Source organism: Apteryx mantelli, chromosome 18 (assembly GCF_036417845.1).
Source record: "Apteryx mantelli isolate bAptMan1 chromosome 18, bAptMan1.hap1, whole genome shotgun sequence".
NCBI lineage: Eukaryota > Metazoa > Chordata > Aves > Apterygiformes > Apterygidae > Apteryx > Apteryx mantelli.
The window spans coordinates 15579060-15696832 of NC_089995.1; the positions used below are offsets into that span (position 1 = coordinate 15579060).

Genomic DNA, 117773 nt, shown 5'->3' on the forward strand with positions numbered 1-117773 from the left:
CCTTCCCGCCACGGCTCGCTCCGGCCGTTGGAGGACTTCTCCAGCGCTTTGCTTTTTTTCCTCACCTTCTCATGCCTTTCCCACTTCCAGATCCACGCCTGAAATGCTCTGCTACACAAATGCTCGCTAGATATAGGGAAAAAACGAAAAAGGAGCTTTTCAGGAAGGGGCTGGCCCCCTGGGTGCTGGGGAGCGAGCAGCCCACGGCCGGAGCGAGCAGCCCCGAAGCTGTTTATCCATTTGCACGGCTCCGGCTTCTCCATCGCTTTCAAACCCACGCGGCCGAGCAGGGAGCGGTGGGCGCCAGCCCCGGGGTGAAGGCGGCTCCGGGCTCGCTGGGCCCCCTGCGCCCTCTCGGAGCTGGGATTCGACCCTGCTTGCGGTGCTGCAAGCGGGAGAGGGGAAGGTCCCAGGGCCCTGCTCCTGCCCCGCCATCGGCTCCTGCTCCCGTGGGCGTTTTGCAGTCAGGCACATCAGGGAAACAGTGATTTATTTTTATTTACTTATTTCTGAGTTTCGCAGGGTTAATTGGGAGGCACAGCTGACCCTGCCCTGGGGCCTCGGGCCGAGCCGGGCCGGGAAGGGAAGGGAAGGGAGCTCACCGCAGCCGGCGTTTTCAGCATGCTGCACAGCCAGTTTGGGCTGTGCTTTAGACAGGACCACTGAAGCATTTGCCTTAAAAATAAGCATACACATGCAAAATATACACCCAGCATTCAGGAAGAAAAAGAGTAAGGATAAAAACTAGTGTAAGAAAAAGGAAAAAAGAAGAAAAAAGGCACACAACCTCAAATCACACACCCAGACGTACCACTGCTGTGCATCACCACGCAAAGGGAGAAAGAATCTTTTTTTTTTTTTTTAATTTATTTTTTAAAGGCACTTAATAGCTGTATAATTTCTCAGGCATGACTGACCAGTCCCATGAGAACGCCGTCCTGCCGAAGGGCCGAGGGCGTTACGCACCTTTTGTCCAGATTTGACTTTTGCTCCTCTCAGAGGGGAGTAAAGAGCCTGGGTGCTACACGGTGACGTGCTAGAAACACCGCTACGGTTTTCATTTTCTCTTAAAGAGGCTGTACCCAAACACCATGGCGCCGGGCTCCTGGGAAATTAGACGTGCTGCTCTTCACAGCCCCATCGGCAATAATTGGGCAGCGCTCCAAGGTGCTCGCTCGAAACGAGAGCGCCAAATGCATCACAGTAAACTAGAAAGCGCCCAGCTTCTCCTGGCAACTCAATTCTCTTGCTGGGTTGAAGAGTGCGTAAGTGCTCGAGTAAAACCATATAGTACTTTTAACAGGGCACAGACACGCTGACAGCAAGATTTGTTATGCATTTATTCAGTCCTTTTGCGAACCGCGGTACGTATCACAGCCCAAGCGCTGCTCGCGCTGTTCGTACAAGCGGTGCACTGACTTCGGAACAGGGGAGCTCCCAGGAGGGAGCCGGGGGGGGGAACCCAAGCGCTGAACGGAAAACAGCAGCAAATTCGCCGTGCAGGAGAACCAAGGGGAAACACGGGGTTTCACGAGGAAAAGCCACCTCCGAGGTTGCAGAACAAGAGCGAAACCAGGTGGCAGCTACGAAGCACGAGCCGTACTACGCACACGGAGCCCTCCGCGCTCCCACGCTAGCAAGGAGCGAGCAGCTCCCAGGAAACACACGGACTGCCGCCCAATTCCTAAAAGCAAGTTTTAAAGAACTGGCTCCCTTTGGCGAAGCTTGTCCCAGCTAGGAGGACTCGGCCACTCGCCTACGGAGGCGGCACTTGCCGGGCAAAGCAAAGTCAGGCAAGCAAGGCCGAGCAGGCGTTAACGTGCCACCCTCCCTCACCCATAAAATCCCCCAAATTTCTCACCCTGGCAACTTGCATGAAAACCCGAAGGGTTGCTTGCTAAGTAAGACCTCTGCAAATACCGGGAGGTCAGTCTTACGGAGGGTGCTGCTGGCATGAGATTTTCAAAAGCGAAACCTAAAGATTAGGATCAACCTGTAGCATCTAAACATTTTTCTCCCTGCACGTTTTACTGTGTTTTAAAACATTAGGTTGACCCGCATTTGCCAGAAGCCCTGATGTGTGGAAATCCTTGCACAAATACTGGAAATCTTTAAAGAGGGGATCCCTCCCAGCCTGCACACGCAGGCCTGAGGGCTTGCACTCCTGCATGGATACAGGGGACTACACACGCACTGCCAGGAAAAACTGCTGCCGAAATTGTACCAACCGCTGCGTAACCAACCAAATTTTGTCCATCCTACCTCACTTACCCCAAAGCGTTAAGACTCTTCTCTGCAGATCAGCAAATAACTGTAAGCATAAGAAAAGAGTTATGATGATCATTGCGCTACTTTATACTTCTCGTAGCTATATAGTATTATTTGTAATTTAAATGATCTCAGAAATGAGGGGAAAACTTACTTTTTGGATCAAATTAAAATCTCCAATAAATTCTTAATTATTGTGAATTTAATGGCATTTATCAGAATATTCTTGCATGCATCTCATTATATATTTCAATAGGTGCCCTGAGAACAAATCTGCTTAATTATACAGCCATAAAATATGAAAAACAGATTGAATTCAGAGTGCCTTATTATATCCTAATTGTTCTGCTTAATTTTTGTGCTAGAAAAAGAATGGTACCATAGTTCAGCACCATTACGGCGATGCACCAGCTAATCAAGCGTGTTAAAAGGGAGAGATACCAAGGCTATAATCTGCTGCTATAAAATGGGGTGCTGAAGGCACATGCACAGGTGAACTTCAGGCAAGGGAGAAGCAACACATTCCCGATGCAATGGGGAGAAAGAGTGACGAAAAGAAACGGGCAGCATAAGGCTTTGTAGACTCGCATAGAGAGAGACCCCCAAACGCAGCGGGCTCCAGGCACTCGCCTCCAGCTTTCGAGGTGCTAGAAAGAAGCTGCAGCACTAAGCTGGGGCAGCTGCTGAGAGGGCAAAGGTAAAGGACAGCAAATTCAAGCGTGGTTGCAAAGTAACTCTCCCTCTGGTGAATTTTCCTGCATCTCGCACCAGGTTTGGCTCATTTCTATTTGAGCTGTGCAAGGCCAGGGATCACAGGTCATGAATGCTTGAAAGAGGTGCTGTTCTGCAGACCTGGCCCTGTAAATGCCTCTGCTTTGCTTTGGAACGTCAAGCTTCTGAGCATCGAAAACAGCTACCCTTTTATCACCAGGGAAAAAGAAAAAATTTCACAAAATCAGCAACTGCTTTGCCACAAGATCTCCTCAGAAGCATGCCGACAGCCACATGAGGTGGCATTCAATCCACCACCAGCAATAAAGTTAAGGGTCAATACCTCAGTCAAAAATTATATGAACTTGCACTTCTGGAAGGAGACGAGGGGCAACCAGCTTTTCAGACTGAAACAGCAGGGACTGTTAAGAGCTGGGAAAGATTATGTAGAGCAAAGGGCTGACTGTGCACATAAATAGATGTTATTTAGAAGAAAAACAACAGTTATGGTCTTGCAGAAGATCTCTCCCTTCCATTGGCCTCTCCTGCCTGTTTCTAAGCTACTACTACTACTGTAAAGGGAAGCACACAGTATAGCATATTATGTGATAACTTTAATTTCTCAGACACGTCTTACCCCCACTTGTTATTTGAAGCAACACCTGAAGGTCAGTTTCTTCTCGACTTACCTGCTGCAGCTTCTGCAGGTACCGTGCTTGCTCGCCGAATGGTCAGCGGTGATTAACATTTACAACAGACACTTTTTACAATTAAAGGAAGGCTATGACAATGCTTTGGCCAAAAGTCAAAGTTGTTTCTTTCCACTTAATAACATTGCATAATGTCTGTAACAGTTTAGAGTTTACAAACAATTAAAATATTCGAATAAGTGTAGCAGATGATGCCAGGTGAGTACACCACTCTAGGAGCTAATCCATTTTTTCAGCGAGACTGGTGTCCTCACGGGGGCTAAGTCATTGCAGGGCTGAGTGCCGGTTCAACAGCGGCGTGCTTGGTGCAGTGGCCTGTAGGCAGAGCGGTCTGTATGCAAGAAATAATGTTCAAATTCTTGGGATTTTTCTAATAGCAGGATCAGGACCTCACAATTGTAACTTTTTTTTTTCCATGCAGAAAAAATTTGAAAGCTAAATAATCAATACAAAGTGTGAGAAATGCACCTTTTCTGATTTTCATGTTCATAGTCAAAAACGTGTTCCTGGTTGTATTTTTAAAATGGAGCTCCCAATTCTGTGGTTTATGGCATACCTTCTACTGAAACCCGTCGCTCTGAACTGTGTTTGAGGGAGTAGCCTTGCCCTCAGTGAGGGTATTTCATTAAACCTTTACTAGACCAAAACAAAATGCTTTTAATATCTCTTACAAGAAGTTTCCCTGTTTAAAAACAAACAAAACAAACCCCACTATTCCATCATCTTTGTCCAAGATCCCTAAGACAATAACAAAGTTTCAAGATTCATAAAGTTGCACACCTCCAAAACACTGACAAAACAAAACAATATAAAAGAAACAAAGTGCATCTTTAAGAAACAGCATCCCCTCAGGTAGACTAATCGTTTACTGTACCAAGAAAAATAAATCCAAGAGGAGAAAAGATTTAGAGAGAAAAATACATTAGCAAATACAGATAAATTTGTTTTTAATAAAGGAGTTAATTTTCTTTCAATCCTATATAAAACAATAGCAATTAAAAACTTCATTTTTGAAAGTAAAATATTTACATATGAACAAGTAACTGTGCAAAATTTACATGAAAAAAAATGGAAAGACAGGATTTCCTAAAAGACAAAATAAAAGGGGTGTAACAGTTGTCAGGTGTTGATAAAAATACTGATCAGCATTCAGTTTACACGCAAGAGAGTTAAATTCTACCATGAGAGTTCACACAAAGAAAGCCAAAGTATTTACAGTCATAAAAGTACTATCAATAGACAATTTAATACAATAACCTCTGAAAATATAAAGAACCAATTAGTATATTTGTAATAAAAAAATAGGTACAAAGAAGGGACTTTGCTCTGGACATCTTTAAAGTAGGCCCACAGCTTGCATACAGTCTTTTAGCAAAATAATTATAGTTTACATAGCCATTTTTATGTTATGTGCCAAAAATTATGTACAATTACTGACAAAATACACCAACCATTTTTCAACACTTGATTCACACTGAGAAACAGTCTTTTGATGATTCCTCTCAACTTTGATTTTATTTAATCTAAGCTTTCACTTTAGCTAAAAAACACAGTGCAAGTAAAATATATTTATGCTGAAAAGGTTTCTCTTTTTTTCCTTTTTTTCCTTTTTTAACTTTACAGCTTTACAAACTATAGCAAATAAAATGCATTTTTACAGATGCTGCTAAAACATTCAGAAGTAACCCTCCTTTATGGGATTTCAGGGCCTCTAATAAGCAATAATGTGATTAAAATTGAGGTTATGTTTAAAATTAACTGTATATCCCTCTAGATTTTGAACATTTGGGGGAAAGATAAATATTCTTAAAAATCAGTTTGCTTTGCTAACTGACTGTTCAAAAAAAAAAAAAGCTAAATGAAATGAGGTCATCTGCTGTAGACATATGCCTATATAATTGATTTAGTTGAATAAAACTGAACTAAAATGCACAATTAATGTCGAAACTGCTACAGGGCTGACAAAGGGTAGCTAGTTATTTGCTAAACGATTCCATCAGTCTTTATATATGGCTTGTTTGGCAAGAAGGCCACTCAATCAAGAGATGAGTTAAAATTTAATTGTCCTTTTATAGTATCCACAGGCCTTGTAAGTATCCTCACTGTTACAGAAATGTATTTCTCTTATACTGAAGAGTTTATTTATAAACAGGAATATAAAACTGTTCCATGTAAAGAGGTGGTTGTTTTTTAAACAATATCCCATTTGCTTGTTACAAAAAGGCGTAATTTGCAAATATAAAAAAAATGTCCTCAGGCGGCTCTCCGTCAAAAATACCTTGATCTTTTCCATTTTACTTAAGGAATGCTTTATATAGCAATAGTGAATGGCTTGTCTCTCGCTCATTTTCTAAACAAAATATGAGGTCCCTGAGGTTCACCCGCGTTATCCTTTGTCGCGTAAACTGTCTGGTTGTTCCAATTCCAGAGCTGCCTGGGACTGCTGCACTTGAACCAGATCCCTGGAAAGGAGAAGAGCAGATAAATCAGAACATGGCAATGCCCACAAGTAATCTAAAGTTTCTGAGAGAAAACATGTAAGGTAAAAAGTAAGTGACTACGGACGTGAAGCTACTAAACAGTCAAACAGTGCTACAAAATCAGAGAGATTTTTAATTATTATTTATAAATAATAGCTGAATACTCAAAAGTTTGTGACATTTAATATAGATATATTATTTAAAAAAAAAAAAAAGGCACTGATCTTATCTTTAGGAAGGCACTACTGACAGGTAATCCCACAAATCAAACCAAAAAAGCCAGACAGTATTCTCGGTATTCTTCACGAGGTTGGCATACAGATCCCCAGGGTGGCCTCCGGAGTTCTGCATGAGCTGGGGAGCAGTCCTCTCCACCTGACTGAGGTCTTAAATAGTGTCTTAGCTCCCCCACGACCTTCATGGCAGGGTGCCACGAGCTCTGCCTTTTGGTGGCAACAGCTGCAGCCATGCTCAGGATTATATTAGGAAGCAGCTGCTCTGGACACTCTCAGACATTCGCTAATGATCTCTGAATTCCTCTATCATTCGGCAACACTTTTCCCTCTGGTAGTTTGCCACACAGACTTGCAAGAGAAGCGAGTAGCATACTGTTTGTCACTTTGAGGAACAGAAGGAAAGGCCATTAGGTTTCTTTGGAGATGCCCACATCCTTTCTGCAACTGTATCCGGGATGATAACTGAGTTTGCCGAGCAGCTCCCCTGGGTTCAACTCCAATGCATTTTCATTTGCAGAAAACACAGTTCTGATGGGATACATATTAAAATAACTCTTATAGGGCTGTTAGGTTCTTTTACACAAGCAAGGAAATCTTGGAGTGCTTTGAAGTCACCAGCCACCCGCAACGGCAGGAATATCGTCCAGTAACACGGTGCCTCTTTCAGTAAAGACCAGGCTTTAACCACCTCCCGTGTTCTCTGGGACATGCACTAGAAACAATTTTTGGCAGTAACAGGCTTGATGCTGGCAGAAGGACACGGTCCACCAAGGTCAGCTGAAGACAAGCACACGTCAGAACAGCAATGACCCAAAAAAGTTCTGAAGCGGCTTCCTGCTCTTCCTTACCGGCAGGGTGGCGGTGGGAGTAGTACGGCACGGTCACCAGTAGATGGCAGGCACAGACCGAAAAGTTAACTTCCATCTCAATTTTAAAGTCCGGAATATTTTTGGCAGTCGCCTGTTGCCAATACCCTCCTCTACGTGTGTTTATATAGATAATAAAGGTGTTCTGAGTGGTCGGAAACTGAGTATTTCAGAGACTTGTTTATGGATTGTTTTTCCTCCACATATTTAATTTACTAGAATTCTCTACTTTCTTTTAATGAGACTTCCATATCAAGTGACACCAGAAAGTCCAAAAACACTCCACCAGTGAATACAGATTTATCTGCCTAAAAGCTCAGAGTACTTAAAAGGAGTGCGCTAAATAAGAACACAGCAGACTTGAGAAAAGCCAAAAATATTTATAGGGTAAGAGCCATGTGAAACAGCTGCTGAGAACCCCACTCAAAATCCTCCACATGTCAAAGTAATATATTTATGATCAGTGTACAATACTGATTAAGAAAGCAATCAAACTTGCGTTGGAAATGACCATCTCCCAGCTAGTGTTACACTATATTCAGTGCAGCTTTTCCTGCTTCAACACAACACTAATAATAAAAGTCTGACTTTTGTTTCTCAAGCAAGTTATCCATTGAACCAGAAAACATCAAATCATTAAAGTCTTGTAGTTAGGAGACCTGTTTACAGGCTGGATTTTCAAAGGGGTATTTTAAAACACTTGTAAAAATTAGGTGCCTAATTCCCATCAATTTCAATAGACACTAGAGGATGCAGGATCACACACAATGCTAACTAAATTTTGTCAAATACATACAAATTAATACTAATGAGTCTATAGAAAGAATGCATTTTTTATATGCAGAAAAAGTAGTATTAGTAGAGTTTCTTAGCAGAAACTCAAGCCTGATTTTATTTTATAGACTGTAATATTTTAAATGCAAAGATAAAAGTTGCAAGTGCCTTTTTAAAGAGACAGAACTGTGTCACTCCTGTGACATAGAAGGAGTTCAGATACTTTTCGGTAGCTTCCAATTAACCCATTCAGACATAAAATTCTAAAACAGATAGCAACCTGTTCTGTTGAATTTTGAAACAGTGCAATTACTAGTTAGAGGTGATTTTACATGTAATTAAGATTCAGTATTCCTAGCCATCAAAAGCTTACATTTACAAATCTGTGTCTAAGTAGTGACAAACCTTATTTTCCACACTCCTTGTAATATGCCTTAACTACAAACTGCATACAAATGGTGACAAGTGGAGCTCAATTTAAAAATGTCAAGTGACACAGTAGCAAAAGCACAGCTGTGAGTCTATCAGATCAAAAGCAGCTGGTTCTTAATTAAACAGACAAAAAGATTAGATTTCCAGGGAACCTGTATTTAATTGGTTAACCAGTAAGTGATTCATCTAGGATAACTGTATTTCATCTAAATCTGACTAATTTAAACAAGTGTTCACAGTAGATGTAAAATGCATTCTGTAACCTAAGTGACATTAACAGACTATTAAGGTGGCACGGTTGAGCATGCATAAGTAGTCAATGCCACTGCATGAGATACTTTAACATAGTCCTCAGAGATCATATCATTTATATAAATATCTATCTTTTAAAAAGTATAGCATTCTGCAGGTTTTATAATTTTAAACTACATTTATAAATAAGCCTTTAATACAATAACTTGTTAACTTGCAAAAATATAAAAGATTTACTCTTCCCAATATAAACATTTTGATGACCTTCAAAACTCAAAACTACTTAAAGGTGCCCAGGAGGCTTGAGCTTCTTTCTTATAAATAAAAATAACATTTACCACTATTGAGATTATTCTGTAACATTTCTTATCAAGCATAGGGAAATTATTGCTCCCAGCAACTCAGTATAAAAAAAAGATGAATTCTTCTGAAACAAGAGGCTTTTCTAGACTACAAATTGATTTAGTAGTAAAATTCAGGATGCTCAGCAAGTAATAAACAAAGTTATAAAACTATTGCTATCAGATACAAAACTTTGCAGGGAAAAATCCTCAAATTATGGAAAGAGTTTTTAAACCCTGTTAATGACAATTTTCAAGAAGATTTTGCTCTTTTTAAGTGTTAGAAAAACCTACACTTTCAACATCTTCTGCATGGAAAACAATTTTGTATTATCTGATATTTATTAAATGGTTTACAAATACAGCAGATAGTCCACCAGTCAACCTGAATTTAAATGAATATTAAACTAATCAAAAAAAACTGAGCATACTGATAACTTAGCCAGCAGAGACATTTTTAATTTTTAAAAGGCTGGCTTGACTGATAGGAAGAACAAAGGATATACAAGAACATCAAAATTAAATTGAATTGGTCAAACTGATCTGCTGTAGATGTCTCTTCCAAAACTATGGAGGTTCGAAAAAAGCACAGACTTGAGAGACCAGCGATAGCTTTCTAACATGCCTCAAGTTCCATGAATCGGAGAATATGGCAACTGAAATGTATTATCCCTATGTCATGAAATTAGTGCTAAAAACTGACTCCGGTTTTGGAGCAAACAAATAACACACTTTGAAATATGCTTCTGCTGCTCAGAAAACTTCCACAAACAAGGGAAGAAACCTCCGAACACAAAGATTGTTAGAGAGGCTGATGGAGCAAAACCACAGGGTATAAGGATTATACTGTACCTCTGTCCCTGATCCAGAGCCCGGTGAATCCACTTTCCTTTTCTTTCTGGGACCGATTGCAGCTAACGCAGTCAAGTTGGCATCCCTCTGTCTCATCTGTGCTAGCTCCTGTTGCTGCATCTGCATTTGCAAGAACAAGAACAGTTAATGATTTTTCTTTAAACTTTCAAAAGAAAAGTTTACGTTAAGGAGAAAACTCACCTCCTTGGCCTTCTGTTTCAACCTAAGCTGCTCTGGATCTTCTTGTCTAGATCGAGACTATGTTGATAAAGGATGCAGGGAAGGGTCAGTGAAGAAGAAAGAAAAAAAATAACTCAGTTACAAAAGCAGGTACAGATGATACATTTTACATAGCTTTTGAAAGCAAACTCTATTGCCTAACAGTACTAACACACATTTACCAATTAAAATGTTTTCCTACAATAAATCAATTCTCTTAGTTTCTTGTCTGAGTTGACCAACAAACAGAGAAAAACAGGAAGAACTTCAAGACAGTCTTTCATCCATACTCTTACATAAGGCAAGATTAATTATAATCAAAAAATTTTGACTGTTGTTTTTCTCATCTATTCTTTAGACCTGCAAAATAAATGATTCCATCTAATTCAGTGCTCAAGTACCCTTAAAAAGTTAAGTTTTTTCCAGTGATTAACCTATGTCTTCCCTGTTGCACTTCAGGTGCAGCAGAGAATTATATGAATATGTGAAATACAGTTTCACAGAGTAAGGTAATGAAGACTTAGGTCTTCGCTTCAGTCTTCTCTCCTCTGAAATAAATGGATTTACCCTCTAATCTTACTTCACAGGTCACATTTTCCAGACCTCCATATTGCTTTACTTCTGAAGTCTTTGCTGCAAATCTTTCTTGATAAGCAGGACCCAAAACTGAATAGAGTATTCCAGCTCAGATCTAACAGGAACTGAGCAGAATGAAGGTGTTAATTCACCTGTCTTAAGTGAGAACATTTCAGTATAAATCAGATTTTGACTTTATAAACTCATACTGGATCCTAAATCCAATAAAAATCCAGGTTTGTTTTGTGGATTGTCTCATCCAGAGCTCCTGCCTAGTCAGTCATATTCATCCTATATTTGGAGCACTGAGTACAACCACTAAGTCTAGTGCTTACGCATGTACTTACATCAACTGCTTTCTATTTATTGTATTTCTCCAACTTGTCAAAACTGTTCTGAATTCTATTCCTATTCTCCAAAATACTAGTAAACTTTCTATTCCATCTAGGAGTATCAGCAAGCTATAATACATAGATTCATCTTTTTCACTATGAAAAGTGCAAAGATTAATTTTTAAGACCCACCTAAGTTTTGGAGAATGCAACGAGAATAGCAAAGAAGCTATCTCACTTGGTTTACCATGGAAAGCAAAACAGAGCTGTAGCTAAAAACCCCATTCATCAAGCTCTATCTTTGAAGATTAGAGTCTTCCCCTTCATTGCACATCCTTTAGAATGAAAAGGAACTCTGTACTTTCGATGTCAAAAATGACACTTTGCAAATTTAAGTGTGAAATCCAAGCACTTGCCTTTGCTGCACGCATTAAAATTTCCCTTTCTTGTTCATCTTTACGCTGCTTTTCTATTTGATCAAGTTGTTCAAAGAACTTGAGCTGTGCTCGAACGTCACTTGCTTGTTCATATCTTTCATCATCCTGAAAACACAGCAAATATGTTTCTCATTACATATCTTAAAAACAAAGATGTTAGCTTGTACCGTACTGTAGAAGAACATATACATTTAAAGCTCAAATGTTCACTTTGTCCTTTTCAAACAAACAAGTGTATACTTAAACCAGTCAAACCAGCTAGAACTCTTAAAAGCATTTTGTTCTATTCCATGAATTCATCAGATTTTGACTTTTAAACTAATATCATCGTAGCTTTAACCTCACAAATATACTTTAGAGGTTTTTTGGCCTTTTTGTTTTTTTTAAATACACTGTTTAGGCATTTGCATCTATTAAGAACATGTCTGTCAGGCAGCAATCTCTTGAGAATTAAAAGCAGAGCTCCCTAGTCCCATATCCATCTCAGCAGCATTAACAGGTGCAGATAGCTCATCCTAATAGGACATGGCCAGTTGCATAAGGAATGGGTGATCACAGTAGCTCATTTAACATTCAGCTACTTCTTCCCAAAGTGCCTTCATTAACATGGTTTACCATCAAAACGGAGCAGAAAATATTATTCTTCTCCTGTGTGCTGACACTGGGGGAGCAGGGACACCGAGTGGTACAAGCCTCAGTGCTAAATGCTACTGCATCCTCTCCTTGCTAAGGTAGTTATATAATTGGGCTTCCATAATTCAGAGTATACCTTTTTTAGAAGGTCAGTATAGCCAAAGAATATTTCCTTTCTAAGAAATATTAACTGTGTGTCCAGTGATTCACCTTTCTCCCCTGAGTCTCATTCCAGGACCTGGTGGGCCTACTGGATTGCAGAAATAAGGAACACACAGACACTAGAACACCACCGCACACACCAGCGTGGGCAAAAAACCCAACCAACCAATGCTTCTGAAGATAAGTTTCTATGTGTAGTTTAGCAGCGGATCAAAAAGCTGGTTGGTAAAGATGCTGTACACTATACTGTACACTTGAAGAAAGGAAATTAAGAATAGCATATGCATCCATCGTATCTTCAGCTTTACAATGGGCAACGTGATGCTGAACCTAACGATGCAGAGTATAATGGTCAGGTGTGGTGAACCAGACTAAGGACCATCTTTTTTCTGCCTATCTGACTGTGCAATCACTGAACAGACTCTAAACATTTGACATAATAAACAAAGGTGTGGGGGGGAATAGAGGTCCTCTGCATTTGTTTTTAAAACATTTTGTATACACGAGCTGAAGCTTTCTAGTCATCCACTTGTATTAATATCTTAATTTAAGATGAATCAGTCGAGGAGAATAAATGAATAAATGAGGAGAATAAATGAACTTCGTAGAATGAAGAACATCAGAACACATGCATTAAGGCCAATACGATCGCTTGCTGAATGATATTTGTACAATTAAAGTTACCTTGTAAGAAATGTTCTTTTGTTGAGCGGTCTCCGATAATTTTTCCACGAGGTTTTGTAGTCTCTGCTGCGTAGCATGTGATACATAGCTAACTACATCAGGATGGATTTCTGTTATTCCATGTTTTTTACCTACGATCAGAATAAAAGTCAGTTGTAAAAGATGACTTTACAATACAGCTAAACATCTGGCTGATCTAAACCATGGAAATTTAAATGCTGTTTGCAAAATAAGGCTTTCATGTATTTCTCAGACAAGCATTTAACAGGAAATGGTATAAATGTAAAAGTTTATATTAGCTTAACAAAATTCACAACATATTACTAAAGGCTGTATGCTGCAATATAATAAATAAATGAAGAATGGTTTCTGATACAGCAGCAATTGTAATATGGTAAGTAAATATGATACAATGGTTTCTACTTTCATAAGCTGAATGATTGCCCAGAAGCACCAGAATATACAAAAGATAAGTACTCTAGCAAGTTTTAAAATATCCAAATCAATTTCTATGGGAAAAGGCCTTCTATTATACCCAAGATTAGTGAAATTTTCATTTACTAAAGCTCAAAAAGCATCAACATACCTATTTCTAATATCCTTCTTTGTAAAGGTGCTGAGAAGAGGAAGGTTTCATCTTTACAGGACCTTGTTAACGTGCCCACTAGCTCAGAGTTTGTTGCCAATATCCGAGCACTTTCCTCTGATAGGTTGACTCCGGCCATTGATGCAACATCATTGATGTCATCGTCATCCCTTAGGAAAGGAAAACTCATTACAGTCATAACATTTAGGGCTTATATCTACACATGCTGCTACAATGCAACAACTGTATATAATAAGAAGTTCCACAACGAATTGCTTAGATCAAAAAGGAAATTTTTAAAATGCATTTTTGTACTACAGAAAACACAATAAACCTGGATATTTTATTTCATTTCTGCATTTTATTTTGTAATAAAAGCAAACTAACAACATTTGATTCCAAAGAACAGCACTAGAAGAACTTCTGCAATTCTGCACTTCCTGAATGTTTCTCTCAAGATCCTTTCTTCTGTAAGATTTTAACATATTGAAAACCAAGAGACCAGACACATCATTACCACAAAGCAATAATGAGCTGCACTCATCACTGTAAGACATGCTACACATCAGAGCAACCTGAGCAGAGTTGGGAGGAGCAGAGGAATAAATCTGATTTGCTTGTCCAGACAAGAATTGTTTGTAAGGTTTGATATCTACCCCCAGTGCCAGCTGAATGCTAAACCAGTCTGGCATAAGTATGTCCACAGATGTTTGTAAAAGTCTAAGAAAGTAGCACACCTGGTCACAGAAAATTCATCCCTACTTCTTGCAAGTTTGTCTAGCCTGATTCAGCGCCACTGGAATAAATGGAAAGGCTCCCATTGAATTCAGCAGGCTGTTCAGGCCATATGAGCATGCATAAGTATTTGGTTCCTTACCTAAAAGAACCTCCCCCAGGCTCTTTCAGTTTATTTTTCTGAGCAGCAGCTACTTGTGTTGAAACAGTGGCAATAGCTTTGTTTCCAGGTAATACTGTTGGTTTTACCACAGGTACTGCAAGAAGAAAGAAGAAATTTGTATGCCATACATCAGGTTTGTGTCAGAGCTCAGATTTACCAGCTAGTCATGGGCAGCAGTGGTAACAAGTCTGGCACAAAGATTTTCCCTCAGTGTCTGTTAGCATTTCACCCATCTGAAACAGGACCCTCCCACACACTTCCAGTACCTAAACATTTTCTGTGGCTGTAAATGCTACCCTGACTAATTTGTACCCCAGCCACTACGGCACCATGCACTGAAGGGTTTAGCAGTACAGTACAATAGCCATCAGATAGCTACAGAGCACTTAAGAACCGACATTCACAAAACAAACTTTATGTTATTAATACAGCATATACCAAATATCCTCACTTCTTACCTGTCTGAAGTTGATTCAATTGAATTTGTTGAGGAGTAGTAAGCATAATACGACTATGTGGTTGCCGCAGTGCTACCATTGGTGTCTGTGTCAATGTCACCTGTGGAGGCCTTATCAATGCCCCTGTTTTTTGAGACTGTTGGATAACCTGCAAACAGGTGGAAAGGAAAGAAATGTAAACTGAGAAACAACTACAAAGAGGAGGCTAAGAATCAGGTGGGAAGAACAAAACCTTCCAATCAACTTTTAGATTGTTGTTGTCTAAACACATCTGTCCATCAGTCTAGGATTAGCGTATTTTGAGGCATTTTTAAAGAAAAATTAGATACATTATACCTCACAGAAAAATTAATATTCCAGTTGCTACGTAAAAATAATCAGCAATCCATTTCTATTAAAAATTCACATGCAATTACAAAAGGTCCAGCTCAACTTTTCACAGATGGTTTCTACATACAGACCCAACAAACTACACCTGCCTGAACCAACTGCAGAACTAGAAATAATGGAGACACGGCACAGATAGTCCGGCTGGTTCTAGATGTTTTGTCTTCATCCAGAAACAGCACAAGCCACACCTGCACAGCATTGCACCTGGGGTTTGTTAGCTTGGACTCGGTCTCATACAACTACAGCTGTACTGCTTGTGAAGCTGAACTCAAAGGTAGGGCTGCATCGCACCACGTGGAAATTAACAGTTCAAGTCAGCAAGCAGAGCAGGTACCTCCGGACCACGCTCTGCTCTACAGCATAGAAAGGCCTGAACTTTCATGTAGGTATTCAGAGACTGACTTGAAATAACTGGAAAAATACGAGCACATTTTAAAATCCCCTTATTAACTATTTTCCAATTTGTTTGTCAAGCTGACATGCACACACCCCTATATATATATATACACATATACACACACACAAGTGGTGAATTACTAAACTCAAAACATGGTTGTAAAGCAAACAAAAAGGAAACTCTTCTTTTTAGCACGATTGCCAACTGCGCTCAGCATAACTTGCTAACTTGAAATTCAATGCTACAACCAGAGCCATTTATGTAAATGAGTCTTCTGGCCTTAACTAGTTTTCGGAAATTCTTTTTTTTTTGCAGTAGTTTGGAGTAATCTACAAACTCGCCTTATTTCACAAATTCAATTTCCCTGATTCTGCAACTCAGTTTATTTTTGCTACCATTACATATTTTTGTGCTTTTTTTAGTCAAAGGCCAAACATGCAAGCTGTTTGTCTGTAAACCCAGCACTATGAGTTAGTGCATGTTCAGTTCTTAATCCTTCCCTAGGTTCCTAACTCCTTTGTAGATAATACCTCGGTTATAGAGTTAGTAAGACCAATATAATCATTGATTTTTCTTTCAAGGTAAGCACCAAAATACTTTTTTAAATCCTGGATTGATAAAAGTGATTGCTCCTATTCATTTTATATTAAAACTTCCGAATAGAGAAAGCCAGACAGTAAAGTGGCAAATGTTCTATAGGGAACATTCAAGTATTAAGCAGCAAAAAAAAAAAAAAAAAAAAAAAACCACACAACCTATCAAGTTAACCATGTATATTAATTAATATATATTCAACAAAAAGCTTAAACTTAGATAGCGCTCTGCTATCAGAAGAAGAGAAAAAGTGATGCTGGACAACATACTATTTTTATTTGGTTTTCAATAGTTTATCTGCTGTCCTGTAAAAGACATCTTTTCTCCTGTTTTGGGTTAATTTGTTGTTAGACTTATGAAATGGGACACAGCAGATCCTTCAGGACCCTGCTTTCTCATGGATATGCAGCGACTGAGAGAATCTACCAATATTTTGTACTAAAATAGAACATAACGTAACACTTCAATCAAGAACAGATTTTTTAATCATACTTTTTTTTTTTCTTACTAGCTACTTTCTCTAAATGGTTCATAAAGATCTCCAACTGAGCTAAACCACTAATTTAAGACAAGAAGTCACTGTACACCGAAAAAACAACTGTGCAGTAACAGAAGATGCACTTCAGCTCACATACCAGTGGTGTAGACTGCCCTTGTTTGCTAACGCCAACTTGCGTAGGCTGAGTTAGGCTGATTACAGGTTGTTGGAGAGTACTCGTTACAGTTGCCGTGGCCTTCCCTGCTGTGCGCTGAACTGAGGGGCTTAGCATCACCGCCGTAAGTGCAGTTGTTGCTTGCGTTGTGGGCTGTTGCTGTTGACTTTGCTGAATGAAAGCTGCAGAGTCTGGTGTTAACTGTCTCAAGGCAGGTAAACTCCTCTGAAAAGAAAGAGGGAAAGAATCTGCTTAAGTATTTTGATCCCAGATCCCAGATGAAAACATAAATTAAATGCATTGCTTTTTATAATTACTGTCAATTGCATCAGTCTGGACGCACCTCTGCTTTAGAACAGAACATGCGGTAGCAGCGCACACAGAAATACCCTGCTACTTCACGTTTAAAGCTAGACTGAACGACAGTACTCGTAGCTGTAGGAACTTGGGTAACATGGGCATCTAGGTTATATAAACCCACCTGGAACCCTTAGTGTGTATTTAACAGTCAAAGCCCATGCTGCCTTCCTTGATTGTGTTCTTATCTACATACCAAGCAAAAACATTTGATAACTTAAAAGACATACTGGAACGCTGCTTGAAGATTTCAGAATATCAGAGATCACAGTAATTTATTGGATTCTTACGTTAGTTATTTTCTCATGGTAAGAATTCCTAATGAACAGTTCAAGATTGAACAAGCATTTAAGAACCCAGAAAGGTCAGCATGAAGATTGCACACACAACTATCACTACATCCCTTGACCGTACATTAGTCAAGCAGAGTTACGCTATTATGATATAGTGCTATTGTACTTTCTCTGATTTTCAGAGATGTTTCAGAATAAACATTATTTTAAGAGGTGTCCAATCACTATAAAATTTATGCCACATGGTATTCATTATTGAGAGCTGACAAGTTTCTTATTTATCCACACAAACAGGTTACAGCAGAGGCATCGAAGTATGAGTTTGTTCAGAAGATAGTTTTCTGTATCATTCAATCCCTAGTTTTCTTTCCAAGACTAAAAAGAGATAATAAATCAATTCATGGCTTTGGTGCCAGAAAAAAGCTGCTTATAAGCAACAGAAAAAAAAATCCTCACTTTCAGATTTCTCAAAAAAGCTACGACACTACAGTGGAAATTATATTATTGACTGTGCTAATCCATCATACTGAAAAAGTCTTGGAACCAAGAGGCAGAAATATTTTTAATGAAGCAAAAGTCTAACTAGGCACCATTTAAAACATCCACTTACACCATTGTAGAATTCCATCCGTACTGTTAAAAGATGAGCTTCTGTTTATTGCTGCAGATACATAAGCACAGAAAAATATATAGACTAAGTAACAAAAATTACCTTCAGAAAAGGCACAAGGTAAGGTTGAGGTGAAGAATTAAGCTCTCTGTACAGTCTACTGGTAAAGTCTTCTGCTTCAATTTTTCCGTCCTTCAAAATAGAAAATCCAAATGAATTAACTTATAGACATTAACTTTTTATTATCTGTAGTTTTATAGTAGTATCAGTTCTTTGAATGCAGTTGTAAAGTGTAACTTATGCCAGCTGCAGGGAACCAAAAGCTCAGCCAACCAAAGATCACATTTCACAGAGTAAAACTAAACTACGCAATTGATGTTAATACAAATTACAACTAGCAAGTCCTACATCCCCTGTCTTTTTTTTTCTTCTTGTCTAGCAAGTCCTACATCCCCCATCTTTTTTTTTTTTTTCTTCTTGTCTTTCAGTTTGTGTTTCAAGAAACATATTCAAGGATTTTCACTGTCACAGAAAAGAACAAGAATGTACTATCTGTACGTCAAGGGCTAGATGGAACCTACAGGAATATTTCACCTGACCTTCAAGCAACCAACTATTCAATTGCTTGGAATAACCTGGCAGCCCAGTCCCTAGCGCTTTCTTTCCCAAAGGTACTATGGTCCATCCATTTCAAATAGCTGAAACTGTGCCCATCACATGCTCAAAAAGCAGGTGTCTCTCATAGACCTAGATATACATTCCTCAAGGAAAGAGGCGCATCCAACTTTGGTCTTGTGACAATCTCTGTTTATCATGTGACAACATCGGAGGTACACAGCCAGTAAGCAGCTCCACCAGAAATTACGTGACCTACCCTAACTTAAAGATTGCTAACACCTCAGCTAAGCAACATTACTACTCACTCTATAAATATTAAGTATCTTGAGCTTTAACATTAGCTTCAGAAAATATTATTTACTATTTATAAAAACCTGTGAATTCTTGCACTCAACTGTAGTAGTAACAGTAGCAGCTGTAGTCCTCCCTCAGGTAAACAGTTCATCTTTCTATTCATTAGGTTTTATCAATAAGAATTGTAAAATTGAGAAGAGTCAATTACATTACCTGCATTTTAATTTAATTCACATAAGTCCATGACAGTAAGTTAATGAATGTCATGGATTAATTCTCTTGCATTAATATGAAACAGAAATGTCCAGCTTACAAGCTTTAAAGGAAAATTTAAGCATATACTTTAATTCAGAAGTAGCAAAGTTTCAATCTGATTATCTTACATTTCATAATCTCTCCTCTCCATTAAAAAAAAAAAAAAAAAGCCTGTTTTGAGTCTAAATTTGCTCAGATACTGTTTCTTACCACTTTCAATGAACTTTTCTTACCAGCAGGTTCTGTACCAATTCTTTCACGTTAGCCGCAGTTTCTGAGGACTGTTTTCCAGATGATGCCAGTTTTATTAATGTAGACAGAAAGTTTTTGCATTTCTTCACATTTTCCATAGTTTCCTGTTGGGGAGTGGGGAGAGGGAAAACGGTCAGAGAAAGGAAGAAAACTGCTTTCTAATACATGATCTGATCATAAGCTCTGAGAAGTAAAGTTCTTCTCCAGTTCACCACTGCAGAATATTACCTATAGATTCAGGTCCCTCACAGCTTACTCAGAGACATAATCAGACCAAAATTATTATTTTGCTTCATATGTACACGTGTATTTTACATTTTTGTTATCAAAATATAATACATTATGACTCCTAATGAAGTTAGGGAACACAAAATATTTCAGGAATGGCATATTAAATATAAGAAATATGCATTATAACAGGACAGCAAATAACAAAGCTGCTCCTTCCCAGTGCACAGCATAGTGCACTCTGATTCTCTTTGGTGCAGTCTTAGAAACACGCATCTTGAGCAAGTCAGTGCCAATTTCTAATCCCATTTAATACTGATTCTATTTTGCTGCACTGACCAATTCACTTTTCTACAAAGATATACCTAATATGTTAAAAGAAAAAAACCTGCCATACAAACTGTTACACAAACCGAAATGATTATTTCTGCAGCTGTCAAAATTCAAATGATGCATTTACAGGCTGTGTAAATGATATGGTTCCTGCTGAAAGTTCACTTTTTTCAAAACCAATAGTACACAGAACTCCTGCATCTTTACTCCTCCCCATTCTGATCTGTATGAGTGCAGGTGGACGTACCAAAACACATCCTAAATGCACCCAATATCTTAAGCTGTAGCTATTATCTTACTGTGGCAGCAGTGGAGGTTGCCGTTGTTCCTTGCACGGTTCTCTGCGGAGTTCCAGTTTGTACAGCCGTTGCTGTCCCCAACGCAGTCGTCTGTGCAGTACCACCCAGAACAATCTGAGGCTGCAGAAAATGCACACGTGAGATTACTGTACTTGGAACGCACCAAAACCTGCTTTCCTGAACCATCAAACAGAAACCAAACCACAGGACAGTAGAACATCTTTCACAGCTGTTATAAAAAGTTGCTAAACTATCAGCTGTCTGTTGCAGTGGAAAGAAAGAGCCACCAGATGGCACAAAACACTACACAGTCAAAACTGAAATCCTGAAAGTTGATTAAGAACCGCATGATTTTTGGTTACTGAATAAAACTGTAAAATACAAGCACAAACATTCCCTCACACACTGTGGTTTCAAAACACTTAAAACAAGTACTACATTTCTATCAGTGCAATTTTCTTTTTACCTGTTCTCTTAAATGCCATTTTCAAAAGGGAGGAGTTTTTTAAAAGGCACAACTAACACAAAAGCCCAGGTCTTATCTTGGTCTATTTGATGAATAACTGGAGAGAACGCTTTTCTACTTTAACAGACAAGCTGGGAGTCCAAAGCAGAAATACCACCTTTAAAGAATCAACACTGTAAACAAGAACTTTTGATGTACACAGTTCATTCACTGACTTCCAACACACTGTAATTACTAATGACAATCCAATCAGAGAGACAGTAATTGCTATCACACTAAAATTAGCTCTCGGAGTTTTAACAGATCATTTGTAAACTTGCTCTTTATCCAAAGAACCACAAGAAAGAAGGCTCAGTGTTGTCAAAGCTGACTTTCATTGGTATTTCGGGAGACAGAAAAGGAGATAAGGATTTAATTTGCTTTGGTTTTTGAAAGCAGGATAAATGAAGACCATGGCACATTCATTGCAGAAAAAATATGCAGATGGAATGACTTTTTTCACTCAGTATAACAGCAGTGTAAATGAGGGAGACTCAGTTAGGTAAATTAACTCTTAGATCTGGAAAGATCATGGCATAAGCAAAGGCTCTCTGAGGGGGAAAAAGGTTAAATGAATGCATAACAAAACCTGCATGTTTTAAATGAGAACGCTCTAATCCTGTCTACTTGAAGGATGAAGAAAGCATAATGAAACAGATTAGGTGACAGCAATCATACTGTGTCAGTGTTACCTTGAAGTCAAGTTGAGAATTTTATACTTTCGTGATGATTTTAAACTCAAAAAAAAAAAAAAAATATATATATATATATATATATATATATCTCCTTGTGGATATATATCCACCCACAAGGAAGCCTATCATTAATACAGACCAGGATATTAGAAGAGACTCCTCTGTCCTAAGACAATGATTTATCCTTGGGGCATCAGAACCCCTGTAAGCGTATAAACCAAAGCAGAGACTTCCAAGAGGGAGAAATTTTGTAGCGGAGAAGTCTATCAGCACCGCCTTTTTGTAACTGTAAATTTTGCTGCAGATAACAGAGGGCTATAGACCCATCACAGAACTAACATCACAGCTCTAAATCCAAAGGGAAGTGGTGTCACTTTCTTGAGGGAAAAAGCATAAAGCTATTTTATTTAAGCTAGTTCTGTGATTATACAAACTAAAAATCTAAACTAGATTAAGATCTGCACATGTTTTAGGAAGGATAATTCGGAAGGTATTTCTTTCATGCACTGAATTGGAGGTATTTCCTGTAGTTCTGACAGTTTCGAGCACGGCTTTCAGCTCATCTTAACAATTGATATAATTTGGATGTATACTACATTTCTAAAACTCACTTGCACAACAGGAGGACGCTGTAGCGTTGTGGTGGGTTGCACTGTCGTTTGAGCCTGAGACACTTGCTTGATAATAGTAGTTGGTGTCACCTGTCGCGCAATAATAGGCGTTCCTGGAGCCTTAGGAAAACAAAAACAATGTTAGCTCCTATATTTAATTTGCCTTCCCTAGTATTTTGTCTCTGGATAGTGACTGTTCTTGCAGATACAAGAGAACTAACTTGGACCATTATAAAACAACTTGAGAGGAGAATTTTTTGTCTTAACTGTGATGGTCTCAGTATACCCATAGATGCATTCTTTATTTTAGTCTTACAAAGAAAAATGACACTTTGGAGAAAATAGTCCTATATGTTAACCATATAGAGTCTCAAATGGTTGCCTTTAAATCAAGCAGTTCTAAACTCAAAGCCATTCAAGTAGGTAGAAACAACATCATTTTTGATGAAGAACAGCTAAATTCTAACAGATTAGGAACAAAATGCAATGCCTATGCCATATGGAAAAGCCTGTGCAGCACCAGTTTAATCAACCACTTCTTCAAATTACTAATATTATACCTTACTTTCTGGAGTATTCTTCACAGCAAGAGATTTACAGATTTTTTTAATGCTACAGATTAGTGAGCTAACCTGCACTGTTGATATCTGTACTGGAGGTGCACTGGTAGGTGTAGCAGGACGAGGAGTCATAGTATTTTGAGGCTGAGACTGGGCATGTGCCTGCGCTTGCATCTGCGCCAAGGCTTGCTGAGGGATCATCAGCAACTGTCCATTCTCGCTACGCACAAGGACCATGCCTGTAAAAAATAAATAAATAAATAAAAATAAATAAATAAATAGGTCAAGAAACATATTGCCGCTTTCAAATATGAAAGGAAATATTTTTTCAGTTTCTTATCCAAGTTTGACACATATGGAATTAACGTGCTGTTGAAGCACCATGGCTAGCAGAGGTGGTTTAGAATAAAAGCAAAATACCCAGATGCATTATCAATATTTTGAGCAAAGAGCTCAAATTACAGAAATACTTCTTAGTTATTGAAATGCTCAATACGGTGTGCATAAGAACACACAATAAAATGAGTTGAAGGTATTTCCCCTCCCCGCAAAAAAAATCCCATGTGACTAGAGGCTAAAATTAGCAATCATGTAAAAATCCTATTTGTTCGTTCTAAGAAATTTGTTTTATGAAACACACAAACTAAAAGAAAGTTTTGCCATTTAGCAAGATTCCTGTTAGTTTTTCTTTAAGAAAAAATTAAACATAGGCTTCATCAGCAACAGGAACACAATTGTCTAAGTTCTAAATTAATTTCCCATAACAAATTTAGTAATGAAAGTGGTTATAAAATCATAATCTTTCTCAAGTGCATCTGCAACAGACAGCACTGTGCCATGTTACACGCCAAAAGAAAAATAAAATAGAGGGAAACAAGGCAGTCACTCCCTGCTCAGTCACTCAGATCAATACACTTAACCCCACTGGAGAGCTACAGGGAACCAGCTTTTCACAGGCAGATTTTCACATGCTAGCCTCTTTTTCCTGAAGGCGCAATCACGATCTGAACCACATGAACTGGTTTTCAAGGGCTCATTCATTCTGCACGCCTCAGTCAGCCCGTGAAAGCCTCGGGAGCTTATCAGCTCTGAAAAAGCCACCAAAGGAAACAACCTGGGCACCCCAAACTAGTTAGAGCGTCTGAGCGACAAACTGCAGGAGGAAACGTCAACACGAAAAGCAAGAGGCACTACTGAAATCAGAAAGTTTTTCTTAAGCATTGCTCAGTGAGCAAAAAGCCTACGCATGCTCACCAAAAAATTTAGGGAGCTGTTCTAAGTAATCTTAAGACTATGACTACTTTGAAACAATCACAGTCTAATTTGCTTTTCTATTTAGATGAAGTGCTGAAACGTTTACAGCTGACACCTTCCAAAACTTTCTTTGGCTGGTTTCAAAGTTAGCGTTCAACTGCACAAATTCACATATTTATAAAAATTACTTCAAATGAAAACCAATTTTACTAATCGATTTTCTCTTAATGTTTCCTTAAATCCTCTGCATTAACTCTCTTCAAATGAAGCAAATAGTCACAAAGAGACGTTAAACTAGTTTACATCAAAAAGGGGAACTTCAACTGTGATTTGTTTAGAAGTGTTAAGTCAGGACCACTGTGTGAGATGGACAAGAGTTAAATCTAGAAACAAATATTTGCAAACTGGCTTTCTGAAGGAAGGGGAGAAAAAAAGGCTATTTATCATCTTGCAAACTGTGGAACTAAATACACTTTGTTCAGCTATCAGGTCCGAGCCAACTATTTTTCAAGCTACCCCCAAAAGTAAGGTGTCTTTTCTTTCTATAACTTACATAGGGAGAAGCATTTTAATTAAAACAGTAAAACTACACACGTCACCACCACAGCTTACAAGAAATTTAAAAACCATGAAAGCAAATACAGAATTTGATCCTGTCCACTGCTCATTAGAACCACGCTACTCTCATCAGCAGCCTCATACCACTGGGAGGGAAGTTGCTGAAAACAAATATGGAGAATTTCAGTATTTTAAAGCCTGGAAAGTGGCCTGCTAGTCCAGCAAGCTCATTCCCGCACAAACAGAACTTGCCCTTCTCTTCCAGCGCGCAAACATAAAATACTGGGAAATGAACTCATGTTGCCCGTTTTTGTCATGGCTCACAATAATCAGCTCAAGAAGTTAAACACCGAACCAGTGTAAATCTTCAATGTTATTAGAACTGAAAACATCAGTACGTGCAAGCCTGATTAGAAGAGCTAGTTTTGAAGCCAAAGTCAAATTTTAAGGATTGTTGATTACTGTTTACTTTCTAGTAACTGAAAAGGCCAAACACAGTTAGATATCTGTCTGCTTACAGAAGCCCTTAAGTGCACACAAGTATACTGACATACCATAAGAAACTTATTTCTTAAAACTCACAGTTTGGGGATTCCCTGGGGCTAACGTGCCATCCTTGTCCTTTACAGAGTTATATATTTTTTTCCTTCCAGAAACATCACAAAATATACTAATTCTAGTTTGTTTTTTTTACTTCTCTCTTAGTGCAAAAGTGTCTGGAGTTATTCAGAGGAGGCAACCCCAAGCAGCTCACTTCTATATGAGAATCTCTATAGAATCAGACCCCCCCAGACAGCTTTACGCTACCTGCTCCAGTCTGCAGCTCAGTAGACACATGAGGCTCGAGAACGGTACTGCACTAGTGTCCCGTCCTGGCACAGCCTCCCCTTGCAGGCCAACACTGTCAACTCAGGGTAACTCTTTGTTTTGCTCCCCATAACATGACATGAGAAAAGATAAGGAAGAAAAAAAGAAAAAAAAAAAGAGAGAGAAAGGCAAAGAAGGAGAAAAAATCAAAGTGACGGTTGACTACCCCTGAAGAGCAAGCCCAAAGTCAGAGCAATGAAATACGCTGCCTGAGCTACCTGCCAAATTAGAACATGCCTACACATTAACACAGCACAACTGCTGGAACAGACAGTTGAAAAGCATATTAATACGAGCTTTAGAAAACATATCAAGAAAGTTCAATTTTTAGCAACACATAGACAGAACAATAACTTGCAATTCAAACCTTTCATCTGAACATGACTTTCTCCTGTTCCATCTTAGCAATGGAAGTCCAAACCTTTGCTAAGCTACTGAAGTCAGGATAAAAAGGTAAATCATGCAAAACTACATTCAAATTTGTCCCTATTTAAAAAGTCCTATTACACTGCACTTACTTGATACACGGTTATTTTAGATTTATATAGAAGGTTCCTGACATATCTCTTAGGGCCTACAACGGATAGATAAATTGTGGCGTGCGCTTACTGGGCTATACACACATAAACACAATTACAAAAATCACACTAGTTTTGCATAAACTTTAGGCATGGTGTTCACCATGGTATTATATCACAGCACATTCAGAAAAGGTTAAAAAAATTCAGATGAGGAAGGAACTTTGTTATTAAAACCTCCCTGCAGAAATTCACCACTGCGGGTGCCCAACTGATCGGCACAACTGATTTTTGACTGAACATGTCACATCTCTCCAGCCTTGCTGGGTTTTGCTAGGAGATGAAGAATTCTCTGCTCCACCAACCCCACCTAAGGGCTCTTTTCCAACCAAATTAGCTAAAAAAAAGAAAAAAATAATAAAAAAGGTAGGACTATACCTACAGTGGCATTAAGTAGATTTTCAGTGAAGTTGAGAAAGCTCATTAGGACTAACTTGATTAAAAATTAAAATGAAAAAATCTCATTTATTTCCTTACTCTAAACAAAGTCACTGTAGGACTACAACAGACCCCTCTGCCACAAACACATGCACACACACACTAACCATCTCCAAGTTGATTTAGTCATTGCAACTGAAAAAAGGAAGGGCCAACAGCCACATGTGTAGAAACAAAGGTACGTTTTTCCTTTTCTATTCCAAAACTTGCATTTTGATAGCGTTAAATACAGAGAAGTATCATGGTCTCAAACTCCAATGCATATAAGGGTACAAATGCTTAATGAAACAGGCTAGCAATGACTAGCAGCTGCTAGGAGACGGCTAGAATTGTACCGAGTTACCTCACTTTACATACGACACTAAATTTAATAGAAATCTAAGGATGAAAAAATCTTTGTTTCAAGTATACCACCCATTTTTTTGTTGCATAAGTGAATGAGTTGCTATTTGAAACCAAATGGCCAATAAAGATTGTTGTTACCTTTTTCTAATGAAACATTTACAATACAACTGATAAAAAAATTCAGCCATATTTAATATCTCTGCCTTCCTTTTCCTAGAAAGTCTGGTCACATGTACTACAAAAACACATTCACTGTATTAAACAATGCAAATATCAGAGCATTCTTTCCAAGTCCCTCATTAAAAAACTAATTAAAATTACAATTAATTAACATTTTGCTAGAAGTTAGAGGCTTAAGAGAATCCTGAAAGAGCTTCATATTTTAGTTTGAATTAAACAATTCATCACAGTTCCAAAGGAAGGATTAACAAAACTGAGTTAGATTGGTCCTTATGCAAAAAAGACTTCTGCTCCTGACTAATGCAATGGTCATCTCATGTCATCTTCTTGTGGAGACCTTACTCTCTTGAAAACAGGAGGTATCCCGTATTTGGATGAGAAAGTTCATTATGATATAATGCAGCTGCTTGATTCTAGATTGCGTTGTATTTACCTCTTGCTATTTCTATTTGCTAATGGCAATTCCATTTACAAAGTGTTTTTTTTCGTTTTTGTTTTTTTAAGTAATTTGTAAAACTCGTTAAGTCATGCACTGGAATAAAGAGTGAAGAGCTCTGCACATTCGACATGTCAGAAAAACAAACAGATTTTTTTCCCCTGCCTTCGCCTTCCTCCTTTCTTTGAAAAATGGCATAGCATAGCAAAGACTAAAGAAAAAAAAATCTGTATCAAAATAATAAAGGAAGAAGATTGAAAACTCATTTTGCAGGCTTTGCAGACTACCCTGATTATTTGCACAACTCCTGAGGCATGCAAGTTTCTTGCTAGAGAACCTGTACGCTCAAAAACGCACAAGTAGTTCTCTGGTAAGCCCTGATTACAATACTTACAGGAGCCAGAGTTCATAATGACAGAGTTAAAGCTTCCTGCAGATACAGCAGGCATCTTCAGGTTACTAATCTGAGGAAACAGTCCAGCAAGTGTGGCAAATTATCATCTCTGACAACCGTATCCAGCAGGTGGCCACTCAAACAGCAGTATATCTAGAAGTCATCCTGTCTCAGCGTAAGTGGTCCATTTCTCAGGGACTTGACTCAGAGTAGATGACATATGGAAAGTCTTCACCAACTACAATTCGCAGGCACACCTAACACGCAGCCCATGGAAAGGTATGCCCATGCTGGTCACTAGGGATACCAGCATGCATGAAATTCTCCCACATCTGTGAAATATAAATCCTAGGAAGTATCCTATCAGAGCAGACGTGACAGCACTGCTCCGAGGCAGACACTGAACAGAAGTTAAGAACAGATAGGTTCAAACTTCCAGATTTTGCTTACTACCCACAGAATAGCTTACGGACTAATCCAGATTGATTCAGAACGATTACTAAGGAACCTAGACTTTTAATAAGGATTTTTTTCTGCTACCTGACAGAAGAGTTAATGGCTGGTCTGGACACTGCATGGAGAATACTCTTTTCCAGGCTTCTGAGGAAATTCACTTGTCAAAACAAAAAAGTAACTGAACTTTATTTCCAGAAAAAAACCACAGTTGGGGCCACATAGAACTGTCAGGCAGCAAAGAATCACCTTCAAACCACATGCTGATGTTCAGAAAGAATGTCCAGGCCTGAAAGAATAACTAGAGGATTGACGCTTTCAGTGTAAGAGATCAAAGTTCTTTCAAACATCTCTAGAAAAGAGGGTTATTGATCATAAAGTCCACCAATATCTGACAAATCTTCAATCCTATCTAGATTTGCCAGGAAAGTTCACCTGAGAGGTTATCTGAACATCAGTGCAGTTTGTACCTCAAGCCTATTCATTTGTGATAAGATGTTACAAGCATTTGACCTGGGGAAGAAAAAAAAAATCTGACAGTAATCATAAGCAGGCTGTGCCATATTAATAGAAGAAAGCTTTTCAGTAATATCCTTTCAGCATTGTTGGATGAGATTCTGTTGCAACAAAAAGGAGAGCAGTGTCTAAGGCTATGCAAGTTAGTATCATGCACACCGCAAAACCCATGTAAAAGCAAAGGGGATGAGTCAATGCTCTTTACATGATTGGATCAAGGTACATGGAGACCCTTGAATGACAAAACCGTTATAAAAGGACAACATTTCTGAAGATTTCGCCAATACAAAAAGACTAGAAGAACACTGGACAGATAGCTGGAGCAAAGAATAGCTGCCTATACAAGCTAGAGAAGAACATTCAGTAGAAGAGATGCATTTGCTAGTATTTTTTCTTGCAGAAAAGGAAATAAGCTGGCACTGACATCAACGCTGTCCAACAGTCCACCATTCCTCGTCTTACTGACCAGCCTGTAACAGTTACCATTCCACAGGAATGAAAAGCACAGGAAAAGGGGGAGGAGCCTATCAAAGTCTGCTAGTTCACTGCAGCTCCGTAAGAATTTAGGTAATTAAAGGAATATTCCCCAAACCCAGGACAAGTTTTAGCAGACCTAGAACTACTTATGTACGCCAAAAAAGAGCTTCTGTAATATATAAGCAGAGGTGTAGCAGGTCATGAAGGGCACAAGCTATGCACCAACTCATGACGTAATAAAAATACTGAAATACTGATTACAAATCAAGATGAATAGCATAGCACTTTAAATGGCAAAACAATACGGGATTAGATGCTGCTGAAGATGCATTATTTTGTACCTGTTGAGAGATATGCACCAACACATTAGACATACTGCCAGTTTTGGCAGCCTTCAGGGGTTGGTGATGGGACCTGTAACACTGTTCAAGATCTCCATCAGTGACTTGGATGGTGGGACGGAACAGTCCTCTAGTTTGCAGATGACAACAAATGAGAGGAGCTCTTGATACACTGGAAGGGAGTACTGTTATTGAGAGAGGCTTTAAAAAGCTGAAAGAATGAGCCAATGGGAATTTCATTAAGTTCAAAAAAGACAAATGGAAAGTCCTGAAGCTGGGACGAAATAACCCCCTGCAATACCACAGGCTGAGGACTGAAGTAGCAGCTCTGCAGAAGAGAGCATAGGTGGCCTGGTGGACACAAGCTGAACATGAGTCAGCATCACGTCCCTGCAGCAATGAAGATTAACCACATAGTGGACTGCATTAGCATAAGTGTAGCCAGCTTGTTCAGGGAAGCAATCACATCCCACCACTTGAGGCTGCATCTGGAATACCATGTCTAGTTTTGGGCTCTCCAATACAAGAGAAATGCTGACACACTGGAGTGAGCGCAGCACAGGGCCACTAAAATGGTTAAGATGCTCGAATGGGCCCAAGCAACCTGACTTAACTTTATACTTCACCCTGCTTTGAGCAGAGTTGGACAAAGTGACCTTCAAAGATCCCTTCCAACCTGAATTATTCTACAGTTCCGAAAAAGAGTGCCAATTACTAGCCACACATTCAAGGGGAAACAGAAAATCACCTGGATTTAACATGACACATAGCTGGGTGTGTAAAATTGGGTCAGGACTTCAACTGAGCTTCCATTAATCTCATTAATAAATTTACATCAGTTCTGTCAAATATGGTCTTAGTAGTGAATCAAAATGTGACCATGCTAGGAATAAGGGGGAAAGTCCAGACATAATAGTTAAGTAATTTCTCAGCCATGGCCAGGGACATTCCTGCTAAGACCTTTCCTCCTCTGGTGAATTTCCTTGCACATTGTAGATAAGGGGAAAAATAATAATAGTTAAAAAACAAACAAACAAATGAAAACCTTAGTCTAGGTTCTTAGAACCTCAGGTGACCTGTGCTGCAGAATGAATCCAGAAAAAACTATATTTGACCTTCTTTGCCATCAACAAAGTCTTTGACACGGTCAGTGATTCAGGCTCTAAAGTTTCATGAACAAACTTGGTTGGTTTTTTTGACTTCTACAAAGGTGTCTTAGCTCCAAAAGGGTAACCATAACACTTAGAAAAAAGACTACTTGGTGCAGGTACCTGCTCCAGCAAAACAGCTAGCTGAAAACGAACCCACCACTATTTGTGAATTCACCTGTTCCAGAAGTGCTCACACTGCACTTGCATGGATGAGGTCAACATGTACGAACATGCATTAGCAGTAGATTTGTTCCCCGGTAAGCTAGAGATCTACAGACCATAAAACTTCCAGGGGGTGCTAGGGCTGTCCAGCACACTGAAGCAACCTGAGATACCATACCAGATTCCCCCATATCTTGGTTCAGAGTAATGGGCATCCTAAAGCAATGAATGCTGAGGTTTTGCACTAAACCGTACTGAGTGCTCAGCTACACTGTGCTGCACATGTCTTCGAGGTGTCTGCTAAATGTTCAGCACCTGCTGTGCGCATGGTGAGCTAGAACTTGTCACAAAAAACACACAAAACAACTCCGAGTTTCTCCTGACAAGCACTATACATTACACCACAGTGAAGACCAGCACAGCACCGAATTTTGAACAAGAACTGGCCACAGAGCTACAAAAGCACACCACTCCTTTAGCTTGCAATAGCAGCAGACTACATTACACCGGAGATGGCCTGCGGAAGAGGAGTCTTGTCGCACACAAGCCTTCTCGGACACATACACACCCATGACAGAGCTGTACTCCTGCTACTGTGCACAACTGTTCTTGCATATGAGCAATGCACCACAAGGACGATGGGTGGGTAAGTCATGAAGCATTACAAAGACTGCGAACATACCGTTGTCAGACTCCTCGTGTCACCCCAGAACAGCAAAGCCAAATTTTACCTAGATACAACGCGCTACATTTTGATACAACATTAGTTTACCAAGGCACCTCCGTTCCACTTGCATATCATCGCTTTCCCCTCACGCCCAATCCACACACACACAGTGCAGACCTTAGCTGAAATGCTAATTTTGGAAGAGCTGACTTAGGATTCTTGCCAACATAGATGAAAGATGCATCCTCAAAAATAATCACTGAAGCCTGACTACAGTACACAGAAAATGCATTTTGTACAGACCAAGTACACCCAAGTTCACACTACGAAAAACTGATTTTGTTTTTTCTTACTAAGGAGTCAGAAGACAAAAAGATTCAATTTTGTAATAAAAGCTTTTTTTTTTCTTTTAGACTAGTGTTATGCAAGAATTCAGTTTCACACCATAGAACTTCACTATATTGTTTAAAAAGTGAAAAAGTGAATTTTTAAAGTACAGATTTCAAAGCATTTTAAGACTATAGCTGAAGAAATAATATCATACTAGAGTGCCAAAAAAGCAACCACACTTAGCAGTGGTTCCACATGGAAAAAAAAATCCTGCCTTCTCAGTTGAAAAGGTGCATAAGAAGTGTTCTGGTAAACTCATCCATTTATATGCCAACATTTAACAAAAGTTTTAATGACAATGTGATTTTAAACTATTTTGACTTTTTTTAGAAAGCTATATTCCATGAAAGAGCGTTAACATGCCTTTCTAGTCAAGCATATAAAGCCAAAACACCAGAGAGCTCTATCAAACTGCAACCCAATCAACCTACAAATTTCGTTTTAGTCTGATGCAGAAAGAACTAAGAAAGAAAAACACTATCAAGAGTAAACCAGTTACTTTAATTATTGATCTCAAAGTGATTCAGATTTAGCTCTGCCATTAATTTCAATATACTTACATCAAACATCAATGCAGTTATACCAAAGTCTGATTTGTCTTTGAGAGAGGAAGACATAAAATAAGGGGTCACCAATTTTTTTGATATGTTCTTCTAAACGGGAAATTTTAAAACTCAGATGCTTGAACTGCTCTAATGTTGGTATGCCTTGATATAGACAAACTGTTTGCTGGAAATGAAGAGTATCTGCTGAAATGGAAATGGGCAAACTACTTTACATTTACCACAGTTTGCACACAAATACTTTTTGAGGAATAACACAGCAAATCCATATTATTTTACTTCAAAAACCAATACCCTAAAGCTACCAAGTACATGAAAAGCCATTAAAAAAAAAAAAAAAAAAAAGCATTTCGTTAATTAGTCTCCATTGTGAATACTATAGGTATCCCCGTTGCCATTCTTGCAGGGAAAAATCCTCTGCTGATGCTACCTTTTCACCTGTAGCTGTGGAGAGCCTAACTTAGACAAAACTCGAGACTCTGACAAATAACCAGGGCAGCATTGGTGCAAACGCTCCCTTTAGTTCTCTGCAGAAGCAAACTGCAATTTTATGGCACTTAGTGTAGATACAGAAGTTGTTCTACTTTGAGAACATGCCAAATACTATGCCTGTGAGTTCAAATACAAACTATCAACATGGACATGACATGACATGTCATTTGGCTGATAGCAACATTTATTAAATAGTACTGCTTTTTCATTTAGAGTCTGAACACAGAAATAAAAGTATTTTCACACCTGTAAGCTTGAACTAAGAAAGCTCTTAAACAAAATGAAGTCTAATTTTGATTTTTACTAACCATCAAATGCACAGTCCTGAGTAATGACTAAGCTTAATGACTGGGTATGACTAACACTTACAAATAATTAGTGCCTTCTCTCCCCCTCCAGAGGAGAGAGAAAAGGAAAGAAAACCAAATGATACACTGTAAAAAAGAAGAATGAAATGAAATAAGAGCCTGAAGTTCATGGCATGAACACTTGCTTCTTTTTCCAATCCACCCTTAATACTACTGCAAACATGGACACGTATCTTTATTAAAAAGTAACGGCTCACTCCTCATCCTTTTCTACTAACTTCTGCACAGTTTAGCCACCTTCCTGCTCCTGATCTCTTCTTCCTACTTCCTCAACTGATTCTTAAAAACACCACCGCACTCGGTCTCTTCCTCTGGCTCTCCTGCCACATGTGCTGCAATTCCTCAGCGCTGCTCTTTGGCCTTGGTACCTCTGACTCATGTGAGCAGGACTGCTCCCGCTGGCCCCACCGTCACTTATGTTACATACACCTGATGCTATAACTTGAGATGCACTAAATTTAATCCTCCCTTACAGAAATATACATTTGATTAATAAATTGAAGGAAGGTGTGAAGACAGCTTACTATAGCCTTGCTGCCCCTCAAACCACTGAAGACATACTAGAATGTAGCACTGCATCTCATTGCTTAGTTTTTGTTTATACTGATATCTAAAATGAACATGTTTTGCAACTGAATCTATATATTACTTGTCTGCACTGCATCTACCATATGCTTTATTCTGCGTAAAAGTATTCTGATGGCCTTTAACGTTTGACTACTCTCAGAAGCATACATTAATTGACTTATAAGTTAGACTTTACTTGAGGGTCTTATTTGATTCAATACACTATCTTAAAACAGTCATGCTTGCTATTTAAAATAATATTACATACTGATGTAAAGAACTTTTACATTATCAGTTGTCTAGGTATTGGTTACAATGCATTACCGAAAAAATATTTTAGTAATGCATTCTAAGGGAAAAAGGAAAGTTAGAGACATGTGATGTTCATAATTTACATTTCTAATTTACAAGTAGAGAGCTCTAAAGAGACAAGAAGTTATCCAGTTTTTATCAATATACTTTTCCCAATACCACAAAAGGAGCTTGGCATCTGAGTCAAACCTTGCACTAAATCCTGTACAAATATGGAGTAAAAAGGTCTGTCCCTGGGTAAAAGGATTTATATCCTATTTATCCACTTTGCTGAAAGTCAGCCTTTTATATTTAAAGTCTCAGTAATTTCCTCATCATTGGTAATATGAGTACAGAAATTCATCTTTTAAAAATATTATTTCTAATCTGAAAACATTATACAGTCAAAAACTGTTTATATTTGCACAGTGCCTTAAAATCAGCTCTGCACAGATCTCAGGGCAGAAACCATACTCAGCTGTATCAATTCCTTATAATTATCACTTCTTTCTTGAATACATATTGATACACCTATACCATCACATAATGATGATAATCAAGGATTTGTTCTCACTGAAAAAATTCTATTACTAAAAAACAAACAAAAACTTATTTAAAGACCTAAATAAGGACTTGGGGACTGTCAGTTTACCTTAAATATTAGGCTAAAGATGCATGAAGTCAATTACTCCAAGACAGAAGGCTTTGCAGTAAGAACTTGGCACTCTGTTCCTTAAGACCCCTGTACTTCCAAAAAAGACCAGCATTACCAGAAAGAAATTACCACGAAACAGAGCTGGGATAAAAATTTCTAGATTAAACTGAGGTAAAACTGTCCTAAAAGAAAGAAAAAAAAAAAAAAAGCTCCTGAGCTAGCAGGGTTTTTCTAGGATAACCTACTCATGTGTCTGGGGCCTCAGTAAAAACAAACCTCATCTAATTTGAAATATGAATGTTCACATTAAAATAAATAAATATATAAAATAATATATATATATTATTTATTTATTTTTACACCTGCTAAATTACTGCCTGGTTTGCTTACAGTTTTTGTCCTTCACTCAGCATTTCAGTTAGAGATGAGATCTTTTTGCTGTAATAATTTAGCAGTACAATCTCCAGTGTGGACACAACTTATCAGTATAAAAGATGCCTACCGTATAAACGATTTTCTTTCCCTTGTGGGGTAGAAGCAAAAGATGGTTGATAGAGCAAACCTGTATCCAGACAGGAAAGGTCATACAACTTTAAAGAAACTTCTATCAGTATAAATAAACCAATAAACTACAGCTTCTTGCATTTAGGCAAGACCTTCACTAGTTTAAAGGCAAACTCAAAGCATAACAACTTTTTTCAGAGATAAAGCCTGAAAAGCCCTACAGTCACATTCTCCGTAAAAAAATTCTCTGGAACGTGTCAGAAGGAAAGCCACATACTTAGGTTTCAGTAGCCGAAGCACACCAGGAAAGCTTCACCGATGCTCACAGATCCCACAACTGTTTGCACACAAGAACATCCCTGTGGCCATGGACAGGGCCCTTTGCAACCAGTGAGCTCCACGTAATCTCTTGTCTGTGTCTTCCTTCACACACAGCTGATCATACGGCTAAAATAGCTGCCTACTAAGTACCTTTAAAAATTGCTTTCTGTCATCATCTTCAGTTGTGGGAAATACAATTTTCAAAATGATTTTTTTCAAGCAGCTATTTCACCGAGTCTTTTCTCACAAGGGATAACATACCTAACATACAAATTTTTTGACTTGATAACACTACTCTCTTCCAACTGGCAAAAACATTCTCTTGAACATTAAGCAATGACATCAAACACAAGGAGCAGATTCAGACAGATAAATGGAGTTACAAACAAAGTTTCAACACACAAAACAATCCTCACAACAGTAGTTATTTTCAAATAAAAATGATTATTTCAAATATTTCCAATAAAAATGCATATAGTAACACAAACAAACAGAACATGTTGAATGTTTTAAAGTGATTTCTATACCTACTTCATACCAAGATTCTTAGTATTTGATCACAGTTTTTTTGCGAGAACGGATTGCAGGCTTTCTACAAGCCAAATTTACCTGTTTGTTAAAAACCCACTTAGGGTAATATCAGTATTTTCAATTGCTTTCCTGAACTACTTAATACATTTTTTAGGATTCTATTTACATATCATTTCCCAAAACAGAGAAGACAAACAATAGTAGGAATTTTCACACACCAAAATCTTTCGTCTGAAGAACAGTCTGTGACACCTACTAATTTGTCTTATCACGTCAGTGCCCAAAGCCGTTGCATTTGCATCTTCCACTTCTAACTTCACTGCAGTATCCTGTGTTAGCAAATGATTCAAGTCCTGGGCAGCATCCAAATTTGTGGTCCTCAAACCAAGATGCTGCACTTTAGAAGTAACCCACATCGATTGCCAGAGATGGAAAACCCATTTAGCTCACTGAACACACAAACAACATGTAAGTCGTTTCCTAGAGCAGCAGTGGACAAAAATCTCTCAAAAGAAGCGATTCACTCATTTTTGGTCATTGACCAACATCCTTGATCATAAACCTAGTGACACCCAGAAAGACCACAGTTCGAAGCGTACGTAGGCATATAACACAAATCCATACCTACTCTTCTGATGCAATAGTATTTTCCATAACAGAACCGAACAATAAGTAGTCAAAGATAATGGAATGCTTTCATAGCTTAGCTTAATGGAATCACAATTGCATTCCATATTAACGCTTGTCACTTAGAGACACCTTTATCAGCTGTGTAAAACAAGGCATCGGTTTGCCTCATGACAGTCATTTTAACAAAAACCAGAAAACCCTACCATGCAACTCTTTCAGTCCTAAGTTCCTCAGGGTACAAAGCTAAGCATGTAGGATCCTTCAATTATAAAAGGTGCAATAAGAAAGAACAAACACAACTTTCAGTCTAGCAACATATGGCAGATCTGATGTAACAGATTTCAAACACAGTAGAATGTTCCTTTTGCTGATGCATGATTTGAACATAAAATCCACCCCTCACCCAGAAGAGTTCTGCAGAAGAGATCCACAGTTATCTCTTTGAAAGAGCGATATCCCTTCATGAGCCAAGTACAGGACTCCCAAGTTCTAATCTTGGCTCAATATCGATTCCCTCATGGCCTTGGGCAAGTCAGAACTTCTCTAACTTGCTCTTTCTCCCAGCTTTAAAGCAGAGTTCCTACTACTTTATTTACCAACCACGCAGGCATGCTGCAAGCATTAACTTTTGTAAAATGCTTTAAAAGTAAAACATACTATAAGAAGCTGCTATTATCATTACGCATTAGAGACATTATTTTTAACAAAATACAGCTATGCCAACATAGTTAATAGGTCTAGTATTTGCAGCACGTGCGTAATACAGGGAAGCTATAATCAGGATACGTTCGAACTCGCTTGCAAGTCAGTGAGAATTAGAAAGAACTACATTCCACTACTTCATATTGTTCCTTCTGTTCCTTTCCATACTTTTTACATTGGGGAAGTCTGCAGATTTCCTCAAGTATTCATATTCCTTGTTACTTTAGGCACTTCCAGGGTACATGTTTCAAGTCAAAAAAAACACAAAGAACATGACAATCAGTAAGGAAAAGTAATACAAATTGTTTTACAATGTGAAAGATCATCTTATTCTTTTTAGTCTGTCACCTTGCCTCATCTTCTATCCACTCTCTTTTGCTTGACAGCCTAGCACCCCAACTCCTTACTGAAGGAAATCAAGCTACCCATGTAAATATTTTCAGTGACTCTAGCTCCAAAAAGTATCACTGCTCAAGTCAAAAGGACCTGAACAAATGCATTAAATAAAGCATGTGCTCAGGTATTTTTCCCAACTCAAGGCCAGTATAATCAAGGTTTGAGAAGCAGGGAATAGGAAGCTAGAATCTTCCTCGGATAGTTAACACAAGCTAAAACAAACAAACAACCCCCCCACACACCCCTTTTCTACAAAAGTTAAGCTTCTATTTAAAACCCAGCCAAGTTTAAGAAAACCTTCAAGGTGTAAACTGATGTAGCCAGTCCTCCTCAGTCTGCTGATGTATAGCTCCAATGGTCCTACAGATGCCTTTTGCTCCTAGAAAGCATCACCAGTTAGTTAAAACCAACTGCATAGCTCATTTGCATCAGTACTGTTCAGAACTCTGGAACGTTCAATATTTAAAAGAGCCCCATCCGTTTCATGGTCCTGTCGGCTGGGAAACGACCCAGTCTGTAGTTATAACAGCAATGGCACAGGAGACACCCAAAAAGAGTGACAAAGAGGTCTAGTGTCATCCCCTGTTATCAGCTACTGGCAGAGGCACCTGAGGTTTGAATAATAATAAAGAAATTCTATCATCAGATACAAAACAACACAAATCTGCGATAGCAGTGCGCCATTGCAGCTGCACAACTGCATTACTGCTAATGAGGACATTGGTCACAACCTCAGAAGTCAAAAAATTAAGTAAACCATAAAAACAATATATCCTAGCCTATCTTTAAACAGGATTATGACTGTCACAAAATTTTATTTATACACAAAAGAATTTTAGTCTTTAGAAATATCAAGCTAGCGAATTCTCATAAGTACTAAAATTCACTGAAAAGGGGGGGAGGGGGGAAGAAGGGGACAGAGGGAAGCAAAGGTTTCTAGATTTCAGTTTCACCTAAGCTAGTAGAGAAAACTGTCCAGACCTACCAGCTGCATATTGTTCTTACTGTATACCCACAGCACTCTCTCCAATCCGCTCCTTTAAGAAGGTAACTTAGAGATTATAATGCGATGCCTGCACATAAAAATATAGCAGAAGCTATACTTTATATATATAAGTATACTTCTATATATATATATAAGTATACTTCTATATATATATATATAAGTATACTTCTATATATATATATAAACACACATACACATAGCAGAAATATATACATACACACAGATTATGTAATACATATATATGCTGTTGAGCAACAACATAAAATACCTGCAAGAAGAGAAACCAAATCTTTGAACTCCGCAGTTGACAACACTGCTAAAGTAAGCATAAGCTCATAGACTTTGGTTTTGAAATTGTATTACAGCACTGCAATAGAAGATAGTATTTTGAAAAAGGATTTTAAAGCATACAAGTCAGTCACTTTATAAGATGATTCTACCACGTCAGGGATGACCTCTAGACACTTTATGCCCTAAGATTAATCTCTTACAACATAAGAGTTCATAATCTCAGTTACAATTTTCCACAGACTTTTCTGAGCATCTGTAACAGCAAACACTGACTCAATGTTTTAATAAACTCACAAGTTTTTCTACCTCTTATCAGATCACTGAATGCACCATATTTCAGATTATTGCTTGAAGTACTTTGAAATAAAGAACTTGATGTATTTATTTTCAGTCACAGCTTCATAAGATGCTGCATCTATATTTAAAGTGGCACATATAAGAGATTCATACTTGCTTCCTTCCCAGGTCTTTTCTAGGAAACTATATATAAGGTCATTTTCAGACCTTCATTACCCTGATCTGTCCAAATGGACCGTGAACTTCCAAACACAGGCCCCTGAAGGAAAGACTAAGTCCTCCTCTTCAAAGATATGAATAATGGGAAACCATTATCAACGCACAGATATCCTGAATAGTCCAGTTTGTTTAAGAAAAGATATACCAGAATCCAGTAAGGTCACAAGAACCATGGCCCACTAGCTCCCTAAACATCTCTAATTTGGTCAGTCCATGTTCGATGCACAATCAGCTTGACGCAATACAAGCATTACTATAAAAGCAATATTTTAGATGAGTGTCGATCAAATTTATTTTTCATGTGCTCTTTTTAAGAGCACATTAGAAACTTTTTGTCAAGTCTTAGGTTAATAAAACTTACTGATGTTTTATAGCCTCCTTTTCATCTATGTGAAATGGTAACTGGACTTTGGAGAGCTAGAAACAGTAAGTCAGGGTTTGAAAACAACTACAATGCACATGCTGCATAATGGTCAAACCTTTCATAAGAATTTTCTAAGTTGCAAACATTTGTGTGAAAAGCAGCATGTTCAGTGTTTGATCTCAAGCTATTTCATGAACTAAATCTTAGAAACTGCTATAAACACACTGCTTTAACTTTTAAGCATGAACTTGTGCATGCAAATTTGATGCATACAGTAGGTGCGCAGTATACAAGCACTGCAGCTGCAGCTTCAAACTATCAAAATGCCTTTAAAAATTTGGTCTATCACACTGTAATTGGAAATATAATTTCAAAAGCATAATCATCTATTCTCCTTTTACTATGAATGTATATGAACTCTACTAAAGATGAAAGCAGCTGCATATGGCTAGACTTTCAAAAGTTCTTAGCCCTCACATCTGTGAGATGTTCATAAGAGCACAGCAGCCATCAGTTCTTCATGTTCTGTAAGAAATGCTTCATGCAAAACATTTTTGAAAGTTGGCTACTTTAGCAAGGTATAAAAATGTAAACAAAATAAATTAAAAAAATATGTTCCACTAAAAAAAAAATCCTTTCCAATATTAAGTCTGTCTTATCATGTAAGAACCCAATTTCCAGTTTTTATGTATGCAGTCATGTATACATGCTTATTTTAAAAGTCATGCTATTCTTTTGAACTTTTAGATTTTTTTTTAAGCGTACAACAGACAAGAAAAGTGCTTAATTAAAAAAAAAAGCAAGTGTTTAGAATCTACATAGCTTTACTTTGATCTGTCAAGACCTCCAAAGGAGCAATTTATGGGCCAATTACGCTTAAAGACTGGCAACACTGCTTGTAAGTGCACCACACTTCAGCACGTTACAGAGGTTTGGAAACATCACTTACTTGGAAAAACAGTCCAACTGGACATGACAGGAGCATTTTTGCCCTAATCAAGTTTATAATGCAGTATTAGTGAAAATGTAGGTATAGTGATATGGTAATAGACTTTGAATCTGAAAAACCTTTTGATACACTGTGGCGATAAATAAGTAAAGCTTTTTCAGTCTATCAACTTACAAGCTTCAAATTAAGCACTGAGATTTCAAGGTCTGAGTTTTACTGATTTTTTTTTTTTTTAATTAGCAACATGTCCCTTTCAAATTATTCATACAGGGAATAATTTCTATACAATAAATAAGCAGAAAAATTTATGCCAGTTAGAACTTAAGATATACAGAGCAGTTGACAGAATTCATGAAACTACACGGCATCACACAGTGCAAATAGTATATTACACAAAAAGGTAGTGTGTAGTAACGCAATATGGTTTCTGGTCTACCTTATGTGGCAAGTGCATTGCTTTAAGGTTGGTGAGGAGTATATATATATATATATTTTAGATACATATTTATATATAAATATATATATATATTTTTTTTTACTAAGACCCATTGAAATAGATGACATACACCACTGATTTCATTAGGTACTACTAGTAAAATTTAATTACTTGTTCTTTGTATACTGCACTCAAAGTAATGAATCTTAAGAACACAGCTGCTACTACATATTATGAAAAAGATAGGAAGCTATGGGTAGGTTCACACAAGTATTTGCAGTAAAAAAATAAAACTAGAAACAAGCCAGGTTCAAAGTAATAGTAAGTATATAACCCTAAGCCTCCAAATGTAGAATATTTAAGGAGGGACAGAACAGTTCTCAGAACAGAAAGGTTTCTTATCCTGCCTTTAACTCACCCGTTGAGTTCAGGACTAGACTCCTTGCCCAAAGATATTCAACACTAAGCATGATACTAGCTACTACAAAAGCTGCAACCCTAGACACATCAGGGTGAGGTAAGGACATAGGAAGACTGCCTTTGTATTGAAACTCCAATGACAAAAAAGATCATCAAAAACTTTAAATTTCTGAGTTTTTAAGTCAGACTTTGAATGTATTAAAGAATGTAGTTTTCTTGTGTTGTATCTGCTGCTTCTCTATTCATCAGTGCTCCTCGTACGGTACTGGGGGCACACAGGGACAGAGAGAACAGCATACTCAGGTTATATCAACTACTGAAAAAACTACCTTAAAAGTCAAAATGCATTATGTGAAAATGAAATAGTAACGTATCATTTGATAAATGTTTCATTATCACACTGTGGCAGTTTGCAGCTTCACCTACGTTAACATTGTAACGAAGATACCAGATAGAATTGTTTTCAAATTATTACTGTTAAAAAAAGACATTTTGGTCACCTGAAGTCATACATTTAGTAGTGGAACACTACTATACTACTATTCAAAATCAGACAATTCTCATTGTTAGATGTAATGCCTTTTCCACGATTCACAATTAAATAGCAAGAGATCTTATTTGGACACTTTTCTCCCTGCAAGAAACATAGTCCCAAAATAAAATCCTCGAGCCTTTACTTACCTGGTGGTAACTGAAAATTCTGAATATTAGTTGGATTCTGAGGTGGCTGAGGCAAACGAGGTGCTAAAACTGTAGGAGTCAAAGTTGCTCTGATTCCACTCGTAGTTGCTGTTGGAGTCCTTGGCAGACTTTGTGCCACTGTATTGGCAGTGCCTTTAGCCATTCCTGTGGGGGTGCCAGGAGCTGCAGGAGATATCCCACCAGGATTGGGAGCAACATTGGAGAGGCCAGCTTGCATAGTTTGCCCAATAATCATGTTACCCCCTGTAGTACTGGGCTGGCCACCAGTAGCCAGCGTCTGCTGTTGGGATACTGCCTGGACTATAGTTTTAGGAGACTCAGATTTGATGACCTGTGTGGCGGGAGCTGCTGGCACACTGGAACCAGACTGGCTGTTCACAAGTGATGTCTGGAGGGAAACTCCAGATCCCACAGTGGCTGTAGCAACAGCAGGAAAACTCCCCACACTGATGGTTGAATTGATCACAGTATTGCTCCCATTTTGAGTGGCTGCACCAGCTGCAGCTACTGTGGGTCCTGCAGGGTGAATTGGTGGCCTCACAAGTGTTACCGTAGGCCCCCCACTTCCAATGCTCGGTGGTGGCTGCGAGGAAATAACTGTGGGTGAGGAAGAAGATGCAGACGACACAGCAGTATTAAGGAAAGAAGTCTGGATGACAGTGTTGGAAGCTGACGGCAAAACAGCATTAACAGTATTTCCTTTTCCGACAGATCCAGGTCCATTGTTAACTAGAGGGGCAACAGCAGGTGCAGAAGCCGGGTTAGCAGTCACGGGAGTCCCGGAGAAAGCAGCACTTCCTGTGTGGTGAGAGTTCATCACCACATTACTCCCATTCAAAGTTTGCACTGTTGTGGTCCCAATCTTGCCATTCCTGGTGGACAAGGCAGTTGCCATCGTGCTGATAACCACCGATTTGCCCTGACTGAGGGTCCCTGGAGCAGCAGTAACTTCAGATCCTCCTGCTGCTGCAGTGGTGGTGCTGGTGCTCGTTGTGGTGGCTCCATCCAGAGTTGAACTCTGGGACCTGGTGTTATGATTAATAACGCCTCCTTGCACTCCTCCTGCTCCTGCAACAAAAACAACAAGGTTAAAAAGAATGAGAAGGAAAAGTCCAATGAAGACAGAATGCTCTCCCTCACCACCAAGTCTTCTCCGTTTCCCAAACTGCCTGCCAGGAGCCAAGAAAATGGAACAGAGTATAAACTGAAGAAGGATTTAAAGACATTATCGTGAAGCCTCCAATTTCCCACTGGAGATTGGTAGATTCAATATTAATTGTAACACCCCCACTTTCATCACCACAGTAAGAGAAAACAGGGAAAACAGATTTGATATGAAGGGAGGGAAGGAAGGAGGAAGAAGATCTTCTCCTTAGACATCTTCCCCATTCTAGAGCCTGACATTACGTTTAGCAACATGTCTGCAACTACAAGGGGGGAAAAAATGGCATTAGAAGACACTTTAATAAGGCATATTCCTTATGCTCAGCACATGTTACCCCCTAATCCTCTCATCTCCTACAATGTAAGTCAGTTAGAGCAGAAGGCTCAACAACAGCAAGATGCAAAAAAAGTGAAGGGACAGAAAAACACCAGCCTGCCAAGATAAGGAGTAGTATAAGGCCTGGAGCAGGTTATGAGAAGACCCCTCCACTTTATTTCAGGATTTCTTCTTCTAGGTCTGAAGTTCCCACAGCCAGAGACAGTTAAAAATAAATAAATAAAAAGCAAGGCTGATTTTGAGAAAGGATAAGGTGATGTAGCTTCTTGTCCTGAATAATCCTCATGCCCCTTGATGAGGCCTGGTGTTATCACTAGTACAATCATAGACAGTCTGGGTCCTGGCCCTAAGGAGACAGAAAGGGGAAAAGAACAGTGACAGACAGATACTGAGATGCATGTTATAAGGGTTAAGGAGATCCTCCTAGAAGAGCTTCATTAATCATGACAGAAGGTCTGTAATATCTTCTTACACTTCAGCATCAAGAAAGAAGGCCAAAAAAAAAAATTGGGGGAGGGGAGGAATTGCAGAGAGATTCTGGGGAGACATTTTTTTTAATTCCCCTGAAAAACAGCTTCCCTCCATTCTCATGGAGGGAACCCTTAATGCTGTGGTTAACCCTGTCCCCCTACAGTCTTCACAACATGAAGAGAGGAATCACTTACAGGTAGATGGGGAGGGGGGAAGGAGAAGACATCGCACAAGGTGGGGTGTTATGGCCTGAATTCCCCCCCTTCCTGGGACCTGATGTTGTGACAACACCCCCTTGAGGGCAGAGGAGGAATGAGAGGTGTTGAATGCCCCCTCCAAGCCCCTGGAACAAGGGAGGGGGTGGGGGAGCCTATACCCAGGCAGACAGATATGGGGGGGGAGCATTTTGAGGGACTTCCTCCCCTTGAAATCCCCCCTCGCTTCCTCCTATACAGGAAATAGGTGTCATGATTAATAACACCCCCTTGCACTTCAGCAACAGCGAAGGGGGAGGGGAAGGAGCATTTACACAGACAGCTAAGCAGGCATTATTAAGAGGGAATCCCCCCCCATAACCTCCACCCCTGGAAAAGGAAAGGGATCAGTCGCAGACGGCATGTGAGGGACAGCCATCCCCGAGGGGGTGGGCTCTGCCTCCCTCGACCCCAAGATTAATAGAGCCTTTTACACTCCAGCAACAAGGGCAGAAAAAGAAGAAGGGACCGACAGAGTCACAGACAGGCACTGACGGGTTATTATGTAGGGATACTGCCCCCACACATGATAAAACATCCTCTAGTAAGCAGGAGCGAGGAGGGAAAATAAAGGGGAGGGAGCACAGGCACGGATACACACCGAGGGGGCATGATGAGGGGAGGCTCTCCCCCGTATGATCGATACCACCCTTTGCACTCCGGCTCCTGCCACAACAAGACGGAGGAGAGAGGGAAAAGGGGGGAAAGCAGTGAGGGAAGGAGGCAGCCCGAGCTGGGGAGTGGGGGGAGGGGAGGCCCCCTCTCCCTCCGAGCCCCCCACCCCTGCCCATGTTACCTGCTTTTGTGATCTCTGGGGCACTGAGTCCCATCTTGCTGCTGCTGCTGCTCTCTGTTTGGACATTAGCATTGCCTCCTACTACTACTCCTCCAGGGCTAGGGCTAGGGCTGCTGCTGCTACTGCTGCTGCTCACAACATGGTTCCCCAGCAGCCCCCCAGCGGCCCTCAGGGGCTCCTGCGCCTTGTGGTGCTGGTGGTGGTGGCCGGAGGCCGCCAGCTGGGACTCCAGGGAGCCCACCAGGTCGCTCACCACCTTCTCATCCACCTCCGTGTTCAGGAAAACCTCATCCAGCAGATCCGAGCCCGCCGCCATCTTTTTTTTGGAGGGTTCCTGTGAGCTGCTCCCTCCTCCCCCCCCTCCCCTTTCACTCCTCCCTCCCTCCCCCCACCCCCCCCACACACACTCGGCCCCCCTTACTGCGCAGGCGCAGCCGCCCCGCCTCACATCACCGGCCGGAGAGGGATTCCGCCCGCCGCTGATTGGCCGCCGGCCGGGTACAAAAGGCAGGGCAAATGGCTGCGAGCGCTTAGTTGGGAGTCGGGCGGCGGCGGCCCGGCAGCGACGCGGCGGCGGGGCGCGGGGCCGGCGGCGGCGGGCGGCGGCGGCGCGGCCGGCCGGGCCGAGCGGAACCGAGCCGCACCGCACCGCACCGCGGGGGGACGCGGCGGGCGGGCGGCGGCGGGGGCGGCCGCGCCTCTTTGTCCGCCCCAGCCCAAAATGGCTGCATGTCTTGCTGCTGCTGCCCGCGGCCGGGTCTGCCTCGCCGGCGCGAGTCTGAAGGGCGCCGCACACCTGTGCCAGCTGCGTGTAACTGATCCACCGGCCGCGCGGGGGGGCCGAGGGCGCCGGGGGGCCCGGCCCCGGGCGGGGCGGGGGCGGCGGGCCGGCCTCCCTGCCTGCCTGCCTCCGCCGCCGGCAGAGCCGGGCTGCCTCAGCCCGCGCGCGGCGGCCCGAGCGCTGCCGGCCGGGCCGGGCCGGTCCCCCCGCGCCGTCGCTGGGCCCGGGGCGGCGGGGAGCTGCCCCGCTGGGGCGGCAGCCGCGGCTCGGAGCCGGCGCGCGCTCCGCGGCCTGAGCGGCCTGACTCAGCACGCCGGCGCCGCCGCGGAGGGGCTGGAGGCGAGCCCCGAGGGAGCCCGGCGCGGCCCGGCGGGGGGGCTTGGATTTCAAAAGATAAAAGAATAAAAGGGGGCGATCGCTATTTTAAACAGTCCCCTCCCCGCCCGGAGCTCGGCGGCGCGCGGCGGGGGACTGCTGCGCTGGGCGATCCCGGCGCGTCCGCCCGCGTTAACGCCCCCGCTTCCACTTAACCCTTCGGGGAAGGCTGAGGCTTTAAAGCTACGAATTAGCGGTTTGAGGGGAAAGGGGCTCTAAGGCGGGCTGCCCGCCGCCGGAGGCTGCCCCAGGCGGCCGCGGGGCGCGCTCGGCCGCCGCTCGGGCTCGGGCTCGGGCTCGGCTCGGCGCGTGTGCGCGGCGGCGCCGGCGCCAGGTACGCGGGACTCGATGAGCGCCGGTCTTACAGTAGGAAACTGCACTTTGACCTTATTGTGCAACCGTCGTAAAGGAAGTAAATACAGCTGAAGTGAAAACGCAACCTGCCTTTTAATAAATATGTTCTTTCTCAAAACTACAGAACTATTGGAACAATACTAACAGACAAATCGCGGCATGTAGTTTTTAAAGAGGAATCAAGTTTAACATAATAACACTTCTTATTTCAGTACTATAAATTAAGCTTTGCTCTTACATAGTGGGAATGATGGAATTAAAGGCTGGAGCTGTGTTGCAGTGGGATTAGACTTGGCACCTGCTAATGCATTGCTTAATAATGTCCAGAAGTTACTGTCCTGAGAGCTGACTTAAGACTGCAAAGAGGGAGACTTATAAGAATAAGAGCTGCAAGTTATCTACAAGACTGGATTGCTTTAAATAGGTCGGAGACAAAGTATTCTTTACTTAGGATTGCCCAAACATGGATGTCAGTGCTTCCTGCATTATATATTTGTGGTGATCACTTGTACTACTGTAACATGAAGTAAATCTCTCCGTTCACAGCTGTCCCAATAAATGATGGGGAAAAATACTGAAATGCCATCCCATATCTTACCCTGCCCCCAAATCTGTGAACGTTCCTACATAAGAGAAACTCTCTGCCAAAAGCTTAAAGAAAAAGCATAAAATCAGATAGGTATTTGTTCCTAATGTATGGGCCTCAAATAATACTCTGAGTAATATCTTGAAATTAAAAGTCTTAAAAAAACACTACTTACACTAAGGGATATTATTGTTCTAGTTGCTTGTGTCCTCTTCTCAGCTGCAGTAGGCTTCTGCTGTGTGAGTTACAATTATAACAGCCAGCCTTTCCTAAGGCTCTAATCGCTTCGAAAGGAGGCATCACTAGAAGGACTGCCTAGCTCCTCTGAGAAGTTTTAAAATTAATCTTTTATTCTTGTTCTCAAACCTTCTATACTCTTCAAAGCTTTTCTCAGTCATCACTCAAAATTCAGGGGAAATAAGCAAAGAAAATGCCCTTTTCCTCTCTGACTTTTAACTTTCACTTCATCCATTTGGGCCAAATTACAATGCTGCAAAGTAGCTGTGATTTCACCAATATCATTGCAGCTCATGTGGCCCATTTCTTACAGTGCAAGAATGCTTTGTCAAGCAGGGTCGTGCCTATGAGTTTGCCGCTGCTACAGTCAACACATTGCTAGTTTGGCTATAATGAAATTCTATAAGCTACATACCAAAGAGCTATCTAGAATAGAAGTCTGTTCACATTCCCACTAGAACAGAAGTCTATTCAGATTCCCAAAACAGTGAAAGAGTTAATCTACATCAGCTGCTCAAATCAGTTATTGAGGTAAACAGCTAGATTTAAGCTGAAACAGCCCAAGGGTGACAGAGTGGCTGCAAGTCTTTTTTTCCACAGCATCTAAACAGGAGTATAGCCCAAAGTTGGGCCGCAGTGCCAGTAAGAGTGATGGAAAAAGAGAGATGGTGACATCAGAGATGGATTAAATTATCAAAGGGCAGTAGTAGTTAACATAAAGGGTCAGAGCAGCCTATATTCTTCTCCTGCTAGTATTCTAGGACAGCTGGAACGTAGTTTACAGTTGCATACCAAAGTAGAAAAAAAAGCCTAGAAATCGTCGTGTCCTTGTTCTGACACTCTCTTTGGTATACCATATGGCAATATCTACCACATTAGGTAAGCAACCTTACAAAATTACAAGAACAACTGAGATGCATTACCACTTGCGCATTGTAAGTGTGTAGGATTCATTACTGAATAATTTATCTTTTCATACTTTCTGCTTCTTGTTTACTTCCTCGGAGTTGGGATTCCTTCTCTGTATTCTACTGCACACCTGCTTCTGTTTTAAAAGCTATAAAAGAGCAACATAAGAATCCTAGTAATGGACTACTGGTAATTATTGGTGTTGATGTAGTGAAAGGCAGACTCAGCCTATAGTAAATGCTATATATTTTACCCATCAACAATTACATCCAAAGATCTTAAACATTACAGCCAAATATGGATACTATCTAGTGTCAAGGCGTAGGGGCAGGTAGGAGCTATACAGAAAAATGGAAGACTCTCAGTTCCCTTAACCTGTTCATTTTGGTATTTTAGTATTTAAATACTTAACTGATTTTTTTTACCCTTTATAGGTAGACTATATAGATTATGGCATAGAGACGGTGTCTCAAGACATGAGTATTAATGCAATTCTTTTTCTGTTTTTCTAAAAACTGTAGTTAGCCTAGAACTCATTACAAGAACATCACCCAGAGGAGACAGCAGTATGGATTCTGATGATAAGGGACATATCAGAGAAACCTACAGCTTGTAAATGGTTCGGAAGGAGAAGGTAGTCATTTCTGGTTGTCTGTACACGCAACTTTTGTGAGACTTAACTGACTAGTCATAATACTAAAGTCCCATCAATAAATGAATGAAAAGACTGGTAGTGATAGTTTTGGTTGGAGATTTTTTTGCTGTCCTTCCCTGCCCCCTTTTCTGCTCCCTACTCAGCCATTGATAATTTAAAATGATGAAAGTTGGGTTTTAACCAGCAATAGCTTGATTCCACAAGTTCTACAAAAGTCTTAGAGAATATTTCCCAGAGATTAGTTTAGTTCTCCTGTCCCAGGTAGAGGCTTTATATTCAATCTATTCTAAACCAGTAAACATTCCTCAAATTTAGTTATTATAACTACTTAAAACTTATATCAGGACATTTCAGGAACTAGTTGGTGCCAGTGGAGAATAATTTGCTGGTCACAGATAGTACTGAAGTAAACTAAATCTTCAACCTCTGACATTTTCATAGACTTGTCATGGGATTATGATCTGTTTTGAAAATAAATGTTTATATATTTTGTTTTATGAAAGCCTCTGCATTTTACCTAGCAACAAGGGACCATGACTCTATGAGAATATGTCCCATTGATGTCCATGTCCCAGTTTCATGGTGCTGCTCATTTGTTGTAGAATTTAGGTTCTCCTTCTGCAGAAACACTTTCTTTCCATGCTTCCACATGTGCGTATGTGTGGGATTTTTAACTCATTTCCAAAATGTTTCAAGGAGCATAGGTGATCTATGAACAATTTCAGAAGTACACAGTATCAGGAGAAAGAGACAAAAGAATGGAGCCCTGGTTGAAGGTGATGCAGTGCTATGCAGAAAGGCCCAGAGTTTGTCAACCTGAAAGTCTGAATGCTGATTTTTCTGCAAATGGCAGAAAGTTTCACTCTGGAGCAGCAAGACTTTATATGCATCCGGAATACAAAAGTTTGACAATAATTTGCAGGAAAAATATTCCTGTGTAAGCATTTTACTTTGAATTTAGGGATAAATACAGTCTTACTGTAGACATGTACATGAAGATAAATGAAACAACTTTAGATTCCTCTTTTTAAAAGTCTCTAAATTTTATTGTCTTCTCCTTGGAAACTCATGATATTGTTGAAGTCTTGGTCTTAAAATCATCCTATGTTTTTCACCTGTCCTTTAAGTGTATCATTGAATAAGTCTAATGCTCCTAATAGTCATGGATTAATTCTCATAATTAAGTATGGTATGCTCCAGGCAAATACCTTAATCTTTCCATTGTAAAGGAACAAGAGATGAACAGTAGATTTCTAAAGCAACTGTACAATCCCTTTTTGTTTTATTGTAATCATACCCACTTACATTCCTATTTCCGCTTAAGGACAGTGTCTATCTTGATATGTACTGGACCATTTTTGCTAGCTACAGATGTGCCAACCCTTTGACTGCAATTCAGTGTTCCAGGTAGAACATCTAGTGCAATGCTGCTGCGGAGAAGGCATGCCAAAACCACCCATTCATTTCTTAAGTGCTTATATCTGCATAAGAACAGTTATTGGAACTCCAGAAATAGGGCAGAAAAACAAACTTAATTCTTTTATCATTAAAGCTATTTAGTTACAATGTGATATGACTGAATAAATATATTATTTTTTGAGACAGCTTAAGGGATTTCCTCTTTCTGAATACAAGTTCTTTAACAAAACCTAGTTATTCATTGGGAAATAACATATAGAAATGGTCTGTTAGAGAAAGACTGCTTATGAGATAGATTTTCAAAAAGAAAAGTTAGCTGAGCATACAACTGCCTTGGGAATCTTGTCTGCATGGGACAGTTTGAAGAATGTGCCACTAATACATGCTATAGGCAATTCACATAGTAAGTATGGTCATACCGAGGCACACTAGAAGTCCCTGTAGCTCAACATCCAGGGCCCAAAAGAGGGTGCCCAGAGAATATACTGTGTGATAAAGGATTTTTGTCTGAAGGCCTTCAAGGCTTTACAGTATAAAAGAGATGTGGAATAGGGTTTTTCCTGCCCAACTTCTCTTAATCTAACTTGTCATGCTTGTTACTGCCTGCCAAGATAGGAAGTATCAACATCCAGACTCATCTGCAAGGGAAGAATTAGGGAACATACTACAAAGAAGAGCACTTGTATAAGAAGACCGAAGTTTCCAACTACACACCTCAGCAGCTAGCAGATTTTTTAAGCAAATCTTCTGAAGGGAGGTTACTAGAAAAATGTCCAGAATAATGGTTGTGGAAGAGACAAGAAGCAGCCATGTCAATAAGGATTTGTGGTTTATCTATTATGAAGAATTCTTGTAAAAGTCTACATGAACTGTGGAAGAGCAATTAAAATATTATTCAAAGATTTGTGACCCTTTTGGTCACTATAACTGGCTTCAGTAATTTAAACTATTTTCAATATAACAAACAATTAGCACAGATTAGATAAGCAAAATGAAAATGCTGTCTTCTCTAAGCAAGTTAAAGTAATTTTTGTAAACTTTAATCACTATTTCCAAGTGATAATCTGACAGAGTATGTCAAGAAAATTTGCTTGCTGATGGGTCTCATTACGGGAATCATCCAATTTGCACATTTTACAGTCGGGATCTGTTAGAATATGTTAGAAATATTCCTTTTCAGTGAGAAGGTAACCTTGGTAGTTTCTGCTTCAGTTACCCCTCTAGGTTTCCTCATGAGGAAAGGGATGCTGGGGATGTCTTATCAACAGTATGTATTTAGCCCTTAGAGGTCATAAACATAGTATATTAATACAACAGATGTCCCAGTTCTAGACTCTTTTGAGCCCTCTTAACCCAAAGCTGTTCTAGCTCTTCCCCAAGCATCCCAGCATAATTCAGTATCTAACCATTCTCTTCACCAGTCCTCACTGTTTACTTTTGACCTGTGCTGATCACCACTGGCCCTTTTCCTCCTTTACTGCTCTTCTAGTTTTCAATTTTCGACCTACCAGCATAGAAAAAAAACCAGTAAGCCAATCCGTCTGTTGCCCCCAGACACTAGTTTTGTAGTCTGGTAAGGTCAGAAGGCAGCTCCTGTCCTGCTTACAGCCCTGTCCAGCAAACTCCCATTGGTTGTTCCCTGAGGTCTTTTTGTCTACTAACAGGCCTCATGTGCCACCCCACTTCTTACTAAAGCTCATCTGGAAAGCATTGATCTATCACGGGCTCTATGGGTTAAGGGTAGTAGTTAAACAGCATAGTTCCCATGCTTGAAATCATCCTCCATCACAAAATAATTGAAAGAGCAAAGAACCAAATTTCTGGAAAGTATACAACTTCTTTTGACTTACATAACTTTGACAACCAAACTATTCCAAGAAAAAAAGATGAATTCAACAGGCTCTCAAAGGCTCTTTAAAAGGGATATGTAGAGATATAACTTCTTCCTTACCTCCCCAGCCTCCACTGTGCTAGCAACTGGACAAATCAGCTTACATTTCCAAAGAGGAGTATAAGCACGGCTTCACCTTTCTATGGATCATCACCAGAGCCTTGCAGGAAAAAAGTTAAATACCTGTCTTCTGTGCAGATTTTCTTTATTCCCTGGTCTCCATGAAATCTCTTGGGACCTGTGATATTTCTGTCAGTTTGATACATGACATACAGTAATGGACTCTATGAAATTTCCTTGGTTTCATGCTGTTTTCAGCATAGTGGATAATATGCTTCCGAGTCCTCCTACAAGTTCAAACTTCCTACATGATGCCACTATCATCTAAAACTATTACAAATATATTTCTTTAGCAAAAAAAAACAGTAATTCCTCTCTATTCCCTGAAAAAGCATATTTGGGGAAATATGGGTGCTGCTGATCAACAATAGTGTGTATAACACCTTGGAAAGAAAGAACAAATTGTTTGCTAAAATGACCAGTTTGAAGTGAACTGTGAGCTTGTACTGACATGGTTATAAATTCCTATAAATGGCTATTGACCTGGCTATAAATTTCCTAGATGTCAGACAGTTACTCCAAGAGATACAGTTAGGCGGACTTAAATTAAGATTGCAAGGACTCAGAAAAGTTCCTTGCCTATGTCAGTATCACTTGAACTTTTTCCAGTCAATACAGTGATACAGTTTTCTTAGGTCATTGCCTTTTTGCCCCCTCAAAAAGAGTTTTTACTGGATATTTGTTTAACAAATGACCAATTATGGCAACCCTAGATCAGTGTTATCCTCCTTCTGCATATGCTCCCTTCCACTCACTCACCTTTAAAAATGCATAAATAAAAATAAATGCAAGAACTGAAGATACAGCTTCATCTTGCTTGTTCTTAGTCAGTGCCAAGAACAGGTAGAATTAATGCTATCTCCAACATGAAAGAGCAGTTGCTGTAGATGAAAACATTTGCCCTATGGAATTTGATTGGCATTTGTTTTATCACAATGCCTAGAGACGTAAGTTACAGGAACAGAGCTGGACACATTCTTTGTCCCTAAGCCTTTATCTAAATCATTCAATAGTCCATGGTACTCCTCTTTTTAAATAGAGGAGTTATTCAAAAAGAGGACTGTGTGTGCCTGAATATATACATTGTAGCTTAACAATAAGAAATGTCAAATGGAACTAACAGGCAGGCCAAGGAGTTGGTAAAACTTTTAGCACATATATAGTACTAAGGTCAAAATCCAGATTCTTGTAGATTTTGAACTCGAAGAATAATCACATGTGCAAACAGTTCTGAAACAGTCTTTTTCAGATGACCAAAATGGCTAAATCATTTTCCTTACTTCATCCCCGGTCCATAGTCTGCCAAAGGCTCTTACCAAGCCTTATAGAATGATAGGATTCCTCACAGCAACCTGACTAATCTTAGTGACATTATAAAGACAAACAGGCACAAGGATAGTGAACCGGAAAGCCAGTGTAGATAGAAGAGGTATGGAAACATCATAAAAAAGCAAGTAGAAGATAGAAAAATAGTAAAGGAGGTTTGTTTTGGTTACAAAGAAGTGAGATTGTATCTAAACATTCTGTGGATTTGGAGTGCAAAAAGAATGTAGGAAAGATTTCGCCAAGTTTTTTTTTCATGAATTCTCTGTAATAACTGATTAAAATAAATCACGCTGTAGTTCCTTTATTGAGCTGCCTCAGACTTAATGAAAACACAGCACGAAAGGCTATTATACAAGGGGTTTTCTTGAACTCTCCAACAGTCTAAAATAGTTAAGGATATTATTCCAGACAGTATTGGTTATTTTCTTACACTACCCAACATATATCCTCACCATCAGTGATGGAGTTCAAGGACTTGCCCCTATTCCTTTAATGAGATTTTTGCTCATTTTTGAAACTCCAGACAAATGCAATGACTTAATTAAATACGGGATGAGCTCCCACAGTTGACAGAAGAAACTAGTACAAGTTTTGAAGCGAGTCAGACAAATATTTTATCTCTCAAAATACAAGATGGGGAAAACTGCCAACTCAAAGGAAATGACACACCCAGATGGATGGCTAAGTTTTTTATATTAAGTTGTTCCTTAATGTCAATCTTGTCTGCACGGAATTACTTGCAATACTCTTTTGTTACTGCACAGTTACATTATTGCAGTCACTGTTACTTAATTTTCTAGCTAGGACAGTAAACCTACCCATCTGTGTAAACTAACCACTTATTAACAATCAGACAAAATAGCAGGCAAGAAATACAACAATCTGTTTTGAGAAGATGATTAGTTGGGGAAGCAATAGACAATTTGTATGTTCTTCTGTAAGAAAGTGAAATTGTTTTTATGAAACTATAAAACTTGTTTCTCTTAATTACTTTCAGCAGAGCAAAAGAGGCAGCTAGTTTTGCTGCTCTGTACAGTTTAGTGGGCTAATAAGTTTACTCATTCACTATTATTCCTTGACATGAAGCAATCTAAGTAGAATTGTACTACTTGGCAGCCTGAAGCCATCCCTGCTACATCCTCATCCCCAGCAAGAGCCCACCAAACCTGTCATCCTTGCAACTTTGAAAGCTATGTCAAGTTGCATACTGGTATGCGTACTGTCACGATCATTCAACATGCTAGTTCTTATCTCAGTATTTATACCAGCAGTTCCACGGATTCAAAACAGAAGAAAAGACTCTGCATGGCATATTTGCCCCCTTCCTAAAGTTCTTCTGTCATAAAGAGATTCACAAAAAATAGAGCCCTTAAACCTTCTCCTATGGTTTAATTGCTCTTTGGTGTTCTAAATTCTGAACTTTTCAATTCACAAGGATCACCTTTCCTACAGGAGCCACGCCATCCCCTTTTAATATCTGGGTGGAGTAGTGAAACACCAGCATCACGAAGGGAGTGAATCACTACATCACTAACTCTTGTCCTGCAAAGATCAGAGACCATTATTATCCTACTACAGCACAGATAGTCAGTTGAAAAGTTAGTCAGTACTATGTGACTGTGGGGTTCCAATTCATTCTCTTGCTGATGTAAATATCAGATTTTTTTCAGTTTACAAGAAAATAAAGGGTTTTTTTCTAATTCACAACCTCATCTTCAGCTCCATATTGAATTCTTTCTAGTTCATCAACAACAATTAAGATTCTTCAGACCAATTTATGAGTTATACCTGCACAAACTTCTTGCCTTCATGAGGTCTTAATAATAACTGTATGCTGCAGATAGCCTTCAGAAGTTTGTCATGGGTGGTGTCATGGGCACTGTAAATACTGAGGATGCTGCTGAGCAAAATGTGTAGTCCAACATGAAGCTGTGATGCTCCCTGGTAAAAAATTAAGCATGTTTATATGAAATAACTGAGAAAATTCAAATGCCAAATCTCAAATGTTATTGTTAGGGTCACTTTACAGAACAGGAATGTGTTTTAAAAGTATACTAACTAGTAAAACCCTTGCCATACATTAAATAATAGAAAAATGAGATATGAAATACAAATAATGCAAAGGCTTTGAAACAGTACATGTCAGAATTTTCAGGTGCATGCAGAAAGTGTGTATATAAATACTACAATGGAAAGGAGAAGCACCAGTTAGAGAGACACTGCCATCTTAAGCAGGGATTGATTTATAGTTTAGCTTCTAAAAGGTGAAGGAGATTAAATGTCAGTTTATTGTCATACAAAAGTAAATTACTCTCTGAAACTGCACTAAAATCCTATTGCTATGAATTAGCCTTATCATTCTTGGTATCTTTAACATAAAAATGAATTAAAACCTACAAACTTTTAACTCCAAAGCCTGTTTAGGTCTTATTTTAAGAAGTAAAATAACAGAAGCAGAAAGGAAGAACATCCTAGCAGATAAAACAATGAATAATTATTCACATCCTCAAAGATATTTCTAAAACATGCCTTTTAAAACAAGTCTAAGAACAATTTAAGCCATGAAAACTGCAGCAGATGTTATGCAGGGAGAGAACAGCATACTGCCTCGTCTAGGTAAAATGATACGTTACTTAGCTGAACAGAAAGAAGCAGAATCTGTTAGTAGTTCGTAAAGCAGGTAAGGAGAGAGATTAATGTCTTTGGCTCAAGAAGAGAGTCCACTACAGAGAATTAATGCAAGTGAGGTCTCTGAACTAAAATATCTAATGAAGGAACTCTTCCCTCTATGTTCTCTCCCCACTCGCATACGGTGTCCTATGATTTGCTTTGCGCTATCAAGAAGAATGAGCAGCAGGCTCTTTGTTCAACCCCATTCCGTCTCAATGCCAGTGAAGTTGTGCTCAATACTGATAGTCTGTTCAATAATTTGTAGAGAGATAAAGTAGAGAGAGAAGGAAGGACTCTTAAGGAAATATTGCTATGGAGCCTCCTGAAATTTAAGCCAAAGCAATTAATAAAGATAGTATTTTGTATAGGTAGTAGTGAAATTTGCTAGTCTGGAAAGTTCAGAGGTCTGAATATGCAATGAATACAACTTGTACTCTCCAAAGCATCTGATTTTGTTCTGAAAAGACTGCCTACAGAGTGAGGTATCAGGCTGTACTCCCATCTGCTCCTTAGTCTCTCCGAGACTACTGACAAGTGTACCAAGTAGGTCAGTTGTGATAGTGTGTTTTTAACTTGGACACTTTTCAACCTGGAAGTCGATTTAGGTCACAGGTTATCATTGCAGCTCTTGAGCTTCTCGGAGAACTGGTCATGAAGCTAAATATACAGATTCTTAATATCTCAGTTAATGCAGCAATCCCAGACACTAGAAGAATCTTTATTTGCAGAATAATCCTCTGCAGCACTACATCTGTCACAGACAATTTTTTGCCTTGTTTATAGTTTCCTGTTCTCCTTTCAGCACGCTCTTTACTCCACCTTCTTGCTCACTTCATGCCTGAGAAAACTTTATGAAATCTGTTTCATCCCATCCCCTCTCATGTCAGGCATCTGTGAGAAGGATACACAGAGGCTTACAATTCACTTTAGCACAAAACTACCCAAGAAAAAACAGCCTAAACAGCAAAACAAACAAGAGTCAGATTTTTCCTTTGTATTTTCGGCTGTGTTCAGCGCTCCCCACTGTCCTAGATAGACAGCTATCTCTCTTTATGCCCTAATTATTTCTAAACTTACGTCTGAATCCTCTTACTCATTTCAATGGGAGGTAGATGCCTAAACACCTTTTCTAGAATCTGGGTTCCTTCAGTTTATGTGACCAACCAGCAAACTTCAGCTTAGTCAACTTTTTTGTATCACATGTATTATCCACTTACCCACCTTCATGCAAGGATATCTTAAAATTACCTCCAGCCTTCAAATGATGAAAATCATCATCTAGCTATCCAGAATAACTCCATCCTGCCCTTTGTGATTCAGAAAGCCTCAGTATAAAAGGTGTTTGCATGTCTCTAACTGCTGCACTTCTCCATGCTTCAATGACAAAATGAATAACAACAGAGAACAGGATTTTGGGTTGTTTTCTTGGTCTTGTCAGGGACTTGATGTCTAGCAGTGAGCGTGTCATTTTTTGTCTCATTTTCACAGTTTGTAAAATATACACTGTACTGTAGTAACGTGAGCATGAATGAAGTTTGGAATAGCAGTTTGAGTTCATTCTGATACCAGATGTTATGTACGTCCAAGATATTTCAGTTTTATTAAAACAAGTAAATATATCTTCCATCCTTCTGCTGCTGCATCAAAAGTGGCACAATGACTTCTAATCTCTATAGCTTCAGGTAATAAAACAAAACTTCTACAGCTAGGCCCTACACATGTATGAGCTGCAAACAGTGAAGCCTGGGTAGGTTAGAAATGCACTGCTTACTTATCCCATAAATGCAAGCGAATATATCGATCCCATCTTAAAGGATTGAAGAATCTGGAGGCCAGACTGGTAATTTGGACCCCCATTCAGAGGCACTGGACAAAAACACAAATTCTCCAGAAATTTTCTGTAATTTTACTATTGCGTTTTATAATTATATTTAAAAAAAATACAAAAAGAAATTAGTGCCTTGCTGTTTAACAAAGAACTCTCCTTTCCTGTAGAAAATGATTGACTTGCCAAGGGAAAGAGTAAAATGACCACAGGATGAAAAGTACCATACATACATGAAACAAGAATGCATACATGAAAACAAGAAAATAAAGACATACTGTTTTAATGTAAGTTCATTTATAATAAAGCTGGTTAAAAAAAAAAAGAGAGAAAGAGAGAGAGCATGCGCGCAGTAACTGTGTCCTAAAGCTCCCTGACTATGTTTTCATCATTTCTCTCTTTGACTACACACATTATCCCATAGATCCTAGTTAAAGATAATTAGATGGCAGTAAAAATCAAAGAAGATTCTTCTACCTACCTATCTGTCTGTGGAGAATACAGATTAAAAGCATGTTAAATCTAGTATGTAATTCTAAATGCTGTAAGTAAAATTTGATCTCAGATACTGAAAACATATCCTACAGAGACAGTGCATCTGTACAAAATAATTAGTTTGTTACCAGCTTCACTCACGCAAACATTTTCACCCCTTACATTTATATTTCTTACAGATAGAGCATTGAAATAACTTGGAATGCCCAAATTGTGGTCTTGCTTTGACACTCACAAAGTTTGTGGGTTTAGTAAAAAGTTTAAGCTCTCTTTATAGCTTTCTTATTGGTAAAATATATTTTGTCTTGACTGTGCAACACATTTGGACTGCTGAGAAATGCAGTGGAATAATGCAGAATTATGCCAATTCCACTACGTACACAGTTGAGGTACCAGTCAGGAGCGCCAATCCCACACAAGCCTAAAACTATGACACTGTATAAAATACTTCATTTAAATCCAGGAGTTAACTGACTTTAAATTTGATGTACGGGGGTGGAATGTAAGATGTCAAAATTGAAATGTCTGAGGCACTGACTCAAAACTAAGAAAGAGAAAAAGAAAAAGGGAGAGAGAAGATGAAACAGTGTTATATATATATTGCAATCTCTGTGTTTATTTCTGGAATAAAAAAGAAAACAACATCTATTGTTATGAAATGAATTTTTCAGAAGAAATACCCTCTCCTGAGATATAAGACAAACTAACGTAGTGAAGCACTATTCCATACATACATACATCATTGTATCTCTTTTTATTTGACTGTGGGACACTGAGAAATTAATGCTATAAAGCACATATATTATCTAAATAAAAGTTACTAAGTTTTCCTTGTTTTTTTCCATTTCTTTATTCATGTTTCTATTTTTTTTTCATTTCCTTCTTTCATTCTCTTTCCCTCTCTCTTTCCTTTATTCTCATTTCCTTCAGTTGGCTTTGCATGTTTTTGTTTTCTTTTTTTATTTGGAATAAAAATATTTACATACATGGATCATTTCTTTCTTCTCATCCTTCCTGCATCTTTTTAGTTCCATCTTTTTCTAGTCCCTCCTTTGCTCCCGAGCTTTTTTCTACTACCCATTCCCCACATCTCTATAGAAGTATGTTCTGGACTTTGTGATCTTACCCTCCTGCCCTGCAGCTACCATATTTTCTTTCAAACTCCTACTGGATTTCTAACTTTTCTTCTTTTAGGGCTCATGTGCTTCTTTACTCTGTTACATTTGGTCCTTCTGACTGTTGTCAAACAAAAGGTGCTAAGGAAATTCATTATAACAGGTATATCTTCCAGAGACAGGTCAATTTATGGCCATGATGATCATAACCAAAATTGTGCAAGTTTACATTTCTCTCCTTACCAGTATATAGATTATGCCACCTTGATGTGTTCTTTATCCACACTGCTTTGTTCTCCCTTCAGGATTCACCTTGTTGTACTGGTAAGTGATGGCCCCTTCCTCTTTTTTGCTATTAAAAAAAAAGTGAAAGCATAAAGCAATCATGATACCTTTTGTTGGATACAGAATAGAATATTTGAACTAGAGGTAGTCATGAATCAGTGACAGGAGTTTTCTGGTGTGCACAAGAAAATAAAAGGAGTTGAACTGAAAAACCTGGAAGCCCATATACCATTTCTAAAAAAATATTTTAAGAATGAAACTAAGGATTATTAAGTCAAACATATTGTGAAGTTTGAGAATATAAACCAAAAGAGGGAATATGGCTTCTCCACCTCTGGTGACATCATTTAGAATTTTCCCAGTCAAAACACTTATTTGTGACTGTGCCTGAACAGAGCATTTTATTATTATTTCTTGTATTTTTCAGTTTGAACTTTTCCATATTCTTAAACTAGACACTCCTCATACAGGGGAACTAGATGATTTTTTTCATCAGGGAAGTTTAACTAGTAATCTGCCCACTAAAGGGCATCCTTTACTGCACTAAAAATTAATCTTTTCCTGCTCTGTATAGCTTGTACTTAATGCTGAAATATCTAAAAAGACAGGTAGACTGACTTTCTTATTAGAAAGTGCTGCCTGTCCAATTCATACATATATAATCATTTTTATTTTTTATATATTAGCAACTGCCTCTGCACTAAAGCAATGAAAATTTAACAAGAAAAAGACTTGAGTGTGTGTGTCCACAAGGGGAAGTGAGAAGGCAGGCATCTTTGCTATTCAGACAAGCAGATCAGCTCTCCAGGCTGTATAAAGAGCATAAAGAGTGGCAATATAAAATACATAGGGTCACAGAGTGGACAGCTTGCAGTATTTGGTGAACAGCTCTCTGAGCCATGGTGCACAAGGAAACAGGTCGTTGTGGCACGAGGATGAACCTGTGGACTGCGTAGTACAGGGTGCCTCTCTGCTGTAACGCTGATGGAAGACGTGGAGCCGAGGGACGGGCGTATGCAGCTCCAGCAGACCTCCTCACACTCAGACAATGGCTCCCATCACAGTGTCTCCCGCTGCTGGTTTTGAACCGCATTCATTTGCATCATAAAAATTAGCGAGATTTCTGCGCTCTGACCTGGCGCCCCAAACATGACCGCCCTGCCTGATCCCGATCCCCCCTCCTGCTGGCTAGCGGCTTCGCCTCCTGCGCCTGTGTCTGCCAGATGCTACCAGCCGTCTCTCGCTGACCCGCAGATGGCCGGGGAAGCTGGAAACCCCCCGAGACACCGCAGTAAAGGGCTCGTTGCCCAGCTGCGGCCTAGCCTCGCGCTCCCTGCCCCGCGACGCGGCTCGCCTCCCTCAGCTCACCGAGGGCGCCCTGCCTCTCGCGCGGAACAAAGGCAGGGCGCCCACCGCACCGCACCGCACGGCCCGGGCAGGCCCTGGGGGGCGCCAGGCCCCCGGGGGTGCCGCGGCAGCGGCGGGAGGCGCTGGAGGGGGCGACACGCAGCTGGTTCCCTTCAGCGACGGCGGCGGGCGCAGCTCGCTCGCCCCCCCTCCCCCGCCCTCTCTGCGACCGTTACGCGCCGCCGGGCGGGGCTCGCGCCGCGGTTCCCCTCACAGCGGCGCCGCGCGCGGGAAGGGCGCGAGCCCCGCCCAGCCCCGCCCGCCCGCCCGCCCGCGGCGCACGTGGCACCCGCGCCTGGGCCGCTCACGTGACGCGACGCCGGGCTTCCCCCCCCTCCCCCTCCCCGCACACCCCTCCCCTTCCCTGCGCGTCTGACCCCGTCTCCCGTCTGGTCAAGAGCGGGCGGCGGCGCATGCGCGGCGCGGCCGCAGCACGCCCCCGCCCTGCCCCCCCCACCGCGTCTCCCTCCGCCCTATATAAGGCGCGCGCGGCGGGGCTCGCGGCTCCGCAGTGTGCGTGGGCGGCGCGGCGGCCTCCGCGCCCGCGCTGCAGCCACCCGCGCAGCCCCCGCCCCGCTCCCCTCCGCCTCCCGCCGCGGCCTGGCCCCGGCCCGGCCCCGGCGGAGCCATGAGCTCGGGCACCCCCTACATCGGCAGCAAGATCAGCCTCATCTCCAAGGCGCAGATCCGCTATGAGGGCATCCTCTACACCATCGACACCGAGAACTCCACCGTGGCGCTGGCCAAGGGTGAGGCGGCGGCGGCCGCGGGGCGTCGGGCCTGGGCTCCTGGGCCGCGGGGCGCCGCCGCCGCCGCCGCGCCGTGAGTCAGCATCCGGGGCGCCGCTTCCCCGGCGGCCGGAGGGGCCCTGGCGGCCCGGCGGCGCCCCCCCCCCTCCCCGGTTACCCGCCCCCTGAGGCGAGGCGCGGGAGCTGTCCGCCTTTCTGGCCCCTTTGGCGGAGCCCCGAGGCGGGTTCTGCCCGTGGCCGCTCGCGCTGTGGCGCCTCTCCGCCGCCTGTCAGCGCCCGGCTCGAGCAGGGCCGCGGATCGGCGCCGGGGGAAGCAACGTCGCTGCTGATGTGTCTTTGTTCCTTCGGTGATCGATAACGGGGCTCTGCCGGGGGGGGGGGGGGTCTGCGCCCGCCCCCGGCTCTGCCTGCCTCGCTCCGGCAAGGCTCCGCGGCGTGTCCCCCGCGCGGGCGGGCATCTTTGTCTCCGAGGTCCTCGCTGCCGTTTGGATGCAGCTGTTACCTGTGCTGGGAATTCCCGTGTTTGCTCTCGGGAAAACCTGTCCCGTCTTGCTTAGTCTCTCGAGCAGGATTTCATTTCTGAATGCTTTTAGTGTCCAGCTTGGTTGCTCCAGCTAATCTGCATGTGTTTTTCCCTGAGTTTTGTCCTTTTCCTTGTTCTGGAAAGTTCAGTTTGTTCATTGCCTTCAACAGCCCATCGTTCACCCTTCAGGGGTGGTTCGGAAACCAACATCTTTTGTCTCAAAATGCTGTGTGCTAGAACTTGAGACACTATGGTTTGCCTGATGGTTATCTGTCATAAGGCAGCCTATGCTATAGCCCTTATCTGGTATGCTGATGCTTATGTGAAGCTGGGCACAAATATTCAAAATGCCTTAGTGTTTGTTTTTAAGTGAAAAAATGTGAGTTTTCACAAATTCACTTTCTTACTACAGAAGTAGCTGTTTGTCTAACCATAGAAATGGAGCTATTTATGTCAGTGTTTCAATCAAAGTAATAGACTGAGAGACCACAGGAAAAGTGGAATTCATTTACCATATGTACAAGATGGTCTTCACCTTTGCTCAACAGAAAGAGATGGTTTCTTACATAGTTCTGGCTTCCACATAGCACTTGGTACTAAAGAGCTTAAGTGGTATGTTTCAAAGGCCTGTGTGATTAAAATACTTCATGGTTGAGAAAATGCATGCTTTGTATAAGATATCTGGCTAGGTCTTGTATGTGCTGGTCTCTGTGTTCAGTTTTGATGAACTGGAATTCCTAAAAAGTTGTTGTTACAATAGACTGGAAAAAAAAAAAACGCTCCCTCCCCCCCCACACCCTTAGTGCTGTTTTATAAACTTAACAGTACAAGCCTAGCCTTTCATTTTAGCTCAGTGTCTCCTAGGGTTTTTTTATTTTTATTTTTTATTAGGGGACTTTATACCAAAATTGTTGCTGCTCTGGCACAAATGTTGAAGTCGCAGCAATATAGGGATAGAAGCACCATGAACTACTGATTTGCAGTTCACGTTGTATAGATGGCTACTAAGCTACTGTTTAAGGCTCAGACAACTTTGATGAATACTCTGTATCCTATTCCCTTGATTTCTATCATCCATGTAGTACCAAGAATAACTTCAGTTGAAAGGGACCTCAGGAAGTAATCTAGTTCAGCCTCATACTCAAGGCAGGGCTAATATCAATTGATTCATATTCTGTTCTTGTTAAATCTAGATACATATACAATAACTTAAATGCTGGATAAGAAGATTCCATGTGCTCAGTTAAGCACTGCAAGAAAGTTGTCTATCTTGTTAGATGTTAAATTACAAATGTGAGAGATTAATACTGGTGAACTTATCCCCCCTACTGTAGAAGTCTGAAGAGACTAGAGTTTGGGGGCAAGAAATAACTATGCAGGCTCAGCTTTCCAGATGCCTAGTCATTCTGGTTACTCCTCTTGACTCTTCTGTGGTCTAGCTCTTCAGAGTCCTGCATATGAACACAAACTATGTTATAAGATACTAGCTGCAGTACAATGTTTTGACTTTTTTCTGTTCATCTGTAAACAATAGTCACTAACTTTGTGGTAGACAGCCCTTTGGACCTCTTCAGAAACTTAAAACTGTACTTTGTGATGTGCCTGAAGTTATTAAACACTTCATATGTAGGGGCAGGCATGTTCAAATCCTGTTTTGCCTATAATAAGGACATAGTTTTCCACACTTCTAGTTAGAAACCCAGGATATTTTGGGACCAGCCAACTGAGACTGCCTGGAAAGCTTCAGACTTTGCAGATCATGTATTTTTCTATGTGAAACCTGGCAGACTGATCCCAGAACACAGAATCCAGTGCTCAGAGTTGTTGTGTGCTGTGAAGCTAGCTGTTTTGTTCTCCAGCAGTCCCTGGGTAACTTTAGTATACATCACTATGAACTGTATGCTGTAATAATCTAATCTTGCACAGCGATATTGCCTTGGTTCATGTCTAAAAGGCCATAAGCATTGCTTTCAGTTTATTATCTGCTTCTAGTTGACTAGGTTACAGTTGTAATATGATCAAACAACAGCTGGAGATCTAAAATAACTCAGAGGTTGCAAACCCTAGTAACTAACGAAGGACAGTCAGTCAAAGGAAGTGACTGATGGTTTGTCCTTGCACCAGTTATGATTCTCTTCCAGTTAGGTATAAGCCAAGGTGCTAAACAGCATCAGTGAGATGGGGAGAGAGTTTGGCAATGATCTGCTGTACCCCAAGCTTATTCCCCCTTGTGAGCTCACTTCACTTTCAACAGGAGGTGAAACTGGAATACACCTTGCAGCACTAAACTCTTCTGGGGGGAGAAAAGGAATGCCTGGATGCAGCTTCCCATCTCTAAGAACAGGACTTCTGATGAGTAGGCCTGTCTACAACCACCATCGCTTGTAATAAGTTAGCGTCATTGTGGTATACCAGGGATGCTCAACACTGGTTTTGAGTTGATCCACTGTTTGCTACCCTTTCTTTTTCTGGGGGTGCTATAGTGCCTCCATGTTCTGTATAATCTGTGTGACAGAGCTGTCTGCAGTTATATCTCTCCAGCTGTGTAATGGGAGTAGCAGCTGGCTGGCATGTGAACATAGACTGACATAGCATGTCCTTGTGCAGGGGTTTTTGGGGTGTTTAGGATGTAACTGGTAAAGGTACTTCAGGCCTCTTGGCATGTCTGGATTGAAAGGTTAAGTATTTCTGTGATAACCTGTCAGAAGCAATTGCTGCAACTCCAGTATGGAATTCTTCCATTACCAGAAAGCATAGTTTAATCTGTGCTGATACTTATCCAAATTTGCAAAACTTCAAGAAAACAGAAAACTAGACATGTAGCTGATGAACTTCTGTAGCTTGTGACTGAAAGTCTCTGTACATGTACATCATGCTTATTCTCTAGTCCATTTCAAGCTCTTACACCTGAGTCTCCAAATGTGACTTTGCTGCCTTTATTCCTTCCTGCATTAACACTCCAGTAAGTCTGACTCTGACCTCCTTTACTTCCTGTTCAGTGGCTCAAATTTATGCTCCTCCCTGGTAGCTGCACAGTCAATTACAGCCTTCTTTCACTCTATTGTGTAAGGTTGTTCTGGTTAGTATCTGCACAAGTATTCTGATATCTGGGACTGTAAAGCCTCAGTAGTGACAAAACTAAAACCTCAGTACCTAAAGATTGCTTTGTAGTCAGTGGATATTGATCATAAAACCAGTGGCATGGAGCTTTGGGAGTGGAGATAGAAATAGAATTTCAATAGGGAGCTTTTGTCATTAACAAAAGCTTATTGTTGTCTGTATAATAAACATCTGAAACCGCAGGTGAAGATTTGAGCTATAAAGCTTTGTAAGAATTGTTCCCTGCTGCTTCAGGGGCATCTTCTGCCCTCTGCTGCAGTGGCAGTTGTCTTGAGCTGAATGCCTATATGGGACAGGGGCTGGGAAGAGAAGGGGAAATGCGACAGTATAGTGCTATGGGGGAAGTCCTTAGTTTTGGAGAAGGCTTCCTCACTCCACGTGGTCTGTAGTCTGCACCTTCATGGCTTGATGTAAACAAATCTGTTTATACAGGCTGCTGGAAAAAGTCAGCATTTGAGGGAACAGATGTGCAGGATAAGGGGAATCAGGGTTCTGGAAGTGATCTACTTTTTTATTACTTTTGGCAAGTATTGTAGGAATACTTCTTAATTGCCTAAATCTTAACTTATGAATACAGTGCTGCAAAGATAATATAGACTAATACTAATCTTTCTAATGCTGAAGTGCGATCCTTTGGTACTGAAGACCGGCCCACAGACAGACCTGCTCCTCCAAGAGAAGAAATCTATGAATACATCATTTTCCGGGGAAGTGACATCAAAGACATCACTGTATGTGAACCTCCAAAAGCTCAACATACTCTGCCACAAGACCCTGCCATTGTTCAAGTAAGTTAGCCTGAAGCATTGATAGAAAGCTCTGATAAAACACTGACAAACTTACAAAAACGAAGGCCAGTTATTTGTGTCCAGGAATTTTCAGATGACATGTTTGATGCATACCAATTTAATTTTAATATTTAAAATATCTGCAGCATTAGACTTCAGTCACTGTCTAGTTTACCTAGCTAAAATTGCAGGAAAATCGTAAAGAGGTAAACTAACACTTCTCAGTGTTAAAGCTTCAGTAATGCTGTACTTGAAGTAGAGAATCACTGCCAAAGCAAGTTGACTTCTGGGCACTGTAAATGTACTTTGTCTTGTTGCAGTCTTCGCTGGGCTCTGCCTCTACATCATCCTTTCAGCCACATGTGCCTTACAGCCCATTTAGAGGTATGCCACCTTACAGCCAGCTTGCTGCCAGCTCTTTGCTTAGCCAGCAATATGCAGCTTCATTAGGTTTAGGTAAGTAAAAACTTACTAAAGTTTTACTTTAAAGGTATGGTCCTTGTATGCAGCTGCTGTGAAATCAAGTTACAGCAACTCTTAGAGAATTGCTTGCCAAGTGTCAGGCTGTAACAAACAGCAAATAAGTAGTTAAGATGATCTGACTGCAGGGAGACCCATCTTACTTACACACACACACACACCCTTAAATAGCTAAAGGATCTTTCTGAAAGTAATGTAAACACTTAAATTGAGGACAGTTTGCTTCTAGTTTAACAAACCTTACATATACTGTATGTGTGTAAAGAGAACCTATACTCCCAGAGGACTGTAAATAAGCTGCTCTAATGCTGTTCTAGAGGTTCTTGTATCTCTTTCCAAGTCCTTCAGATGTTTCGCTACCTTGTATCTTATCCGTATATCTTTTTTGCTTTCTCTTCTTCCCTCTATCTCTTTAGAGAAATTGGTAAGCCCTCCAGCATCAGCAGCTGCTTCCAGCCCTAGTTCTTCTCCGTCTCCACAACCTGTTTCAGAGCCTGACATGTCTTCAGAGCCCCATCAGCTCTCTTCCAAGGGTAACAGCAGTTTGAGGACTCCAAATATTTGGAAGAACTGCATGGCACTTGCACACATTCTGTTTTTGTTAACCCCTCCTAGAATGATAGTACTTACATGGGTAATGCTGGTAGAACTAGTGTGTTCTTGGCTATTGCTGCTTTTCATTATGTGAAATATTACTTCCTCCTGCTCTAGAAGTATTGATTAGAGAGGCAGGAGAAAGAACAAGTACAGGTCAGTTGATCCTCTGCTGTAAGTATCAGGAGAGTGCTGAGGTCTAGGGATGCTGGCGTGCTGCATCTTATCAAGAAATACTTGCTGGCTTAGGACTGAGCAGTCTTTCCTAGAAAGACAAGCATACTGTTTAAATAGTGGGCAGCCTCGTTGTTAAAGGCATAGGTCAGTAGAAAAATCGGGAGTATTGCTGTAATTGAGGAAACTTTAGGGTGCATGATGGGGCTGTGTACCTTGTTGAGACTCTCAATTAGTAAAACATGACTAACAACTCAGTAAGCAATTCCAGAGTGTGGAGCTGTGGTGAACTAGGGTAACATAGTTCTGGATGTTTGCTTCTATGCTTAAAGAAAAACAAAACCAAAACACTTTTAAAGGAGGTTGAGTAGAGGTACTAGACTGACCATCTTCAGGGCAGAGAGGCCAGGTGCAGCTTGCATTTAAACATGATAATTAGTTCCACCTGTTTTTAACTTAAGCATGTATGCTTGTGTTGGCATGCAGTTATTCTACTTTCTTGTTTTGGCCATCAGCCTATACTCTTTCAATGTTCTGGCTAAGCTTTGAAACTCTTGTGTTAAACTTTCACAGCAGCTTTGTCCTACTGAATAATCCTTAGGCTGTGTCTGTTGTCTTTGCAAGTTTTCCAGGTATATGTAACTGGGAACCTGCATGATGTTACCTGGGTATATCTAGTGTGGACTTAAGTCATCCAAAGTGTCAGTGGCTTGGTTTATGTGTACTCTAAAGCTTTTCACTTTTCTTGCTCTTAAACTGTATTCGGTTAGTTTGCTTCCAAGCATTTTTTATGCATAACTACATGTCTGTAGTAATCCAAAGCTTCTAATTAAATGCAGAATGCAGTATTTCTTCTGAGTACTGAAGACTGTCACTTTATAATGTAATTGGTGTAAGGTATACCAAACCATGAAAAGTATTTACGTGTTTTGTAGTGTGAATAAATAAGCCTGGATGGAAGAGCTACAGAAGTCTTGGGTAACACTTTGGCCTTGACCAAGAAGGAATTTAAAAGGGTAACTTTGAGATCCTGGTCTGGTTTCAGGTTTTATTTGTTTGAAAGCTAGCAATAAGCAATGACAGTACTTCAAATAGTTGAAGAGCTTCTGAAGATGGCTTACAAAATGAGATATAGTTGAGGTTATTAAGCCTCTGCAGTGTTTTTTTTTCTGACAAAGCGGGTGAGCTTTCTTTGAGCAATTTCAAAGTGGTAACTTTTTCCTTTGAATTTAAGGTATCATGTAAAGTAAAATCCTGCATAACCAAGGATACACAAAGAAATTGGATTCCAGTATAAACTTTCTATTAAGAGACTGCCTTGGCTTGCATATCTAATGTGTGTCTAACTTGGTTTAAGAAATAAATGGGTAGACTTGCTGATTTAAGGCACTGGATTTGAGAGCCAAGACGACTTGTATGGCAGTAGTGCTTTACCCTAGTGCATATGCCACTTAGAAATAGTGTATAATGACACACACTGAAATTTTTGAGTAATTCCTTAAAAAAAAAAACCTTTCTCCATAGAAGTGGATAGGGTGTGAGTAGTGTTGGCACACTTTCTGAAATGCACTTTGTTATTGAAATTTTTGCAGGTGCTGGCTTTCCTTCTGTTCACCCAGTCCGCAAAAGCCCCATGGTAGAGCAGGCTGTTCAGACTGGCCCAGTTGACAACATGAATTCACAAAAGCTGCCCCCTGTGAAAGTAGCTCCAGGGGTTCAGCGCAATGGACGGCAGGTTCCACAGAGCAACAGTAAGACAAATGGTATGTATGTGCCACTTAACCTTGAAAGTGCCATTTTGAGTTGTTCTTCCACATTGCATACTAAGGAAAGTGCCATTTAGCAGCATCCTTCCAAGTTGCATAGTAAGGAAAGACTAAAGTATTCCAGTTTTGTTCTTGTGCTCCTTTATTAAGTCTCTTTTTCTTATTTAAGTTCCTGTAGATACAGTTCAGGCAACACCTGTGCAAACCCAAGGACAGGTGAATGATGAAAATAGAAGACCTCAAAGGAGAAGATCAGGTAGGTTCACCTGACACTAAGCATTGCTTTAGCTTATAAAAGCAAATATGTTAACTCCAGTGAAGGGTATTGGACAGAAGATTATGGGAGCAGAACAAGGCTTGATAAGGCTTTGGGCATTCAAAAGTGCTTCCCTGACAAAATAAGTTCTGGAGCCTCAGAAGTTTAGAACCTTCCAGAGACAGAGTTCTGGTGTTGGTGTGTCCATTCCCCCCTGCCCCTGGAAACTTGAAGGTATATTATAAAAACTGATGCTATGAGTTGGCAGCAACAACTAGATTTCTGTGAAACCTGAAGTATTTTTACTGGGAAGGGCAGCCTATTTAAGAATTTCCAGAGCTGTGGCTAACATAGCTCACAAATGAGAGGAACTATGGAGCCCTTGGTTCCGTAGAACAGTTTTTATGTGATTGAGACTGCCTGCTGGTAAGCAAAAGAAAGTGAAATGAACTTCAGATCTAAAGACATATTCCTGCCCAAGCAAAATGAGAAGGCAGGAAGCAAAACTTGAGACTCAAGTTTTCAAATCAATTTGCCTGAAGGCAACACTGTACAAGGGGGTGATAGCTTTTCCAAGAAAAGCTATCCAATAGTTTCTCAATTGGAAACGAGAAATGCTGTGAAAACTATACAAAGTACAAGCCTCTTCATGGCTGTATAAGTCTTGGGTGATTTTTTTTTTTTTTTTTTTTTTTTTTTTTTTTTTCCCCTCCCCTGAAACCAGTGGTCTGGTTTCTCCCTGCTGTCACGGCAGGTTTGCAGAGTAAGTACAGTAAGATGCTTGCAAATGAATAGCAAACAGAATTGATAGTTCTCCCCTTCCCCTGGTTTTACTTTATATAGTACTTGTTTTGATTTCCTCTCCTCACACTGAAAGGAAAGTTGGGAATAGTCTGTCTTAATAGTAGGACTAACATCCTGGAATGCTTTTCAGAAAGTTAAAGTATTGCTGTAATGTGTTTTCTACAGCCAAGTTCAGAAGTTACTTTCAAAGAGGTGTGGCCTAACCACAGGACTGGAAGCCAGAAACTCCTGAGTTCTAATCCTGGTTTCCTCTGGTCTTGAGCAAGTCATTTAACCTCCCTGCGCGTTACCAAGTGTTTAAACTCTCCTGCTTTCAGGAAACAGGAGAACCAGAAATCGTTCTAGAGGACAAAACAGACCAACTACTGTGAAGGAAAATACAATAAAATTTGAAGGTGACTTTGACTTTGAAAGTGCAAATGCACAATTCAACAGAGAGGAACTTGATAAAGAATTCAAGAAGAAACTGAACTTTAAAGGTTTGTGGCTTCATTAAATATGAATTGCTGAGCTAGTAGTAAACACTGCATAGAGAAACTCATTCTGAGAAATTGCATGGTTACATGTGGCAGCAACTCAAATGTTGTCTGAGGGAGCAAGAAAACAGATGGCTCTTCAGTATGCATCAAGGAAGTATAATACATTTTATTATCTTCAGATGACAAAGCAGAGACAGGGGAAGAAAAAGGGGACCCTGGAGTGGCAACTCAAAACAATGATGGTAATGCAGAGGAGGACCTTCTGGGACCCAACTGCTATTATGATAAATCTAAGTCTTTCTTTGACAACATCTCTTCAGAACTGAAATCTAGGTAAATATTTTTGAAAAGCTTGCTTTTTTGCCTCTTCGTCTCATCAAAATAGTTTGGACTGTGCAATTTTAGGCCTAGAATTCCAGGCATAATCCATGGAATGTGGTTTAATTCTTTAAAACTCTTAGTGCAAGACGACTGGCAAAACAGTCTTTAAAAGGGAGGACTGCCATGCATCTGATGGCTCACTAGTCATATTACTAAGCTTCATGCAGTGAGATGAACAAAAAGCAAAGATTTCAGCTGTCTCTGTTCCACCTTGCTGGAACTATGATACAAGAATTTCCAACTGTCTCTTCTAGTACTGACTTTGCACCCATCTGACTTAGAAAAACATCTTATCTGATTCGTGGGAGGAGGCAAACAGGGTCATGCTGTGCTGAAGATGGTGCAGCTATGCAGCTTGTAGACTGGAGCAAGCTAAGCCTGGAGTCTGGGCAGGGAGGAGCTCAAGTCTGTCTGTAGAAATGCATTAAATATGGGGAACATTGATCTTGCTTTTTTTTTTAATAATCTGCTGCTGCTGACACTGGTGTTATCAACCACATAGTGAAGTTAGGCTTCCCTTTAGTGTCAGTATGTAAAATTCCCTCGGTAATGTTTCTGCTTCCCTTTAACAAAGTTTTCTTCCAAGTGCTTGCTGTAAGGCATCCAGGGTTATGCAGGAAGAAGCAAACTGGTGCTGTGGAGCTCCTTCAGTAGGTGTCTGCTGAACCTCAGCTGTGACAAGACTTCCTGGGAAGTCTTCTGGAAAGGCTTCACTAGAATTGGGAATTTATTATTTTTTCCAAAAAAAAACCACTGGGGTTTGAATTGCTAGTGAAGCCCTGTTTGACCCTTTTCAAGGCCCATTCTAGGCCCATCTTTAGTTTTCTGGACTGAAAAAGTAGCTTGTGAAAGTCCACAGCTGTCACTTTGAAACCCATGCTTACCACAGGGATTGAGTTAGTGATTGTGCCTACGCTGCAGCTTGTTCTTGATGCAGTCCTTTAAAAAAAGGAGCGTTTTAGTTCAACAAAATAGGGTGTTTGAAGCTTCCTGGTGAATGAGTTAGAGGCTATTTAATGTTTGTTTAATCTGAATGTAGTATTGTTCAGTTCTAGGCGCACGACGTGGGCTGAAGAAAGGAAGCTCAATACAGAGACATTTGGAGTGTCTGGACGGTTCCTTCGTGGCCGCAGCTTTCGCGGGGGATTTCGAGGTGGAAGGGGTAGTGGAGCAGCAAGGAGAAACCAAACCACTCACAGAGCTGGTACTGGCAGAGTGTAACTTCAGAGGCAAGTTTTTAGCAAATATTGTCTCAGAACTCTGAACTAGGTCTGTCTCTTGTTGCCTGAACTGTCTGCAACCCATTTTGCTTTCTAATCTCATGGATACATCAAAATTATTCCTTATTGTATCTGGTATATCTTTCCAAGTGATAAAAGGAAATATGAGGAGTTTAAAACGTTTTTGTCTTTGTTCTGTTGATTTCTGGAGCTAGCCTTCTGTCAACTTCAGAAAGCAAGAGCTGCTTATTTCAGCTGCAGTAATGTAATGTTGAGGCTTTCTAGCTAAGCATTTCAGAGTTGATATAAGGGTAAAAAAATTCATTGCTTCCTTCTTGTTGGGGAAGGATCTCCTGGTATCAAATCTAAATCTGCCTTTTTTCCTGAATAGGTTTTAACATTTCTCCTGAGAAGATGAAACTGTACATAGAAAGAAAGCGACCAACTGCTGCACTAATGTGGGAAAATGGTTCATATTGTTTACTGTCTCAGCTCAAATGACAGAACTTCATGTACTACTGCTTCTATTCTGGACTTATTTTGGACCAGCAACTAACAGCTGGAATATTCTTTGGAAGAGGGAATGTGTTCAGGGGTACCTTCTTCAGGGTGGCTTTAATTTTTGTTTTGAGTTTTTTGTTTTTTTAAGTGCAGACTAACTTACAACATGGTTCTTCTTTCCGGGTCTCTCAAAGGCTGCTATAGTCTAAGCTTAGTCAGACTCCTTTTCTGTACCCTGAAGAAGATAATCATGCTATTTTAACATGGAACCAAAGCTCACTTGAAATAAACCAGCTAACTTGTTTGTTCTGAGTAACCAAATGGATTCTTTGGTGCTGCTGGTCTTATTGGTCTAGGCAGCATGAGAAGTAGCACTTGGTATCTGGAAGAACGGATTCCTGGTGCTGAGGAGTTATGTATATTGTCACTTGGGAATACTGGATTGTTGATCATGTAGTAGTGTAAATGACTGGACAACTGTTTGTCAGCTGGTACGAACGTGGAGGTACGGCAGGCTTGCACGCAACTGTGACTCTCCCTCAGATTGGCGAAGGGTGCTGGGCACTCAAAGCCTTAGAATAGAGGTTAGGGCAGCGTGGGAGGAGCAGGGTGCTGTGGTGTCGGCAGGACAGGAGCAGCGAGTGTCTCTGCCTCTGCTCAAATAGTCTTCTGCAGTAGGTAGCTGTCTAGGAAGGAGCTCAGAAGCTCTGATTTGCCTCTGTTTCTACCTCGTTCGTAGACAGTACTAACAGCAAACAGTTCTCTGTACACTAGTAGACTGTGGTGGAACACTATGGAATGTTTTCATTAAACTAGGAATGGGGAGTCCATATAATGAAGCTTAACAGATGGGCATGTTTAATTTGTTTCCTCTAAACCCCTCCATACTGTAAATAGTTTAGTTGTTCTTTTGTTTTTAAAATCTGTATGTGGGGAAAGGGGCTGGGAGGGAGGGGGTTAAATTTGTTTGCATGAATAAGTGGGTTAAATTGCTATAGGCATGTGTCCCTTTTTTGTTTGGTAGGGAATTTTGTTGAAAAAGCACCTTGATGACTGAACCCCTTACATAGCTAGAATTTTTTTAGTTATGCATTGACTTAGGTTACTGTAAAAGCTTGGATTTATTTTTGTAGGACTTTATTGCTAAGAATTAGAACATAGCAGTGGGGCTGCTCTTTGGAGTAATGTAAATTGTAATTATAATAAACATGTAAATGTTTAATGTTTTCCTCCTAGTGTGTTCTGTACATAACTCAGCAACACCAGCCCATACAACTTGTCCAATACCTGTCCTAATAGGGTTCAAATTTAAGTCAAAGGAAATTGTATTGCAGAGTTCTAGCCAGCCTGAAAAGTATTACATGGTATTTGTAAACGGTGCTTAAAAACCCTGTTACAGCCTTTGAGCCCTTTCTTACAGTTATCCTGCATTCTTATGTTCGGTCACTCTGGGGAGATTTGAGGATTGAGAAAACTACCTAATGAATGGAATAGTTGCCCAAACTGCAATGTGTGTTCCTCATTCTTTGTGCATCTGATGGAACCTGAAGTCTGTGTATTGGTAACTTAACTATTACTTTGTTCTGGGTGGCAATGCTTCTGGCTTCAGTAGCCACAAATGCTGTTAGTATCTGGGCTCATACCAGCAAAAAAGGGTGTGTGCTAAAATAATGTGGAAGCTGCTACAAGCCTCTAATTTCTCTGCTGGCAAAACAGTCAGTGTGACATTATGTTTTAAGATGGACTCACACTGCCAAAATCAACTAAGCAGTGAGTACTTCATAGCTTGTCCTATGTGACTGCAGTGAAATGAGAAATCGGAATTAACTTCTGTACAACAATTCCTTTTGGTTTTTTAAGGCAATAGTTCCCTTTGTTACACATTAAGCCTCAGCTCTAACAGCTTCAAGACATGATTGCTCTGTTGCTGACAATACTGAGGTTGTTTTACTATGAACATATTGCAGCATTTCCACAGGTAGAGTCCTGTATCTGCATCATCTTTGTGTACTGTAGTAGCGTAAGGAGCCTAATGGCTTAACACTCCTGGGCTAATCGGTTGCTAGCCCTTGTCTACCACAAACACTCATTCTAGTTCAGTCTGTGGCAGACAACTGGACGTAGCTCTTTCATGTGAAAGATCCCTAAGACTAGGGAAAGACAGTGACTCCTGCAAGAAACCAAACAGCCTAGCAATTCAAAACTCCTGTTTAAGGCCTCAGGGTAGCACTTCATCCCATAAGGCATGTCAGACTTAATGCTGTATTCCAGCAAGACAGTTTCTCTAGCTTATGTGGTCTAATACTTCCCTGAGCAGGAGAGGGGAAAAAAAAAAAATCACTGCAGCTTTCCTGTCCTTGATTCCTGATACTCTGCCCACACTTTCCTTTGAAGCATTTAGCTGTAAACAGCTGCTCAGTTGTGGTGCAACAGGCCAGGAAAAACATGTGAGCTACTGCAGGCTGCTTTATCTGCTGACTGGGGCTATGGCATCTCCCACTCCAGTCTAAAGGGCCTTCCTAGAACCCCTCAGGGGGTTGGTTAATCTCCCTTTGTGGGGGCAAGGTGCCTGTCACAAAGGTACTGTGGAAAGTAAAGGTTCTTTTTCACTCTCTCCCTGTTCTTCCCCACCTGCCTACTTGTGGAAGCTCTTGCTTTACACCTATAAAACCATTTGTTCTTTGAATGTCAAAACCAGATTGAAGAACCGCTTGCAAAGGCTGTCTTATTTCCTGTTCAATCTACTTGGTGGTGATGTATATAGGAAAAGTTATATATTAAAAAAGTGGCACCTAGCATTGCCACTTTGAGATTAAAACAGCTCTAAGGAAAAGCAACCTCTGCGGGCAGGTAGCAAGCCTTATAGATAAAAGCCCTTGAGGGTGAGAGGTGTCTTTGAAATTGAAAAGGCAACATAAGCAGCAAAGCACAAGTCACAAGATGACCCAACTTCCCCCTTCCTTGGAAGCTTTACCTCAGCACTGGGAGCAAACTGCTTTCCTTAGGAGTATGGGTTTTACTCTGTAAACATGACTCTAAGGAAAGGTAAACAAGATCACAGTGTGCAAAAAAAAAAAAAAAAAAGGCAGGAGGAAAAAAACCCAGCTAGAATCAGTTATGTTAATGCCTATGGAGCATAAAAGCTTGCAGGCCCACTATCATCCAGGCAAGCCTTCTATTTTAGATCAGCCTCTATCCCAAATACAAGTAACATGGCCATAGCCAAACCAGCAGGGCTGTTTTCCCTGGTGCCTGCAGGGACAAGCCCTACCTCTGCTAACAGCAAGACTTCCAGGTGCCACCCATTCCTCTTTTTGCCCTCTGTGTTGGAAAGGGGTTAAAAATAGTGCAGTGGAGTAGGGGCTGTTAGCAACAGAGCTAAGTTTGAGAATTGTCTTTATCAAGTTTATTATTGAGCAAAGCTGTTGAAAGCAGATGAATCAACTGGAAACAGCTTTTCACCTAGCTCTCACTAGCTTAACAAACCTATTCTTAAATAGGTAGTGTTGGAAGACTGCCAAAACTGAGGATATCAACAAATGTACCACCATGCAAATACTTATCTGGAACAGAGTATCAAATTGGGATAGTCACAGTCAGTCTCTTTTGTGCTTTTTTTAAAGCATAGATGAATAATCAGTTATCACCTGCCATTTCCAAATGTGTCTATTTTGAAGTTTATTATATTACAAGTTAATGAGTGCATATCTGATCTGATTAATAACTGCATGTTTCCAAAGACCAGAGGATGATTCTATAACATGATATGACTTTTGGTACAAAACAGTAGTACAGAGGTAGGCTTTTACATTATTTATAGAATGTAAGGGATCTACCCTACAGAAGGGAAGAGGGAACTAGCTGTGGGAATATGCTGAATGTGAACAGTAAGCAGAGGTTTGACCAGGAACTGAACACCACTCCTGCTGGTGAGACATATGGAAGAACTAGCATGAAATTAAGTACAAAAGGAGAAACTGGACTAGAGCTTTATGGTTTAACTCTTGTGGTATGTAACATTCTTTGCAGTTACTTTTAGCATTAGGAAGTTGTTGGTCTACAAATCCCCTAGTGGGCAATCACAATAGCAACATTTTATTCTGACCCGGATGAATCATGCAAAATCTAGGTAAGTAGCAAGTCACACACCTCTTCTGTTATGACATGCCTCCAAAACAATCAATCCTCTTGCTGGCTTCCCAAAGCATTACACCCCAAATTCTCTATACTCTTCTTTAGAGGAAAACCCAGTACAGTTTGTGACAGAGGGTGGTTAAGACTTATGTCCAGACCCTAGCCCTTTAAATTCAGAAGTACAATTTAGGAAAAAAGACCCTCACATCTCCATATTAGTTACATTCTGTTGAGGCCATGTGACAACATTGTTATGAGAGCCAGCTAAGAAGAGTGAAAGAGAATCATTAAACAAAGTGAAATGTCAGAGAAAAAAAATGTAAATAGATCTTTGTTCTTTAATGGGTCTTTCTTGCTGTTTTGTAGCCAACCAAGTAGTCCTAGGTAATTAAAATCCAAGGAACAAATAGATTTCTTTAAAATAAGAGTTAAAAAAAAAAAACAGTAGGTTTATTGTATGTCTCAAGAGGGGCACAGTATGAATAAATGGAATGCCTACATGTTGTCTATACAGAATAACCCATCACTTGAATTAAAAAGCAGCTAAGCAGTTGAATTTCAGTCATCATGATGTTTTCTTCTGTTTTTTCTTTTCATTTTCTTCCTTTTCTTTTTCAATTTCAGCAACATACTTCTCAATTTCTTCAGGGCTTAAAATCTTAAAAGAGAAACACAAGTGACCCTCAAGATGCTAATACAACTTAAGAGGCTTTTATTTAAGTGATAGTTAACTCTGACATGGAAAGAAAGTTACAATATCATTTATATAGACACAGCTACATTGCGCAGACACAGCAACATTAAGCATTCCTTGGTCACTAATATCAAATAGAAGTATTTGCCAAAGCAGAACGGGTGATTAAGGGCTGGAAGTTATTGTAAACCTACAGCAACAGTATCAGAGAAACAGGCTTCAAAAAGGAGAAAAACAAAACAACCGCCTTACCTTCAGTGGCTGATCTCGTCTCATAACTGCCAGCTCAATGTTTTTCCCACCAGACTGTACAACCTTAATAAAAGTTAGATGTAGATATTAGCAGTCTATCCATTAGTCAGTTCTAGCAAACTCTCAAATCCTCATGGCCAAGGGAGATGGCTGGGAAGTATTTCCCTTGTTAGCTCCATCTCTCCTCCCCATTAGTAGTACAACCCTTAAAGCAAAAAAAAGCAAGGGTCTTTCTTCTGGTGTCAGTGCTCTCAGTTATTGCTGAAGAACACCACATTTCTACAGTCTGACTTTAGATCTAAACTTTCCATATCTTAAATTTCAATACAGAAGCAAAACGTAGTGCACATGGTTTAGTGCATCTTTGATACAATTTTGTTTTAATTGCCAGAACTGAAGTCTGTTTTCCTTCCCAAAGAACTGCTAGTAAATTCTTCCATGTGAATTACATAAAGCTTGAATTACAGAAACTTGAATTTAATCCCATATTCAAATACACAGTGCCCTCAGCCTACAACACATATAGTTTTAGTAGATTATTTTATAGTACTTCCCTGTGGCATATATACTTGTATGTACTCGTATTTAAGATGTTAATCCAGACATATGGTGAAAAGTCATGCAAGGCTTTTGAAGCAGACTCACCTCAAGAAGAGCCTTGATGACAAGTTTAATAGTTAGGTCGTCTGTCTCAATGGCTTCATCGGTATAGTTTTTCTCCAGGAATTCACGCACGGATTTGGCTCCTCTGCCAATGGCATTAGCCTGGAAACATTGAAGAAAAGGTTAAGCATGGAAGTTTAAAAAAAGATGTCATTTACATAAGTTGTACACTTATACAATCTTAAGCCATTTTATGATCACCATGTATTGTTCAGTAGACTGAACATGTTACTTCCCATGTCACATGGGAAAAAGAGGGTAGAGGAGTCAGGCATATGTGTTTTTTGGAAGACAGGGTAAGATTTCCTAACTAAAGCTAAATTGCAGACTGCTATTCCAAGTAAATTTTATCATCAAGGATTCTTGCAGTTGTGAGGTAGCACCATCTGCCCAGTTAGATCTCCCTTCTACAGTCTCTAACAGAGACATTAACTCTTGAATATTTCATTAAGTATCAGACAGAGACAGAACCAACTCACCTTCCAAGCATGGTATGTACCAGATGGATCAGTCTGATACAGCCGGGGGGTTCCATCAAAGTCAAATCCCACAATAAGAGCAGAGATACCAAAAGGTCTGCGGCCATTGCTTTGAGTATATCTCTGATGAGAAAGAGGACACATTTATTTCAGAAGCAGTTCTAAAAGCTTTTCTAGAGTAGAAAGCAGAATCTGTGGAAGTTACAACCAGAAAAGGGATTAGAAGTGTTTTTAATTGTCTTATCAACCTATTGAAGTTAGAATTCCTTGCCTTACAAAAGACCACAAGTAATCAAGTAAGATGCAGTTATTTTTCAACTCCTTTTCTTAACATCCATTGAAGTTTTCTGCATGATTACAGTTATCAGAAAAGAATCTTTCTTGTCTGCAGGCTACCGCCAAGAAGCAGACAGACTAAAGACTAAAAGCCCAGCTATAACACTGTGTTCTGACAAGCACGCTTAAGAAGCTAAAAAAGAGGATGATGACATTTGAACAGTTTTCAACAGTAGTTTGCAACTTTCCTATTAGAAAGCATAGCATCATCTGCAGTGACAAATAGGTTGCAGGAAAAACAAGATTATAGTCCTTCTCCTGACATCAGTTTAGCTAAATAGTTGCCACATTGCACACAAGAAGTGGTCATGAGGCAAGGAGTCCTGATACCAGCAGCACTATTTCAGTAGGAATACAGTAAGACAGTAAAACTGTTACAGTTTGTAACAGTTGTAGAGAATTTGTGAATGGGCCAGAATGAAAGACTACCTAAACGTGAGATTACTGTAAGGAAATAAAGTGAAGCTTTGGAAAGCAGTATTCTGCTCTGGTAGACCAATGATTATTACAAGAATTACGCTATTATCATCATTGCTATACTAACACGTCTGTGGATAAGTAAAATAAGACTTCTGCTAATCCCCACTAGTTACTGAAAATTAGAGTTTAGTGCATTGGCAAATGAATCATTTTACCACAGAATGCAGTTGGGCATATTTTGACATTGTAGTTCATTTTAAATTCATGAATATCAAATGTGAAATATATTAAGTACAGCACTGATTTTCTCCCCTCTTGCCCCTCCCTGCAATGTCTTAGTAGAAGGAAACTGTAATAGGAGCCATGAAGACGTTTTGACAATAACACAGCACTATCATTGTGCACGTGAATTAAAGCTGTAGATTAGCTTTAGCACAACACTTTGCTGAGTGTTCCTCATAATATACACAAGTGTAGTTAATGCAGTCTTTACAAAGTATTAATTTGTTCATCTTTAGGAAAAAACTTGCAATCAGCTCTCCTTCCTCTCTATTACTACAGCTCTATTTCCAACAAATAACTGTAGTCTGTTTTGTTACCCTGATTTTTACTAGCCAAGCAGAATGTGGCCACAAGAAAAGGTTTTATCTGCTTGGTCTGAAGTGCTGCTCACTGAACATATTTTAAACATCTCTGTACAGTTCAACATACCTGTTTCAGACTAGCGATGTAACGTGTGATGTATTCCACAGTGACAGGATCCTCCACTGTAAGTCTATGGCTTTGACACTCTACGCGAGCTCTATTTATAACTATTCTGGCATCAGCTGTAAGCCCTGAAATGACAGTGTATTCGCTGTATGTTCAGAGTCATACTTCATACTGTATGCACAAATAAGACATCTAGTCTGCCCCAAAAGGCTCACAAGGTCAGTGTCGACAAAAAACCCATAGCAAATGAGAATGCACTTTCTCAAGTTTGCTGAGCAAGAATAGCACTTTTAAAGCAATAATAAGGAGTTTGTGTATCAAAATTAAGTAGAAAGTTTTAGCTTACAACTTTCATGTCTGTGAGTCAGATTACTTAGTCCAAAGTTGCATAGTGTTATCAGAACACTACCAACAGACTGAAAGCATTCCATCAAACAGCAGTTTAGCAAAGCAATTTCAGTTCTCAAACATTTCAATTATAATTTTTTATACAATCCTCCTAATTATGAGCCTGCTTATCTTCCCAGTAAATCTTGTCTACTTGATGGGGATATAGCAGCATGATGCTAATTGCCATAAGTGAGTATGAAGGATTGAAATTTGATTTAAGGAAAAGGCTCATTAAAAAAACGAAACAACTAGTTTCCCATTTTATTTTTTGGCTAATGACTCCACTTTCAGCCAATAGCCTTGTTTCCTCAAGAGGACTTTTCCTCAAGCCTGTGAGCCCACCTGCAAGTACCACAATCCTTAGCTAAGGAAGCAAGGCAACCAAAGTTAGTTGAGCTCATCATTCTGGCGTACTAACTCTAAAGAACAGTATCATTGCCTGTTAAATTAGATCTCTCCTTAAAACATTACTGACACGAAGATTCTAAATTACTTCAAGAGAGGAGAATTTTTCTGAAATCCATTTTCTCTCCTTTTAACTTCCATGCCCCTTGTGTAAGTTTTGAACAACGGAAATTAGTTAAGGCATTTGGAACAAGAAGAACGTGAAAGTAAAATGTTTACGCTTCAAACCACTGGAGACAGGACTGTTCATTCAGAGCGAGTCTTCTGAATTAGAATGTAAGGGATTTTTCTTTGTTTATGCAAGACTGTTTGCAAAACAGCTTTTTTGGCTTGATGCATGCAGGAAAAGGTACCTGTAACTGACTCATGCCTCTTATCACTCTTGTGAAATGTATTAATATGCCTCTCCGCTCCTCTGAGCCAAAAATCTGCATCTGTGCCAACGACACATCAGTTCTTAGTTTTCATCCTCATGTTTAACCCAGAGGACCCCGTTAGCTCCAACAAATATTTCCTTTCATTAGATCACCATCTCTCTATATATATTTATACATATACTGAGCTGCTCTTATTCAAAAAGAACAAGCAATTGTACATACTCTTTCCCCACAGTCCTCAGCCAGTTACACAAAGCATTTTTGTTTTCAGAACTCATAAACCTACCCAAAGATGCTCCAATAACTGCTATACCTAATTCAAAACCCTGTAGAGATCATATACCTGCAAAAGCCATGCAGACATTGTCATCAAGAGCACAGATCTTTCGTACAGTTCTTTCATCCTGAAGTTTTGCCACAGACTTCTTTTCCACACCAAGAACAACAATATCCTTCCCTCTTACTCCAACCTTCAATGCATGAGAGAGAGAGAGAGAGAGAGAGAGAGAGAGAAGAAACAGTTAAGACTGGCCTCCAAAACCCAGTAGTTACAGACTTTACTGAAATGAGTAGAAGAAAAAAAAAATTATTTCAACCTGAAGCTGGTATTTTGTTTCCTACTGCATCAACCTGGAAAAAGGACTAATGTAAGAAGAGAAATTGCATTAGATTGCAGAGTGTGGTTTCATAATCAGCTTACACCCATTTAAATCTATGCTGCTCCTAAAAGGTATATTCCCACTCCTCCCAACTGTGTTTTCCCCAACTCTCCCCAATACCAGAATTAGAATTTCTGCAGCTACACAGAAAAGTGGATAAGGTAGGTGACCCAGCTGAAAATTAACCCCTAAAAAGGTAACCAGGCCAAGTGGCTGGAACTATCCATTTTAGTAGCAGCAAGACCCTAAATCAGCTTAAATTGATTATGAAGCCATTGCCTTAGGTCCAGAAGCCGGATCAAGATAAGACTGCCACGGTGACTGGTTCACTGGTGTTGTTCAAGTCAGAACCCCAGATACTTCAGATGAGACCAAGTAAAATCTGCAAGCAGCAGCCTGTCAATGGCTTGCTTCCTTGTACTAATTCATACTCTTGAATATACCTCTGCCAACACTTGGGAAAAAGAAAATGGGCCTTTCATACTTTTAATTCTGCTCCTTTTCATAGAGGGACATGCATAATTTGTTCTTATACAGTGGCCCAGCTCTTAATATGTTACAGGTCTTTCTAAAAACATTAAACTCAATCAACTACTCAACAAGAGATAAAGTACAGATAAGGTTATATTAAATGTTAGCTCCGCTTTTACAGTGCTTCCAATTTGGGGGTGGGGGGGCACATCTATTTGGGACTAAGTCTTGTTATAGTTGTTCTTATCCCAAACACAGTAAGTTCTTCCAGCTATTTTGTTATTAGGGAATTAGCATAGTTTCCCACCTCCCAATGGTAAGAGTTTTCACTGGGCATAAGTCTGGACAACTGGAAGACCAAAGCCTACATACCTTTGCTGACATGTTTCCCAATCCACTGGGAATCTGTATTTTGCCCTAGTATGAAGTATTACCATTTTAACGATAGGTAGGGTAATGAATTAGAGGATCATTATTTTTCAGTAGGTCAAGCAACAGTTTTGTTCCCTCATGACAGAGAGGGAGCTGCTCCGCTCACTCAACCTTCCCCAGTTCGCATGCGGCCAAGCAGTCAATGCAGTAGCTGCCAGGACTCCCCCTTACACTCCCCCCCCCCCCAACCTGTAACTGCCACCAGCGCCGGGCCTCAGATTCAATGGCTCAATAAATAAAGAACTGTAATACATCCAACAGCCCCTGCCCCCCTCCAAAAAACCCCCAAAACCCACCATAATAATCACTTGAAATAGAACACAGGTTTTACACACAACACCGTATCCCTTCTAAAGGAAAAGTAATTTTTAAGGTAGCTTCAAAACCATTATTTAGCTTTGAAATCGGTGTTACGGCTTCAGACCCCAAGCAGAGTTTGAGTAATACGCTCCGAGAAAACAAATCGAGTTTTCGGCAGGCAATAAAGGCCAACCTTCCCCCACAAGCCCGGTCTCGCCGGCGTCTCCAGGCCGCCAGAACCCCGCTGACAGCGGCACGTTTCAGCGGCGACGAAAGCCGCGCCGGGGAGCCCCCGCCGCCGCGAAACGCGCGCTCGCCGAGCGGGCGCCCCCACCTCACCGGGCAGAAGATGGAGGCGCGGCGCCCCGCGGCGGGGCGAGGCCAGGCGGCGCGGAAGCGGCAGCGGGCCGAGCGCCGGCGGGGGCAGGCCGGCCCCGAGGCGCCGCTCTCCTCCCGCTCGAGACGGGGCCGAGCGCCCTCGGCCGGCGCCAGGCGCCGCGCAGGGGCCCGCGCCTCAGCGAGCCAGGCCGCGCGCGACGCCCCCAACGGCCGCTCGCGCCGCCCCCCCCCCCCCGCAACGGCCGCTCCCCCCCCCGCCGCCACGGCCGCTCGCGCCCCCCCCCCCCCCCAACGACCGCCGGCGCGGCGCGGCGCAGCGCTCACTCACCGCGGTGGAGCCCTTCTTCACCGCCTCCTGGGCGTACTCCACCTGGAAGAGGTGCCCGTCCGGCGAGAAGACCGTGATGGCCCGGTCGTAGCTCATGCCTGCCGCCCGCTGCCCTGCGCGTGTGCGCGGGGTGAGATGCCGCCGTCCTCCCGCGTGTCCCCCCCCCTCCGCGCCGCGCAGCTCCCCCGGGGCCTCCGCGCCGCGGCCGGAACCAGCAGCCTCCCTCAAAACAGCACACTCATCCCCCCGCCCCTCGGCGCGCGCCGCTTCCGGAGCCGCGCGCCCGCCGCCCGCCGCGCCGCGCCGCGCCGCGCCGACGGCGCCCCTTGCGCCAAGTCCGTACGCTGCACCCCACAGCCCGGCGCAGGCAACCGCCGCCGCCGCTCCGCGTTACGCACCCGACGTAGGCGGCGGGCTCCGCAAGGTGCCTAAACCGCCCCCCCACTCCCCCCAAACCCACATCCCCGCGCTCACGCACTTGGCGTAGGTGGCCGCCTGCCTACGCACTTGGCGCACCTGGCGAGGAGATGCTGCGGGCCTGCGACAGGAAACCCGGCAGCAGGGACGCACCATGTGCGGCGGGGGGGGGGGGGGGGAAGCGGCGGCGGCGGGGCCGCGCGGCCCCTCCCCTCCCCTCCCCTCTCCTCCCCGCCCCGCGCCGCCGTCAGCGGGCGCGGGCGCGGGGCGGCGCGGGCCGGCGCGGCGCCCATGGCTGGCGGCGGGGCGCAGAGCGTACCATCTGCGCGGGCTCCCCTCCCCGCGCACTGCGGAGCCGCCTCGCGCGGCGGCAGCGGCCAGATAATAACAATATTATGAGAGCCTGGAGCCGGTATAGGATAGCCACGTAAAAAAAAATAATAATAAGGCAAAAAAAAAAAAGCCCCACCATGTCGGTTGCCTTTGCTTCTGCTCGCCCAAGAGGCAAAGGGGAGGTCACCCAGCAAACTATCCAGAAGGTAAAAAAGCATGCTTTTCTACAGCCAATTTTAGACATTTGTTCCGTCCATGCTCCTGTAGCTGAGGAAGGAGGCTTATTTCTAAGGCGATCATGAAAACTCGAGAATTTGCAAGGGCTGCAAAGATGGACAGCTGGAGAGAGAGGTGGGGGAAGGAGGAGGAGGAGGAGGAGGTGGAACAAAGCAAAGGTGTGCAGATCACTGCAAAGAGAGAGCAAGAGAAGGACTTGCGGAATAAAATTGGGATGGCACAATATCTGCTGCTTGCAAAGGAAAAAAAATCGCCAGTAATGCATTGAAAAATTGCAATGAAATTTGCAAAGCTATTTTTAATTTCTGACGGCATATCAGCTCCTGGCCAGAAAAATAAATACACTAAAATGAATTAAAATAAAATATTGGATTTGTAAGGGTTTTCTTTTGTATTTGGATGCAGAATTGTAATCTTTTAGAAGATAGAGGGAGCACCGATTACTGCTATTTTTCATATGCTATAATTATTATTATTATATGTAATGCATTTCTTGATGTTTAATGACAAAAAAAAAAAGGTTTTGAAAGATTTCCTTTGCACACTAGGTCTCCACCTGGGTTTCATATGGAGGCCGAAGGAAAGGGTGCCTAGTTTGGAAGTTATTGTTATCCTATTTCATAGGATTGACAGCAGGGAATGTATACACATGCCCGGCATCCCCCATCCCTTCTGCAGACTGTAACTGTAAATAATGAAAGAGGTTGGAAATGTCAATAAAGAACATGCATGGTTTACTGTGACCACTATGTCATTTGTGCTTATACTCTATTTTGTGTGTTCTCCACCATATAAATATTTTGCTTATGCAGCTTGTATAATGTGAAGTAATGTATATATGTATTATTATGGTCCATTGGTAAATTATGACCAGTGAAGGAGTGTCATTGCTAATCCAGCAGTTAACTAACCAGTCATGGGTACGTTTTGCTGTCAAACCGTTATCTGCTGCCAATTTATGACTTCTAGGGAAAAAAACCCTAAATGGAAGGCTGTTACAGAACAGAGATTAAGGCAGAACAAACTGCCACAAGAGAGATTTAAGAGTATGACTTAAATCTCAGGAGACTATTTGGAAACTAATCTCATTTTGTATAGACCTTGCAGCACGTGTAATATTCTGACCCAATTAATTTTAAATGCTAAAATATTTCAGAATTAGTGGCTCAGTTTTTCTTAGCCACTTTGGCCAGAGTTGTTGGGAGTTAGGACAGAATTTCATAATTCAGATAGCTAGTACTAAAAAACATGAATGTATCCATAAACAAAGGGCAGCCAAAGTATCTTCATTTCAATTTTCATGCACTTTCCTTTTTTCATATTGATAAACTTTGTGGAAACTTGGAAGTGTTGCTTATTTTTTTTACAAATAACATGTAAAACCATTTCCTGTCTCAACCCATATGCTGGCATGTTACTTTAGGACTGTTCATCAATACTGGGCTGTTGGCAGTGATTTTCTTTTTGAAAAGCACTGGTGCTGGGGAAAAAGACTTAGAGACACAACAAGTAAATGGTTTTTATAGTCAAATATAAGACATGGGGCAATGTGAGAGAAGCAACAAATGCTGGGATAGGAACTCACTACAAAAATTCATATTAAAGCCAGCTTTTTAGAACACATACCAGTTTTATTGAAAAGGATTTTTTTTATTTGTATTCATAATACACTTTTATTTATTAACCCAATTTTAATAGTCTTTCAAAGCTTTTATTATTCCAGTGCCAACTATCTTCCTTAAACAAAATTTCACAGGAAGGAAGATAGAGATTTTGACATTGCAGAAGTGATGGTGATGCTTTAAAACAGTTCATCAAATAGCATTTGCAGGACAGTTAACTTTTCAGTTTCTCCTATGTGATGGAGATTAGCACCCAGTTCTTTTTTTGTAGTAAGTGTCAGGACATCAGAGCTATTCCTTATTCCTTTTTCAGTTAGCAAAACCGTTCTTCAGGTAATTGTAGAAGCATAGGCCTTTTCTCATCAAGATATCTGTAATATTGCTTGGGCTCTTGGTATTGAATACTTATCTTAATTGAATGTGAAAATGCTGTTGTCGGTGATATTTAATATGATAACTGAAAAGGACTGTTTTACATGTTTTGCTAATTCTGCCTGCAGAATTTCATTGACACTGATGAAAATTCTGTGCAACAGTGAGTACAGAGTGCGAAACAAAGAGCTGCACGGTGAATCAGGCGGGAGTATTTTCTCTTAAAACTGTATGCTGCGCCCGGGTTGCCATGTGAGCAGAGGCACGCGTGCAGGAGGGATACGGATTCTGGTCGGAGTGAATTCCGACGTTCCCTGTCAGCCTGCAGGAGACTCGCCTGCTCCCTTGCCTTGACAGGCCACGGCAAAACGGCCGTTCCTCAGACCCTCCGTGACACCCCGGCAGGGGATTACTACGAGTCCGAGCAGTCGCAGCCGGTGATGGACAAGGGCGTCCATTAGCTCAGGAAAGTTCTGCCCCAACTTGCAAATCACCAGCCAGAAGCAAGACAAGCTGAGTTCTCTGAGGGAACGACCAGCTAGATTGCAAGTGCATAAAAATGACTCTTCTGCTCATTTCTCCCATAATCTAGCCCTTTCTCTGCATTTAAGTGAGTCAATTTTTTTTGAACGGAAGACATGCCTACATGGAATAATTCATATTTAGCTCATATGAAAAAAACCATTATTGTCTCCTGCTGATAGAGTCCATCTATCCTGATGACAGATTGACTCAAAGTCCCAGTCTTCGGAGCACTTAATATCAGGAGTAATACCTACAAACTATATTGTGTAGTATGTTTTTGCCAGAGACAGGCTTAAATTTGTAAATACTGCTTTTATTTTTCCACTTATTCCCCTGCAAAAAGCTTGCCACATTCCCAAGGAAGTTAGGGGAAAGAGACAAACTATTTTCTTTGAAGTTTTAAAACAAGCCAAAGGATTTTTTAACCAATTTGTTGTATAATAAATTCATTAAATAAATGTTAGTTTGCATTTTGTCCAGCAACCCTGAATTTCTTGAAACAAATCAATCCCTAGATTTTACTGAATGAAGCTAAGCTAGCAGCCACTGAGCTACTGATACACGCAAGTTAGCTGGTATATAATTACTGTGCCTTTTTGTTTTTTGACTTCTCTGCTTAGAACTGAACTACCACAAAGGACATATTGGGGATATAATTCTCCTGCATGTGATTTCAATGTATCTAGCAATACAAATTACACACTTCTGCCAAGTTCAGTAGTCTGCTCATGCTAGTTCTGTGCAGGAAAAAGAGGTGAGGTTTAAACTGTTTGAAAGTAGCTTATTATTTGAAAATAAGTATATTGGTAAATCTGAAGTTTTTGAAAGAGATGGGTGATAATTTAGAAAGAGAGGTATTTCATACAGAAAGTATCCTTCTTCAGCACAAAAATATCTTCTAGCATTTAAGGAACAAAAAATATATCCTTTATTTCTTTGTTGGATATTTCATCTAACTCCTTTAAAGATAACTGCTTATAAATGGATAATTTGAAAAGCACGATCTAGTGGCTCAGTGAATTCATGTGGATATGCTCTGGCCAAATAGCAGTAAAATTCACATTTTTTATTCAAATGCCTTTATCTGATGGCTTGCTGCCCACGTCACAGCCATCGATGGGTACTCCATTGCTTTATTTAACCAGGAGAGTTCTTTTTTTAAACAGCCCCAGAAGAAAGGTATTCTAAAGATAATGTCACCCCTCAGTTAATTTAGAAGTTTGATATTAAAGAGACAAGTCATGTGGTTAAAATTAAAACTGTGACTAAAATGTTTATTAGCCCAGTCTAAGTTCTGATTTTGGGACTTCCATACTCTTACTTCCAGCAAATCGAAAGGAAACATCTGAGCATAGACACCCCGAATGGGCTGCATGTAGCAGAAGGGAATTGCAGTCACTCTTTCAGTTGTTTTTTTACTGCAGATCAAATTAGAAATCATCTGGTGAAATGTGTTTTTGAAAGAGAAATACTGGAGAAAAAAACTTATTCAGCTCAGGCATAAATCTCTGTAGGCCATGTATACGTATTAACAGACCTGTGGCACACAGCAGAGAACTCAAATGACATTTCTGCTCTAAAGTAAAGTGAGGTTTCAAGGCTGATCATTAGTACTATAGCCTCTTTAACAAGCTGCGTTTGAAACACTTCCAGCGTTGTAGCGGGCTACTTAGCCCAGTAGTGGCTACTTTACACATTGCATACCTGCACGAAAAGAAGAAAAAAACACTCGAGAGGTAGAGGCAGAGGGAAGTTTGAGGTAGTCAGCCCCTGCCAAATGAAGTCCTATCTGCCTTAGGAATTACCCATCTTGTCTTTTTTGAGTCTAGCAGTCACAAATCTCTGCACCTAAGTACTGCTCTTCTGTGGCTACTTTGGAGACTGTTCTGATGTTAACCTGTTTGAACAAGTATGCATATATGTGTGTGCAAATGCACAGAGTGGGAGATCTGAGGTCCAGGGTTCTGGCATGTGCAGATACAACGTATATCTACTCTCTGAGATAGGAGTCTCTTACAGTAAATGTTTCAGGCTGCCAAATCTGAAAATGAGGGAGATTTAAGTTCAGGGAAGTCGGAGTGTCCAGACTCGGTTCATTTTAAATGTGTCCCATCACCACAATTACACCTAAGCTGAGACTTTTGAAAATAATTAGTTTAGGTCAAATAACGTATCAGGTTGTTTTCTGGAATTAGAAGACAGCCTGACAGTCAACACCCATGCAGCAGGTTTATGAGATATTGTTATGAAATGTTGGCTTTACAACTGTCACAGTTGTTTCTTGTCTTTCAGGACAACAAATAGAAGAAAGTAAGGAAAACTTGCCAATTCCAGGAAAAAGTTAACATTTAAACACAGCTGTCTGTTTAGGGTTATAGCATTGTGTTCTGGATCTCATGATTAGTGCAGACTAAGCCATGTGTACGTCTTCCCCCTAACTGTTGGGCCCACATTCATCTCCTGTTATTCACCTGTATGATTTTCTGTCCAGTATGTAGGAATTAGAGAATTTCCAAAACTGTTCCAGCTCAAAAGCTTTTCTAGCAAACTGTAGCAATGTGATTGATGACAAATAGCATTATATAAGTTTATATTCTGGTCACCTTTAGGACACAATGGAAATGCATTTAAAAGGTGCAGCCCCGGGCTCCAAAAGTACATAGAAGATAAATGACAAATTTAGTTGTGATCAAATATACATTAATCAGAAAAAAAAAAAAAAAATCCAACTCTTCAACTGGTAAACCCTAAGCATCATTTACCTTATGCATATATAGAGGAAGTCCAGAACCATGAAAACATAACTTAATGGAATCTTCTCTGTGTTACCACCTACCTACAATGGTGAAACAAATAGTACTTGCGTCTGTTTTTTTATTGCCAAGGTCTTGAGCCTACAGTTCTTTTGGGTTGTGATTTTATGGAACAGTTTTCAGTAGTATTAGGGGCATCTTCTCTTTCACCACTATTAGAAATCCCGCATTGCTCATCTCCCTTTCAATTTAAAATGTGCTGAAGTTGTGAATTGTTATGGGTTGCCTCTAATGAGTCCTACATAGAATCAGTAGTCTGAAGTCAGAGAACTACATATTGAGAATTATCTTAAGAAATATTTTTTTGCATAATTGTTATGATTTATTATTCCTGCCAAAACATAATAATTAATGAGTTTAGAGCAAACTGGAGCCATACCTAGCCCTTTTTCTACATTGGCTGTTTCTGTTGCAATATTTAGTTCCAGTAAACACATTTCATTTTTGTAAGCCGTTCAGACTTTTGATTTCCTATTACTATTCCAGTGTAGGTACTTTATAATATCCGAAGGCAACAAAAGTGCACAAAACACCATCCAGGGCTAAAAAGGGTGAATGTGAAGAATCACAAAAACAACAAACTTTAATTTGCTTCTCATACTAACACATATTGTGATCACATTTCTTTTATGCAGATGCTAGATGAAAATCACCACCTAATACAATGTATTATGGATTATCAGAGCAAGGGGAAAACTGCAGAATGTACTCAGTGAGTATTATGAGTTTTGGGATATGGTAGAGATTTTTTGTGTGCTTTTTATCAAGAACAGTACTGTGAACAGTTCTGTTCATTGGTCATTGAAGAAATACTTGGACTGTTCTTTTTTAGATTCACTTGAATTAAGTGAAGTATTACAGGAAGTATATATTGTTCTTGGGAACCAAGAGGGTTTTTTTCTGTTATGTTTTTCTTTATTACCTTTGGCTATTTTGAGTAGTGTCTTATTTCTTAAAATTAAAAACATAGCTGAAAATATCAGCAGTTTTACATAAATGAAAATTAAAAGCTGACCATAGTTTGTCCCTACAGTATCCCTCACTAGATGAGCACTTCTGGAATGTAAGAGGCTATTATTGATAAAAAACAAAACTGAAACACAGCACAATTTGAACTTTAATTCCATTTCATTCTGACTGGTTCTGTAGCAAGAACTCTCACTGATATTAACTGTAGGTAAATTGCAGGGTTAGGCACATGGACTAGCCTGAAAGTAGGAAAGGTGATTTGAGAGAAATACAAAATTCTGACAGAATATTTTCTTTCACGTCATTTTAAGGACTCAATTCTGCCTAAACACTTTGGATTCAACCACCTTCATTATGTGTTTTATAAACCATGTGTAAATAGAAACACAGAATACTTTAGGTTAGATGAAACTTTTTGAGATCATCTGGTCAGAGCAGGACCAGCTTTGAAGAGAGAGATCCAACTTCAAAGTTAGATCAGATTTGTTAATGTCATATTCAGTTGCGTTTCATAGCACATGAGAGGTGTCTTCCTCATATACAAATGAGAGCTATGTTCTGATTTGCTGTTAAGGGTATTCTTAAGACATGTGTGCAGGAAATTATCATGTTTTGCATTAGGAGAAAAGACTATAGTCCCAGTGTGATGATGCATGCTTTGGAGTTCAAAGTGTTTAGAATATTTTTAACAGATCATTGATGAAAATAATTATAGAGAAGTATGAATTTGGGGTTATTGGACTACTTGTTCTGTGCAGACTCATTACATATGAGTAGAATCAGGTACAAAGTTAATAACATAGTTTTATCAGAAAGGAATTAAATATTAAGGATCAGCAATGTTGTTATTAATGGCTAAAATAATATGCATGTAGACTTAACCAGTTTATTTCACAGCTTACTATTTCTAATCTTGAAAGCAAAATGCTTTTACAAACATCATGGATTAAATCTCAGTCAGGAAGAATGGCCAGTCTGTCCCATAAGAGGTCAAGTTATGGGGCCAAAGCTAGAAAGTTGTACTTTCGAAAGAAGTATCTAAAAAAAAGGAGACATTTGCCAAAGAAGTTTATGAGTCAGCTCTACATGAGTTCAACATACAAGAGTTGAATTATTTTTAGTAATGTATGCACTGCCTGTTTTGAAATTTATCCATTGAAGATTTTGAGCAATAAAGGTCATTGAATGCTTCTGCAAATAAGGTACTACTACAGGAGGTGCGTGCACTTGTGAGAGAACTTCCAAATTCCATGCTTCCCTCTGACTCGTGTCACCATTCTGGCTTCATTTTGGCCACTTTTCCCCCTTCCCACCCACTTTTTTCTTTATCAGAAGGAAAATCACACTAAAAAAGCATTTCCTAATGCCTTCTTGGAACCCTCCCTGCTTCCAAAAGTTGACTCTTCACTTTGCTCAATGGCACAACTGTTGGATTGTTTTTGGGTGCCCTCCGGTTCTTCATTATAGGCTTTTCCGGTTCATTGAGAACTGTGAAGAAGCATAAATGGTTCTTGTGGTGCTTACTTGAGTAAACACTCCAGTTAAAGCACTCTTGAAAAAATCTTGTTCTTCTGAGCTTGTTGGCAGGGGAAACAGGTTTTGGTTTTTGGACTTTTGGAACTTAATTACTGCCAGGACCCCGGTTAAACAGAGGAAGAAAGTGTGGCTAATTTAGAGCAGCTGACTGGGTGTGGGTCCTCGAAGACTGAGATCTCAACTTCACAGTTCATTCAAAGTGCTTCCAAAGAAGTATGTATTTTACCTCCCCCTTCCCCCATGAGTTTACCCATTTGTAAAACAGGTGTTGAACACACTGATCCTCCATGAAAACCAGGACAGCACGGAAATAGGTCATTATTATTACTATTTATTATGATAGATGCAGAGTGGGCTAATGTAATCTGACTAGTCATTGGTAGGTAACAAAAAAAGAAAAGTTTGGAATTTTCCATATTGTTTACTCTTTCCAAATAAGCTTTACTCCTTATTCTGTAGATACCAACAAATCTTGCACAGAAACCTGGTTTACTTGGCAACAATAGCAGATTCTAACCAGAATATGCAGTCCTTGCTTCCTGCTGTAAGTACCAGTGCTACTGTCAGATACATTTACTGTGTCAAAGGGAAATGTTCTTTGATACTGTTACTGATCACTGTCAGTAAACCATTTTTTAGTATTTTTCCAACTAAAAGTTGTCAAGAGTTCAGTAGATCACTAAACAAATGCTACTTTTGCTGTGTTTAAAACATATATGTTGGGACATTTGTCTTAATCTCTCTCCTCTGTAGATCAAGTTCTATATACTGTAAATGATACCATGGTCTGAACAGGACCCATTTGTTCCAGATTCATTATTCTTTACTTATTCTTACTGTATTCTTTACTCAGGAAAAAAATGCCACTATTTTACACCAAAAATTTAATTCAGCATTGGGGCATTAGTTTGTCTTTAAACATTGTTGTTCTTGCTAAATGGACTGATTTTGTAATTATCGCATGTAACAGAAAATGCACAGTAGCCTTACACTTGACAAAGGTCAAGTTGTGAATACCCTCCTGTATAGCCTTTGCTAATGCATACCCCCTCAGCAGCTACACTCAGACTAGCATAAAATGAAATTCATGTAAGTATAGAAGAATGAGCACAGAGGCCGGACTATTATAAGCACAATTTAGAGATCTTCACTGTGCTGCCTGCTGGCTTCCCTGTGTCACGCTGAATGTCATTCACACATAGTACTCAAATGAAGAGAGGTTTACATAAGCAAGCCCAAAAAGTGAAGGAAGCACATATTTAGTTCAGGCAGTTTTTATTCATAGTCAGGCTAATTTCGGGGTTATTATTTTTCTAATTAAAACCTAACCAAAAATTTGCTTCTCCTCCTTGTTATTTGCAGCCACCAACGCAAAACATAAACTTGGGCCCAGGAGGAATGACTCAGAGTGCATCCAACCAATCTCTCCATTCACAGAGCAATCTCAGTGATGCAATTGGGACGGGCCTTCCTCCTTCCTCCCTCATGCAGAGTCAGATTAGCAATGGTGAGCTTCAGTCCCCTTTGTGCTGCTTTGCTGTTGCTTGGCAACAGAATCATTAATGCCGAATATACTTACAGAGCTGTAAAAGACCTCTTCTAACTCACCTTTCAGGCATATGGGGATTTCAGGCACATGCTGAAATCATCACAAAATGGCTACAGTCAATAATGATGAGGGGTTCTGCAGTGACTCCAATCTGCTTAATACATTTCTATATGGGAAATAAAAAACATTTTTAAAAATTTGGAATGAAAATCACCAATTTAAGATGCCTCCAAGGTTTTAGTAAGAAAAATCATACACTGCACTAATTTTCTCTTGAAGGTGGTTGGGCTGGCCAGGGTGAAGCAGAATTGTCTGCACAAATAACTGCAGAACCAAGCCTATAGATTGCAAAGACCTTCCAGGATAAATGCCTTTTTAAAAAGAAAATGGTGTTAAATCAGTCTTTGTCCTTGCAAAGATTGCAGCAACTGTCCTTTGGCTTGCAGAGATTGTGCTGTATAGCCAAAGAGTTTGCACAGACATTTTATATGTATATGATAAAAATACAACTTGGTCATTTTGTTTCCTTTGTTCTTGCAACTAAAAAGAAACTAACTGAAAGAGAAAAGAAGGATTTTATTTTTTTTTTACTTTCTGTATTTTACAGTATGATTCATCTGTTTATTTAGTTTGTACTTCATAGTTATTTAGTCAGTTTTTGTTTCTGTGGGTCTTTTCCAAAGTGACAGAGGGAGAAAAACAGTTTCTATAAATAGAAGTATCTGACTATAAAATCACAAACCTTGGCAGGGGGACTCAAGAGCAGACACAAGCCATGAAATTACTTCTGACTTTTTAAAAATCTACTTGTGGTCAAGCTGATAGTGCCTTTAAAACTCATGGATGAGATAGCTACTTTAAACAGTTACAGCTTGTAAAGTGAATTTATTCATTTTATCTGGGCCTTCTGGAAGATTTTTATTGCCTAATATAAGTATTATAAGAAATCCATCAAAAACATGTTTTGTGTTACGAAGAATCTCCATTTTCACTGTTATTGCAGCTGTTTTTTCTTATTCTCTGCCCACCCCCAATTCTTTATATTAATTCAGTGCTGATGAAAAGAGCCAGACTGGCAGCTGGGGAGACGAAAGTCTTCCACAGAACAGAAACAGCCAGGCCAGTGACAGTGCAAGTTTATGTCAAGTTGCCCCAAGCTCGTACTGCAACCCAGCCTGAGACGTGGGGGTCTGAGGGCAGTTTATGCTACGCACAGTCACTCCTACTGAGAGCCTGTCACCTGGGTAGTGCCAGATACTTTGTCATGAGAATATCAGTCCACTGGAAAATAGACTGAAGATGCAGCTACACTTCAAAAGGAAGGTGTGATTGCAGAGTGCACTAGCTTGCCGCTTCTGGCATGATGTAAGTAGCCTAGGTAACAGCAGCAGTGACGGTATGTGCACTGCTGCTGGTGCCTGTTCTGAGAAGAGAAACCTGCCACCCTTGGGCTTGGGGACACTCACCTGGGTTGCCAGTTTCTACTGCTACTGTCTCTGTGCCAGCTACAGTTAATTTAGCACAATTATGCTATGTGACACCCCTTTTTTGATGTGTAGGTATACTTTGAGACTGAGAAATTATTTCACATAGATCAAGAATTATTGGACAGTACTATTTGCTGCAAATTAGGAATAAATGCACACAAGCAATTCTGATAATATGGGCTCCAGTACTTGTGGAAAGTGTTCATCTAATGGCAATGGAGATGAAAGTCTGTAATGAACAGGTACCGCATTGTAAAAGAGGGAAGGGTGAGGAAGAACTCATTAAAGCTGTTACACACTATTGTCCTCAGCCAGGACTTTACAGGAATCACCTCTAGAGGACAGTAACCAGCTAACTCCATCCATGCATGATGATTATCAGTAGCTAGGTTAGCTACTGTAATGATAATTCTGTTGATGGAGACAATTAAAAAAAGAAAAAAAAAGTTTTCAAGTAATCCACCAGCCACAAGTCTGTGATTCTTCATGCCTTAGCTATGCAGGCAAAACCATTAGATTCAAACAACCAGCAAACTCAGTTGGGTTCAAACAGAATTGAGTCCAACTGAGAATCTTGACTGTTCAGAAATTATGACTGAAGCCTTTCAAAAAAAGCCATGACTTAGATTCATGAAAGTAGGAAAAAAGTTCAGTGCTTTGTATTAAGCTTTTTGTTTTAGTGCTTTTATTTAAATACTTCTGGTCATGCTTTCATATTTTTTCTTTAAAACAAAAAAAAGATTTGTTTAATTTGTGGTTGCAAAGAAAGCTGAGATTCTTGTTTCCCCATGCAAATAGTGCAAATTTTACCAACACCAGCTTAACTGTAAGCTCCATCTCTCTCACTCAGAATAATTACAGACTCCATTCAAACACCATGTTGTCTTGTGTTGCACTGAAAAAGTACAAAATTGTAGCACAACATGGGGCTTGATCTCTGTAGCAGTATATTGACCTGGTTCCACTAATTTCAGTAGAGTTAGCTCTGTTACCTGTTATTGAAAATGCTGCCTGTTTTTCTCCTTCAGAGGAAAATATAATAATCTACAGCAAATTTTCTCATTTTGATGTTTATAAATACCATTAAGAGTAATTAATGGCATTTTTATTAAGAAAACTAGACATATTTTTCAGAGGCTGTAGATACCCTCAATAACTGTGAATTAAAATATCATTATCTAAACACTGCAACATAATTCTTTCTCCTTTAGGGATTCTGCATAACTCCCATTCCAAATTAACTTAAAACAAACCATGAAACGATGCATAGTAAAAACAAACAACTTGTCAAGACTCATTCATAAAAGCATTTACAGCAACAAGCAGCAAAAAAATAAGGACCAGATTGTCCCCAATTTTAGTTATTCAACAGCAACAGAATTTAAAAAATTAAGCATACCACCAGGTAAACAGGATGATACTAACAATCCTGGAATGCAGTTGGAGCAGCTTGATAGTTATATGTAGTGAGGTCAGAAAAGGAGTACCATAACAACAGGGATTATTATGGTGACTTGGAAAATTTATCTTTAGAAAGTCTGAGATACTTTCAGTCAAACTTCAGGAAAGGGAGAGACCGGCTTGTCCTCTGAGGAGAGTGTCCCTTGGTGCTTCCTAAGCCCCAGCTGAGAGGAAGGTTTGTTGGTTATAAAAGAGCTGAACGTGCAGCAATGTGCAAAGTGTTTTTCAGCCACGATTGTGCCTTCCCATTGTCACTATTTGAGTGAAGGGGCAAGAGGAGTCAATAATCTGCTGCACAAGAGGAAGGAAAGGACAAATTTCAAAGGGCTAGGATGCTTCCAGAGTCCATGTATTTTTTAAGTATCTGAAACTACTGGCATTTGTTAATTCTGCTGCTTGCAAGAACTGTGGCAGCCTGTGAAGAACTAGTTGCATGCCATTGCTGCTGATTTTTTTCTTCCTGTCTGCAATTATATGTAATCTGGGTTTGGCAGCCAGGAAGAGGAGGATCACTCTAACTTTGCAGGAGGCAGGTTTGATTTGTCTGTAGATAGCAGGAAATTTTAATAACGAGGATTTTTTTTTGTTTTGCCTTATCATAAGACATTTTAAAAAGGCTATGAGGGCTTTAATGCTCACTGTACATTGCCAATAATAGCACAGATTTTCTTGTTGCTCTCTTTAATTTTTCTAGGTCCTAATCACGTGTCTATGCAGCAGTCAGGCCAGAACACTATGCCCACAACCTCTCTGAGTATGACTGTCAGCAGTCATGGAACTGGGCCTGGTTATAGCCATACAGTGCCTGCATCTCAGAATGTGCCAATGCAAGGCCAGGGGTCAATAGGCAATTATGTCTCTCGAACAAACATCAACATGCAGTCTAATCCAGGTAAATTCCCTCTTCCTCCTTCTGGGCCAACATGCCTTTTCAGTGACCTCAGAGGTGTACCACACATGAATGGGTTCTGCAAATATTTTCTGTAGACAGGGACAAACACACAAGAGGAAAAGATAGCTTTAAGACATCTTTGCATTTCAAGGTGTCAGGCACCAGTGTAAGTCAGAACAGTTTCAGACTTGCTTTAACTTACATCAGCTTGGTATGGTTAGCAATGAGTTGTGGAAAAGAGGTTTAGCTACAAGTGCAACAGCACTATCTTATAGCCCCTGACAGCAAATCCCACAGCTGTGGGAGGGATTGGCAAAGCACCCTTATTCTAGCTGAAAGAGCCTGCCAGACAAAGAATATTGCACATTTATTGTTTGTACATTACTTCCCTATTCTTATTATATTACTGATATAATATAACACTGCTTGAAGGGCATAGAGAGACTAGCAGACAACTCAGAATTAATCTCTGACTTGTAAAAATGATTGTTACTGAGCATTGAATGGGATATCCAAAGCTTAAGAATTCTTTCAGACAATGTGAAATTCAGGGAGCAAATACATCCTAAAATGTCAGTTTATTTTTAACTCTCAGCAGGTAAAGATGGAAGAAGAAGAAAGAGTTGATTAGTGAAGAAAAGCAGCAATAAATGAGGCAGGAGGTAGAGAGGAACAAATATCAGTTCTTATTTCTTTCTTTAATCCTACTATAATAATGATTACATTCTTTTAAATAATCTAATAATAATCAAGGTTAGATGTATTTTTTAAATGTCTGACTGAAACAAATGGCAAGAACTGACCATGTAATAACATCCTTTCTGGATTACAGTGCAGAAGAGTTAAATATAAGTAGTAGGAAAACATCTCCCCCTGTGGAAAATTCACAGAATGATCAGGATGCAAGTTTGTTGAAGGTTTTAACTTGCTTCCAAAGAGACTAGGGAGAGAACTGTCACATCGTTTTAGAAAACAGTATTTTCCATGTACATTATAGTCTCCATGATGCACCAGCAAGCAGCGACGTCACATTACAACTCAGCGCAAGGAGGGAGCCAGCATTACCAGGGGCAGTCCTCCATTGCCATGATGAGTCAGAGCAACCAAGGCAACAGCATGATGGGTCAGCGACCAATGGGCCCTTACAGAGCTTCACAGCAAGGTAAAATCTGTTATTAGACTGATCATATTCAGTCATTCCTGTGGGGTAGATAAGCCAACAAGATTTCTAAGTCACATTTATGAATAGGGAATCCCAGCTGGGAAGGGAGGAAATCTCGAATGGTGAGAGTACAAAGACAATCAGAAGAATTTTACTCTGTTTTCAAGATTTGTTTATTTATTTATTTATTTCAGCTGTTCAGAAGTAATTCTGCCTAACAGGGATCATATACCACTAAAGAAAAAGATGAACAATTTGATACACAGCTCACTGAAGCCACTGGGAATATTTTCATTTCCTTCAAATGGCAGTGGATCAGCCATAACATGGCACAGTTAACAAGGAAGGCATTTCTGCAAACAAGATATCAGTTTGCCAGCAATTAATATAAAAAATTCATCCAAGGCAAGGAAAACACTGAAGAATACCTACCATGCTCTAATACCTCTCTGGAAAAAGTTCTATGAAGCAATAAAACTGCTAGACTGATTGTAATATAAACTGAATTTTGCTAGGAAACAAATTAATAAATATATTAATAAATATATTAATAAAAATATATTTAATTCTAACTACATTATTAAGCATGGAATACATTCCTGTGCTTTTTAGTAACTCAGATTAGTAAATGAAATGTAGCCAATGCTTTTGATATTGCCACATAACTGAGTGGTTTTAGGACATGCTACTGACAATGGCATAATTTCAATTTCAGCCAGCTTCTTTCTGAGAATATGAACTTATTTCCTTTTTCTAGTGAGCAAAACATCTTTGAAACAGTTCTCAGCATACATAATTTTTTTACTTAGCCAGATGTAAGTTTTCTCCAAAAATATTTAGATAACAAAAACATCCCTTAAGAGTTCATAGACTCAGTATGCTCTCACTTGTCTTTGCCTTGCAGGTTCCTCGCAACAGTACATGGGTCAGGAAGAGTATTACAGTGAACAGTACAGCCATGGACAAGGCTCATCAGAACCTATGAATCAGCAATATTATCCAGATGGTAATTCCTCTGAGCTGTAATCACTGTAATACTGATAAAATGTAGAATAGCATGACTGTCACATGGAAGGATGTGGCAAATCCGTAAGAATTGTCTCCAATTTAAGTGCTAGAAAATTCTAATCCCAGTACATGAGAGTCTGTGTATACGTTCACATCATATTCAACTTCCTGTCAGAGGGGGGTCTCTATTTCCTCTTAGCCTCATCTTCATGCATAAGCAGCTTCTTCAATATTTGTATTCAACAATATATATAGTTATATTAACAATGTATCAGGTAAGTCTTTGCAATTCATCTTTTTCTTGCAGGACATGGTGATTATGCCTATCAGCAGTCATCCTATACTGAGCAGAGCTATGACAGGTCATTTGATGACTCTACACAGCACTATTATGAAGGAGGTAGGAAAACATATTGGCAATCTTTGTAAACCAAAGCTCTAATCCCCTAAAATACTAAGGATACAGCGCATTTATGAAATACGACTTATAATTTCTGCATCATTAAACTGCTACTTAGCTATTACTTAAGGAATGTCCAGGAAATGGAATTTAGCTATGTATACTGTTTTTTAAACCAAAAGTGTATCAGGCTCTATACAGAATACCATGTCAGTAATTGGACAGTAAGGCAGTCATGCTGTGCAGCCTTGTGGGATCAATGATAGCTTGTACATAGCCTGATGTTCCTTAGAAAAATGATCCTTGGATGTAGCTGAGCCAGGTGGAACTATAGCTGTGGATATTAAACCTGTTATGTTGTGGGAGAAAAGAATTCCAGGATATCAGTATCCTCCAATCTTACAAAAACTGTATAATGAACATTTTATATAATGCAAATAAAGATAACTATATTAAAATAGAAGGTTATGATGACAAAGGTAAGCAAATGTGCTGCAGTTAGAAATGGGGTTCAGAGCTGGAAGTGAGAAAGCCTAGTGGTAGTTCCAGGACCAAGTTTTTTTAGTCTTGCTTAATTCACCTTACAAATTGTGAAAAACAATAGGTTCAATGAGACTGATCTTTGAAAATCGCCAATACTATGAGCTTGCGATTCTACCACTAAAAAAATATGAACAACAGTATATCAACATATTCAGTGATACTACAGGATATCTAAACTCTAATTGACTGCAGAAATATTAACGTAATTACGATACAGCTAGATGGCATTTAGGAAAAGCAAATTCCTATTATATAATCTCCATTCATTCTGTTTTTTCAGGATACTGCAAATGGAATTTCCTTCTTAGATGTTTTAAAAAATATCAGTAGCAACTAAATGTTTGGTCTTTCTGGAGTATACAAATAAACATTATTATTATCTTGAAGAAAATACTGTGGGAGGGCTTCCTAAGAAACCAGCTATTGCACCCTGTTGCTCTTATCTTTGTGCTCTTTTCTTCTGGAACACTTTTTGAGTAAAAAAAATCCTTTTGGGAACAGGTTGTTTGTTTGCTTGTTTAGTGATGTGTACACATAAACAAACAACTCTCTCCCTTTCAAAAGAACTAAAATTCACAAGAGGAATAAACTCATCATGACTGGCCAAATGCAAGCATCTGTTTCTGAAAAGAGTACTCTTCTATGAGTTCCATGTCAAGACTCCTGACTTCCTTATTTTCCTTATGATTAGCATGTACAGTGAGACACCTGGTTCATTTATAACCAAACTAGTTCAATTTTTTTCTTTAGGTAATTCTCAGTATAGCCAGCAGCAGGCAGGATACCAACAGGGAGCTGCACAACAGCAAACATATTCCCAGCAGCAATACCCAAATCAGCAAAGTTACCCAGGACAACAGCAAGGATATGGTAAGAAAACTGTCATTTACACCGACATGGCAAGTACTTGCAGTCCTGCATCCTGACGTCTCCATTCCTAACCTAAAATATGCTGTAAACTATCTTCCTGAGTAACCTTGACACCCGCTTACCAAAACTAGCCAAACAGCATTGCATAAAAAGGGATTCTGTACAGTAACATACATTAATATAGCACTGCATGCCATACTGCTCTGTTATCATACTGAATCCTGTTCTCTTTTGAGGAGTTGAAAATGTTATGTAGAAAATACACTTATGCCTCATATTGACTTTCTTGTAAGTGTAGATAAGAGGTCACTACATTAATTCTCAGGCTTCCTACACATCTATTACCTATGCAACTGACATGAAAAAATAACATCTTAAAATTAGAAAGAATCACTACTCCCTCATTTACATTTCTTGCAACACCGTATGTGCTTTATTATCACTTGGTGAGGAATTGACGCTAAAAGAAAAAAGTGAAAGTGCTTTGAACATGCAGCTAACACTACCAGAGGGATTTGGAATGATTCAGGTCACCAGTGGCAGTGCTCTCCACTGCCATCAAAAGCATCCATGCTTGAATTCTCTTAGTGATTGGAGGCACCTTCGATGCATTCTCAGTCTTTGGGGAAAGACATCATTTCAGATTATGCAGCACAAAAATAGGGCCTTGAGAGACTGTGGATAATCAAATTACTAGCTTCAAGGAAAGGGATTTCTAGTGCACCTCCTAAATGTGATACTTGATCCTGGATGGGCAATGTTAACAAAAATTGATAAATTGAGGTTGATATGGACAGCAAGTCTGTTTTAAAAATGTAAGATCTCCTGAAATTGAACATACACACTTAAAAAGTTAATTAAATTATTATCATGTGGCTGCAGTATTAGTCGGTGTTTTGGATTACTCAAACCAGACATATTCTGAGAAATTAAATCCAAAATTCAGTTTCTAATGTTCAGATCTGGCCTCCTCATTCTAAAGGTTCCTCTGCATAAAAATCCACCAATGCTAAAGAATAAATGCCACATAACAGTCTGTACACAGAACCTGCAGTCCCCCACAAAAGAAATAAACATCCACATGCAGTTGCATGTCTGATTTACATGTGTTGCTAAATTCTCTTTACGGGCAAGAGATTTCTTAGGTGTCTAACTGATCAGCAGTGCTTATGGTGGCATAACCAGGTTAAACAGGAAGTTAATCATGCTATTTTTACTAAAATTAAAGGCCAGGTAGCTTGCGTATTGGTAATAACTGAGCTGTGCCAATGCAGACTTCAGAAAGGCTAATCACTTAAGAGTGTATCAAGCTTTCTGAGTAGAATTTAAAACATGAACAGAATTATACACTGCTGCAACTAGATCATTATTGGTACTCACATTTCTAGGTTAAAGCAGCTTGGCTTTGTCTGCAGTATGCTGCAGTCACAGTAGTGGATACTTCTGTAGACATGATACAAAATTAGAGCTAATTTGCTAATTTTTACCAGGTCCATAATGTTTGACATTCCAGACAGCTGCAGTACTCTGCTCCAGTTCTGTTTTTGCAGGTAAAATCTGTGGCTGGGAGCTTATTGATGCTTCTCAAATCTAAAGATTCAGGTTAGCATTTTGGAAGACCTGAGAAATATGGGATTTCCCAGAGGAATGTAGAAACTGAATGCCTGGCAGCTTGGAGAGGTCTAGGCAAAATTTACTCATGGTTCATACTTACAGAACCTACTTAATTATCATCATGTTTTACATTCTTTTAATCATAAGAACGCCCCCTGGCAAGTTAAGCCTTACTAATTTCACTCTCTTCTCAGGTCCTGCACAAGGAGCCTCTTCACAGTATTCCAGTTACCAACAGGGACAGGGGCAGCAATATGGAAGTTACAGAGCTTCCCAGACAGGACCATCTGCCCAGCAACAGAGGCCGTACGGCTATGAGCAGGTAAGTTGTCTGAATCTCTGCTATAAAAAAGCAGGTTGTTAGCTCTGCACATAAATCTATTTGACAATTTTATGCAAGCATATTGGTGATACTTTACTGGGTCTTTCAAAAGTCAAAAAACAAAGGAAAATTGTCTAACTCCCTGCATATATACCTCAGTTATGTTATTCTCCGTTATTTCTGTTTTTTTATAGGGACAATATGGAAATTATCAGCAATAAAAGAACATGATCCTGTGTCAGATTCATTTCAATAGTATATCCATCTTTTGAACTGGATGTACAGGCAGTTTTAATTAATTGTAATATGTTGGTTACCCCTTAGCACAAAGCAGCGTCTGTATGTGAACAGTGTTCATTTCATGCTGGATATGAAGCAGTGCACTACTGGTAACAAGACAATGCTTTAATGGTTTGATATTTGGTGCTGTGTATAGTACTGTATGTTGATACAATGCAGAATTTTTTCATTTCCTCCCTGCCATTCTTGATGTTTCTAAATAGCTTTAGGACCATTTGATCACAGTTGTGCCCAGTTCTGGAAAAGAGCCAGGTTATTCTGCAGTCTGGCTAAATACAAAGCCATTTAGTCACACCTCAGTCCAGGGAAGTATCCTAGGGTAGGTTATTGATTGTTGTTTAAGTGGATGCATTGAAGTTTACCTGCCAGCCTCTGAAATTCATGGCTCTTAACTTTACTCCTTTAGAGTAAGGAGAGGGATACATTCCTTATGTGAAGTCAGTTCCACACTGTAAGATAAAAAGAAAATTAATTGCAATTTCTGCAATACCTACTAGGGCTCACTAACCAAGTCATCTAATTTAATATATCTGCATAGGTCCATGTTTCTGTTGTAAAAGATACAGAAAGATGATCAAAAACCTATATTCAAGAAAACATTAATCACTAGAGGCACCTTTTATATACCCATGTAAACTAAGGTATTTCTATCATGGAAAGAAAAATAGAAGGGAGCTTTGAGATCTGGAATGTCAGCTTACTAAATGTCAATATTGCTTCGTATTGTGCTAAGCTAAGAAAAACATCTGGCAAAACTCCAGTCTTAAATATGCTACTCCAAATTTTATAACTTGCATATATATTTTCATGCCAGATTTCCCAGGCACGTAGCTGGCATCCTTCTTTATTACTGATTCTTCCGTCGCTCTTACTCAGCAAGCATTATAGCCATGAATATTATCACATTTTTTGATTGACTGTTCCTACAGCTCCTCATTACTTTTATTTTTCTCTTGTAGCTCGATAGAAGTAGTTCAGAAGAAAAAAAATCCATCTTTATTGCAGATGAACAACTAAATTCAGCTTTAATTCTGAAACAATATTATGCATAGAGGGAGGGGGATTGTTAATAGGGTCAACCAGTAAGAGAAAACCTATAGAGGGAGAATTGAGAAATAAGAAATAGTGGTACATAGAAGCCAATATAACTAATAAAAGTCACTTTTATTCAGTTGTATACATTCTTATAAAGTGTTGAATAAAGCACTTATAAAGTGCTTATATAACTGCTAAATGAAACACCAGGGCCAAACTTCTCTGTGGCAAAAGATGACTATACTCCATGAGCATTTTTTAATGCAAGATTAAATTGAAACTTAGACTATAGACTAAATATATCCTCTGTAGGGTTTTCTCCTTTTCTTTGTCTAAACTGGTGTATTTATTGGATTTTGAGTTCTGGTACTTTGTATTTTGAAAAACTAAGACCACAAGGAAAAGGAAATATCTCACACATCATTACCTTCTTTCCTGTAAAGGAAAAGTCTTTATATGGGGCAGCCAGACAGTTTACTGTTAAATGTTGTCCAAGCGCTGCCCTTGCTATATTAACGCTTTTAATTGCTAATAGAAAACATGTTTCTTATTCAGTCCTTATTTCTCTCATCTTTCCTGCTGGTGTTTTCATACAAATAAGTACTCTCAAATATCAAGGAACAGAAAGGAAATACAATCATTTTCTTTACAATATATTAATAGTACAAGTAGCCAGGAGAATGCAATATTGCTCTTTGCCAGCTTGGAAATACACCTTTTATGTGGTTTTTGAAAGTGCTGAAATAATACTTTTGAGAGAATATGAACAAGACTTAAAATGAAACGGCAACATTACATCAATCTGAAATGTCTTACATTAAGAATTTCTTGAATGTTGTGTATATAATGTATTTGAAAGAGCACTTTGGAAATAGTTTGTACATTTATTTCCTAATTTATACATGATTTTTGGTGTTAATATTTCTAATTGTTAATAACAAAATGTTTATTTAATGTGTTGTCCATTTTTATGTATTAATGTGGAAACAAAGTGATGCCAGCATTTTGACTTCTTCCATTAATTGTATCATCTTCTGTTTTGTAATACAGAATGCTTGAAAATTGTTTAGGTTAAAAATTATCTGAAAATGAAGTTGGTGGTACTTTTCTTATGACAGACTTCTGGATGGAAAAGAAAAAAAAACAGGTGATAAGGGGAGATTCCTTTATTAGTCTTTCTGGAAACAATGCTGAGTTGCACCTTCTCCCCAAATTCTCTGATATGCGTCAAAGCTAATTATATATGGCAAAAGGTTGTCCCAGTTTTCAAATTCATTAAGCATTATTTGATAAGCAAACAGCAAACACTGTATGTGCATGTGCAGAATGGATGGCCACAGCTTTAATGGCTCACCTCACAGATAACGTGGAGGGGGCATGAAGAGACACCTCATTCAACTGATGTTGCAGCAAAACTTCCCTAGGAGAGGAGCAGAGACAGAAAAGCCAGAAAACAAGCTCCACGGGTGGCATCTGCACATGCATTGTTTGAGATGCTCCAGCCCATTCCTGCGGGACACAGCAAGGGTCTGAAAGACCAAGGTGGGCAGAAGGATGCCCTGGGCTCCCATGAAGGGAAGGGATCCCAAAACTACCAGGCCTGCCAGGCTGCTTGCTGCCTTTGCAAACTGCTCAGCCCCTTCTGCCACACACTAGCTTAACCCATATTGCAGAGTCCAGGCCTGGGCACGAGTACAGAAGCCCTTTGCGTGTACCCACCTGCTCCCCGCTGCCCGCGGTGGCTCAGGCCTGACACCTTCCCTCAGGCCGGTGGGGGGGGGGGGGGCGGGGGGGAGCCGAGGCGCTAACGCTGGGCTGAGGGCAGGCGCTGTCAGGGAGCAGGAGCTCTTCCCGCGCTTTTCTAACGGCCGAGGGCTGCGCATGCGCCCGGCGGGCAGCGGCGGCGGCGCGCGACGTGCGGCGCGCGGGGCGGGGACGGCCGTTGGGCGGGGCGGGGCTCTAACGGCCGGGGCGGGGCTCTAACGGCCGGGTGTCGCGTCGCGTCGCGTTGCGTCGCGTCGCGTCGCGTCCCGGCGCGCGGGGGGCGGGCTGCCGCCGCTGCCGGGCTCGGCGGCGCTGCGAGCGCCATGCCGCCGTGGTGGCGGGCCCTGCTGGGCGGCCGGCGGCTGTGGAGGCCCGCGCCCCCCGCCTCCCCAGCGCCGCCGCCGGTGGGGAGCTGGCAGCCGCCCTTCTCCACAAGCTGCGCGAAGTGCTCAAAGAACAGGCGGCTCAGGCAGAAGAGAGCCCTGTCAGAAAGGAAACTGGTGAGTCTTAAGGAAGTCCGCGGGGTCAGTGTACGGTGCAAATACCTTGCTGCGTGGTCAGCTGGTGTACCGTGTCCCGGTATGCCTTAACGAATTGCGATTATGTGGTCGTTGTCTTTTTTTGTTTTCCCTCGCGGTGATAAAAGATACGCTTTTAATGTGAAAAAAATATTTTCTGGAATTTAATTAACTTTTTGAATAGCGAAGAAAGAAGTTTCTCATATGGCGGTATTGGTGTTCAGAGTGGGTGCAGCGACGGTAAGTGTTCCTTTAGCCAAGACTGTGGTAGCCATAGTAACTCTTGGACTGAAGGCGTACATACTTCGAGGAAGCAAATCTTACGTAGCTTTAAAATTAAAATATTGTTTTGCTTCTCGCTCTTTTTGGGCTTCCATAGTTGCCAGGCTGACTACGTTTTATGTCCGAGAAACTGCAGAGTCTTAGAACTTTTCCATGTTGTTCTTTTTCAGTTTAACACTTTCAGATGAGTTATTATTTTCTAGTGCTTTAAACAGCAAGTCATTCATTGATCAGTAGTTCACTATCTTGCCATATGGTGGTGCTAAATATTTTCCTAAGAGAGGCTTTTTAAGAAGTCATGGGTAACTTTAATTTCTCAGGAATTATATTTCTTTTTAGCTGCGTATCTTGATCTGTAATATTTCTCACCCACACATACTATTCGGGCTACCTTATTAAAAAAACGGTGTTGTTCAAGCTCATAATGAAGTCCCTTACCAGGTTATGGAATTTGCATGCTTCTGCATGTGTGTTCACCTCTTCTCTTTTTGTCCTGCCATGTAAACAATCTTGTTCTTGCGTATGAAAATACTTCTGTAATATTTTCCCTTGGGGATTTCAAAGCACTTCCCAAGGCCAAGATCCAGAAATTTCTTTGCACTATGTTTTCTTTACCCCCTGTGCAACTGATTGTCATATGTGAAGCATTCCTCTGCTTATTCTCTTTGCAAGTAATTTCTGTTCTTTGTTTTTACTGCTACTCATAATTCTTTTAAGATTGAAGTGTGTATTTAATCATCTGATATGCAAAGCAATGAGTTAGCATGAGGACATTCCTCCCCCCACACACTATGTCCTCTTTAAATTTTGATTCACTCTAACCGTGTGTGTGTGTATGTATATATATTCAACTTTTTATTTTTCTAAGCTGTTTGAAAATTCATTTCAAGTTTTTTTTGTTGTTTTTGTTTTCATGGGTGGGGACCCAATTATTGGGTGATTTTGATTTGTACTATGGTAGCTCTCTTAAGCTACCTATCAGTATTATATCACCATACAGGAAAGATACCTCCCTGTTATTAGCTCTGTTAATATGAATGTTGCACTTCTGATATCTGACCTGCTGCATTAGGCTATATCAGGCATGTACTTTCAGTATTTTAAGAAGTTCTTAAAAAAAATTGAAAAATGAAACCTGCTTTTCTTTAATGTTTTACTTAATAAGCTTTATTTAGTTGATCTTTGAATGACAGCAATCTGACTTGATTTTTCACTGTTCATTGGAACTCCACATGACTAGAATAGCAGATCTACATGTTACTAAGTTTTGCAGAACTATCAGCTTGTTGGAAGATGGCTGATAAATTGCGCTGAAATGGTACAAAATCCATCCCTATTGCAGACACGGTGTTTTGTGGATCATCGGAAAGTGCGTGTGATTGGAGGACAAGGAGGAGGAGGGGGTCATTCTTTTCATAGTGAACCTAGAAAACAATTCGGAGGTCCTGATGGTGGAAACGGAGGTGATGGGGGTCATGTCATTTTCAAAGGTAAAAACTCACCAAGTCTATTTTGTTTCATACTGTCTCACCCTTTAAAAATCCCCACCTCCCACCCTGCCAGAAAACAAACAAACCCAACAACCCAGTGTTTGAGTGTTGGGAGCTGCTAAATATAAGTGTGAGAGATCTCAAATGTTTCTCTGTAAGCTGTCTTTGCTTTTTAAGCTTTCTGATGAGCTGTGGTAACAGGGATGACGTAAATGACACTGATAGCCTTAAAAGAGTCACGTAAAATGTGTTTTGAGAGCCAAAGTAATTTACAGACATTTTAGCTGCTGGTGCCTGCCTTTGTTATGGTAAAACCCCATTACATTTTACTCTTGGACTAGATAAATCTTCTTCCACTACTACTCTGCTGCAAAATCTGCTAATCTGGCAAACACATTTTCCAGAGTATTTTGTAATGGGTATGTAGACTTTGGAATGACCACTTCTTAAAAGGCATGGTTAATAAACCTAAGCAGATAAATAAAGATGTGGAAACTTCATCATAACTTACATTAATATTAGTCTTCCTTGATATTTTATTGTTGAGGCAGTGAATAGGATATGTATTCCTGCAATATTTGTAAAGAGAAAGAACAGTCAATAGGTGGTTCTACTAGGAAAATGATGTATTTAAAATATGCGTATTTTGCTTTGCAGCTGACCAACAAATCAGATCTCTTTCTTCAGTCCTCCCCTTCTATCAAGGTTTTCATGGACAGAGAGGAGGAAGCAAAAACTGTTATGGAGCCAGTGGTGCATACATGTATATTAAAGTAAGTTAAGGTTGCTGGTAGTAAACATTGCAGATTCCCAAGCTGGATGACCTAGTTATGAAGAAAAATCACTTGCACATGCATTTTTACAGGGACTTTTGTATGCCATCTCTGCTGGAACAGGGCTGGTTGGCACACAGAGAGATCAAGCTGCTTTAAACTTTTCATAAAAGCCCCACTTCCTTGGAAGGTACATCTGGCCAGAACAAACACAGTGCAGGTTTGGTTTTACTTTTAGGACTCACTTGCCTAGTGTAATCGGAACACAGAACCTACTGAATAGGAGCAGACTTTCTTCTTTTTTGTTTTCTTTCTTAAACGTATCCTGTTTGGTGCATACCCATGGTATGTTTCTACGCTCACAACTATAATTAGGCATCCGTGGTTAAAAAGACAGAAAGTAGGTTACGGTACTGTTAAAGGTCTTTTGAAGTACAGATGTCTGACAGTGTTGTCTGGGTCCAGAATGTGTGCTTCATGAAGTACACTTCTCTTTTTGGATTCTTTCAGATCCCTGCTTTGAAATAGAGAGGAATGATTTTTCAGTAAATCTGAAATCAGCTGGCAAAGGATCTGATGAGATAGTTCTGCTGTAGACTTTGAACTTAAATGTACTGTTTGTACCTCTCTTTATTTTAAGGTCCCTGTAGGTACATTGGTTAAGGAAGATGGGAAAATTGTGGCTGACCTCACTCGACATGGTGAAGAGTATGTTGCAGCTTATGGGGGAGCTGGAGGAAAAGGTAATCGCTTTTTTCTTTCCAATGACAACCGAGCTCCAACATTATTTACTCCAGGAGAGCCAGGTCAGGAAAGAGTCCTCCACTTGGAACTCAAGACAACAGCTCATGCAGGATTGGTGAGTATTACTGGGGTTCTTCAACTTCTTTATCTTTGCAGTATGACACTTGACTGACGGAAGAAATAATGTTTTATAACATTTTTGTTACCCTTTTGGCTTGCTTGTTTAGAGATGCAACTCAATGCTTTCTTGCTGTTATTTGGTAGAAGGCCGTCCAAAGTGATTTGCAAAGCTGTCGTTCTTTTTCTACTTGATGTCATCCTACTTTTGTTAAAATCAACAGTAGTGGTAGGAAAACAATGCACAAGATTCATCACTTATTAGTAGGCTCACTGATGATGTACAATGGGTTGTCTGCAGATGGACAGTCTGGAGAGTTCTTCTAAATTAGTCAGTGTTTGGTTTTTAAAAACATTTTGATAAAGGTAGAGTCATTTCTATCGCATCCATGTATTTCTATTTTTTACAAATAATGAGCATTTGACTTTCTTACTTCCAGGTTTAGCATCCTCTAAAATGAAAATACCAAGTCAATTTAGTACTTAATCTGTTTTCATTTTTAAATATGAAAATATTTTGACCCTGACTGTTAAAATTAAGCAATGCTGTGAAGCGTTCTTGCTGTAGTGCAACAACTGCACAATAAGTGTTTGGTGTAGGAGAACTTTGCAAATTTCTTTAGAGAGACAAAGAAATGAGTTAGCATTAGTGGATCAGTACACTTAATTCTGTGTCAAGCTGGACACCTGGTCCAGTTCTTACATTTTTGACAATTTGGAAATTTGAATTGATTCAAAGTTCTGTACTCTGACAAGAATTCAGAGTGTCTGATACCAGCAGACAGGAAAATCTGATCTACTTTCATCTAGGTATTATTGACCCTCTGTATCTGTCAGATGTCAGCCATACGATATCCCAGAGTAACTTTGTTTCTAGGATTGTTTTCTTTTAAATTCTTCTGCATCAAAATTATGAGAGCACTGTAAAATCCCAAACCTACAGGTGTTCTGGTTAGATATAGGCCAAAATAATGTTACTGAATCAGTGAGGAACAAAGCTAATTCTGGATTCTTTGGGAAAATAATAAATCACCTGTAGTTAGTAAAGAGAAATAAAATATAAAGTCTGTAACAAAATGTCCTTGTATCACTTCAGAGTAAAAGGGATCTTATGGTATACCATTTTGACTCTGAACAAAATAAGTTCTTATGTGTTATACAAAAAAAGTTAAAATGACCCTACTCTTTTTATTGGAATTAACCTGGAACTGTGACTTTAGTAAATGTTTGCATTCCAGGTGGGTTTTCCCAATACTGGGAAATCATCGCTTTTGAGAGCAATCTCCAATGCAAAGCCAGCAGTGGCTGCCTACCCATTCACGACCCTAAATCCCCATGTTGGCATCGTTCACTATCAAGACTATGAGCAAATAGCAGGTAAGAATTATAGTATTTTGTTTATAACTTAACAGCAACTCATGTCATTTGGCTAATTCTCTGAAACCCTGCAGAAATAACAATCAAGCAAATCTGTAGAATTCTTGCTAGTTCTAAAGAACTTTAAGTATTGCTTTGTTACATCAGGTTTGAAATGCATTTCACGTTCACTTGTATGTGCCCTTAATAGTGAACTAGCAATCTGTATTCTGCCTCCACTGAAATGATCTAAATTTGGGGGGTATAAAGGATACATAACTTAGTATCTTATGGCTGGTGTACTTTAGTACTATACTGATGCATTGAGATGTAATTCTAAAAGTACTGGTACAGGACATTAGAATATATTTTTTGTTAAATGTGTTGGAGTCACTGTGAAATTTCTCTCACTGTAGTTGCTGATATTCCTGGCCTAATAAGAGGTGCTCATCAAAACAGGGGCCTCGGGATGGCCTTCCTAAGGCATATTGAACGCTGTCGTTTTCTCTTATATGTGGTGGATCTCTCTGTGTCTCAACCATGGATTCAGCTACAAGACTTAAAATACGAACTGGAACAATATAAAAAAGGATTGTCCAAGAGGCCTTGCGTTGTCATAGGGAATAAGATTGACCTTGCCCAGTCCAGGATTAATTTACCACTCCTCAAAGAACAAATAGATGACCGGGTCATTGCATTGTCTGCATTGATGGGAAACAACCTAGAGGAATTGTTGTTGCATTTGAGAGAACTGTATGACAGTTATGTGAAGACAGAACAATCACGAGGGCAAATCCCAGTCAAGTGGTAGGAACCGGAACTACTATGAACCATAATGGAGGGGAAAAAAATCATGATTTGATGGATTAGATGACATCTTTCTTTTAAGTGCATGAGGCACAGTGTATGGATTGCTCTGGACTGCTGTGTTGGAAAGCTGTTTGTTTTGTTTTGTTTCCCTTTGAAGTCTCTCAGGCTTTTTGCAACAAAATATGAAAGTTGTAATCATGATGGATATTGAACTGGAAATTGGCGGCCTGGATCCTCTGTGGCATTAGACAGTTACCTGTGGAATGAAGAGAGTGCTATCTGGTGGGACTGACTGAAATTCAGGATCTGCAGGCGATGCTGGCTTGCTTTTCTGAATTGGAAAGAAGTGACTTTTCAATTTTCATTAATCAAAAATTCTAAAATAAAAATGAGCTAATCCTGTGTTTGTCTGTCTTTGTACTATAACCACTTTTAGTCATCTTTTCCCTTAAACTTCTTCTATTTTTTTTCCTCAGAGGGGAGACAGCTGCTCTGTGCCTTTCGGGAGGAGTGTGAAACAGCTGTAATTAATGATTGAAATTATTTCCTTGTTACTATAAATAATTAACTATCTTTAAATGCTGGTAGTAGCTAAATAGCTGTATGAACTAGTTAGGGAACAGTCACTTGAGACACAATTTTGAGTTCTTCTCCAGTTTGCTTGAGGGAACTCAAACAATGTTTTGAGAAACCCTGGACTTAGATATTCTAACTGAAAGAAAAATATGGTTTTCAGCCAAACTTTTGTTCTATTTCTTTTTGTGGACAATGTTCTTAAATTTTTCTTAAATCTATCAAAACATATTTACTGAACCTTGGGCAGAGAAACAATTGCTAAGGTGCGTCCTCGCATGGATATAGAGGATATGAAGGCATCTTTCTGTCTTAAAATAATTCCACCCAACATCTGCACTTTGCACTGTTCTCTAGAAGATAAACACTGGAAAAACAGTTATCAGCTTTTTTATAAAGGACCCTAACAAGCTTTTGGAATACTGACACACAGCTACTCAAGTGGTCAGGAGAAACAATTATTCTAGAGCCTATACTTATGTTTCCTCATTTTAAAATCATATTAACTTTGCATTCCAAACCAGGAGTCTGGAGATATGAACCTTGTGCATATTTGTCACATCAATGGAGTACAAAGTAAACCTATTAGCACCATCATAACAATAGAAGATGATATGTTTGCACCTGTACTTTTGTTTTTCAGAAAATAAAATAGTTAAATTTAAGGAGGAGACATTATAAAATGTGCAACTATAACTTATCTTTAGTTAAACTGTTAGCTTACAAATAAGGATTTATTTATGTTTAAACTAAAATTTTTTTTTTCTTTGTCAGCCATAGAATTACTCGATGGGTTAAAAAAAAATACAGACAAATGCCCCTTCAAAAAGTACTTGGCTCTTTATGACTATATTTTAGTATTTGACAGTCTTTGAAAATGACAGAGACCCTTTTAAAAGCTTGGGTACTCATGAGCTTTGACACCTACTTCTTAGTGCTCATGTAAGCTCAGTTCTTAAAGTGGTGAGTATTTTGTGTACTGATGTGCAAACAGTGCAGCAGGCTGCTAGATAGCTTAACAAAACGTCCTCTCGATCATATAATTGTTTTCTTTGTGCTTAACACTTCAACCCCCTGTTCTGAGATGTCAGTACCAAGTTCTTAACCACGTGATTATAGGGTTCAAGCAGGTTTTTCAGGAGCACATTTCCCCTCATTTGTTGCTGAGAAGTGCCAAATAGCTCATGCTTTAGTGTGGGAAGAACTGGCTGTGGGAGCTTGAGCTTACTGTAGTCAATACACATCTATACCAAATGAAGTAGCATCGTGTTGGATGTCCCTCAGCTAATGCCAAACAAGAGGTGTGCCTGTATGGCTGCTCAGCACAATACAGAAGTAGTAGTCTGGGTCACATTTCCATGCCTTGTACCATGGCACTCATTCAGTATTAGTGAGAACATCTGTATACTCCATTCGGTTACAAGGTGTAGAACTGAGCAGTAACCTCTGGTTCTGCTGAAGATAAGGATCCATGAAGGAAACTAATTTTTCTTCTCATTTCCTGCAAGTGAAACTAATAAGCAGGTTAAGCAGGAGAATGATGACTTGTTTCACACAAGAATGACATGCTATGGGATCTCTTCCCACTGGCTGGTTGATTGGTCTGCATTTTTTTGGTGATTTCCTTTCCTCTGAATGACTTTACTGAATTAGCTGCTGCTTTTCTGTCCTGAAAACTTTGGTGTTCTGTCCTTGCTTTTCAAATTAACAAGAGGAAAGAGATGGGAGACTTTATTGCTCATTCTGACAAAAAACTTTATTTTAATGTGAATGGAAGTCCAGTCGATTTTATATTTCCTAGAGAAGGTGATGGAACAGCTCATCCTGGATGCCATCTCTAAGCACGTGGAGGAAATACAGCATACATTTCTGCTGTTGTGGAGAACTGTCATTTTTTCCTCTATTTAAAGTGAGCATTCACACTTGCAAAATCCAGCAGCATGTACGAACAACTAAGTCTTCAAGCTCCTGACAGAAATGCCAAAATTAAAGCTGGGGGCTGATGCAACCAAAGTGCAGTGCTCTCCTGAAGAAAAGGTTTGTTTCTTGTTTATGCTGAAGCTTCATGCCTTGTAGTGAAATCACTCATGTAACAGTACGGAGGAGGCTGCTGTGTTTCTAAGGTTCTTAGCTCATAATGTGCTTTAGAAGTGCAAATGTACTGGTTTCATTGGGACTACTTATGTGCTTAATTTTACTGGATTAGACATTTCTTAACCCAAGAAGTAGCCTCTTGGGCATCCCCTATCTGAATCTCTTATTTTAAGTTAAATAATGTCTACATTTTGCCGAACTTCTTGTTTTAACTCATCATGCTATGGGCTTGATCCAACATCTCTGAAAGCACAAATGTGCCAATGGGTGGAAAACTAAGCATATATGAAATCTGGTTATAATTCTTTAGGTACGATGTAGCCTAT

The 117773-nt window shown here is 40.1% G+C and overlaps 5 protein-coding genes across 6 annotated transcripts; 3 read left to right on the plus strand and 2 right to left on the minus strand.

Annotated features, from left to right (window-relative positions):
• Window positions 1–4156: 4156 nt before the first annotated feature.
• Window positions 4157–46100, minus strand: TAF4 (TATA-box binding protein associated factor 4). The gene is made up of 16 exons (XM_013952727.2): window positions 45785–46100; window positions 42742–43830; window positions 22924–23090; window positions 22292–22411; window positions 20481–20600; window positions 19602–19724; window positions 18304–18393; window positions 16924–17166; window positions 14908–15055; window positions 14429–14543; window positions 13552–13721; window positions 12966–13096; window positions 11466–11591; window positions 10124–10180; window positions 9923–10042; window positions 4157–6151 (listed from the first exon to the last, which is right to left on the minus strand). The coding sequence occupies exons 1-16, from the start codon at window positions 46098–46100 to the stop codon at window positions 5984–5986; spliced, it is 3303 nt and encodes a 1100-aa protein (XP_013808181.1). The 3' UTR covers window positions 4157–5983.
• A 16694-nt stretch (window positions 46101–62794) lies between these two features.
• On the plus strand, window positions 62795–75291 carry LSM14B (LSM family member 14B). Of its 2 annotated transcripts, XM_067307460.1 has the most exons (10): window positions 62796–62983; window positions 67251–67414; window positions 67735–67870; window positions 68311–68427; window positions 70255–70425; window positions 70598–70684; window positions 71806–71967; window positions 72147–72300; window positions 73398–73577; window positions 73960–75291. In XM_067307460.1, the coding sequence occupies exons 1-9, from the start codon at window positions 62863–62865 to the stop codon at window positions 73567–73569; spliced, it is 1284 nt and encodes a 427-aa protein (XP_067163561.1). In that variant the 5' UTR covers window positions 62796–62862; the 3' UTR covers window positions 73570–73577; window positions 73960–75291. The 2 variants fall into 2 exon arrangements, with proteins under 2 accessions (XP_067163562.1, XP_067163561.1); XM_067307461.1 differs by lacking the exon at window positions 68311–68427 and having other exon boundaries at window positions 62795–62983.
• Window positions 75292–78631: 3340 nt separating this feature from the next.
• PSMA7 (proteasome 20S subunit alpha 7) lies at window positions 78632–85692 on the minus strand. Its single transcript, XM_067307689.1, has 7 exons — window positions 85460–85692; window positions 83274–83400; window positions 81759–81883; window positions 80292–80414; window positions 79795–79914; window positions 79150–79212; window positions 78632–78861 (listed from the first exon to the last, which is right to left on the minus strand). Exons 1-7 carry the CDS (start codon window positions 85553–85555, stop codon window positions 78769–78771), a joined length of 747 nt encoding a protein of 248 aa, XP_067163790.1. The 5' UTR covers window positions 85556–85692; the 3' UTR covers window positions 78632–78768.
• A 489-nt stretch (window positions 85693–86181) lies between these two features.
• SS18L1 (SS18L1 subunit of BAF chromatin remodeling complex) lies at window positions 86182–105812 on the plus strand. Its single transcript, XM_013952678.2, has 11 exons — window positions 86182–86415; window positions 92414–92490; window positions 94743–94827; window positions 95646–95790; window positions 99475–99672; window positions 100670–100834; window positions 101739–101840; window positions 102150–102242; window positions 103536–103655; window positions 105464–105591; window positions 105786–105812. The coding sequence occupies exons 1-11, from the start codon at window positions 86347–86349 to the stop codon at window positions 105810–105812; spliced, it is 1209 nt and encodes a 402-aa protein (XP_013808132.1). The 5' UTR covers window positions 86182–86346.
• Window positions 105813–108980: 3168 nt separating this feature from the next.
• Window positions 108981–115182, plus strand: MTG2 (mitochondrial ribosome associated GTPase 2). The gene is made up of 6 exons (XM_013952677.2): window positions 108981–109190; window positions 110833–110980; window positions 111638–111753; window positions 112394–112612; window positions 113853–113991; window positions 114387–115182. The coding sequence occupies exons 1-6, from the start codon at window positions 109014–109016 to the stop codon at window positions 114779–114781; spliced, it is 1194 nt and encodes a 397-aa protein (XP_013808131.2). The 5' UTR covers window positions 108981–109013; the 3' UTR covers window positions 114782–115182.
• Window positions 115183–117773: the final 2591 nt, after the last annotated feature.

Coding starts and splice junctions, on each gene's coding strand:
- TAF4 (XM_013952727.2), bottom strand. CDS start 46,100: ATGGCGGCGGGCTCGGATCTGCTGGATGAGGTTTTCCTGAACACGGAG. Junction 19,725..20,480: donor CAACCTCCACTGCTGCCACA/GTAAGATAATAG, acceptor ACTCCCCAACAG/GAAACTATGGAAAATGTGAA. Junction 13,722..14,428: donor CCTGGGGGAGGTTCTTTTAG/GTAAGGAACCAA, acceptor TCCTTTCCTAAG/GGATGACGATGACATCAATG.
- LSM14B (XM_067307460.1), top strand. CDS start 62,863: ATGAGCTCGGGCACCCCCTACATCGGCAGCAAGATCAGCCTCATCTCC. Junction 67,415..67,734: donor AAGACCCTGCCATTGTTCAA/GTAAGTTAGCCT, acceptor GTCTTGTTGCAG/TCTTCGCTGGGCTCTGCCTC. Junction 70,685..71,805: donor ACCTCAAAGGAGAAGATCAG/GTAGGTTCACCT, acceptor TCCTGCTTTCAG/GAAACAGGAGAACCAGAAAT.
- PSMA7 (XM_067307689.1), bottom strand. CDS start 85,555: ATGAGCTACGACCGGGCCATCACGGTCTTCTCGCCGGACGGGCACCTC. Junction 83,401..85,459: donor TGAAGAAGGGCTCCACCGCG/GTGAGTGAGCGC, acceptor CATGCATTGAAG/GTTGGAGTAAGAGGGAAGGA. Junction 79,213..79,794: donor TCATCAAGGCTCTTCTTGAG/GTGAGTCTGCTT, acceptor ACTTTTATTAAG/GTTGTACAGTCTGGTGGGAA.
- SS18L1 (XM_013952678.2), top strand. CDS start 86,347: ATGTCGGTTGCCTTTGCTTCTGCTCGCCCAAGAGGCAAAGGGGAGGTC. Junction 99,673..100,669: donor CAACATGCAGTCTAATCCAG/GTAAATTCCCTC, acceptor TGTACATTATAG/TCTCCATGATGCACCAGCAA. Junction 103,656..105,463: donor AGGACAACAGCAAGGATATG/GTAAGAAAACTG, acceptor CTCTCTTCTCAG/GTCCTGCACAAGGAGCCTCT.
- MTG2 (XM_013952677.2), top strand. CDS start 109,014: ATGCCGCCGTGGTGGCGGGCCCTGCTGGGCGGCCGGCGGCTGTGGAGG. Junction 112,613..113,852: donor CAACAGCTCATGCAGGATTG/GTGAGTATTACT, acceptor TTTGCATTCCAG/GTGGGTTTTCCCAATACTGG. Junction 113,992..114,386: donor AGACTATGAGCAAATAGCAG/GTAAGAATTATA, acceptor CTCTCACTGTAG/TTGCTGATATTCCTGGCCTA.